The sequence below is a fragment of the Coregonus clupeaformis genome, chromosome 26, assembly GCF_020615455.1.
Source record: "Coregonus clupeaformis isolate EN_2021a chromosome 26, ASM2061545v1, whole genome shotgun sequence".
Taxonomy (NCBI): domain Eukaryota; kingdom Metazoa; phylum Chordata; class Actinopteri; order Salmoniformes; family Salmonidae; genus Coregonus; species Coregonus clupeaformis.
Genome location: NC_059217.1, coordinates 11372239 through 11516417, shown reverse-complemented (window position 1 = coordinate 11516417; position 144179 = coordinate 11372239). Strand labels below are relative to the sequence as shown.

The following is a 144179-nucleotide window of genomic DNA, read 5'->3' as shown; positions in this document are numbered from 1 at the left end:
CGGGTGAACAATGGGTAGAGACTTCAACTGCTCTAGAGTCAGCACACCATTTACTGTTGATGAAGAGGCATACCCCTCCCCCTGTCAATTTCCCTGAATCCAATGTCCTGTCCGCTCGGTGAATGGAGAATCCATCGAGTTGGATAGCCATGGGGACAAGTCCAAGTGTTTTTGGGACGGACAAGGCCCCTGACTGTGTTTTGATAGAGACATAATATTTTGACTGCTGAGTGACTCATTATAAATGACAGAGGAACAAATTAGTGTGGTTTTTAAGGTAATGTTTTTGTTCGTAGATGTCATTTGTATAGATTTCATGTCAAATGTATTTTTATTGTATTACCTTTTTGTTAAAGTCATGTAGTTTTATATCTTTGATTTTTTATGCGTAAGCACTCTGTCAGACAGCGTAATGTATTTGTTATCATGGTCAACATAGTTTTTCCCTTAAATATTGGATATCATTTTAGAATGTACTTTTAATTAAATGTTGCTGATACACCAACACCAAATGCAATAAGAGATATAATTCTATATATTGAATAATGAAATTGACAAACTGTCTTTCCCTTCAATTGATTGTGATGATGACCACAAAACAATATTGGTCTAAGCTATTGTATTTGTTGTAGATGCAGTGCAATGGAAATGGTATACTGAACAGTCATAGCAAGTCGGATGCGCTTACAGTATGACTCCTCTGTCACGTTGAAAGTGTTTTTGGCACGGACCTCTTTTTGTATTTTGTATTTTATTTGACAATTCACCATGAAAAGTGATTGCCATTAGATTGCTGTTAATAGAGGGCTATTTTTTTGCAAATGAAAAACATGGAAAATAGTATCAGAGACCATCTTTGAATGCACAGTTGGATTTATTACAATTTGAGTGGTCAAGAATGTTGAAGGTTACATCTCAGTGATGTGAAATTACAGATATTCTGTTATAAAAGTTACAGCATCTGCTCCACCAGAACACTACATGCACTGGTCAGAGCAGCGACAGGCCACATGAGCTTCTGCCTTCTCCCTCAGGTCCACACTCTTCTCATAGATGCTGCTCAGACCTTCAGAGCGGTTCAGGTTGGAATCTGTAATTGGAAAGAAAGTAGGAACTGCAGATCAGTATTTATTGGATACATCAGATACAGTATGGTGTCTTCAGTAAAACAGTTGTCCATTGTAGACTCACCGACGGGCAGGCAGTGGAAACCAATGGTGACGGGGGTGGTCCTCACTGGGAGGCATCCAGGCAGACAGCGCAGCACAGGCTCAACAGAGTAGCATTTGGACTCCTTGGCATCAACAATCACCTGCTTCTCCAGTTTCACAGACTCAAGCTTCATGCGACATTCTGAGATAGAGAGGTACAGTAACAATATGTTAACTAAATGAACTGACATTTGTTAAAGTAACGCTGCATAGGCGGTAGGCTAAGACTTACCAGACGTATCCCGGCAGCTCTCAGAAGGAAGCACCCAGGAATGGGCAAAGCTGACTGGGCTCTTGGTCAGGCGGCCACTGGGTGTACGGTACTCCTGTCTTACTTCCCCATCAGCCTTTCCACAGATTCCACAAGTCTGTCCCTTCATCCAGTCCACAACTTCAACCTGAGTGCCAAAATCATATAACAACTTAGAACGACTCTAGCTTATGTTTTAGTACAGTTTAAACAAGTAATATACTATTTATGAATTGAATTTAAAGATACAGTATTATTGATATTATGAAATAAGATTCCAATCACCTTCCATGAGTTCTTATCAAAGTAGACTTCTTGGAGACCATGGCTTGGGGCATTGAGAGACAAGCCTTCACCCTTCTGTCTGATCTTGATAGAAGCTTTAGGCAAGAAAAGAAACAATGTTGTAGTTTATGGATGAGGCCATTTTCTATTATCTTATCACTGCAGTACATTAGATGATTCTAGTTATTGTGATGTTGATAAATAAGTTTGAAGGAGCATGGGAAACCTGAGGAGTCCTGGTATGGGAGGTTGTTGATGGGAATTTCTTTTCCATTGACCTTCACCATCACATCATTGTCTTTAGGGTACATGTCAATATCACTGGAAGTGTCAAAGATAACATTTCATACATTATGTTATTGATGGAACTAAGACATATTTGTGTCAAAAGCAATTGTTTTCTAAAACAATACTCACATGTCAGAAATTTTCACATTGATGTGGTTTTGTTCATGTGCGTGATCCTTCTTCAGCAGAACCATGAATTTGAGCTCTGTGGTGCAATCCTGAGCCAAAACTTGGTAGCAAGAGAGAGGCATCTCGTTCTTGTACCTCCTGTTGTTAAATGTGGTCAATGTGTCTTTGACCATGCTACATTGAACTGGAAAACAATAGTGTTAATTTATACCTTCCTTGCCTTTTTTAACGTTGTAACTTTCCATTTACTGTGGCATTATTTTTTTCTTGTTTTTTTAAAAACTGTTTCTGCTTACCTGCGTTGGCTTCAGCTAACAAGTAGTGGATTTTTTTAACAATGTTGTCATCAAAGGGAGAAAGACCAGTCACAGACCCAATGGGCAGAGGATAGGGGAGGGTCACACCCAGTTTATACAGTGTCATCTGTGATTTAGATACACAAATCCTCATCAGAAACAGTCAACCAAGAAGAGAACTCTGGAGAAGAAAAACTGCAGAAAATGCAATTGTGGGAAAAACAATGTTCCTCACCTTGGGTGCTTTCAGAATGACATCCAGGGTCCTTTCAGATGTTGCAACCACAGTGAATTGAATCTGTTTCTCACTATTTTTGTTTTTTTGGATTGGAACCAATTCAGCCAGGTAAGATGGGATGGACTCAGGGATGTACTCAGACACGCTAGAAGGGAGAAGGTTAAACAAATCAGAAGTTGTTCTTCATTTCTTCTGTAACATCATTCAGCTATCAATAGTAAATTACAAATTGAGTAACCATACATCTTGACATAGCGCCAAACAGCCTTGGGAACCTTGGGGAGTCTGTCCCAAGACAACCTCAGACGAGCTGCAGGGCTTGGACCAACAAGACCAGTCTCAGCAGTGATAAAGCTGTTATATTCCTTGCACTCTGCACCCCAAGCAATCTTGGCCTAATTAGGAGAACAAAAGAAAGTGTAAAAAAAATGTTGTATACAATAGAGATCATTGTTACCCACAGTACAATCTAAACAGTAAGAAACGATCAGAAGGCAATTTTGTAGCACCGTTTACAAGATATTTGATCTTACAGTGACTTTGTGTTTGCTGAGCAGAACACCATCAGCACACAGTTTCCAGTTGTCACTCTCAGCAAGGGCAGCCAGAATGATCTGCAGTCTGGAAGTATCTTTGTCCAAGTAAGCAGCAACCTGGTATCCCTCCATCTTATGGTCAGCTCTCACTAAACGGAAGAGGATGGTCACCTTAGGGGTGAGAGTTTTGCCAAGGAATTTGGCCTGAGAAGAGAAACACATTTTAAGGTTAATTTATCTCTGCACTCTCTCCCAATGGCACACAATGAAAGAGATGATTCTCTTGACTCAAGTTATGATGGTGACGTGTCACCTGCTTGTAGATGGCATGGAAGCTAGAGGCGCTGCTATTGCTTCTGGAGTCTCTGGCATTGGAGATGGCTTGAGAGACCTGCAAACAAACAGCAAAACAAATCATCAGGCCGTTTATGGAAATACTTCTCTACAAACATTTATTTTTGTAAACCATACCATAGATGAAAAATCCTCAATATTGTACCTTGTGATTCTTCTTGAATTTGCGGTCGTAAACCTCAGCCTATTTGGAAAAAAGAACATTACATTTAATAAATTCTCTTCACAGTTTTACAATCTATGTTTGCAACAAGCGTGTGCCTTGTTTGCCAACTCCATAAATATCGGACTCAAAGAGTTTTGAAAGAAACAGTAGCCTCACCCTGGAGAGGTGAGAGCTGGAGGAGCTGGAGTTAGAGGAGCTGGAAGAGCTGGAAGAGCTGGAAGAGCTGGAAGAGCTGGAAGAACTGGAAGAACTGGAAGAGCTGATGCGCCCTGATTTTCTGGATCTAGAGCGGGAACTACTAGAGCGAGAGCTGCTGGAACGAGAGCTGCTGGAACTGGACGAAGATCTGGTGCTGTTCTTCAGATGAGGTACCAGAATTTTCTTGAGCTTCAACAGTACAGTTTTTCCCTCAGGAGCTTCCTCCTCTTCGTTCATGGTGATGACTTTGATGATCTTTCCTGCAGCCTTGGGTCCAACTTGCACTTCAATCTCCAGTCTCTCGATGGCGGGTCCAGATGCTGCTCAATATGGAAAATAATTATAAATAACTAAAAGAATATGCATAAATCAACAAATTATTGCAAGTATATCCTGAATTTAACTTATTACCAAATGAATGCTTACATGGTTTCAAAGCAATAATGACTGAATGATTTCCAATCATGTTGTAGAAAACAGTGTTTCTGATGAAGGCAGCATTCATAGAGGCAACTTCAAAGCATGCCTTGACTCCAAGCCTTTCGGCACAGATTGTCTTCTCAAGCTGGACTGCAATTGCCTTAATGATGGGCTTGAAGTTGGATGGCAAATCAGAATTGATGATCTCGGAAGATCTTGACTGAAATATAAATTCACAAAATGTATCAAATGTCTGCTGTCTGTGGTTACTAATATCTGATTGGCAATGCTTGTGTGAATTTAGTTTTTAACAAGTATTTCATACAAACTCACCAAACTTCCAGCAAGAGAGGCAGCAGAGGCTGCAATCATAGATGTGAACTTCTCCCTGGACAGCTGTGCGCTTGTTGCTAATGCTTTGGCAGGAATCATGGGAGTCATTCTCTCGGCTGGGAGATCCTCCACATTTCTTGCCACAGCAAAGGTCTCAATGCTGTTTGAAGGAACATAGATCTCAAGAAAACTGTAGTGTGGCAGCCGTGTAAAGAAAATATGAACTTAATGTAAACAGCTATTACATCCTTTTTTCTGATCAAGAAAAAGATTGCCCTTACTGTGCGGCAGCAATATGCTCAGGAGCGGAAACAGGCAAAGCTTCGATCTTGAAGTTGCCATTAGCGATGTCAAGCTTTGCTGCAAATTTTGCAGGGACAATTGTGTGGACCTTAGCTCTTGCCATAAGAGCAGCCTGGATGAATGCAGTGTTCACTCCCATCACAGCAAATGTATGCATGACAATGCTACAGGAAGAGGAGACAGTAATTCAATTCACCAAGATTTGTGGTACTAATGATGTCATCAGAAAATATTGGTCTTATACCAACCTTGGTCTAACTTCGGCGTGTAGCTGAATGTCTGTTTTCAACAGCTGGGCAGCATGGAAGGTTTCAGGCAGAGCAGGTGTCAGAGTGGCACGGACTATGAACATAAAGATAAAAGCACATTCATATGGGAGATCAGAGATCTAGGGAAGAACTACGAATTACTAACCAATAACTATTATGATATAGTTACCATCGACGTATGCTTTAGCGACAGCAGCAGTGTAGAAACTGAGCTCCATAGGCACACCAATAGAGGTGGGGAAGATGCGACGCACCTCTGCAGCCAGCAGGGGCTTAGCATACTGGAAAGTAGCTCCAGACAGCAGTGCCTTCAAGGCATTTTTTCCCAAAGCGTGTGCCGAAGGACTGGTGGCAAGCTGTGGGAAATTATTAGGTTTAGCTGTTTTGTCCCTCAACTGTGAATGTTTTATGAATACTTTTGGAGACCTATTAAGTTATGTCATTTGTTGTACCTGAAGTGCCTGATCGATGATGGACTTGTCGATGTTGGCAAAGGCAATTTCCTGTCCAAAGAACTTCACGTACATGGAGGCCAGGGGCTTGCTTGTGGTTAGGGACCTCCAGTCAGACAGCTGTGGATAGATGAGTAAAGCAAACCTGATTGATCAATTTAATTTAAAAAATCTACAGGAATTGAAGCAATTGAAGATAACTGTGTAACATGTACTGATCATTGACACTTACAGCCTTAATGACACGCTTCATCTTGGTGATCCTGTCAACATTTTCAGGAACTGTGGGGATTTTCATAAGAGCCTCCTGGATTCCCTCGGTTCTCACTCCAACCTGAGTGACAGAAATTAAGCTTGGACAGTGAAAAAGTGTTTTAACTGTACTCAATCATTATAATTTCAAGGAACTTTGAAAAAAATGCCTTTACCTCAAGAACATCAGCAGCTGCTCCAGCAAAGTAGGAGCGAGCTTTGGCCACGACGGTTCTGGGCAAAATGGTGGCAGCATCGTTGATGTAGAAAGCACTGGCAGCAGCACCAACCCTCAGGGGACCTTTAAGAGGTGAGAAATGACTGTTAATGATTGACTTTGTTGATATTTAGTGAATGATGCTATAGGTCAGTCATTGCAAGCAAATGAGGATAAGAGGATGCCCTTACTGTAATAGGCATCCATGTGGATGGCTTTACTGAAGCGGTAGCCCAATCTTTCAAATTTGGTGCTGAGCATCTTGACAGCAACATTGCAGGCAGCAGCACTAAAATGAAGGAATACTAGCTATGTCATTAAACCTGATGAAATAGAAATTGAGAGAGATATATTGACATGTAAAGGTGAAAGAGTGCTCTTACACTGGGGCAAAGTCAGGGGCAGTGCTCCTGGTCAGGGACTTCATGTGAGAGTAGGTGAAGCTAGCCACCTGCAGATTTTCCTCTGTCTTCAGAATGTTAGCAAGGGTAGTCACCAGACCCATTGGGGGCTTTGTCTCAAACAGAACAATGCAGGCAACCATGCGGAGCTCTGGGTGGAGAGCCTTGTCCATGAACAACTGCACAGCAAGTTCCTGGATCTAATTCACAACAATAATGCAGAGATTTGAGTGGACTTCACCAATGAGAACGATGATGTTGTCACTTGCTATTTAATGGAGGGACTGTACTCACCATTCTAGGCTCCTTCTTAGCAATGTTCCTTAGGGCCAATACTGCATCAGCCTGGACTCTCAGGGGCAGAGCAGCAGCTGCAGTTCCAAACACGGGCAGGAGCTTTGTGATTGGTTTAATGCTAGCAGGATGGCCAGCATTACCCAGAACTTTAAGAACCACGTCGAGTTCCTCAAAGTTGCCCTTTGCAACAGCCTCAACAGCAAGGTCGTGTATGGGCTGCGGGAAGACATGTGGAGTAGATATGTTTGAATAACCTCAATCAGTAGATCATCTTATATATGAGATGACATCTTTCGAAAATGTCTGAAACCCTACTTCTTTGAAGAGTATTCCACTAGCACTGACTTTCCTGATAAATACTTTTTTGAGGGAAAATGTATTTGATACGATTGTGTTATGTTGTTGTTTCACCTAGCTATCGCAAGATGAATGCACTAAGTGTAAGTCACTCTGGATAAGAGCATCTGCTAAATGACTAAAATGTAAATGTAAATGATTGTAGGAAAATACATCCAGTTTACCTTCACAAGTTCAGCGTGGCAGTTGGGATTTTCAACACAGTATTTGGAAACCATGGTACCATAACCAAGCATGGCGATCTCACGCAGAACTGGGTGTGTCTGAATCTTGTGGTTGAAAGCCAGGCTCTGGTGGCGAAAAAATGATTATTTTGAGTCTTCTTTATATAATTTCTTACAAAATATTGAAGAGCTAGGACAGTGTAGAAGGAGTAAAGTGGGTCCAGGATTCGCAACCACACGGCCACGAGCACATATGTGTCCCGTGTAGCTCAGTTGGTAGTGCATGGTGTTTGCAACGCCAGGGTTGTGGGTTCGATTCCCATGGGGGGCCAGTATGAAAAAAAATTAAAATGTGTGCACTCACTAACTGTAAGTTGCTCTGGATAAGAGAGTCTGCTTAAATGACTAAAATAGCATTTATTTCACATGACCCATCAATTTAGAAAAGTGTCAGGGTAAGCATAGTCTATAATTATAAAATATTTTTATCTGGACACTTTCAGAGTCAGATTAGGATATAGGCCAAGGACTAGATAAAGTGTATTTTTACCTGGAGTTTTTCCTTATTTTAGGCTACTACTTTCACCACTTTCAGTCTTGAAATCTTTGGTTATTTACTACACTACCTTACTCACTCTGTTTATCACATGGGCTCACATGTGAATCCTTAAAGATATGGGTGGGGGCAAAGGCTTAAGAGGGTGTGAACGATGCTGAATAGGTGTAAACAAAGAAGAGCTCTCCAGTAGGTGTACCAAAACATTCAAAGAACATTTTCTAAAAAGCAGAATTACTTTTCCATTGTTCCTCAACTGCAGCATATGATATAATTTTTTTTAGCTCTTAGTCTCTACTTTTATCCAATGTAAAAAACACAATTTCAAATGTTGCTACATAAGACCGAATCAAGGTGGTGGGTCACATATGTGTTGAAGGTAGAGGTGTTAACCACTAGACCACCTCATGCGACAATTTTGAGTCATCTTAATGAGGAAATCTATGAGACAGCTTAAACATCATTTAAATGTTAAAGGTTTACTTACTTCAACAAGCTTGACAGTGTCCAGATCAGCAGTCACCATATGCACAGCGGCAACCAGAGCCTGAGCAGCCTCAACAATAGAGATGTCACCAGCCAAAAACTTATCCTTGATGAATCTCACAGCAACTGGACTTCCGATGGAGGGGACAGCATCCAGGATCCAGTGTCTGAAAAATAACGTTTTTCTGTCACTGTGTCTTTGTTTGAGAAATTGTCACAGAATAAAATTATTTAAAAAATATTACCTGTAAGCTGGCTTGGCCTTGAACTCAGCCCATATGGCCTCAATACTCTCAGAGCTTGCCATGCGCAGGAGCTGAATAAACTGCACAAACTTAAGAGGAGCATCTTCATGGACCTGTGCCATGTTGTACGTGACCAGATGATTCAGGATCTCCACAGCCTAAAAAAGTATAATGAGCTCTTTGTATTAAACCTTTGTCATCTTTGTCTTTACATATTATCAGGCTTATGTATCAAGTAATAGATAGAGTAAATGAGTCACTGTACCTGAGTGTGTGCGTTGTTGATCTTAAGGAGCTGAATGGGTGTCTGGAGAATCTCAGTGGCAAACTCATACTGAATGGATCCACGGTGAACATATTTGGCATCGAAGAGCATAATTGGAGTCTTCTTGATCTCAACGAAGGTCAACATTTGTCTGTGAAAGGTAGTTCATGGGAAACTTTTAAACCTGTAAGCTTAATAAAATGAAAATGTTTTCCTTTTGAATCACAAATCAGCCAACATACTTTGCTTCCATTTGGGCAGCTCCTGTCATCTCATTGAATGGTGTGAACTGATGGAGCTCAGTAACAGTTGCCTCCATGATCAGAGCACCAGTGGCAGTGGGCTTCATGATGTAGCTGTAAGCGGCAGCTCCCCTCAGGGCCTTCCCTCTCTGTGTAGACAAAACACAGAATTGTACTGTCATGTGAAGTGTTTCTGGTAATGTCTTTCCAACCCCAAAAATAGATACTTATGCTCATACCTGCTGGCACTCTACACACTTCTCTGTGTAAGCCAGACCAAAGTCTTTCATGATTCTCTCCTGACAGTTATTGAGATCCTTGGTCTTGGTCAAATGGATGCGCTCTGCCTTGGCATCTTCACTGATCACATAGTGGGTCTTGCACACTCCCTGAGCTCCAGCCTAACACAAAAGAGCATGAGTGAGGAACTCAAACATTGCTCACTGAAACATGTATTGCATCTACATATGAACATATACAAGTCTTACCTCCTGCAACTCATAGACGTTCTGTGTCTTCTTGATGTTGAGCTGAAGAATGTTCAGGATACCTCTGTGGACATTCAGCACCGTTTCAGAGACAGCAGTGGGGGCAAATACCTTACCCACAACACCATTGGCATACTCAAACTTGATGGGAGTGGAGAGCTGAGCAGCCAGGGCTGAAGTGAGCTTTGCAGCTGGGACGAAATGATCTTTGGGCCACACACCACTGTACTCAAAGATCTCAGGGTCCACAAGCTACAAGGAGATATCAATATATGTATTAGTCAATGTAATGGACATCACATTAAGATATTGTCTGTGTGTGAACTTCATGTGTAACAAATACCTTCAGCAAGTAGGTATTATCTGCAACTGCACTGATAAGAACTTTGCTGATTACTTTTACTCCAGCTCTAGCCAGACCCTCCTCAGGCAGACCGCCCAGGAGCAGTGCCTCATACTTGTACTCATAGGTCTTACTGGCAGCAAATTCAGGGGCTGTAATAACAATCAAAACATATTTTATGATCTAGTGATCTGATAACTGTTTTACTTAATTTATTAAACTAGAAAGAAATGCAGAAGATAAACTACCTAATTAACATAAGTTAAAAGCCATGAAAATAAATGTACTTACCAAAGTTAACATGTTGACTCGCTACAAGATAAAACAAAAATAATTGTCACAATATATTACTGAATGTTTTTCAAAAACATAGATCAGATTTCCAAAAATTGTCGTAGATACACAACTGTACATTTCAATATTTACATAACTTAGTTATATTTACATGAAGTTAGTTATAATATCTGCATTAGAATAAGATTTTAAAAAACTGTACTTACCCACAAGGGCTAGAGTCAGTGCAAGTACTACCGCTCTCATGGTCAGTGTGATGTGAGGAACAACAGTCCCAGACTGCCTTTTAAAGCAATTTTCTGTCGACAAAACCCTCAAAACAAAATATATAATTAACCAATGTTACATAAGTCGAGATCAGTATGTGCTCATAATGAAGCCTGTTGAGTGGGTTATCACTAGTTCTGAGGTGGCCACATACACCCATAGGTTAGGTTAACCTGCCCCACTGCCATTTAGCCCTTCACAGATCAATGTCCATCTAAGTCAGTTCTTTAATGAAAATTGTCTGGAGAATCACGTGTTGTTTTATCCAACAAGTTATGTATACTACGACCTTCATTGTTCTTTAAATATTACATTTGTTATTTTTCTCTATTTATCTAACCACTAAAGGAAAATGTAAACAAAAGCTCTTGTACTTTAGAAGCAGAACCCAGTAGAGATAAGTAGGCACTTGGTGCCTAAATAATGATGTAACACAATGCTATAGAAAATATTTTGTCTAGGTTTGGATCAGTACATTAATGATCATTTCTAATATGTTAGAGAATGTAATAAATTAGAATATTAGTAATGTCAAAACCTGATGAGTGTTGGCACTTGAACATGGACCAGCCATTGGTCCAAGCTAGTCCTCAACACTATTGAAGTCCTTGAACAAGTATTGGTTATTCAGATGAACCAACCATGTGTCAACAATGGTCAGCTTGACCTAGAGATAACACTATGCCAGCTTGTCAGTCAATGACACTGAATATGCAGGCCTACCACAGGTTTGTTGTTCGATCCAGATGTTAAATTCGACTGAAATGTTCATGTGTCAATTTTATTACATTTATTGGACATTGACACATTTGTTGTTGTTTTGGCTCTGTACTCCAGCAATTTGGATTTGAAATGATACCATGGCAGAGGTTCAAGTACAGACTGTCAGCTTTAATCTGAGGGTATTTTCATCAAACCGTTTAGAAATTTGAGTAAACCATGTAGAAATTACAGCACTTTTTACTTTCTGTACATACCCTCATACCCGAGTATCATAGCAAAGGGTCTGAATACTTATGTAAATAAGGTATTTATTTTTATATTTTTATAAATTAGCAAAAATATCTAAAACCTGTTTTCGCTTTGTCATTATGTGGTATTGTGTGTAGATTGCTGAGAATTGTTTTATTTAATCCATTTTAGAATAAGGCTGTAATGTAAAAAAATAAATTGAAATAGTCAAGGGGTCTGAATACTTTCCGAAGGCATTAAAGTGTATAAAAGTAGTCAGAAGTTTAGTATTTGGTCCCATATTACTAGCACGCAATGACTACATCAAGCTTGTGATTCTACAAACTTATTGGATGCATTTGCAGTTTGTTTTGGTTGTGTTTAAGATTATGTTGTGCCCAATAGAAATGAATGGGTAAATAATGTCATTTAAGTTTCACTTTATTGACCATACGGGCTTTTAAAGGGTGACATGTTGTGCTGAAGGATGGCACATGCTCTAAAGTGAAGTCATGTTAGTCACATTACACGTAATCTCATTCCCAGACACTTCCAGCCAAATGCGCAGAATGTCTGGTGACCAACGCATCAATCTTGGCCTTCATTAGTTAGGGTTAGGTTTAAAATCTAATTTCAAGAAGATAAATTGTGGAAATGGGCAGGGTTTAGCCATAATTATGACTTTGTGGCAGTGTTAACTAGTGACGACCAGGGGGAATGATGGCAAATACTTTACTCAGTAAGGTCACTCCCATAGAATTCTATGGTCACTCACACTAAATCCAACTTTGAATGGCTGATATCCCAGGCTGATATGTGCTGTGTGCGCAATAGCCTGGGGATGACTTTACACAAAGAAATACTTACCTTGATGAAAGCCCCCAACATAAGGAAATTGAAAGTGGCTTTTTTTCTTGAACCAAGTTACATGTTCCTCAGTACACAAACACACACACAAAAATATAACGATCCATACAGTGCAGTGCTGGGCCCAGTCAGGTCTTTTACACATTAACCCACTCCCCCACTGAAAGATCAGCCACAAAATGTTGGCACCATTGTAACAGGTTGTAATCAAGCCCTGGTCTCCAGCATCGGAACAGAAAAAGGAATACCTGGTTCGGTAGTCTCAGGTTGGACTACTCCAAATCATCTTGGCTCTGACGCACACACACACCCAAACACAAGCGTTGGAGGTCCATCAACCCATTTAAATACCTCTCACACCCTACAGGAATAGAACACATCATCCATTTATTTTTATTTACTTTTTATCCTGGTGTTGCAATGCTCTACCAAGATGCACAACAAGGTTATACATGTTTGTGAAGCCTCAATTTAATATGATTTATAAAGCTTTTATTAAGCAGTGCTCATGCCACCCTTTATAAAACACAAGTTTGTCATATTTGACATTGGTGGTTTTGTCACACAGTTATACCACATGTATTAACCCTTTATAGAGCATGACATACAGTCTTCTAACCACAGACTCACACATAATACACTGACACTCCAACACACACGGACACACACACACACACACGGACACACGGACACACACACACATGCATATTGACACCACACACACACACACACACATAATTTACATTCCTTCACACTCTTTTGCTGCTACTCTCTGTTTATATCTATATTATCTACTATCTATGCATATCTATGTCACTTTACCCCTATCTACATGTACATATTATCTACGTGGATGTTACAGGAGGGGGTCGCAGTTCCGGAGCGACCCACTAGGTGTCATCCTCCGACAACCTTAGGCACCTCCTCACTCACAGTCTGGACTAATCAGTATCCTATTGGTGTCACCTGTGTCTACCTGTTCATCTGTGTATTTATGCCCTCACCTCCCTGTGTTCCCTTGCTCCGTTTTCTCTGTTAGTTTCTCTATGTCCAGCAGTACTACTAAGTGTCTGATCGGAGACCTATGTACAGGTACTTGAGAAGTGTTCTCCCTGTTTCGTTATTTGTTTCAGTCGTAGGTAGTATTTTGTATTTTGGCCAGCAGGTTTTTGGAGACTTATTTGCTCCGCCTTTTGTTTTATCGTGATAAGTCTGTTATTTTGTATTCTGGCTTCGGGACAACCAGTAAAGATCCTTGTTTCACCATCTATGCCTACTGCCTACTGTATATCCTGCACCGCACCTGGGTCACACCTCACACCAACCCTTAGAGAAAACTGAGCCAATATGGACCCAGCGGAGGCAGCACAGTATCGGAGCGCATTAGCAACACAGGGAGCTATGCTTAACCAACACGACCGCAGCCTGCAGCAGATCATTGAGAATCTCCGTCAGCTGACAATCGCCGTGCAGAGCCGGGTGGACACCCAACCAGCCCCGGCAGCGACATCGCGGGCACCCCGCCTACCACCTCCGGAGATGTATAACGGAAGTCCAGAGGGCTGCAGGAAATTCCTCAACCAGTGTTCCCTGGTACAACCCTCCTCCTTCCTGACGGAGCAGGGCCGGGTGGCCTACATCATCACTCTGTTGACGGGTCGGGCCCTTTCCTGGGCTACCGCGGAGTGGGAGAGCCAAACTCCGGCATGCTCTGACTCCTACCAACTCACCCAGGAGCTACGCAAGGTGTTCAACACCTCTCAGGTGGTGTTGGGGCACGAGGCCGGGAGGCAGCTCATGGCCTGTCGGCAGGGTGACCGTTCGGTGGCGGACTACTCTGTGTCGTTCCGGACTCGGGCTCGAGAGGTAGGATGGGAGGAGGCCGTCCTGGTCGACCTTTATGCGCAGGGGCTATCGGAGGGGATGAAGGATGAAATCTCCTTCAGGGAGCTGCCTGAGCGACTGGACGGCCTCGTCGAACTCTCTGTGCGGGTAGACAATCGGCGTCGTGAGAGGGCGCATGAGAGAGGGATGACGCAAGGCTCGCCTCCGCGTCCCCCTATCAACCCGCAGGCTTTCCGCCGATTCAGGGAGGAGACGCCTCAGGAAGAGGCTATGCAGCTGGGGCCGTAGCACTTGTCCAGGATGGAAAGGCAGAGGCGTCTGCTCCAGGGACGTTGCCTGTACTGCGGCCAGGCAGGTCACCACTGCGACTCATTTCCTGAGAAGCCGGGAAACGGGAGGGCTCACTAGTATCAGGACGGGTGCTAGCGAACCGAAACCCCAACTCCAGAGACTCCTGGACTTTTCTCACTGTCAGGGTTCAGTGGGCCCGTGATGTGCGTCAGGCACATGCACTGGTGGATTCTGGGGCCGCAGGAAGCCTGATGGATGTGGGGCTGGGACAAGGGTGGAGCATTCCGTTACTCTCCCTCTCCGAGCCGGTTCTGGTCATGGGCCTGGACAGCCGGCCATTGGGGTCGGGCTTCATCACCCGGCGCACTGTCCCCGTGTGTGTCCAGGTGGCGGGGGGGGCTATGGGAGGATATCCAGTTTTTCATTGTGGACTCTCCGGAGTGTCCCCTCATCCTCTGGCACCCCTGGCTGGTCGCCCACAAACCTCGGGAAGACTGGTCCACAGGGCAGCTCATCCTGGAGGGAGGCTCTGCCCCATCCTGTTCCGGTCTCCACCGACCACTCATCAGCCCAAACCACCATCCCAGACCACCTACCAGTCCTCACCTCTTCCCCAGGTCCCGCACTCCGAACTGCCTACCGCCCAAGCGGCAGTTGCAACCGGGAGGACGGCGGCTACAGACTCCGTCACCGGCCCAAACCTGGCAGCTGTTCACCGGGACATTTGGGATCTGTGGGAGGTGTTTAGGAAGAGGTGTGCCAAGGGCCTACCTCCTCACAGGCCATACGACTCTCGATCTCCTTCCGGGCGCCTTGCCCACACGAGGGACATTGTTTTCCTTGTCCCAGCCGTAGACGCTGGCCATGACGGAGTATATCAACGAGGCACTCGTCGAGGATCACATCCATCCCTCTACCTCACCCTTCTTCTTTGTGGGAAAAAGGACGGTGGGCAGCGGCCGTTCATTGATTACCAGGCGCTCAACGACATCACGGTTAAGAACCGCTACCCACTCCTCCTGATGACGACGGCATTCGAGTCATTGCAGGGAGCCCGGGTCTTCACCAAGCTGGACTTACGCAATGCCTACAACTTGTTGAGGATTCGGGAGGGGGACGAGCGGGAGACGGCGTTTAACAAACCCAGTGGGCATTACGAGTACCAAGTCTTGCCGTTCGGTCTAGCCAACGCGCCTGCGGTTTTACAGGCATTGGTCAATGACGTGCTCTGGGACCTCCTCGACTACAGTGTCTTTGTGTATTTGGATGACATCCTAATATTCTCAAAGGACATGAGTGAACACCAGCAGCACATTCTGCAGGTCCTCCAATGCCTTCTCCGTCACCAGCTCTACGTCAAGGCAGAGAAGTGCGTGTTCCACACAGAGACAGTCTCCTTCCTGGGGTTCATCGTCACCCAGGGGGACCTACAGATGGACCCAGCCCTCATCCTTCAAGCAACTACAGCGGTATTTAGGGTTCCACTGTGTCAAGCACGTCTTCAACTGATATAGCAAAAGGTAAGTACAAGTACTCTCCATGTCTATGATCGTTGACCTGAGCTGTGCATTTGTTAAAATACTTATGTACTTCATCCCAAAAGGGCTGGAATGAGGATTGTGGTTTGCCATTCAGCTTCCTTAAATCCATGACCAGGTCTGGGTCATCACCATCAAGGAGGAACAAGGATACTCTCTCATCAAGTAGGCCCTGTTCATCATCGTTTGCTGAACTCTTGGTCCTCTGTAGCTCAGCTGGTAGAGCACGGCGCTTGTAACGCCAAGGTAGTGGGTTCGATCCCCGGGACCACCCATACACAAAAAATGTATGCACGCATGACTGTAAGTCGCTTTGGATAAAAGCGTCTGCTAAATGGCATATTATTATTATTATTATCTGTCAGAAACTGATACATTTCTCTCAGGAAGTAGCTGTTCACTTTGGCAGCATGTGTGTATTTGTTCAGGAATGCTTTTTGCTCTAGTGTGGTATGTTGGTATTTATTTTTGCAGTGTGAAGATGACAGAAACTTGCCTGGTCTCATAAATGCCATTGCTATGTGAGGATACCTTCTATATGAATGTCAGTCTGCCTAGGTAGATACCACAGGCGTACTTGTACAAAGTGAAAGTCAATGGAAGTTTCAAGTTGTCAATCCATGTCCTTCTCTGGAATATATCTTCAGGAGCAAAGTCCAGTAGATAGAGGGGGTGGTATTGGGGCACTTTCTCCAAAGCTTGTAACAGAGTGATGTTCTGGGGGTTGACCGGTCCGCATGATGCTCTCACAGTGTAGCATAAAACATCAGACTCTGGTGTTCATTGAGGAGTGGGCTGTTGGTGACGTCTGGTCATTGCTTGATTCACCTTCTCCAAGTGGGATGCATAAGCTGCTATGGACTCTGTTAGACACACCACATCTTCTCTGAGATCTAATGTGAACAAGGAACACAGGCAGTTTTAGTTGAGAGGTTTAAAACATAAATCTTACACTTTCTTTTGAAAATAAACGTTTTACATTTCCTGAAAAAATTGTGACATTTTACAATATCAGACACAGTATGTTTGACATGAATCTACAATAAGTAGTAGTGTGCCACAAACTTAACTGATATAGAAAAATGACACAATACATTCATTAAAATACCTGTGAAGTGATTCCGGTGTCCCCAGGGCTGGGATATTGCGATAGAGAGCTGACTGCAATGATCCCGAAGCTGATCTTGACTTAGTTTTGGTGCCTTGTATCATGTTTCCTGGTATCTGTTGTAGGATCCAAGGCCTTGTGGTAATTGCAGGAATCTGTCTGGTATGGCTAAGCCTCTCTCTTTGAACTTCTCTAGATGGGGGTCCATATACCAGAGTGCTTTTGATAATCGGGTAACAAATGTTGAGGCTATATGGACATGAAAAATAGGAGAAATATTACATTTCAGCCTCATTATCAGATTATTATTATTAATACACAAATTAACATTCATGAACATTATTCACATAGGATGTATAATATAATGCAATATTCTATCATATTCAAAAATTATTGGGAAAAAAAGTAATGTATGAATGTATTATCAGTTCATCAGTCTACTTAATTGTATAGCCTAACAAGGCTTTAACAAATTAAGACATTACAAATATAAAGGCCTATCATAGACTACCCTTTCTAGGAAAAATGTGCTATTGTTAATAAAGGACAATCATTCGAATTGGGTCAAATGAATGTAACACTGGAAAAAGTGCAATCCAATCTCGTAATTTAATATTATGTATAGGGTAACAGAGTAGACTATTTTTTTTAAATGATTGACAATAAATATTTGTAATCAAATTAAAATAAAATGTTGATGTATAATAATGAGTTCATTACCTGAATGCATCTCTTTAGCCTATAGGCGTTAACAAAATATTCATACAAATATGATTAGGCCTCTCATAGACTAGACCTTGTAGAAAGAGGGTCAATCAAGTTAGGTCTGCCAAATTAATGTAGAATTGGAAAAAATACATAAATCCAGCCATAGACTATAGCCTATCATCAATCAATCTATATAGAACAAGCTTGACTAAATTCGAGCCCAGTAACTTTGCTCACCGCATCCTCCTTCGATTGTCTTGTCTGGCTGCCATGAAAAGCCCCCACCTTGTAGACAGTCGATCACATCATTGTGGAGCTGCTGATCTTCACAAAGTGTGTGCGTGCCACTGGCGATGTACTTTGCTGGACATACTAGCTGTTCTCGGCGGCGCATCATTACTTCAAACGCATTCCGTCTTGGTGTTATCGGTTGGCCAATTACTACTGGTAGTACCGGTAAAATTGCAAATCACCTGACAGACTTCGATTTCATCAATCATTTTGACTTCAATTCGGTTGTCCAAAATACTATCAGCTTGCACTGGGTCTTTGCTTATGAATGCCCAAATCTCTGGCCAGTCAATTGGTTCAATGGCATTGTTGTTTTGTCTATTAATCGCTTCTAATAGATCTGAAAATTATGCATTAACCATGAATTTAACCAACTGTTTGTTTATAATGAGGGACGTCACACGTTTAACCTGGACACATAAATAGTAGGAATTTGCGCTGGCCTCAGCCATGACGGCATGAGAGAGAAATTAAACATCTTACGGCCCCCTAACATCTTACGTCGCCTGCAGGTGCGGGCGTGTGTTTCACTGTCCAATCCGAGGCTTGAACATGATCTGACCGCGTGATCTGAGGCTGTTTGGTTTCTTCCGCATCATCTTGGGAAAACCTCAAGGGAGAGCGGACAGTGCATTATAAACAAATATATTGCCCAAAAAATAACACATCTGATTTTGGGGAATTTATTTTGCAGGGTGTGGAGAAAAGTAAGGCGGGGCATCCGTTAAACAGTAATTCAACTTTGTCCGGCCTTATCTACAGTTGAAGTCGGAAGTTTACATACACCTTAGCCAAATACATTTAAACTCAGTTTTTCACAATTCCTGACATTTAATCCTAATAAAAATGTCCTGTCTTAGGTCAGTTAGGATCACCACTTTATTTTAAGAATATAAAAAGTCAGAATAATAGTAGAGAGAATGATTTATTTCAGCTTTTATTTATTTAATCACATTCCCATTGGGTCAGAAGTTAACATACACTCAATTAGTATTTGGTAGCATTGCCTTTAAATTGTTTAACTTGGGTCAAACGTTTCGGGTAGCCTTCCACAAGCGTCCCACAATAAGTTGGGTGAATTTTGGCCCATTCCTCCTGACAGAGCTGGTGTAACTTTTTATTTTAATTTTAAAATGTTCACCTTTATTTAACCAGGTAAGCCAGTTGAGAACAAGTTCTCATTTACAACTGCGACCTGGCCAAGATAAAGCAAAGCAGTGCGATAAAAACAACAACACAGAGTTACATATGGGGTAAAAGATTTTTGCAATTCGTTCCAGTCATTGGCAGCAGAGAACTGGAAGGAATGGCGGCCAAAGGAGGTGTTGGCTTTGGGGATGACCAGTGAGATATACCTGCTGGAGCGCACACTACAGGTGGGTGTTGCTATGGTGATCAATGAGCTAAGATAAGGCGGAGATTTGCCTAGCAGTGATATATAGATGGCCTGGAGCCAGTGGGTTTGGCAACGAATATGTAGTGAGGACAAGCCAACAAGAGCGTACAAGTCACAGTGGTGGGTAGTATATGGGGCTTTGGTGACAAAACGGATGGCACTGTGATAGACTACATCCAATTTGCTGAGTAGAGTGTTGGAGGCTATTTTGTAAATGACATCGCCGAAGTCAAGGATCGGTAGGATAGTCAGTTTTACAAGGGCATGTTTGGCAGCATGAGTGAAGGAGGCTTTGTTGCAAAATAGGAAGCCGATTCTAGATTTAACTTTGGATTGGAGATTCTTAATGTGGGGGGCATGGGCAAGTTGCAGCGAAGGGTGCAGAGCTGGTGGCCGGGGTAGTGGTATCCAGGTGGAAAGCATGGCCAGCCGTAGCAAAATGCTTGTTGAAATTATCGATTAACTGAGTCAGGTTTGTAGGCCTCCTTGCTCGCACACGCTTTTTCAGTTCTGCCAATAACATTTCTATAGGATTGAGATCAAGGCTTTGTGATGGCCACTCCAATAACTTGACTTTGTTGTCCTTAAGCCATTTTGCCACAATATTGGAAGAATGCTTGGGGTCAATGTCCATTTGGAAGACCCATTTGCGACCAAGCTTTAACTTCCTGACTGATGTCTTGAGATGTTGCTTCAATGTATCCACATAATTTTCCTTCCTCATGATGCCATCTATTTTGTGAAGTGCACCAGTCCCTCCTGCAGCAAAGCACCCCCACAGCATGATGCTGCCACCCCCGTGCTTCACGGTTGGGATGGTGTTCTTTGGCTTGCAAGCAACCCCCTTTTTCCTCCAAACATAACAATAGTCATTATGGCCAAACAGTTCTATATTTGTTTCATCAGACCAGAGGACAGTTCTCCAAAAAGTATGATCTTTGTCCCCATGTGCAGTTGCAAACCATAGTGTGGCTTTTTTATGGCGGTTTTGGAGCAGTGTCTTCATCATTGCTGAGCAGCCTTTCAGGTTATGTCGATATAGGACTTGTTTTACTGTGGATATATATATTTAGTTTCATCCAGCATCTTCATAAGGTCCTTTGCTGTTGTTCTGGGATTGATTTGCACTTTTTGCACTAAAGTACGTTCTTGTCTAGGAGACAGAACGCGTCTCCTTCCTGAGCGGTATGACGGCTGCGTGGTCCCATGGTGTTTATACTTGCGTACTATTGTTTGTACAGATTAACGTGGTACCTTCAGGCATTTGTAAATTGCTCCCAAGGATGAACCAGACTTGTGGAGGTCTTCAGTTTTTTTTCCTGAGGTCTTGGCTGATTTATTTTCATTTTCCCATTATGTCAAGCAAAGAATGACTGAGTTTGAAGGTAGGCCTTGAAATACATCCACAGGTATACCTCCAATTGACTGAAATGATGTCAATTAGCCTATCAGAAGCTTCTAAAGCCATGACATCATTTTCTGGAATTTTTCAAGCTGTTTAAAGGCACAGTCAACTTAGTGTATGTAAACTTCTGACCTACTGGAATTGTGATACAGTGAATTATAAGTGAAATAATCGGTCTGTAAACAACTGTTGGAAAAAATACTTGTTTCATGCACAAAGTAGATGTCTTGCACGAACTGGTACATTTTCTGACTTGCATTTATAGTTTTATTCACATGTTTTTAAGCACTGGTGACAGCTAATCCATTCCGATTATTGCATAGATTGTAATGGACACCTATGATGTGTGTAAAATACTTTTTTGAAGGTTGTACTGATTATAATGAGCTAATGATAAGCTATTTGCCAGCTATGTGTTGCGCCATGTTTGTTGACATTATACAATGCATTCTGGGTGTCACATAAACATCTGTCACACCAAATATGTTATATTGAGGTGAAGGAATTGTTCTCTCATCTTCCAGGAAGTGAATGAAGGGAAGTGAATGATCCTAGATGACACACCCCCTTCAACATGCATACTGCAAACAGACCAAACTCATCTTGTCTGCTCTTATTATCTTTGGTTGAAGCGAAAACAAACTACCCATCGTCGGATTACTTTTGATTACTAGAAAGTGTTTCACTCAATTATTTTGATCAATGGTGAGCTCACCCATGATGTGATGAATTATAAATAGTAATTGCTATTAGCTAATTCATATTGTGGTTTCTGTCAGCCGAGAGTTCTCTAAATATGACCTCTCGTGTTATATGAACAGTTATTGTGCTGATATTGCTTCCAGAGGCAGTTTGGAACTCGGTAGTGAGTGTTGCAACTGAGGACAGACGATTTTTACGCGTTACGCGCTTCAGCACTCGGCGGTCCCGTTCTGTGAGCTTGTGTGGCCTACCACTTCACGACTGAGCCGTTGTTGCTCCTAGACGTTTCCACTTCACAATAACAGCACTTACAGTTGACCGGGGCAGCTCTAGCACGGCAGAAATTTGACAAACTGACTTGTTAGAAAGGTGACCTCCTACGACGGTGCCATGTTGAAAGTCACTGAGCTCTTTAGTATGGCCATTCAACTGCCAATGTTTGTCTATGGAGATTGCATGGCTGTGTGCTCGATTTTATACACTTGTCAGCAACGGTGTGACTGAAATAGCCAAATCCACTCATTTAAAAGGGGTGTCCACATACTGTTGTATATATAGTGTATATATTAAGCAATGCGACCAATGCTCGAAATGGCAGTTCTCACAAACCCCACAACAGGCATGATTCAGAACAACTTAACCCCAGTGATTTACAAACTTGTCCCTGGTTTGGAAAATAAAAAGTTTCAATAGAACATTCAATGTGATATATGCATTTTAATTGGCAAAAAAACATGTATAGACAATAGATCACATGTAAACATTCCTCCAATTAATTTCATTATTCAATGTATTATATGTATTAATTATTGTTGTTTCAATATATACAAGTGTCTTTTTGGATAATTGGATTGACTATCATTTTGGGAACCCTAAAATTGCACTGGGTACATGTAACACAAATAGTTTAATTCACAGAGCTGAATGTTGTCAAACAATTAAACTCATTACCTCAAAATGAATTATCTGATTAATCTAAAATCATAGGCAGGCCTTGTTACTGTTAGCCATTTAGAACCCATAGCGGCCGTCGACTGCCTTTCTTTAAATTACTATAGCGGCCGCGAACGGTCTTGTTTTTCTAACAATAATATCTGTGTCAATATCGCAAAATTAAATCGCTAACAACCTGTTGTCATATTCGTGTGGCGGTTGTCATCAACCAGAAACCGGAAACAGGGTATGCTGTCATTACTCAAAATGATGCCGCCGATGTGGCCACGACTTTTCCCTGTGGAAGAGGCTGTATCAATGTTGGTTGGTGATACGAATTCGGACACGTCCTTGCACTTTGAAAAGCGATGATGTCGAGGTGAGTGAAATAAGTAAACAGCAGATATGTTTGGTGTTGTCGATGTTTGATGCTGTGAAACTTTGGGAATAGCTCTCAGATTAGCAAATCCTGTCATGATCACTTGGTTGGTACAGGCTAGCACATCACCCCTTGACTTTTTCCACATTTTCTTGTATTACATCTTACATTTAAAATGGATTAAATTGAGATTGTGTGTCACTGGCAACAATACCCCATAATGTCAAAGTGGAATTATGTTTTTACAAATGTTTACAAATTAGTTAAAAATTAAAAGCTGAAATGTCTTGAGAATAAGTATTCAACCCCTTTGTTATGGCAAGCATGAATAAGTTCAGGAGTAAACATTTGCTGAACAAGTCACATAATAAGTTGCATGGACTCACTCTCTGTCCAATAATAGTGTTTACCATGACTTTTGAATGACTACCTCATCTCTGTACCCCACACATACAATTATCTGTAAGGTCCCTCAGTTGTGCAGTGAATTTCAAACACAGATTCAACCACAAAGACCAGGGAGGTCTTCCAATGCCTCGCAAAGAAGGACACCCTGCTCCTTCCCTGACTTTTCCTAAATGTTTGTATTTAACACTGCTAATTGGTCAGATATTTTAAATCACAAGCAGGAAAGTATTTAGAGGCTTTTTACCCGTTGTTTTCACACCTATTCCCACCAAGACAATGTGCTGTAGGACGTTGTTACCCAGCCAGGCGCTAATCCGTCTCTCTCTCCACACTGAATGAATGACAAATGGATGAATGGGCAATAATTGTGCACCTTACTTCACAAATTAATTTAAATTAGGTCTAACTGAATGATTAGGAGGGTGAAGAGGTGGATTTAATTTTGAAATACAATTGTGTAATGAGTTTGTGTTATGCCTATTTATCAGCAGCAAATAATTTGACCTTGCTGGTTGATACCATTCTCTTTTATGTTTTACTTTGTAAAAATAAGCCATTATGGGACTGTTTTATTTGCTTTAACTCTATTACTAATCAAATGTATTGTAAGGGAAACGAAAATATGCTACATTTTGCAATAGGCCTTTAGAATAATGCAAAACATATCCTTAACTCTATTTAGGGAAGCAAATGATGCCAGCCCACTGAATGAATGAGAAATGTTTGGAATGGGCGATAATTGTGCAAGTTATTTAATTTAGAACAACAGTAGTGTAATGATGAGTTTGTGTTATGCCTATTTATCAGCGTTGGCGCTCCTGTTAATAATTTGAAGGCGCACCTTGCGGGTTGATACCATTCTCTTTTACGTTTTACTTAGTAAAAATAAGTTGTTAGAGGACTGTTTTATTTACTGTAACTCTTTTACTAATCAAATCTATTTTAAGGGAAACGAAAACATGCTACGTGTTGCAGTAGGCCTTTAGAATAATGCAAAACATATCCTTGACTCTATCCAAGTTGATGAGCGGGACACAAACGATGCCCGTCAGCCTGCATAGCCGGCCCATCGAAACTACACATAAACTGTACCGAAACTAATTTCACACATAATAAGAGTTAGCCTATAGACAAGATTAAATGGACAGTAATCTGATGAGATGCAGGGAAAGGAGCATCACTTTATAAAATCCTCCTTCAGAGTCACATGCAAGTAAAACATTTTGATTTCTATATAATAATAATAATAATAATAATAATAATAATAATAATAATAATATGCCATTTAGCATACGCTTTTATCCAAAGCGACTTACAGTCATGCGTGCATACATTTTTGTGTATGGGTGGTCCCGGGGATCGAACCCACTACCTTGGCGTTACAAGCGCCGTGCTCTACCAGCTGAGCTACAGAGGTATCAGAAAGAGCATATTCTGCAGTTTCTATGACACTTAACTTTGTCAAATAACTCTCAAAATTCAAGAGATGCAGCTCTATTTCCAAATGTCACCTTTTTCAAGAATATCCATGCTGTCCATGCTTCAGCGCATGACCACTCGCGCAGAACACTCTTGGGGGGATGGAGGAAAAGAAAAGGTTTCAAAAGGCTCACCATAGGAGAACCCTTTTTGGTTCCAGACGGAACCTTTTTTGGTTCCACGTTTTAAAAAAACTTCGGGTTCCATGTAGAACCCTTTCTACAGAGGGTTCTACATGGAACTCAAAGGGGTTTTACCTGGAACCAAAAAGGGTTGCATCTGGAACCAAAAAGGGTTCTCTTATGGGGACAGCTAAAGAACCCTTTAACATTCTAGATAGAAACTTTTCTTCTAAGAGTGCAGCATTGCTCTGGCTACTAAGCAAAAACTTGTAACATAATAAACTTAACATTTAAATAAGCTATTCTGTCATCAAATGGATGAGTTGACAATAGAAACTGATAATGGTGCATGTGACTTCAATGAACTGAATGATGAGGAGGGTGAGGAGGGTGATTGAATGATGAAGAATTGTGGGTGGTCTAATTATTTTATTATGAATGGCTGGAAATTGTATAATTTCCCCTCGGAGAGTCAAATCAGACACTGAGTACAACATACAATGCATACATTGCAAATGCTGCAGAATTTGGATGAGTTGGAGTCAGATGGAGGATTGGATATTGAGCTTGAAATCGCCTTTGCTGATGAAGAGTCTCCATTTGATTCTAATGTTGACTTCGAGCCTTTGCATCTGATGCCTGAGCCTCGCCACAGAAAAACCAGAATGGAGCCAACTGAGACGGTGATTCCAACTGCCACGGTGAGACAGGAGTCTGGGAGGGATGGCACGGTTTGGATAGAAAAGAGTGACGAGTTTATTTGATATGCAGATGTTGCAGCACATCAGATATTGTACTGTTGCTCATGCGCACAGAAAAGGAAACAGTACGTGGGACATGTCTATGGATGAACTGCGCAGGGCATATGGCAGATTGGCAGATGGCAGATTGCATGTGTGTCTTTCATGAAAAAACAAGTTTACATTACTAAGTACATTAATGGGGCAAACCTACTCTAAGAGTATTAGGTTGGTTTGAGACATTGTTTGAATCCTAATCAACCCATCCAATGTGAGTACATCTGTTTTTGAAGTACAGTAGATCAATAAAGCTACAGTACTCTAGCAGTAGTCAAGCTGCTTATGCTGAAAAGCCTTGTTAGTGCATAGGTCAAATTAGCTTTGGAATTTCCTGTGTTTTTCGGCTTCAGACAAAAGCTAATATTTCACTTTAAAAATAGTTTTTTGTATTAATAGCCTTTATGGTTATAATCTGACCTATCTATGAACATATACTGTACATCAACGTATTTTTGTGTGCTCTATCCTGTCTGATTATCCATCAGTCTGACATACATTTGCACACCATGAACTGAAAACAATCTGTGTGTGTGCGTGCGTGCGTGTGTGTGTGTGTGAAATGAGAGGCATGTAACTACCACAACATTTATTATGGAAACCCCTACGAGGTGATTTTTTTAGGGAGAGAGTATGTGTATAGTTGAGAAAAAGAAATAAAGAAAAGAACGGAGAGAGAGACAGTGTGAGAGGGAGAGCTTTAGACCACTGAATAGTTTAAAAAAAGAATGGAAGTAGTTTAGATCCTAAAAAAGGGGTTAAATATGTGTCAATATATATGTATATATATATATATATATATATATATATACACATACAGTTGAAGTCGGAAGTTTACATACACCTTAGCCAAATACATTTAAACTCAGCTTTTCACAATTACTGACATGTAATCCTAGTAAAAATTCCCTGTTTTAGGTCAGTTAGGATCACCACTTTATTTTAAGAATGTGAAATGTCAGAATAATAGTAGAGAGAATGATTTATTTCAGCTTTTATTTCTTTCATCACATTCCCAGTGGGTCAGAAGTTTAAATACACTCAATTAGTATTTGGTAGCATTGGCTTTAAAGGATTTAACTTGGGTCAAAAGTTTCGGGTAGCCTTCCATAAGCTTCCCACAACAAGTTGGGTGAATTCTGGCCCATTCGTAGGCCTCCTTGCTCGCACACGCTTTTTCAGTTCTGCCCACAAATGTTCTATAGGATTGAGGTCAGGGCTTTGTGATGGCCACTCCAATACCTTGACTTTGTTGTCCTTAAGCCATTTTTGCCACAACTTTGGAAGAATGCTTGGGGTCATTGTCCTTTTGGAAGACCCATTTGCGACCAAGCATTAACTTCCTGACTGATGTCTTGAGATGTTGCTTCAATATATCCACATAATTTTCCTTCCTCATGATGCCATCTATTTTGTGAAGTGCACCAGTCACTCCTGCAACAAAGCACCCCCACAGCATGATGCTGCCACCCCCGTGCTTCACGGTTGGGATGGTGTTCTTCGGCTTGCAAGCCACCCCCCTTTTCCTCCAAACATAACGATGGTCATTATGGCCAAACATCTCAATTTTTGTTTCATCAGACCAAATGATATTTCTCCAAAAAGTACGATCTTTGTCCCCAAAAAGTATGATCTTTGTCTGCCTTTTTTATGGCGGTTTTGGAGCAGTGGCTTCTTCCTTGCTGAGCGGCCTTTCAGGTTATGTCGATATAGGACTCGTTTTACTTTGGATATAGATACTTTTGTACCTGTTTCCTCCAGCATCTTCACAAGGTCCTTTGCTGTTGTTCTGGGATTGATTTGCCTTTTCACAGCAAAGTACGTTCATCTCTAGGAGACAGAACGCGTCTCCTTTCTGAGCGGTATGACGGCTGCGTGGTCCCATGGTGTTTATACTTGCGTACTATTGTTTATACAGATGAACGTGGTACCTTCAGGCGTTTGGAAATTGCTCCCAAGGATGAACCAGACTTGTGGAGGTCTACCATTTTTTTCTGAGGTCTTGGCTGATTTCTTTTGATTTTCCCATGATGTCAAGCAAAGAGGTACTGAGTTTGAAGGTAGGCCTTGAAATACATCCACAGGCACACCTTCAATTAACTCAAACGATGTCAATTAGCCTATCAGAAGCTTCTAAAGCCATGACATCATTTTCTGGAATTTTCCAAGCTGTTTAAAGGCACAGTCAACTTAGTGTATGTACACTTCTGACCCACTGGAATTGTGATACAGTGAATTATAAGTGAAATAATCTGTCTGTAAACAATTGGCTAAGGGAAGGAGGTTCTCACCCAAGATTTGACGGTACAAGGCCCCATCCATCGTCCCTTTGATGCGGTGAAGTTGTCATGTCCCCTTAGCAGAAAAACACCCCCAAAGCATAATGTTTCCACCTCCATGTTTGACGGTGGGGATGGTGTTCTTGGGGTCATAGGCAGCATTCCTCCTCCTCCAAACACGGCGAGTTGAGTAATGCCAAAGAGCTCGATTTTGGTCTCATCTGACCACAATACTTTCACCCAGTTCTCCTCTGAATCATTCAGATGTTCATTGGCAAACTTCAGATGGGCCTGTATATGTGCTTTCTTGAGCAGGGGGACCTTGCGGGCGCTGCAGGATTTCAGTCCTTCACGGCGTAGTGTGTTACCAATTGTTTTCTTGGTGACTATGGTCCCAGCTGCCTTGAGATCATTGACAAGATCCTTCTGTGTAGTTCTGGGCTGATTCCTCACCGTTCTCATGATCATTGCAACTCCACGAGGTGAGATCTTGCATGGAGCCCCAGGCCGAGGGAGATTGACAGTTATTTTGTGTTTCTTCCATTTGCTAATAATCGCACCAACTGTTGTCACCTTCTCACCAAGCTGCTTGGTGATGGCCTTGTAGCCCATTCCAGCCTTGTGTAGGTCTACAATATTGTCCCTGACATCCTTGGAGAGCTCTTTGGTCTTGGCCATGGTGGAGAGTTTGGAATCTGATTGATTGATTGCTTCTGTGGACAGGTGTCTTTTATACAGGTAACAAACTGAGATTAGGAGCACTCCCTTTAAGAGTGTGCTCCTAATCTCAGCTCGTTATCTGTATAAAAGACACCTGGGAGCCAGAAATCTTTCTAATTGAGAGGGGGTCAAATACTTATTTCCCTCATTAAAATGCAAATCAATTTATAACATTTTTGACATGCGTTTTTCTGGATTTTTGTTGTTGTTATTCTGTCTCTCACTGTTCAAATAAACCTACCATTAAAATTATAGACTGATCATTTTGTTGTCAGTGTGCAAACGTACAAAATCAGCAGGGGATCAAATACTTTTTTCCCTCACTGTATATGTCTCTCAGATATAGGGCAGACACTTCAAAACAAACTTATTTTTGATCATCTCTTATTCCATGTATGAATCTGTTATCCGATGTGTTTCTATGGGCTAATAGCAGTAAGGCCAAATTCAATGTTTAATCAAATAATTTATACATATATACACCACCAGTCAAAGGCTTTAGAACACCTACTCATTCAAGGGTTTTTCTTTATTTTTACTATTTTCTACATTGTAGAATAATAGTGAAGTCATCAAAACTATTAAATAACACAATATATTCTACAATGTAGAAAATAGTAAAAATAAAGAAAAATCCTTGAATGAGTAGGTGTGTCCAAACTTTTGACTGGTACTGTATATTATTATTATTTATATCTAAAGGGGTCCTAAAATTCCAAATCAATTATCTAAATGATCCTTGATATGTCCATCTTAAAACAATTCCACATTTAGCTTAGTCTAAAATGTCATGTAAGTACGATTGTAGGCCTATGCTACTATCTGGTGGACCCATTAGAGCTGGAGTGAATATTAACCTTAGGTGTAGAAACCCCTTTGGTATCCCCCAGAGCCCATGTACTGAAGGTCAGCCAAAGCATCATCGTCCTCCACTCACATTAGAACATATCACATTATTTTGAACATGTTTTGTCTAAAATGAAAAAAGTTTAATATAACCCTTGGTTTCAGCTGGTGAGTCCAAATATCTAAGAGCAAAATGGAGTCTGGACAGAATATCCTTTTGTTCCTGTGGCAAAGCTTCTCAGAGCACAGAGGCCTTAGTTTTGTCTAGCAGTCAAATTTTGGTTTTAGCCCGGGCGAGTGGGCTGATTGTTCCTACCCTCTGGGATGTCTGACACACACTGGCTAACATTGGCCTTGCTCCAGGTGACAATGAAAACCACCCACAGCATTACCAGCTGCAGGGGGTCAGAGTTTAACCTTAATGCCTTAATTTTTCAGTCCAGCTGAAATGCTTGTTAGAAACAACAATGATTATGAATTCACATGACTATGCCCTTTCATTCTGTTTCTCTCCTTTTGCTTTGTAGACAGACATTTCAGGGACATATCACACTAGCTGCTATGTCCTCCAGCAGGAGAGAGACATAGACCAAATAGTTGCCATCAAATAAGGATTTCAGTAACGATGCGATGTTAAGTAGAAATGATGAAGAATATCACATTATCCTCAAGTAATATTCTAAAGGTTTTAAAGTTGGTAAGAGACCACTACATCTGATTTCTCATTCTCAGTATGGTAGGTATATGTGTTGTGGCAACATTTAGTTAAATAACTGAACATTACGTTGACACTTTTACGCATTTGAGCAAGTACAGAGTTGTCATCTTTGCATAGATTGTTAAGGAGCCAGTGTCCAGACAGAGCATTATCTGAAAGACCTTAGCATCGCTGCAGGCTGGAGCAACAGCTCAGTGGTCTAAAGCTGTACCTTTTCACTCATGCCCCCCTTTCATCATTGGGGCACATCCCACGCCCACCTTGCGCGCCACGTCTATTTCTATGGGCACAAGCACTGTCCATGACACAAACTGTTCACACCTCTCTTGTTGGCAGAGAGAACATTTTGCAGGTTTAAAGCTTATTTCCTGCAATTCTATACATTTTGCCATGGGGTGAATACATTTCCTGCCATTTATAAAGCTAATTTCCTGTAATTTTACACATTTTGCCATGTCTTATGTGTGTTCACGTGATATCTGAGTGACTCAAACATTACAACAAAACAAAAAACGTTAGCTAACATGGGCTAGTTGATCTGGACATTTCTGACAAGTTATAAAGAGCTCTAAGGTCTGCAATGACTTTTTTATTAGACATGGGGCGGCGCACAATTGGCCCAGCGTCGTCCAAGGTAGGGGAGGGTTTGGCTGGCAGGGATGGCGTTTGCAATGCCAGGGTTGTGGGTTCGGCTATGGTTGTGGGTTCGATTCCCATGGGGGGCCAGTATGAAAAAAATAATGTATGCACTCACTAACTGTAAGTCGCTCTGGATAAGAGCGTCTGCTAAATGACTGAAATGTAAATGTAAATATGAAAACTGATGATGCACTACCAAATGTCGAAATTGCACGTTTTGCGTTCTACTATTACAACTTTCAAGAGTAAGTTTAAATCCCGACTGAGTTCCACGCCCCCCCTGCCTAGGGTGATTGTTCTATCTTCAGTTGGACTTCCATTGGAGAAGGGCATCTATTTTATTGTAGTTGCTACTTCTTCAAGGACAACTCTTAGCATTGAATTGAAATGAAAACCTATGAAGCTTCCCTTGAATTTCTGTAACTCATGGCAGTCTCTCACACCTGTAGCTTAAGTTAAGGTTATGCCTCCCCCTACTGGAGACAATAGTATGGGCCGCTTGTTCAGTCAAAATGGTTTTGGTTGTCTTTTGCAGGGAGTCCAGTCAGAAGAGAACAGCATATACATTTCCCTGGGAAAATGCCGGACTTGGTGGAATCTGTGATCTGTGAGGGTTTCTGCCCAGCTGACCAATGCACTGCTAGAGTGGTTAACGTCTCATCTTAAACAAAGTTTGGTTCAGTTGTATCTGGTACGTGTTTCTGGATTTCCATTAAAGTTTTTTGCTTAAAAGCTATATTTGGACTATTTATTTATCTTGAAATATCCCTACCATGTGTGATTTATTTTGCCAAAAAAAATATTTTTTATAAATAACATGTTCATAATATTGATATATGATGTATCCCTATACAAAGTATACTTACAAAGTATCCTACTTTAGACTATTATTACAATACAAAGAGTATTCACTATTAATACAAACTATTATTGCTATTTTAGAGTTTCTTGTAATTTTGCTTGATATTATCCACTTTGGATGAAGTCCATTCATGTGATTGTGAACCAAACTAATTTACATAATATACTTCTTTGGAATTGTACATTCTCAATTAAAATACAGAAGAAACCACACTGGTCCCTCATGTGACCTTTACAAGAATGAGCAGCCAATTTGACCATTGAAATCCTTGGAACCATTTAAATTACAAGGACAAGTTGACAAAAATGTGTTTGAATGTTGGTCAGGTCAGAGCAAAGTGACATATTAGTGACAGGTTGAGACACCCTGTTTATTCACACAAGAGGAGACAGTATATTGATACACCATCCAAAGTGTAATTAATAACTTCACAATGCTCAAAATCATATTCAATCTCTGCTTTTTTGTTTTGTTTTACCCATCTACCAATAGGTGCCCTTCTTTGCGAGGCAATGAAAAATACTTCATAGTCTTTGTGGTTGAATCTGTGTTTGAAATTCACTGCTCAACTGAGGGACCTTAAAGATAATTGTATGTGTGGGGTACAGAGATGAGGTAGTCATTCAAAAAAATATGTTAAACACACAAATTAGTGAGTCCATGCAACTTGTTAAGCACATTTTTACTCCTGAAGATATTTAGGCTTGCCATAACAAATGGGTTGAATACTTATTGACTCATGACATTTCAGCTTTTCTTTTTTAATTAATTTGTATACATTTCAAAAAAATAATAATTCCACTTTGACATTATGGGGTATTGTGTGTAGGCCAATGACAAAAAAAATCACAATTTAATCAATTTTACATTCAGGCTGTAACACAGAAAAACTCAAGGGGTGTGAATACTTTCTGAAGGCACTGTAGTTATGCTTGAGAATTGTTCATGACATAATATCATTAGGAATAAAGAATATTCAATTATACTGTGATACATTTAGATGTGGGTTATGCTGTTAAGAGTAAGCAATCTGACAATGACAGAATTATAATTATTTTAGATTCATGCAAATATGCTGAAAACGTCTCCTATGTTAGTTTTGTAACTAACAATTAAAATAAAATAAGTGAGGACATAAAAATAGTTATTGTCAACAATTTATTAAGATAAAATGAACATGTAAATGGAAAGGTGAATGACACCTTTTATGTAGGTTGGACATTGATCTTTTCAACACGAAAGGCAGGGTGACATCTGAAAGGCAGATTGACATCTCATCTAATTTCTACAATCCGAGCCAAATAACAAATCAACTTGGCCATGCTGTCCATTTTTGTTAATGATATACTTATGAAACAGGCATGGTAAGCAAACATATTTTTTTTAAAGGCTGTCTCGGACTGTTGTTCCTGTCATCCCACTGGCCATGAGAATGGTTGTCGTAGCACTGACTCTAGCCCTTGTGGGTGAGTACATTGCTTTTTAGATCATATAATTTTGAAAGAAATGTAATTTTGCCATTCTGATTCATTTGAAATAGTATGTAGTCAATGCAAACTGAACAATGTCTTTCTTTTTCTTTCCATCGTATAGCCAGTCAACATGTTAACTTTGGTAAGTTATGCTACATTAGGAATTTGTACTTATTATAAGTACAAGACAGAATGTTTGAAAATAAATGTACACATGATTAACACATTTTTAAATGGCTGTCATTACAGCCCCTGAATTTGAAGCCAGTAAGACCTACAGTGGGGAAAAAAAGTATTTAGTCAGCCACCAATTGTGCAAGTTCTCCCACTTAAAAAGATGAGATAAAAATCCAAAAAATCACATTGTAGGATTTTTAATGAATTTATTTGCAAATTATGGTGGAAAATAAGTATTTGGTCACCTACAAACAAGCAAGATTTCTGGCTCTCACAGACCTGTAACTTCTTCTTTAAGAGGCTCCTCTGTCCTCCACTCATTACCTGTATTAATGGCACCTGTTTGAACTTGTTATCAGTATAAAAGACACCTGTCCACAACCTAAAACAGTCACACTCCAAACTCCACTATGGCCAAGACCAAAGAGCTGTCAAAGGACACCAGAAACAAAATTATAGACCTGCACCAGGCTGGGAAGACTGAATCTGCAATAGGTATGCAGCTTGGTTTGAAGAAATCAACTGTGGGAGCAATTATTAGGAAATGGAAGACATACAAGACCACTGATAATCTCCCTCGATCTGGGGCTCCACGCAAGATCTCACCCTGTGGGGTCAAAATGATCACAAGAACGGTGAGCAAAAATCCCAGAACCACACGGGGGGACCTAGTGAATGACCTGCAGAGAGCTGGGACCAAAGTAACAAAGCCTACCATCAGTAACACACTACGCCGCCAGGGACTCAATTCCTGCAGTGCCAGACGTGTCCCCCTGCTTAAGCCAGTACACGTCCAGGCCCGTCTGAAGTTTGCTAGAGTGCATTTGGATGATCCAGAAGAGGATAGGGAGAATGTCATATGGTCAGATGAAACCAAAATATAACTTTTTGGTAAAAACTCAACTCGTCGTGTTTGGAGGACAAAGAATGCTGAGTTTTATCCAAAGAACACCATACCTACTGTGAAGCATGGGGGTGGAAACATCATGCTTTGGGGCTGTTTTTCTGCAAAGGGACCAGGACGACTGATCCGTGTAAAGGAAAGAATGAATGGGGCCATGTATCGTGAGATTTTGAGGAAAACCTCCTTCCATCAGCAAGGGCATTGAAGATGAAACGTGGCTGGGTCTTTCAGCATGACAATGATCCCAAACACACCGCCCGGGCAACGAAGGAGTGGCTTTGTAAGAGGCATTTCAAGGTCCTGGAGTGGCCTAACCAGTCTCCAGATCTCAACCCCATAGAAAATCTTTGGAGGGAGTTGAAAGTCTGTGTTGCCCAGCGACAGCCCCAAAACATCACTGCTCTAGAGGAGATCTGCATGGAGGAATGGGCCAAAATACCAGCAACAGTGTGTGAAAACCTTGTGAAGACTTACAGAAAACGTTTGACCTGTGTCATTGCCAACAAAGGGTATATAACCAAGTATTGAGAAACTTTTGTTATTGACCAAATACTTATTTTCCACCATAATTTGCAAATAAAATCATTAAAAATCCTACAATGTGATTTTCTGGATTTTTTTTCCTCATTTTGTCTGTCATAGTTGACGTGTACCTATGATGAAAATTACAGGCCTCTCTCATCTTTTTAAGTGGGAGAACTTGCACAATTGGTTGCTGACTAAATACTTTTTTTCCCCACTGTATGTGTAGAAGTATGAGGCACTGCTCCTGGGCGGTCTGCCTGAAGAGTGTCTGGCCAGAGCATGAGTAAAAGTCATCAGCAAAGTTCTCATCAGTGCAATTACCCCAACTACCAACATTTGAAGTTGGAAGTTTACATACACCATAGCCTAATACATTAAACTCACAATAGTTTTTCACAATTCCTGACATTTAATCCTGGTAAATATTCCCTGTTTTAGGTCAGATAGGATCACCACTTTATTTTCAGAATGTGAAATGTCAGAATAATAATAGAGAAAATGATTTATTTCAGCTTTTATTTATTTCATCACAATCCCAGTGGGTCAGAAGTTTACATACACTCAATTAGTATTTGGTAGCATTGCCTTTAAATTGTTTAACTTGGGTCAAACGTTTCAGGTAGCCTTCCACAAGCTTCCCACAATAAGTTGGATGAATTTTGGCCCATTCCTCTTGACAGAGCTGGTGTAACTGAGTCAGGTTTGTAGCCCTCCTTGCTCGCACACGCTTTTTCAGTTCTGCCCACAACATTTCTATAGGATTGAGGTCAGGGCTTTGTTATGGCCATTCCAATACCTTGACTTTGTTGTCCTTAAAACATTTTGCCACAACTTTGGAAGAATGCTTGGGGTCATTGTCCATTTGGAAGACCCATTTGCGACCAATCTTTAACTTCCTGACTGATGTCTTAATAATAATAATAATATGCCATTTAGCAGACGCTTTTATCCAAAGCGACTTACAGTCATGTGTGCATACATTTTTACGTATGGGTGGTCCCGGGGATCGAACCCACTACCCTGGCGTTACAAGCGCTATGCTCTACCAATTGCTTCAATATATCCCCATAATTTTCCTTCCTCATGATGCCACCTATTTTATGAAGTGCACCAGTCCCTCCTGCAGCAAAGCACCCCCACAGCATGATGCTGCCACCCCCGTGCTTCACGGTTGGGATGGTGTTCTTCGGCTTGCAAGAAACCACCTTTTTCCTCCAAACATAACAATGGTCATTATGGCCAAACAGTTCTATTTTTGTTTCATCAGACCAGAGGACATTTCTCCAAAAAGTATGATCTTTGTCCCCACAGCATGATATAAATGTAAAGGCAATGAACAGCTGCTCTACAGCATGATATAAATGTAAAGGTAATGAAGAGCTGCTCTACAGCATGATATAAATGTAAAGGTAATGAAGAGCTGCTCTACAGCTTGATATAAATGTAAAGGTAATGAAGAGCTGCTCTACAGCATGATAGAAATGTAAAGGTAATGAAGAGCTGCTCTACAGCATGATATAAATGTAAAGGCAATGAAGAGCTGCTCTACAGCTTGATATAAATGTAAAGGTAATGAAGAGCTGCTCTACAGCATGATATAAATGTAAAGGTAATGAAGAGCTGCTCTACAGCATGATATAAATGTAAAGGTAATGAAGAGCTGCTCTACAGCTTGATATAAATGTAAAGGTAATGAAGAGCTGCTCTACAGCATGATATAAATGTAAAGGTAATGAAGAGCTGCTCTACAGCATGATATAAATGTAAAGGTAATGAAGAGCTGCTCTACAGCTTGATATAAATGTAAAGGTAATGAAGAGCTGCTCTACAGCATGATATAAATGTAAAGGTAATGAAGAGCTGCTCTACAGCATGATATAAATGTAAAGGTAATGAAGAGCTGCTCTACAGCTTGATATAAATGTAAAGGTAATGAAGAGCTGCTCTACAGCATGATAGAAATGTAAAGGCAATGAAGAGCTGCTCTACAGCATGATATAAATGTAAAGGTAATGAAGAGCTGCTCTACAGCATGATAGAAATGTAAAGGTAATGAAGAGCTGCTCTACAGCATGATATAAATGTAAAGGTAATGAAGAGCTGCTCTACAGCATGATAGAAATGTAAAGGTAATGAAGAGCTGCTCTACAGCATGATATAAATGTAAAGGTAATGAAGAGCTGCTCTACAGCATGATAGAAATGTAAAGGTAATGAACAGCTGCTCTACAGCATGATAGAAATGTAAAGGTAATGAAGAGCTGCTCTACAGCATGATAGAAATGTAAAGGTAATGAAGAGCTGCTCTACAGCATGATAGAAATGTAAAGGTAATGAACAGCTGCTCTACAGCATGATAGAAATGTAAAGGTAATGAAGAGCTGCTCTACAGCATGATAGAAATGTAAAGGTAATGAAGAGCTGCTCTACAGCATGATATAAATGTAAAGGTAATGAAGAGCTGCTCTACAGCATGATAGAAATGTAAAGGTAATGAAGAGCTGCTCTACAGCATGATATAAATGTAAAGGTAATGAAGAGCTGCTCTACAGCATGATAGAAATGTAAAGGTAATGAAGAGCTGCTCTACAGCATGATATAAATGTAAAGGTAATGAAGAGCTGCTCTACAGCATGATAGAAATGTAAAGGTAATGAACAGCTGCTCTACAGCATGATAGAAATGTAAAGGTAATGAAGAGCTGCTCTACAGCATGATAGAAATGTAAAGGTAATGAAGAGCTGCTCTACAGCATGATAGAAATGTAAAGGTAATGAACAGCTGCTCTACAGCATGATAGAAATGTAAAGGTAATGAAGAGCTGCTCTACAGCATGATAGAAATGTAAAGGTAATGAAGAGCTGCTCTACAGCATGATAGAAATGTAAAGGTAATGAAGAGCTGCTCTACAGCATGATAGAAATGTAAAGGTAATGAAGAGCTGCTCTACAGCATGATAGAAATGTAAAGGTAATGAAGACAAGGTATATAACAAACAGCTCAACAAAGACCATATAAATTGAAACGTGTGTCCCAAATGACACTCTATTCCCTATATGGTGCACTACTTCTGTATTAGGGCTCTTATACGGCTATGGTCTAAAGTGGTGCCCTATAGAGTGAATGGGGTGCCATTTGGGATACAAACCATGGACCATTCTGGTTCAGTACCAGCAACAGTTTTCCCATTGAAATTAAACTTCACTTAAACCATTACAGATGTCAAATCCCCTTAATGGGTAACATTTTCATGCTTTGTCAATTTGTTCAAATCCCTTTTTACTCCAGAAGCATGACCAATCTGGATTTAACAGCCTTAATAAAAGTCATGGCTTCCTGACAAAATGTTATTATAAAAAAATAAAAATAAAAATAAAATAATAATATGCAGTAGCAAACCGTAGACTGGCTTTTTTATGGCGGTTTTGAAGCATTGTTTTCTTCCTTGCTGAGCGACCTTTCAGGTTATGTCGATATAGGACTCGTTTTACTGTGGATATAGATAATTTTGTACCTGTTTCCTCCAGCATCTTCACAAGGTCCTTTGCTGTTGTTCTGGGATTGATTTGCACTTTTCGCACCAAAGTGCGTTCATCTCTAGGAGACAGAACGCGTCTCCTTCCTGAGCGGTATGACGGCTGCGTGGTCCCATGGTGTTTACACTTGCATTCTATTGTTTGTACAGATGAACGTGGTACCTTCAGGAGTTTGGAAAATGCTCCCAAAGATGAACCAGACTTTTGGAGATCTACAATTTATTTTCTGAGGTCTTGGCTGATTTATTTTGATTTTCCCATGATGTCAAGCAAAGAGGCACTGAGTTTGAAGATAGGCCTTGAAATACATCCACAGGTACACCTCCAATTGAGTGAAATTATGTCAATTAGCCTATCAGAAGCTTCTAAAGCCATGACATCATTTTCTGGAATTTTAAAGGCACAGTCAACTTAGTGTATGTAAACTTCTCACCCACTGGAATTGTGATACAGTGAGTTATAAGTGAAATAGTCTGTCTGTAAACAGTTGTTGGAAAAATTACTTGTGTCATGCACAAAGTAGATGTCCTAACCGACTTGCCAAAACTATAGTTTGTTAACAAGAAATTTGTGGAGTGGTTGAAAAACTAGTTTTAATGACTCCAACCTAAGTGTATGTAAACTTCCGACTTCAACTGTATATGCTAAAGGTATAAGGCTACACATCAAGTTTACCAACAAAATATCTAAATGCATTGACTAATATATTGATATATCCTTGTAGCTTGTGGACCCTGAGATCTTTGAGTACAGTGGCATTTGGCCCAAATATCATTTCGTCCCAGCTGCAAACCTCACTTCAGCCCTGGCTGCTCAGCTCTTGACGCCAATCAAGTTTGAGTATGCCAATGGTGTTGTGGGTAAGGTATTTGCCCCCACTGGTGTCTCTGAAACAGTGCTGAATATCCATAGAGTTATCCTGAACATCCTTCAGCTCAACATCAAGAAGACACAGAACGTCTATGTGTTGCAGGAGGTAAGACTTGTATATTTTCATATTCACACTGTGATGTCACGAGAGGCTACACAGCTTTCAGCGGGATTGCTCAAGTAGTGCAAGGAGACCAGGTTCAACCAAAACAAGGATTTTATTAAAGGTGTCACACTCTGGTTCTAGGACTGTGTGTTAGAGCCAGGGTGTATCTCATTTGGTGGTGTTGGGGTTGGGTGAGTTTCATTTTGTTTGTGTTTAGTGGTGATTGGTCAATGACTCCCAATCGGAGGTAACGAGTGTCAGCTGTCGGCTCGTTATCTCTGATTGGGAGCCATATATATACTGTTGTGTTTCACTGTTTGTTTGTGGGTTTTTGTTCCGTGTTCAGTCGTGTCACTGTGGACTTCATTATTGTCATTTGTTGTTTTTCGTGGTTGCTTTATTTAATAAAGTCATCATGTTCACTCGCAACGCTGCGTATTGGTCCGCTCCTTTAGACGATCGTGACAGAAAAACCCACCAAGACCAGACCAAGCAGCGTGTCCAGGAGCTGAAGGGCGATAATTGGAAACAGAGGAGCGAGAATTGGGCGAGAATGATGGAGGCCTGGTCCACGGAGAGGAGAGACCCCCAGAAAATTTTTAGGGGGGGGCTCACGACGTCGGGGCAGCAGGTGTACGGGTTGGAGGAGTGCAGGAGGTTGGCAGATATGGCCGCCAGTTTAAGGGGGCCACTGGTTACGAAGGGGATGGAAAGTGTGGAGGCACGGCGAGAGGTACTGGGGGTGTTTCCAGTCCGGTCCGGCCCGTTCCTGATCCCCGTGTAGGGCCAGGGGTGTGTGTCCCCAGTGCGGTTCTGCCTGTCCCTGCTCAACGCACCGAGCCTACGGGGTGCGTCGTCAGCCCTGTCCAGCCAGAGCCGTCCGCCAGACAGGATCAGCCAGAGCCTTCCGCCAGACAGGATCAGCCAGAGCCTTCCGCCAGACAGGATCAGCCAGAGCCTTCCGCCAGCCATGAGCAGCCAGATCCTTCCGCCAGCCATGAGCAGCCAGATCCGTCAGCCAGCCATGAGCAGCCAGATCCGTCAGCCATCCGCGAGCAGCCAGATCCGTCAGCCAGCCATGAGCAGCCAGATCCGTCAGCCAGCCATGAGCCGGCCAGCCAGGATCCGTCAGAGCCGTCCCAGCCAGGATCCGCCAGAGCCGTCCCAGCCGGGATCCGCCAGAGCCGTCCAGCCGGGATCCGCCAGAGCCTTCCAGCCAGGATCCGCCAGAGCCGTCCAGCCGGGATCCGCCAGAGCCGTCCAGCCGGGATCCGCCAGAGCCTTCCAGCCGGGATCCGCCAGAGCCGTCCAGCCGGGATCCGCCAGAGCCTTCCAGCCAGGATCCGCCAGAGCCGTCCAGCCGGGATCCGCCAGAGCCGTCCAGCCGGGATCCGCCAGAGCCTTCCAGCCAGGATCCGCCAGAGCCGTCCAGCCAGGATCCGTCAGAGCCGTCCAGCCGGGATCCGTCAGAGCCGTCCAGCCGGGATCCGCCAGAGCCTTCCAGCCAGGATCCGCCAGAGCCGTCCAGCCGGGATCCGCCAGAGCCTTCCAGCCAGGATCCGCCAGAGCCGTCCAGCCGGGATCCGCCAGAGCCGTCCCAGCCGGGATCCGCCAGAGCCTTCCAGCCAGGATCCGCCAGAGCCGTCCAGCCAGGATCCGTCAGAGCCGTCCCAGCCGGGATCCGTCAGAGCCGTCCAGCCGGGATCCGCCAGAGCCGTCCAGCCGGGATCCGCCAGAGCCGTCCCAGCCGGGATCCGCCAGAGCCGTCCAGCCAGGATCCACGCACCAAGCCAGGGGCGCGTGTCGTCAGTCCGGTTCCGGCCAGCGGGGCTAGACAGGCCCAGGGGTACTTTGGGGGTTGGAGAGGAAGTGGGGAGGAAGCCCGGAGCCGGAGCCTCCGCCGAGGAGGAATGCCCACCCAGCCCTCCCTGTTTGCTTGTAGTTAGGCGCGGTCGCAGTCCGCGCCTTTGGGGGGGGGTACTGTCACACTCTGGTTCTAGGACTGTGTGTTAGAGCCAGGGTGTATCTCATTTGGTGGTGTTGGGGTTGGGTGAGTTTCATTTTGTTTGTGTTTAGTGGTGATTGGTCAATGACTCCCAATCGGAGGTAACGAGTGTCAGCTGTCGGCTCGTTATCTCTGATTGGGAGCCATATATATACTGTTGTGTTTCACTGTTTGTTTGTGGGTTTTTGTTCCGTGTTCAGTCGTGTCACTGTGGACTTCATTATTGTCATTTGTTGTTTTTCGTGGTTGCTTTATTTAATAAAGTCATCATGTTCACTCGCAACGCTGCGTATTGGTCCGCTCCTTTAGACGATCGTGACAAAAGGTCTTGGGAAACTAACGAAAGTATAACACAATTCTGTTCTCTGGTGGCTCTTTAAGGGTTAACAGTTCAGGGATGTCTCTTCCACATCCAAAATCATAACTCTCCCTCGCTTCAAATAACTTTTCCCCAGTCTTACTGTATTCCACGTTGCAGCTAGTGGCCAACCCAGCAAAACGTCCTTCCAAATGTCCCACACGTATTTCCACAGGTGCATATATCCAAAGGTGAGTATTTCCCAAAGGTAAGTATCTCCAAATCCTTATATTCCTCATGGAAGTGGACGTGCAGCACTCTTGTCCTCCAGAGAGCCCAGCCTGGAGACCGTGTCTCTTCCCTTCAACAAACCTTCAGCTCATCAGCTCCTGATTGGTTTCAGCTGCGTGGGAAGATTGGCCATAGAGGGTTGGAGTTCCCGACCATACCAGCAGATGGAGCCATAGCTGTCTGGGTTTGCAGCCATCTCAGGGGGATGTAACGTCCCTCCAGGACACAGCCTCTCGTGACATCACACATCCCCCTCCTCGGGACCGACGTCCTCGTCGGGGTAAAGGCAGCGAAGAAGGCATCACGCCGGAAGAGGGCGTCCGCATTGCCGTGGTGCTTGCCAGACTGCTCTCTCTTCAACTCCTCCAACTCTAGGACCAGGGACTCAGCCTCCTGTTGTCTCTCCTTGAGTTTCTTACTGAACGCATCCGCCTTGGTTTTAGCAGAGTTTAGCTTCTGTTGAGCAGCTTTCAGTTCCTTCTCTCTCTCTGCCTCCGCATTCTTCATCTTGTTCTCCAACACCTTGTACTTCTCCTCTGCCTTCTTCTGGACCTCCTTACTACTGCGCAGGGTCTCCTCACACTCCTCGATGGTCCTGCGCAGCCTCTCCAGCTCCTCCTGTTGCTTAGGGAAGGAGCTCTGTTGGAGTTTAGCCTGGAGGATATCTAACTCTTCTGTCTTCATGTCTAACTGTTGCTTTAACAAACGATACCTCTCAGCGGTCCCCTTCAGACCAGACAGTTCTTTGTCCAGATTCTGTAGCTCCGTCTCTGTGTCGGTCTGGGCACCTGCCATCCCTATCAGAGCCCGGGGCGGGAGTGAGTAACTCGGAGGATTGCACCGGAGCCTTCCCAGGATGAGTCTTGCCTCTCCGTTTCCGAGGTACTCGGGTTATCCTCTCCTGAGACTCTCTCCAGAGTGGGTAAAAGGCTGGGCAGTCTCGTCCAATTAGGACAGGGACGGGGAGGGAATCAACCACCCCCGCCGTCGTGTGTATGGTTCCCCGTGTGCTGGTCATTGTAAGTTCAGTAATGGGGTATTCTCTGGTGTCCCCATGGACACAGGAAACTGGGAGGACTTTCCCCGGGGTCAGACACGTTGGGCCCACCAAATCCTTATGCACCAGGGTGGCCCGGCTACCAGAATCCAGTAAGGCCTCCACATCATGGTGATTCACAGTTACCGGGCAGGTGGGGGGTCGATCTGGGCCGCCATCTACGACTCCCAAGAGCGAGGCAAACGATGTGTGGGTGCTGAGCTGGAGGACTCCGCAGTGGGCATAGGTTCATCGGCTGGTTTCCCACACTGCCAGGAGATATGTCCCATCTCCCCACACCGGTAACACTGTCGAGGTTCCCCATCCTGGTGTACTCTTCTTGGACCCGCCTGGTTTCTGGCTCCCCCTGGAGCCGGGATAAGTCCTGACGCGGCGGGGTTCGAGACCTTGGGGTCCTTTGGACGGGTTTTCCCCATTTGTGGTGGGGCCGCACTCCTGGGGTTTTTCCGGGAAGCATTCAGCATCTCCGCTGTGGCCTGGTACTTTTCCACAGCTTCCACGGTCAGATCAGCCGTGGTCAAGGCCTGTTGACTGATGAACCGTTTTGCCTCATAAGGCAGGGGCGCGTAGGTAACGATCCACCACAACGGCCTCCACCACCGCCGCTGCTGTATTCCTCTGCGGATCCAGCCATTTCCTTGCGATTCGGACAAGTTCATGCATCTGCGCCCGAGGAGGTTGGTCTGGTTGGAAGGTCCAGCTGTGAAAGCGCTGGGCCATACCAAACTTTGTGAGTCCATATCTGCTGAGGATCTCAGACTTCAGGGCATCATAGTCAGTAACCTGGTCAGGGCCCAGGTCCCGGACAGCATTCAGCGATTCCCCGGTTAGAAAGGGGGGCTAACAGACCAACCCACTGTTGCTTGGGCCAGGCTTCCCTAGTGGCCGTGGCCTCAAATGCATGCAGGTATGCCTCAATGTCATCGGTAGCTCCCATCTTAGATATAAAGTCACTTGCCTTTATTGGGCGGGTATTTTGGACCACCCTCTGTCTCTGCAACTGCAATTCCTCTGCCTTCAGAAGGTTGGCTTTCTTTTGCTCCTCCAAGAGAGCCACGTTTACTTGCATCTGGGCTTGCTGGCCAGCAACAAGGGCTTTCAATATGTCCTCCATTTCAGTCGGCGGGGAGCCTACGGCCAACTTGGAAAACTGGGTGATCAAACCTTCGGTATCCTCCTCTGACATGCACTATTAACGCTTGAGCGTGCCTGTATTCTCCACCACCTGTGATGTCACGAGAGGCTACACAGCTTTCAGCGGGATTGCTCAAGTAGTGCAAGGAGACCAGGTTCAACCAAAACAAGGATTTTATTAAAGGTCTTGGGAAACTAACGAAAGTATAACACAATTCTGTTCTCTGGTGGCTCTTTAAGGGTTAACAGTTCAGGGATGTCTCTTCCACATCCAAAATCATAACTCTCCCTCGCTTCAAATAACTTTTCCCCAGTCTTACTGTATTCCACGTTGCAGCTAGTGGCCAACCCAGCAAAACGTCCTTCCAAATGTCCCACACGTATTTCCACAGGTGCATATATCCAAAGGTGAGTATTTCCCAAAGGTAAGTATCTCCAAATCCTTGTATTCCTCATGGAAGTGGACGTGCAGCACTCTTGTCCTCCAGAGAGCCCAGCCTGGAGACCGTGTCTCTTCCCTTCAACAAACCTTCAGCTCATCAGCTCCTGATTGGTTTCAGCTGCGTGGGAAGATTGGCCATAGAGGGTTGGAGTTCCCGACCATACCAGCAGATGGAGCCATAGCTGTCTGGGTTTGCAGCCATCTCAGGGGGATGTAACGTCCCTCCAGGACACAGCCTCTCGTGACATCACAACACATACTGTATATCTTTATATGATTAATGTTTGAACTTCTCACTCTCCTTTGTATTACCTAGGCTGGAGCTCAGGGAGTGTGCAAGACCCACTATGTGATCAGTGAAGATGCCAAGGCAGAGCGCATCGATTTGACCAAGACCAAGGACCTGAATCACTGCCAGGAGAGAATCATGAAAGAGTTTGGTCTGGCTTACACTGAGAAGTGTGTTGAGTGCCAGCAGGTAGGAGCAAATGTAACTCGTTATTGGCTTTGGTGGACATCACTAAACAACAGATATTCTAGCCTAGTAGAAATATAACTAACAATACGTTTTATCTACACAGAGAGGAAAGAACATGAGGGGAGCTGCAGTCTACAACTACATCATGAAGCCCACTGCCACTGGTGCTATGATCCTGGATGCCACTGTTACGGAGCTCCATCAGTTCTCACCTTTTAATGAGATGACTGGCGCTGCCCAGATGGAAGCAAAGTATGTTGACTGATTTGTAAAAATACATCTTAAGGTGTAATGCATTGTAGGTACACTGTATACAGCATCTAAAATTCTTAATGATCTTAAATTGCCTGTTTACAGACAAACCTTGGCTTTTGTTGAGATCGAGAAGATCCCAGTTAAGCCCATCAAAGCAGAATATCTTCACCATGGATCCACTCAGTATGAGTTTGCCACTGAGATTCTCCAGACACCGATTCAGCTCCTTAGGCTCAGCAACGCACATGATCAGGTACAGTGACAAGTAGTACCTTCCTCTTGAGTTACAGGAGATTATCAGTAGTGTTTTCTTGAATTATGCTCCTGATAACCTTTCAAAATATTAATTCCTTCTCTCGTAAGATTATGGAGATTCTGAACCATCTGGTTGAAAACAATGTGGCTAAGGTCCATGACGATGCCCCTCTGAAGTTTGTTCAGCTTGTCCAGCTCATGCGTATGGCCAGCTTTGAAACCATTTGGGTGATCTGGCATCAGTTCAAGGCCAAGACAGCTTTCAGGTACTTTTCAAATAATCTCTGCGAAACAAATATCATCAAAAAAGCCAGGCACAGTACTAAAGTGAACCTTCCACTTTTTCAGATGCTGGATCCTGGATGCTATCCCTGCAATTGGAACTCCAGTTACTCTGAAATTCATCAAGGAGGAGTTAGAGGATGGTCAAATGGCTATTTCTGAAGCTGCTCCAGCTCTGGTGGCCGCTGTGCACATGGTGATAGCTGATGTGGAGGCCATCAAGCTTTTTGAGCTTACGATTAGGTTTAAACTTTATTTTTAAATCCTGGTTAATATGACTGAAAACAATCCTTTCTGCACCACCAGACACTGGCTTTCAACCGCAAGATTCAGGCAAACCCAGTTCTGCGTGAGGTCGCCATGCTTGGTTGTGGTACCATGATTTCCAAGTATTGTGCTGCATATCCCACCTGCCATGCTGACTTTGTGAAGGTAAAATATTTTTTCCATAATCACATCACATTCAGTTATTACTTATTGGATGAGAATGAAACTCTTCATGGGTCTTTCAACCTCCACAGCCCATCCATGATCTTTCTGTTGAGGCTATCGCTAAGGGCAACTTTGAAGAAATCACAATGGTTCTGAATTGTTCTTGGCAATGCTGGCCATCCTGCTAGCCTTAAGCCCATCATGAAGCTCCTGCCCGGATTTGGAACAGCTGCTGCTACTCTGCCATTGAGAATTCAGGGTGATGCCATCTTGGCTCTGAGGAACATTGCCAAGAAGGAGCCCAGAATGGTGAGTATTGCTCCTCTCTGTCAGTTAACACCACCACATCTTATGATATATTAACAATCCACTTACCATTTTATAATTCGTTGTTTTAGATCCAGGAAGTCGCTGTGCAGTTGTTCATGGACAAGGCTCTTCACCCAGAGCTCCGTATGTTTGCCACCGTTGTGCTTTTCGAAACAAAGCTCCCCATGGGTCTGGTAACTACTCTTGCTGATGCAGTGGCAAAGGATGCCAATCTGCAGGTTACCAGCTTTGTCTAATCTCTCATGAAGACCATGACCAAGTGCACCGCCCCTGACTTTACCTCAGTGTAAGAGCACTCTTCAATTTCTCAATACATGTCGTATAGATTTGCATCTGCATTTGAATCTAATTGCATTGTATTTTCACATTTAGGTGCTGCTGCCTGTAATGTTGCATTCAAGATCCTAAACCCCAAATTTGACAGACTGAGCTTCCGTTTCAGCAAAGCCACCCACCTGGATTATTATCATTGTAAGGGCCTCATGAACTGAACTGCTACAATCTTAATGGTTTCTCTCTCATATGTTGGTTTAGTGATTGTTTTCTTTCTAAAGCTCCTCTGATGATGGGTGCTGCTGCCAGTGCTTTCTACATCAATGATGCTGCCACTGTTTTGCCAAGAGCCATTGTGGCTAAAGCCCCCACCTACCGTGCTGGAACAGCTGATGATGTTTTGGAGGTAAAAACAGTTCTTCAAAACTATTTAAAATGATTATGATTCAGTGGTTCCGAAACCCTCTTTTAACGAGCTTTCTCAGATTGGAGTGAGAACCGAGGTAATCCAGGAGGCTGTTATGAAAATGCCCAAGGCTCCTGAAAATCTTCAGTCATTAAGGCTGTAAATACCAAGAATCACGTAATCTCACAAATGTATCTCCAAAGAATCAATGATTAGGTTTTTTAAATGAAGTTGATGAAGTTGATCAGTCAGCTTTGCTCTACTAATCTAACCACAGCTGTCTGACTGGAGGTCCCTGCCTTCAACCGAGCCCTTGGCCTCCGTGTACGTGAAATTCTTTGGACAGGAAATTGCCTTTGCCAACATCGACAAGGCCATCATCGAACAGGCAATTCATGTATGTATTATACTCCTTTATACTACTTTCTGGTCAGGAAAGCTGGAAATTCTTAAACCTCTTTCACAGTTGACTTTCACAGTTGTCTTATGTCATCACAGCTAGGTAGATGGCCAATGTTTGTTTCTCTACAGCTTACAACTGAACCTGCTGTTCAGGCAGAGGGAAAGTTGTCCATGAGAGCACTGCTGTCTGGAGCTGCTTTCCAGTATGCTAAGCCCCTGCTGGCTGCCGAGGTGCGTCATATCTTCCCCACCGCTGTTGGTGTGCCCATGGAGCTCAGCTTCTACACTTTTTTGCTGACGTTTACTGACACCGGCCATATTCAACGGGTGTTGTGCGTTCGTAAAATAATCAGTTATTCTGTGCTCTGGCATACTGAATTTATGAATGCACCCGAAATGGTTGCTTACATAGTAGAGTCTTTTGTTAAGACATGTAGCTAGCGAGGTAAACACTGAACCGTATTCCCAACTCATGACGTTACTACCCTGCATGAATCTGCAGGTACCTAACCAACCAGGTTCAATGTTAGCTAGCTAACATTAAGGTCTAATTAGCCAAGCAAAGCCAAGCTAAACAATTAACCATAATCCCAACTCATGACGTTACTACCCTGCATGAATCTGCAGGTAGCTAACCAACCAAGTTCAATGTTGGCAAGCAAATGGCTCTGAGATACGAATGATAAGATCATACACGTAACATTAGCTAGTGAGCCAACCAGCTAACGTTAGCTAGCTAGCTAACAGTACACATTAACATGAAATGAAACCACTTTTTGTCAAAATTAGAAAGTGTAATATCTGAAAATGTAGCTAGGTAGACTATCTTACCTGTATACATCATGCATGATGGGCGTGTCTCCCTGTAACGGATGCCATGGTTGCCTTTAGTTTGAAGATGTAATCCAGAGACAGGTGTTTTCTCCATCTCTTTAGCTTTCATACTCTAATTCCACGGATTTCAAAACTCGATCCTCCAGAAAGTGGAGAGCAACACTTATGCAGCTCCACTACACGATATATTTTTTTAAAAGCTGCGTTAGACAGGATTACCTAAACATACTGACCAGCTCAAATAGACAGAAGCGTGCTATATGGCAGACCAATCCGAACTCCGAACTCGGCATGTCCAGCCCACTCATTATCTCAGCCAATCATGGCTAGTGGGAAGGTTGCCTTCTTTTTACTGTGGCTTAACCAACTAGGCTTGTAATTTCACAATTGTATTCGTATATACAGATGGCATACAAGTTTGTTATTAAGGCACATGAAAGTTCACATGTTCCAGAAGGCATTTCTGCCAAAGAAACGCATTTTGATTTTAAAAAAAAGTTTACATTCAAATGGCTCTCCTGTGAAGTAGTGACCCGCAACATACACCTACTTTCCTGAAACTAGTCACATATACAATATGTGCAGCTATTAGTGATGCTTGGTTATATTAAACCTGAGTTGGTATACTTATTTTGCTTGCAGCATCCAATCGCTAAAGCAAGAACCTCCAGCAGAAGCAGCGCCTCCAGCTTTGAGGCTATCTACAAACGGGTGAAACGTCTATATCATAACTGGGGCTGTGTATAATTCTTCTCCATTGGTGACAATGGGAGTGAGTGCGAGGATTAACTAACACTGTGTCTTTTCAGGCCAAATACAGTGAGGGAAAAAAGTATTTGATCCCCTGATGATTTTGTATGTTTGCCCACTGACAAAGAAATGATCAGTCTATAATTTTAATGGTAGGTTTATTTGAACAGTGAGAGACAGAATAACAACAACAAAATCCAGAAAAACGCATGTCCAAAATGTTATAAATTGATTTGCATTTTAATGAGGGAGATAAGTATTTGACCCCCTCTCAATCAGAAAGAATTCTGGCTCCCAGGTGTCTTTTATACAGGTAACGAGCTGAGATTAGGAGCACACTCTTAAAGGGAGTGCTCCTAATCTCAGCTTGTTACCTGTATAAAAGACACCTGTCCACAGAAGCAATCAATCAGTTTCCAAACTCTCCACCGTGGCCAAGACAAAAGAGCTCTCCAACGATGTCAGGGACAAGATTGTAGACCTACACAAGGCTGGAATGGGCTACAAGACCATCGCCAAGCAGCTTGGTGAGAAGGTGACAACAGTTGGTGCGATTATTCGCAAATGGAAGAAACACAAAAGAACTGTCAATCTCCCTCGACCTAGGGCTTCACGCAAGATCTCACCTCGTGGAGTTGCAATGATCATGAGAACGGTGGGGAATCAGCCCAGAACTACACGGGAGGATCTTGTCAATGATCTCAAGGCAGCTGGGACCATAATCACCAAGAAAACAATTGGTAACACACTACGCCGTGAAGGACTGAAATCCTGCAGCGCCCGCAAGTTCCCCCTGCTCAAGAAAGCACATATACATGCCTGTCTGAAGTTTGCCAATGAACATCTGAATGATTCAGAGTAGAACTGGATGAAAGTGTTGTGGTCAGATGAGACCAAAATCGAGCTCTTTGGCATCAACTCAACTCACCGTGTTTGGAGGAGGAGGAATGTTGCCTATTACTCCAAGAACACTATCCCCACCGTCAAACATAGAGGTGGAAATATTATGCTTTGGGGGTGTTTTTCTGCTAAGGGGACAGGACAACTTCACCGTATCAAAGGGACGATGGACGGGGCCATATACCGTCAAATCTTGGGTGAGAACCTCCTTCCCTCAGCCAGGGCATTGAAAATGGGTCGTGGATGGGTATTCCAGCATGACAATGACCCAAAACACACAGCCAATGCAACAAAGGAGTGGCTCAAGAAGAAGCACATTAAGGTCCTGGAGTGGCCTAGCCAGTCTCCAGACCTTAATCCCATAGAACATCTGTGGAGGGAGCTGAAGGTTCGAGTTGCCAAACGTCAGCCTCGAAACCTTAATGACTTGGAGAAGATCTGCAAAGAGGAGTGGGACAAAATCCCTCTTGAGATGTGTGCAAACCTGGTGGCCAACTATAAGAAATGTCTGATGTCTGTGATTGCCAACAAGGGTTTTGCCACCAAGTACTAAGTCATATTTTGCAGAGGGGTCAAATACTTATTTCCCTCATTAAAATGCAAATCAATTTATAACATTTTTGACATGCGTTTTTCTGGATTTTTTGTTGTTGTTATTCTGTCTCTCAATGTTCAAATACACCTACCATTAAAATTATAGACTGATCATTTCTTTGTCTGTGGGCAAATGTACAAAATCAGCAGGGGATCAAATACTATTTTCCCTCACTGTACCTTGGCAATGCTGTTGCCCCAGCGTTGCCCCAGCCATGACCATCCTCATCCGTGCAGTAAGAGCTGACAATGACATGCAGGGATACCAGATTGCTGCTTACTTGGACAAAGCTACCTCTAGACTGCATATCATCCTGTCTAACTTTGCGCCAAATGACAACTGGAGAATTTGTGCTGACGGTGTTCTTCTGAGCAACCACAAAGTTATGGTAAGGCCATGTTTCCAATGCCACTGTACTGTAATGTCACAGTGCTTCAGTCTATACTGCTTGAGGTCATAACCAACATAATAAAATAAACACATCATTTTGTTTCTGTCTCAGGCTAAGTATGCCCGGGGAGTAGAGTGCCATGAATTTGAGACTGAAATCACAGCCAAGACTGGTCTTGTGGGACCAGACCCTGCATTCCGTGTGACCCTGGCATGGGAAAAACTTCCCCATGGCCTGAAGCGCTAAGCAAAGAAGTACAGTTACTCACTTCATTATAAAGACACATTTCTAGGCTTTACTTTGCACTAGTATTTACTAAACTGTATGAAATAGTGCTCAACTAAGTATTTATATTGTAAGTCAATACAATAAATTAAAATGCATTTGAAATGTTTTGGTTCACAATTCAGGTTGGCTGAGTACCTCCCTAGTGCTTCTCTCTATGCAGGAATGAGCCAGGCAAGCGCAAAAAAACGTGTTAAGCAAATCAAATTGACTGTGGATGTTGTATCTGAGAGAACCCTGAATGTCATTCTGAAAATACCAAAGGCTAGTTGACTTAGCCCTACTTTTTTTTTAACTGAAGTTCACTCTTTTCTCTTCGGTCTCTGATTTAAATATACAATTGTTGCAGAGGACAGTGCGCAAACAGGCCATGGCTCTCCCTATTGCTCTACCCATTGGAGCTACTGCTAAAGAGCTGAATGTCGCTGACCAGATCTACTACATGTTTTCCAAAGCCAGCACAGGTGAGAAGAGAGAAATATAATAGTTACAATATGGGGGCAAACTGTGTAATAAATGGGGTTATGATCCATAATTTTCTTGACAAATTGACCACATTCAACAACAGGAGGTACAAAAACGAGATGCCTCTCTCTTGCTAGCAAGTTTTGGCTCAGGATTGCACCCCAGAGCTCAAATTCATGGTTCTGCTGTAGAAGGATAACCTTTATGAACAAATGTGAAAATCTCTGACATGTGAGTTCAGCAAATATACAGTATGCTTTTTGTTTACAATTGTCCAAAATACTGTGGAGCATTCCGAAATGCTAAGCCATGGGAATGCATTTTGAAACGCAGACTCGTCTTTGGCAGACAGTTGCGATGCATTGTAACTTAAACAGTGTTGGAATTCTTTCAATTAATTTCACAAAAACTCACAATGATTGTCCTCTTCTTGCTTGTGGATGGCACATCCAGATCAGACAGAAATTTCAGGGCCTGTCTCTCTATGCCCCTAGCCATGGTCTCCAGGAGGTTTACTTTGATAAGAACACATGGAAGGTGAGTATAAGTTTAAACTCATGTGTTCTTCCACTGGACATATTTACACAAACATATACTACTGGTCAAAAGTTTAGAACACCTACTCATTCAAGGGTTTTTCTTTATTTTTACTATTTTCTACATTGTAGAATAATAGTGAAGACATAAAAAGTATGAAATAACACATATGGAATCATGTAGTAACCAAGAGAGTGTTAAACAAATCAAAATATATTTTACATTTGAGATTCTTCAAATAGCCACCCTTTGCCTTGATGGTAGCTTTGCATTCTCTTAACCAGCAACAAGCACACATGCACAAGCACACGCACACACACACACACATATATATATATATATATATATATATATATATATATATTTACATTTACGTCATTTAGCATATATATATAGATGCATAAACATAATAATAATATACCTTGTCATCAACATTCGAAAACAAAATCTCGAGCCAGTAGTCAAACCATAAACCATAATTTTCCCCAGAGCAGTTACAAAACAGATTAATCGAAATGTATAAATCAAATGTTATTTGTCACATGCGCCGAATACAGGTGCAGACTTTACCATGAAATGCTTACTTTTCCCAACAACGCGGAGTTAAAAAGTATGAAGATTTGCACACAAGAACATAAATAGCAACACAATAAATAACAATAACGAGGCTATATACAAGGAGTACCGGCACCGAGTCAATGTGCAGGGGTATGAGGAGTTGAGGTAATATAGTGCCTTCAGAAAGTATTCATACCTCCTTGACTTATTCCACATTTTATTGTGTTACAGCCTGTATTCAAAATTGACTAAATAGATGTTTTATTCTCACTCACTACACATAACACCCCATAACTACAAAGTGAAAACATGCCATTAAACTCTGTAACTGTTTTAAAGTCGGCCTCATGGTGAAATCCCTGAGTGGTTTCCTTTCTCTGCGCCAACTGAGTAAGGAAGGACAGCAGTATCTTTGTAGTGACTGGGTGTATTGATACACCATCCAAAGTATAATTAATAACTTCACCGTGCTCAACGGGATATTCAATGTCTGCTTTTTAAAAAAAAATCTATCTACCAATAGGTGCCCTTCTTTGCGAGGCATTGGAAAACCTCCCTGGTTTTTGTGGTTGAAATTCAGTTTGCGCGGCCACGCAGTCATGTGTGAACAGGGAGTACAGGAGGGGCCTAAGCATGCACCCCTGAGGGGCCCCCATGTTGAGGGTCAGCATGGCGGATTTGTTGTTGCCTACCATCAACACCTGGGGGTGGCCCATGAGGAATCCAGTTGCAGAGAGAGGTGTTTTTATTCCCAGGGTCCTGAGATTAGTGATGAGCTTGGAGGGCACCATGGAGTTGAATACTGAGATATAGTCAATGAACAGCATTCTCACATAGATGTTCCTCTTATCCAGATGGGAGAGTATGGTGTGAAGTGCAATAGAGATAGCGTTGTCTGTGGATCTGTTGGGGCGGTATATGAATTGGAGTGTTTCCAGGGTGTCTGGAATGATGGTGTTGATGTGAGCCATGACCAGCCTTTCAAAGCATTTCATGGCTACAGATGTGAGTGCTATGGGGCGATAGCCATTTAAATAGATTACCATGGCATTCTTGGGCACAGGGACTATGGTGGTCTGCTTGAAACATGTAGGTATTACAGACTGGGTCAGGGAGGGGTTGAAAATGTCAGTGAAGACACTTGCCAGCTGGTCAGTGCATGCTCTGAGTATGCGTCCTGGTAATCTGTCTGGCCTTGTGAATGTTAACCTGTTTAAAGGTCTTACTCACATCGGCAAGGGGAATGGGATCACACAGTCATCCGGAACAGCTGGTGCTCTCATGCATGGTTTTGTGTTGCTTGCCTTGAAGCGAGCATAGAAGGTATTTAGCTCATCTGATACGCTTGCTTCACTGGTCAGCTCGTGGCTTGGTTTTCCTTTGTAATCCGTGATAGTTTGCAAGCCCTGCCACATCCGACGAGTGTCAGAGAAGACGTAGTAGGATTCGATCTTAGTCCTATATTGACACTTTGCCTGTTTAGGGGGTCATCTGAGGTCGTAGTGAGATTTCTTCTAAGCGTCGGTATTAGTGTCCCGCTCCTTGAAAGCTGTAGCCTTTAGCTCAGTGCAGATATTGCCTGTAATCCATGGCTTCTGGTTGAGATATGTACGTACGGTCACTGTGGAGACGATGTCGTCGATGCTCTTCTTAATGAAGCCAGTGACTGATGTGGTAAACTCCTCAATGTTATTGGATGAATCCAGGAACATATTCCAGTCTGTGCTAGCGAAACATTCCTGTAGTTTAGCATCTTCTTCATCAGACCACTTCCATATTGAGCGCATCACTGGTACTTCCTGTTTGAGTTTTTGCTTGTAAGCAGGAATCAGGAGGATAGAGTTATGATTAGATTTGCTAAACGGTGGGCGGGGGAGAGCTTCGTATGCGTTTCTGTGTGTGGAGTAAAAGTGGTCTAGAGTTTTGTCGCCTCTGGTTACACAAATGGCATGCTGGTAAAAATGGGGTAAAACGGATATCAGTTTCTTGCTTGCTTATAGCCCTATACAGTGGCATGCAAAAGTATTCACCCCCCTTGGCATTTTTCCTATTTTGTTGCCTTACAACCTGGAATTAAAATTGATTTTTGGGGGGTTTGTATAATTTTATTTACATAACATGCCTTCCACTTTGAAGATGCAAAATAGTTTGTATTGTGAAAGAAACAAGAAATAAGACAAAAAAACTGTTCAGCCCCCCCAAAGTCAATACTTTGTAGAGCCAACATTTGCAGCAATTACAGCTGCATGTCTCGTGGGGTATATACAGTGGGGGAAAAAAAATATTTAGTCAGCCAACAATTGTGCAAGTTCTCCCACTTAAAAAGATGAGAGAGGCCTGTAATTTTCATCATAGGTACACGTCAACTATGACAGACAAAATGAGAAAAAAAAATCCAGAAAATCACATTATAGGATTTTTAATGAATTTATTTGCAAATTATGGTGGAAAATAAGTATTTGGTCAATAACAAAAGTTTCTCAATACTTTGTTATATACCCTTTGTTGGCAATGACACAGGTCAAACGTTTTCTGTAAGTCTTCACAAGGTTTTCACACACTGTTGCTGGTATTTTGGCCCATTCCTCCATGCAGATCTCCTCAAGAGCAGTGATGTTTTGGGGCTGTTGCTGGGCAACACGGACTTTCAACTCCCTCCAAAGATTTTCTATGGGGTTGAGATCTGGAGACTGGCTAGGCCACTCCAGGACCTTGAAATGCTTCTTACGAAGCCACTCCTTCGTTGCCCGGGCGGTGTGTTTGGGATCATTGTCATGCTGAAAGACCCAGCCACGTTTCATCTTCAATGCCCTTGCTGATGGAAGGAGGTTTTCACTCAAAATCTCACGATACATGGCCCCATTCATTCTTTACTTTACACGGATCAGTCGTCCTGGTCCCTTTGCAGAAAAACAGCCCCAAAGCATGATGTTTCCACCCCCATGCTTCACAGTAGGTATGGTGTTCTTTGGATGCAACTCAGCATTCTTTGTCCTCCAAACACGACGAGTTGAGTTTTTACCAAAAAGTTATATTTTGGTTTCATCTGACCATATGACATTCTCCCAATCCTCTTCTGGATCATCCAAATGCACTCTAGCAAACTTCAGACGGGCCTGGACATGTACTGGCTTAAGCAGGGGGACACGTCTGGCACTGCAGGATTTGAGTCCCTGGCGGCGTAGTGTGTTACTAATGGTAGGCTTTGTTACCTTGGTCCCAGCTCTCTGCAGGTCATTCACTAGGTCCACCCGTGTGGTTCTGGTATTTTTGCTCACCGTTCTTGTGATCATTTTGACCCCACGGGGTGAGATCTTGTGTGGAGCCCCAGATCGAGGGAGATTATCAGTGGTCTTGTATGTCTTCCATTTCCTAATAATTGCTCCCACAGTTGATTTCTTCAAACCAAGCTGCTTACCTATTGCAGATTCAGTCTTCACAGCCTGGTGCAGGTCTACAATTTTGTTTCTGGTGTCCTTTGACAGCTCTTTGGTCTTGGCCATAGTGGAGTTTGGAGTGTGACTGTTTGAGGTTGTGGACAGGTGTCTTTTATACTGATAACAAGTTCAAACAGGTGCCATTAATACATGTAACGAGGGGAGGACAGAGGAGCCTCTTAAAGAAGAAGTTACAGGTCTGTGAGAGCCAGAAATCTTGCTTGTTTGTAGGTGACCAAATACTTATTTTCCACCATAATTTGCAAATAAATTCATTAAAAATCCTACAATGTGACTTTCCTGAAAAAAAATTCTCTATTTGTCTGTCATAGTTGATGTGTACCTATGATGGACATTACAGGCCTCTCTCATCTTTTTAAGTGGGAGAACTTGCACAATTGGTGGCTGACTAAATACTTTTTTCCCCCACTGTATATATATATATATTGAAGCTTTCCCCACAACAAATGAGAAGCAAAGATAGTGGCCAAATGCCTGTTGCAGGAAACTGGACTTAGCCCACACAAGGTTCTCATGGCTATGGCCTATGAGAACCCCAGCATCCCCTCCATGTGCAATCCTGAATCTGCATTTGCTAGATACTATGATAAAGTGTTGTGTAGCCTTAACTGACTGCATCTAAGCTGTTCACTCACAGGTCTCTGCAGCACACCTGACGAGAAACCGCATTATGAGCTCCAGCCAGGGGACTGGGTAATGGTGAGAGGACACGATCGAGGGAAAGAACCACTGAAACCCAGGTGGAAAGGGCCGTTCCAGATGGTACTGGTCACCCAGACTGCAGTTAAGTACCCCGGACGAGACATGTGGATCCACGCCTCCCACTGCATGGTTGCCGAATGTAGGGCTAGAATAAAGGATTATAGAATTAAAAACCTGCTTAGGTTCTCTACTGGAGTAGGCCTATACGATCCTAAAATATATTGGTGTCATTATCTTTTTACAGAATTTTTTTAAATCTCAATATTAAAAATGTAAAGGATACACACCGGCAAATGGACTGGGTATGGTCAACAGGGTTGTTGTCTCTATTCGTGTGTGGCGGGCTGGTTAACACTGGGTTAAACAAATTAAGTTAATGGTAGAGCCACCAATAACTGGCTTATGGAAGCACTTCTCTAAGCAATAAGTATATTATATATTTCTATATGAGCTATTTACACAACCTTTTATATTCTTGAACCTAATGATATAGGCCTAGGTGTAAAACAGCCGAGGGATAGAGCAACAACCCTGGGATAAAAACAAAATGTGTATGGGTGGAGAGAGGGTTGGTTTTACAGGTTTACTCATGCTGGATTGTCAATACTGCATATCTTCTTTGCTATTGTGCCATGGCCGTGTCAGGGTTGATTGAAAGTTAAACTTATGTATTCCTTTATGAGTAGTGTTATGCCTAAGACACATTTTTACTGGCAGTCATTAGCGGCCTTTAGAATCTATGTTCCTTTCTCCTTCTTCCTTTTTGTCGGAATAAAACAGGATATAATGAGGACTACATGAAATATGTCTTGCATGTAATGGACTTTCTAAATATGAGCATGAATCTATAATATTGTGCTGTTATTATTTCTATTAATATTATCTATTATTGTTATTATTATTATTTTTATCATTTTATTTGGTTAGTTCTCTTAAAGAACACTCTCATGGATATGTAGTAGATCTATGGGGCTTTGAATGTGTGAGTGAAGGGTGGCAGTAGTTATGTTATCATGGGACTGCCCATATTTCCCTCTGGCTTACGCCAATTGGCGGCCAAGGGTTTGCCTTAGGAAGCAAAGGTGCGTCATGAGTCAGGGAGATGGTCTGATGGTCTTAGTGACAATAGACCAAGATAAGGGGGGAGGTTTTAGTGGGTGGAATATTAGGACAATTGGAGGTTTACACAGTTGCAGCTACAGTATGCTTAACAGTACAAATATGATGGTACAGCTATATGGACACTTAATCATCATGGTGCTTTTTAATTGCAAGTTTACAAACATTGGTTGTGGTAAGTATAATTGAAATTTGGGTATCATTATGGTAAGTGGGGAAATAAGTATAGCCAGTTGCAATTGTAATGGCTTACCAGATCATAAAAAAAGAAGATACATTTTTACATGGCTAAAAGAGAAACAATATAATATCTATTGAATACAGGAAACTCTCTCTAAAATATACAGTGCATTCGGAAAGTATTCAGACCCTTCCCTTTTTCCACATTTTCTTATGTAACAGCCTTATTCTAAAATGTATTAAACACACATTTTTCCTCATCAATCTACACAGAATACCCCCTAATGACAAAGCAAAAACAGGTTTTTAGATTTTTATTTGCAAATGTATTACTAATAAAAAACATAAATATCTTATTTACATAAGTACTCAGACCCTTTGCTATGAGACTCGAAATTTAGCTCAGGTGCATCCTGTTTCCATTGATTATCCTTGAGATGTTTCTACAACTTCATTGGAGTCCACCTGTGGTAAATTCAATTGATTGGACATGATTTGGAAAGGCACACACCTATCTATATAAGGTCTCACAGTTGATGGTGCATGTCAGAGAAAAAACCAAGCCATGAGGTCGAAATAATTGTCTGTAGTGCTCCGAGACAGGATTGTGTCGAGGCACAGATCTGGGAAGGGTACCAAAACATTTCTGCAGCATTGAAGGTCCCCAAGAACACATTGGCCTCCATCATTCTTAAATGGAAGAAGTTTGGAGAAGGGCCTTGGTCAGGTAGGTGACCAAAAACCCGATGGTCACTTGGACAGAGCTCCAGAGTTCCTCTGTGGAGATGGGAGAACCTTCCAGAAGGACAACCATCTTTGCAGCACTCCACCGATCAGGCCTTTATGGTAGGGTGGCCAGACGGAAGCGACTCCTCAGTAAAAGGCATATGACAGCCCGCTTGGAGTTTGCCAAAAGGCACCTAAATGACTCTGACCATGAGAAACAAGATTCTCTGGTCTGATGAAACCAAGATTGAACTCTTTGGCCTGAATGCCAAGCATCACATCTGGAGGAAACGTGGCACCATCCCTACGGTGAAGCATGGTGGTGGCAGCATCATGCTGTGGGGATGTTTTTCAGAGGCAGAGACTGGGAGACGAGTCAGGATTGAGGGAAAGATGAATGGCGCAAAGAGAAAGAGAAAGAGAAAGAAAGAGATCCTGTTCTCCCGAGTGGCGCAGTGGTCTAAGGCATTCCATTGCAGTGCTAGCTGTTCCACTAGATCCTGGTTCGAATCCAGGCTCTGTCGTAGCCGGCCGTGACCGGGAGACCCATAGGGCGGTGCACAATTGGCCCAGGGTAGGGGAGGGAATGGCCGGCATGCACTGTTCAAAGGCACTTAAATATTTTGTCTTTCCCATTCACACTCTGAATAGATAGGTTTGATAGAATGGCGCAGGAGAAGATGTAGCAGGGATGTAGCTCAGTTGGTAGAGCATGGCGTTTGCAACGCCAGGGTTGTGGGTTCGATTCCCGGGGGGGGGCAGTATGCAAAATAAAATAATGTATGCACTCACTAACTGTAAGTTGCTCTGGATAAGAGCGTCTGCTAAATGACGTAAATGTAATCCTTGATGAAAACCTGCTCAGGACCTCAGACTGGGGCGATGGTTCACCTTCTAACAGGATAACGACCCTAAGCACACAGCCAAGTCAACACAGGAGTGGCCTCGGGACAAGTCTCTGAATGTCCTTGAGTGGCCCAGCCAGAGCCTGGACTTGAACCTGATCGAACATCTCTGGAGAAACCTGAAAATATCTGTGCAGTGACGCTCCCCATCCAACCAGAAGAATGGGAGAAACTCCCCAAATACAGGTGTGACAAGCTTGTAGCATCATACCCAAGAAGACTCGAGGCTGTAATCGCTGCCAAAAGTGCTTCAACAAAGTACTGAGTAAAGGTTCTGAATACTTATGTAAATTTGATATTTCAGTGTTTTTTTTAAAATACATTTGAAAAATATTCAAACAACCTGTTTTCGATTTGTCATTATGGGCTATTGTGTGTAAATTGATGAGGAAAAAGAACGATTCAATCCATTTTAGAATAAGGCTGTAATGTAACAAAATGTGGAAAATGTCAAGCAGTCTGAATACTTTCCGAATGCACTGCAGATGAGGTTGGGTGGAAAAAGGACTGGAACGGAGAAATATATTTTTGTCATGGGCAAAGAAACTCAAAAGGGGTGATTATATTAATTAATAACAATTTTGATCTGATTGTGCAAACTGTGCAAACAGATCCTCAAGGAAGATGGATCCTTTTAAATATGCTATTGGATCAAAAACAGATCTGGCTAATTAATCTATATGGGCCAAATAATGATGATCCACACTTCTTCGAAAAAATATATAATAATCTATTGAGCTCACAAGCAAGGATGAATCTATTATTATGGTGGGAGATCTTAATACAGTTTTAAGTGCCTCAATGGATCGTAAAGGAAATAACACTACAAACTATCACCCTAATGCACTTAAGGAGATCACAAATATCATGGATACATTAGAACTAGTGGATATATTGAGGCTGAAAAACCCTGAGCTAGTGAGACATACAGTGGGGAAAAAAGTATTTAGTCAGCCACCAATTGTGCAAGTTCTCCCACTTAATAAGATGAGAGAGGCCTGTAATTTTCATCATAGGTACACGTCAACTATGACAGACAAATTGAGGAAAAAAAATCCAGAAAATCACATTGCAGGATTTTTTATGAATTTATTTGCAAATTATGGTGGAAAATAAGTATTTGGTCACCTACAAACAAGCAGATTTCTGGCTCTCACAGACCTGTAACTTCTTCTTTAAGAGGCTCCTCTGTCCTCCACTCATTACCTGTATTAATGGCACCTGTTTGAACTTGTTATCAGTATAAAAGACACCTGTCCACAACCTCAAACAGTCACACTCCAAACTCCAGTATGGCCAAGACCAAAGAGCTGTCAAAGGACACCAGAAACAAAATTGTAGACCTGCACCAGGCTGGGAAGACTGAATCTGCAATAGGTAAGCAGCTTGGTTTGAAGAAATCAACTGTGGGAGCAATTATTAGGAAATGGAAGATATGCAAGACCACTGATAATCTCCCTCGATCTGGGGCTCCACGCAAGATCTCACCCCGTGGGGTTAAAATGATCACAAGAACGGTGAGCAAAAATCCCAGAACCACACGGGGGGACCTAGTGAATGACCTGCAGAGAGCTGGGACCAAAGTAACAAAGCCTACCATCAGTAACACACTACGCCGCCAGGGACTCAAATCCTGCAGTGCCAGACGTGTCCCCCTGCTTAAGCCAGTACATGTCCAGGCCCGTCTGAAGTTTGCTAGAGTGCATTTGGATGATCCAGAAGAGGATGGGGGGATGTCGTATGGTCAGATGAAACCAAAATATAACTTTTTGGTAAAAACTCAACTCGTCGTGTTTGGAGGACAAAGAATGCTGAGTTGCATCCAAAGAACACCATACCTACTGTGAAGCATGGGGGTGGAAACATCACGCTTTGGGGCTGTTTTTCTGCAAAATGACCAGGACGACTGATCCGTGTAAAGGAAAGAATGAATGGGGCCATGTATCGTGAGATTTTGAGTGAAAACCTCCTTCCATCAGCAAGGGCATTGAAGATGAAACGTGGCTGGGTCTTTCAGCATGACAATGATCCCAAACACACCGCCGGGCAACGAAGGAGTGGCTTCGTAAGAAGCATTTCAAGGTCCTGGAGTGGCCTAGCCAGTCTCCAGATCTCAACCCCATAGAAAATCTTTGGAGGGAGTTGAAAGTCCGTGTTGCCCAGCGACAGCCCCAAAACATCACTGCTCTAGAGGAGATCTGCATGGAGGAATGGGCCAAAATACCAGCAACAGTGTGTGAAAACCTTGTGAAGACTTACAGAAAACGTTTGACCTGTGTCATTGCCAACAAAGGGTATATAACAAAGTATTGAGAAACTTTTGTTATTGACCAAATACTTATTTTCCACCATAATTTGCAAATACATTCATAAAAAATCCTACAATGTGATTTTCTGGAGAAAAAAATCTCATTTTGTCTGTCATAGTTGACGTGTACCTATGATGAAAATTACAGGCCTCTCTCATCTTTTTAAGTGGGAGAACTTGCACAATTGGTGGTTGACTAAATACTTTTTTTTCCCACTGTATATGTAGGAGGCTTAATCAAGCTAGCCGTCTTGATTACTTCCTGATCTCATTTTTGCTGACATCAAAAGTTTAAAAAGTATTAATAGGAGACCGAATGCGATCGGACTACCATCTAATTGGCCTTTTTTTTCTGCACAACATAGGTACAGCAGATTACCTTATTGTATGGGACACTTTTAAATGTACTTTTAGAGGCTATTCAATACAATAATAATCATTGAAACAAAAGCAGTTTAGGTCAAAAGAGATTAGACTAATGAATTAAATAGAGGAAATAACAGTGCAAACTGTGCTATAGAGGCACAAAATAGGTTAGAGGAAAAACAGAAAGAATTGGAGGAACTTATTCAAGAATGATCAAGTGTAATTTATAACAACAATAAAGCTAATTGGATGGAAAATGGTGAAAAGGGCAATACATTTTTCTTGAATCTTCAACATAGAAATGCTACCAAAAAGAAATTACAGAAACTCGTTACAAATTATGGAGTCATCCATGATTCACCAAATTATATATTGAGTGGAAGCAAACTATTTTAAGCATTTGTTTTCTTTTCAGTCTCCTCCATCTCCACTTAATGATTTTAACTGTAAGGATTTATTTCCTAATAATAATAATAATGTAAAATTAACAAATGTACAGAAATACCTGTGTGAAGGCCAACCTACAAAGAGGCACTTTTTGAGGCAATTCAATCTTTTCAGTTTGGAAAAACACCAGGGCTTGATGGTATACCAGTAGAGGTACAGTGGGGAAAAAAATGTATTTAGTCAACCACCAATTGTGCAAGTTCTCCCACTTAAAAAGATGAGAGAGGCCTGTAATTTTCATCATAGGTACACGTCAACTATGACAGACAAAAGGAGAAAATAAAATCCAGAAAATCACATTGTAGGATTTGTAATTTATTTATTTGCAATTTATGGTGGAAAATAAGTATTTGGTCAATAACAAAAGTTTCTCAATACTTTGTTATATACCCTTTGTTGGCAATGACACAGGTCAAACGTTTTCTGTAAGTCTTCACAAGGTTTTCACACACTGTTGCTGGTATTTTGGCCCATTCCTCCATGCAGATCTCCTCTAGAGCAGTGATGTTTTGGGGCTGTCGCTGGGCAACACGGACTTTCAACTCCCTCCAAAGATTTTCTATGGAGTTGAGATCTGGAGACTGGCTAGGCCACTCCAGGACCTTGAAATGCCTCTTACGAAGCCACTCCTTCGTTGCCCGGGCGGTGTGTTTGGGATCATTGTCATGCTGAAAGACCCAGCCACGTTTCATCTTCAATGCCCTTGCTGATGGAAAGAGGTTTTCACTCAAAATCTACAGGTAACGAGTGGAGGACAGAGGAGCCTCTTAAAGAAGAAGTTACAGGTCTGTGAGAGCCAGAAATCTTGCTTGTTTGTAGGTGACCAAATACTTTTCCACCATAATTTGCAAATAAATTCATAAAAAATCCTACAATGTGATTTTCTGGAGAAAAAAATTCTCAATATTTCTGTCATAGTTGACGTGTACCTATGATGAAAATTACAGGCCTCTCTCATCTTTTTAAGTGGGAGAACTTGCACAATTGGTGGCTGACTAAATACTTTTTTCCCCCACTGTATATCAGAACATATTTGATGTACTCAAAGGTCCATTATTAGCATGTTTTAATTACTCTTATAAAAATGGTAGATTTTACAGGTACTCAACAAGAAGGTCTGCTTTCATTACTACTGAAATAGAACCCAGGTGGTAAGTATAAAGATCAAGTCCATAAAAAAAAACTGGAGGCCTCTTACACTTCAATGTTGTTGTAAGGTTCTGTATTTGTTTCCTTAGTTCACCTTTTGTTCTTGTACGTAACCCTGTTTCTTTGTGTTCTTGAACGTAGCCCTGTCTTTCATTTTTGTTCATTGATTTCACCTGTGTTAGTTACTTACCCGGTCTCATCAGCTCCTTATTTAGTTAAGTTCTTTCTGTTTGTGCTTTGTGAGGTATTGCTGTTTTGACTCTACTAAGCCTTTTTATAGCTCGTTTGTGAGAACCAGTTATAGCCTTCAGTCCTAGTTTTTGATTATCTTGCCTGTTTGCCTACCTGTGTATGACCATTGCCTGCCTGTGACCACGATTCCTGCCTTTTGCGAAGGCGAAATAAACACCTGCCGCGCTCTGTGCGTGAATCTACACATTTTTCTCCCTGAGTTTTCATTACAGTTGTGATGCGAAAATCCTGGCGAAATGCATAGCACATAGAATAAAAATGGTTTTACCAGATATTGTTCATCCTGATCAGACAGGCTTTTTACATGGACAATATATTGGAGATAATATACAACAATTACTTGAAACAATTGAACATTATGAAACATCAAAGATACCAGGCCTGGTCTTCATAGCAGATTTTGAATAGGCGTTTGATAAAGTACGACTAGAATTTATATATAAATACCTGGATTACTTTAATGGTTAAAATAAAAATGGAATGTTTTAAATCACAACATTCACTTAAAATGTACCTTACAAATAGCAGTGTTGGGCGATTTGGAAAGCCATAGTCAGTCAATAAATAATATAATAATACTTGTAGGAAAGGTTTACATCTTGTAGGAAAGGTTTTCACCCCACACCCCACATTCTGAAATTGCATTTTGTCCCCCCCCCCCACACACACAGTTTTATCATTGGAATGTGATTAAAAACGAGGCTACAGTGTGCTTTAGGACCATGCGGACGCCTCCGAGCAGTCGGTAGGCTGTTTGGAGTGTTTATCCGACTGGATAAAATAAATAATAATAATAACAATTATGTCCCCACCACACTTCTAAAACCAAGGTTGCACCTGTCGTAACGTGACTTTAATGTATGACTGTTATTTATCGAATCACCTATCTATGTTAAATTGTCACTCTATTAAATTAATCGTGTAACAATGAACTCATTAGGAATTTGGGGCACCACGGAATAAGTTGTTTAACGAGTTACCATCTCCCGAATTAAACTCTTAGAAGATATATATGGTATATATCGATAACAGTCACTTATTAAATAATTACCTCTCATCAGTCTCATTCTGAACATCGCATAATCCTTGAACCTTCAAGAACCCTAACCTTATGGATGAATCAGCAATACACAAATTGGCTTAATTATTTATTTACTAACTAACTAAATAATAACACAATATAAACACACACACACAGGTTATTGATTACTAACTTAATACAATGAAAACAGGTCCCTAGTGGACTGGACTAACAATAGCATGAATGCTTGGGTAGTGGAGGAATCAGAATGGAAGGGAGAGAGAGATTCAAACTATCGTGGTTACTTTGGAGACTATGCTCACAGTAATCATAATACTTATGCAACCTAATAACGCTCATTCGGATTAGAAATGCAACATGTATTTACGTGTTGCTGTCCTCGATAGTTGAGTTGATGATGTAGGACTCTGGTTTGCCCACCAGAGATCTCAATGTCCTTGGTAGAGTTTCTGGTCGTAGTGGTGGTTAAATTGGATACTTCAGATATACCAGCGGTTGTCGGAGAGGGATTGTCCTTTCCAACTCGTGTGTTTAGTGAAAGTTCTCTAGACGACTATACATGCCAGCTGCAGACTGAAATGATAAGGTCTAGTGCATTGTCTTCTTCTTCATCTCGTGTAGAGGTTGAGAGTTTCAGAGTTTCTCCATTTCAAACGTGTGGACTAACATCTCACGTTTTCTGGTCTTTCTGGTCTTGTAGAAATTCAACCATTTTAGAACGTTTAGCTCACGCTTCACTTCTGCTGGTCTGTAGAGTTTCAACCATTTTAAGCCGTGGGGCTTGCTGGTCTGGGTAGAAATTCAACCATTTGCAACATTTGGCTCACGCTTCACGTCTGCTGGTCTTCCTTTGGTAATGGATTTGTAGTTTTAAACCATTGTGTAATGTTTAGTTCACACTTCACGCTTCTTGGTCTGTAGAGTTTCAACCATTTGCATCGTTTAGCTCACACTTCACATCTGCTGGTCTAAAGGTTGATTTGTTTTTCAAGGCTTTTTATGCACTCAGGGTAAAAGGGGCGTTCCATCATGTTTACACAATCTCTGATGTCACTCGGGCCATGACTAGTCACTGTGCATAGTTTATATGAAAAACTATTATCTCATTAGAAGACTAAAATCACATTCCTATCTTCACCAAAATACTCTCATACTTAATAATATATTTTATACAACATTTAGATGTACACTTGATAGATAGAATATGTACACTTTCCTTAATGACATCACAAAATAATGAACAATATGACATGATTATTCTATAGATCCCTACTGACCGTTTCCCACATTCTGGGGATTTTTTTTTGGATGTTGCAGTCTTGGAAGGAAGACTTCCTTTGTCTCACAGGGAAATTATTTCTTCCCATACTAGAGACCAAAAGGAGTACTTTTCTGCAAACTATTTATGACCAGCTGTTAAGTCATAAAACTGGCCTTCCTGGGTGTTCAAACCTTTGCCTAGCAGGAATGTTTGATCCTCAACCCATGAGGGCAAGTCATGACATGCCTATGGTCTATGATGATAGGTGGGATGGGGTGAGAGTGGCTGAGGGGTGGGATTAAAGAGCTTTTGTTCGGTAATGTATTATTGTTATGTGATTGCTGTATACAAAAGTACCATGTATGTAAAATGTATGTATATGTAGCAGAAAAGCTGTATAAAACAGAAAAGATATGTGTCCTCCGAAGAGGGTGGATGGTGGATGGGGTTAATAAAAAATAAAAAAATAAAAAAGAAGGTTGCCGAACCGGAAGAAGATGTTGCTCCTATAGCCAAGTAGGGGTACTCTGTTCATCCTGGGACTCTCAATAGCTCTGGCTCTGGGACTCCTTTGGGCGTTAACAGACAACGGGCCGGAAGCAGGTGTAAGTACCGGTAATCTCTCCCTGTCTTCTCCGCCCCAGCAGGACATGATCCCCACTGCACATGTGGCCAATGAAATGAATCGCTCAAACTAATGGGTCTGTCAGCAGGCTCCAACCTCACTTAAATATGGTGTACCCCTGGTCTCTAATCCATTTGATGCTCAATCTACACAGAACAGAAATCGAAACGTAACATGTAAAGTGTTGGTCCTATGTTTCATGAGCTGAAATAAAAGATCCCAGAAATGTTCCATACGCACAAAAAGCGTATTTCTCTCCAATTTTGTACACACATTTGTTTACATCCCTGTTAGTGAGCATTTCTCCTTTGCCAAGATAGTTATTTCTCACATCTGCCACGGAGAACGAGAGCTCACAGTCCACGAGAGCAGTGGTGGCCCTGTGTTTTCCTCGAAGCGGGCGAATAAGGTGTTTAGCTTGTCTGGTAGCAAGACGTCTTAAGTGTCTGAAACGTGGCTTGTTTTCTCTTTATTATCCGTGATTGTCTGGAGTCCACATACATCTTGTGTCAGAGCCGTTGAATTGCAACTCCTCTTTGTCTCTGTACTGACGTTTTGCCTTTTTGATTGCCTTACAAAGGGCATAACTGGGTGTTTGTACTCAATCATATTCCCAGTCACCTTGCCATGGTTAAATGCAGTGGTTTGTGCTCTCAGTTTTGCGCGAATGCTGCCATCTAGCCAGGGTTTTTGGTTTGGATAGGTTTTAATCATCACAGTGGGAACAACATCGCCTATACACTATTCCTTACCACTGGTACTTCCTGTTTGAGTTTCTGCCTATAGGAAGGGAGGAGCAGAATGGAGGCGTGATCCGATATGCTGAAGGAAGGGCGGGGAAGGGCCTTGTAGCCGTCCCGGAAGGGAGAGTAGCAATGGTCAAGAGTTTTTGATGTGCGAGTGGCGCAGGCAATGTGTTGATAAATCTTTGGTAGCGTTTTCCTAAGATTTGCTTTATTATAGTCCCCAGCTACAATAAATGCGGACTCAGGATATGTGGTTTCCAGTTTAGTTCCTTGAGAGCCGTCATGGTATCGGCTTGAGGGGGAATATACACGGCTGTGACGATGACCGAAGAGAATGCTCTCGGGAGGTAATGCGGTGGGCATTTGATTGTGAGGGATTCTAGGTCGGGTGAACAAAAGGACTTGAGTTCCTGTACGTTACTACAATCACACCATAAGTAGTTAATCATGAAACATACACCTCCGCCTTTCTTTTTCCGAGAGAGTTTTTTATTCCTGTCTGCACAATTTACTGAGAACCCAGCTGGCTGTATGGATGGAGACAGTATATCCGGAGCGAGCCATGATTATGTGAAACAGAGTATGTTACAGTCCCTGATATCTCTCTGGAAGGAGATTCTTGCCCTAAGCTCGTCTACTTTATTGTCCAGGGACTGAACATTAGCGAGTAATGTAATCAGAAGTGGTGGAAGTCCACTCCAAATACTTCTTCTCCGCCGGCGGCGTCTTGGAGCAGTCTCTGGGATAAGTGGAATTGCCTTGGGGGGTACGAACAAAGGGTCTAACTCATGAAAGTCATATTTCTGGTCGAATTGCTGGTGAGTTGCCGGTGCCTTAATATCCAAAAGTTCTTTACGGCTGTATGTAATAGTGCAAAGGACGTTCTGAGCTAATAATGTGATAAATAACACACACAAAAACCAAAATATTGCGAAGTTGTTTAGGAGCCATGAACAGGGCAACCATGTCTATCGGTGCCATCTTGTACCGCTATGCATATTATCGATGTCAATTTGAATGCACAGAGATACCGTGACGAGATCCTGAGGCCCATTGTTGTGCCATTTATCTGCCGCCATCACCTCATGTTTCAGCATGATAATGAAAGTATTTGTTCAAAATTCCTGGAAACTGAACATGTCCCAGTTATACCATGGCCCTTATACTCACCAGACATGTCAACCATTGAGTATGTTTGGCATGCTCTGGATCGACGTGTACGACAGCGTATTCCAGTTCCAGCCAATATCCAGCAACTTCGCACAGCCATCGAAGAGGAGTGGGACAACATTCCACAGGCCACAATCAACAGCCTGATCAACTCTATGCAAAGGAGATGTGTCGCGCTGAATGAGGGAAATAGTGGTCACTCCAGATACTGACTGTGTTAGGCGGAGTGGAATAGGGGAACCCAAGAGCAGACTCAGACGAGGAGACTGGGATGAAGTAACCAAGGTATTTATTGAGACACAGGGGGAAGATGGAGTGCAGGTCAGGGGAAACTGCTGGAAACCAGGTGCGGAGGCTGCGGCTGGAGCGAGGGGGGTTGAGACAGGGTGAGCAGGTCCGGAGGGGAATCCAAGGGAGTAGTAGAGTGGGGAATGCTGGAGAGAGTCGCAGGATGACGAGACGTGGGAATGGAGACAGGGACCAGAGTCAGAGTGGGCAGAACTGTAGCGGAGAGGAAAACAGCATCAGGCAAGGAAAACAGGCACAACAGGATCTGAATAGTAACAAACGGCTAGAACCGTAGACTGACTGAGCAGAGATTACAATCTGGCAGTGTGGAAGTGGCAGGACTGAGTATTTGTAGAGGTCTTGATTATGGAACAGGTTGCAGCTGGTGGGGATCTGCTCTGACTCCGGCACACCTGTCTCTGCCCACACAATCACACACACACACAGAGAGAGCGAGGGAGAGGGAGAGAGTTCTCGGGGAGAGGCGGCAGGTCAAGGAGACACAGGATGAGCAGTAGAGGGCGTTGCAGGTGCAGATGTGACAGACTGGTTTTCTGATCCATGCCCCTATTTATTTTTTTCAGGTATCTGTGACTAACAGATCCATATCTGTATTCCCAGTCATGTGAAATCCATAAATTAGGGCCTAATGTATTTATTTCAATTGACTGATTTCATCATTTGATCTGTAATTTAGTAAAATCTTTGAAATTGTTGCATGTTGCGTTTATATTTTTGTTCAGTATATAACCACTGATTATTACTCTAGGTATAGTACATACCAATCTGATTCTGTGTATACTTCCTGGCAGAAGGCTACAATAAACTTGAAGATGAGTAAAAAAAAAGTATTGAATATAGTCGTTTTTACCTGCCCACATTCAACTTCTCTACCCCAACGAAACTGCTGGTAGTCGCTAGGTAACTAGGCTGTGTGTGTCTAACCTCTGAGATAGGAACTATTGAAGTGCGAACAAGTAAGTGCGATTTCGCTATCAAATGCGAACATGCTAATGCAGTTTGGGCAGTACTAAAGAAACCTAACAACCAGGTAGACCTGGTATTTGCAACTTCCTAAAAGGAGCTAGAACATGGAATTACACCTATTGCATGTGTGGGACCTCTGCCCCTATTTGCCTTACGTGTGCAGTATTTGGCTCAGAGTGCTGCACTTTTATCCCAGACAATGCTGATAACATCACTGACTTGACCTCCCACATTAAAATAAAAAATTGAAAAGCTAAAGCAGCCTGAAGAGTGGGGATGGAATTTGTTTGGGTGGCGCATGGATAATATAGGAATTATAATTTTGCAAGCTATACTGTTTGTGCTCTTCCTGTTCACTTACTTTAAATAAGTTATCATAAACTCTGTGTTAAAATCGTCCTTCCACTACATTTTGTATTAATAACTCAACAATAACTACATGATGTCTTCGCTTTGGTAGAGGTGTGTCCCTTTAGTGAGGAAGACTGCCCCTTAGGCGATGATAGTGCTTATTGCCATAGAAATGACGCTGACCCTTATGAAATATTTTAGAATGTTCAACTCCCCTGTGATTATTAAACGTATAAAACCCTATCTGACAGTGTATAAGGTATACAAAGGTTGGCTATGCTTATGGAACACCAAAGCATAAAAGGAGGAATTGATGGGGCAAAATGATTTTCTTACAGTCTAACGCTACAGTGAGGGAAAAAAGTATTTGATCCCCTGCTGATTTTGTACGTTTTCCCACTGACAAAGACATGATAAGTCTATAATTTTAATGGTAGGTTTATTTGAACAGTGAGAGACAGAATAACAACAACAAAAATCCAGAAAAACGCATGTCAAAAATGTTATGAATTGATTTGCACTTTAATGAGGGAAATAAGTATTTGACCCCTCTGCAAAACATGACAAACCCTTGTTGGCAATCACAGAGGTCAGACGTTTCTTGTAGTTGGCCACCAGGTTTGCACACATCTCAGGAGGGATTTTGTTCCAGTCTTTGCAGATCTTCTCCAAGTCATTAAGGTTTTGAGGCTGATGTTTGGCAACTTGAACCTTCAGCTCCCTCCACAGATTTTCTATGGGATTAAGGTCTGGAGACTGGCTAGGCCACTCCAGGACCTTAATGTGCTTCTTCTTGAGTCACTCCTTTGTTGCCTTGGCCGTGTGTTTTGGGTCATTGTCATGCTGGAATACCCAGCCACAACCCATTTTCAATGACCTGGCTGAGGGAAGGAGGTTCTCACCCAAGATTTGACGGTACATGGCCCATCCATCGTCCCTTTGATGCGGTGAAGTTGTCCTGTCCCCTTAGCAGAAAAACACCCCCAAAGCATAATGTTTCCACCTCTATGTTTGACGGTGGAAATTGTGTTCTTGGGGTCATAGGCAGCATTCCTCCTCCTCCAAACACGGCGAGTTGAGTTGATGCCAAAGAGCTCGATTTTGGTCTCATCTGACCACAACACTTTCACCCAGTTCTCCTCTGAATCATTCAGATGTTCATTGGCAAACTTCAGACGGCCCTGTATATGTGCTTTCTTGAGCAAGGGGACCTTGCGGGCGCTGTAGGATTTCAGTCCTTCACGGCGTACTGTGTTACCAATTGTTTTCTTGGTGACTATGGTCCCAGCTGCCTTGAGATCATTGACAAGATCCTCCCGTGTAGTTCTGGGCTGATTCCTCACTGTCCTCATGATCATTGCAACTCCACGAGGTGAGATCTTGCATGGAGCCCCAGGCCGAGGGAGATTGACAGTTATTATGTGTTTCTTCCATTTGCGAATAATCGCACCAACTGTTGTCACCATCTCACCATCTCACCAAGCTGCTTGGCGATGGTCTTGTAGCCCATTCCAGCCTTGTGTAGGTCTACAATCTTGTCCCTGACATCCCTGGAGAGCTCTTTGGTCTTGGCCATGGTGGAGAGTTTGGAATCTGATTGATTGATTGCTTCTGTGGACAGGTGTCTTTTATACAGGTAACAAGCTGAGATTAGGAGCACTCCCTTTAAGAGTGTGCTCCTAATCTCAGCTCGTTACCTGTATAAAAAACACCTGAGAGCCAGAAATCTTTCTGATTGAGAGGGGGTCAAATACTTATCTCCCTCATTAAAATGCAAATCAATTTATAACATTTTTGACATGCGTTTTTCTGGATTTTTTTGTTGTTATTCTGTCTCTCTCTGTTCAAATAAACCTACCATTAAAATGATAGACTGATCATGTCTTTGTCAGTGGGCAAACGTACAAAATCAGCAGGGGATCAAATACCTTTTTTTCCCTCACTGTACTGTATACATTTTATGGACACAGTCATACTTTACAATAATTATATTTTCTTTGTTTTTAGTCATGAACTTCCTCTACCCTCAACCTCTCCGATCATTTTCATGATGTCCATCCGGTTTGCTTCTATATGCCATATCTTTCTAGCTGTGCTCTTTCACAAAAGCTCTCAACCTATAACCTACAGTGGGGAGAAAAAGTATTTGATACACTGCTGATTTTGCAGGTTTTCCTACTTACAAAGCATGTAGAGGTCTGTAATTTTTATCATAGGTACACTTCAACTGTGAGAGACGGAATCTAAAACAAAAATCCAGAAAATCACATTGTATGATTTTTAAATTATTCATTTGCATTTTATTGCATGACATAAGTATTTCATACATCAGAAAAGCAGAACTTAATATTTGGTACAGAAACATTTGTTTGCAATTACAGAGATCATACGTTTCCTGTAGGTCTTGACCAGGTTTGCACACACTGCAGCAGGGATTTTGGCCCACTCCTCCATACAGACCTTCTCCAGATCCTTCAGGTTTCGGGGCTGTCGCTGGGCAATACGGACTTTCAGCTCCCTCCAAAGATGTTCTATTGGGTTCAGGTCTGGAGACTGGCTAGGCCACTCCAGGACCTTGAGATGCTTCTTACGGAGCCACTCCTTAGTTGCCCTGGCTGTGTGTTTCGGGTCGTTGTCATGCTGGAAGACCCAGCCACGACCCATCTTCAATGCTCTTACTGAGGGAAGAAGGTTGTTGGCCAAGATCTCGCGATACATGGCCCCATCCATCCTCCCCTCAATACGGTGCAGTCGTCCTGTCCCCTTTGCAGAAAAGCATCCCCAAATAATGATTTTTCCACCTCCATGCTTCACAGTTGGGATGGTGTTCTTGGGGTTGTACTCATCCTTCTTCTTCCTCCAAACACGGCGAGTGGAGTTTAGACCAAAAAGCTATATTTTTGTCTCATCAGACCACATGACCTTCTCCCATTCCTCCTCTGGATCATCCAGATGGTCAATGGCAAACTTCAGACGGGCCTGGACATGCGCTGGCTTGAGCAGGGGGACCTTGTGTGCGCTGCAGGATTTTAATCCATGATGGCGTAGATGTGTTACTAATGGTTTTCTTTGAGTCTGTGGTCCCAGCTCTCTTCAGGTCATTGACCAGGTCCTGCCGTGTAGTTCTGGGCTGATCCCTCACCTTCCTCATGATCATTGATGCCACACGAGGTGAGATCTTGCATGGAGCCCCAGACCGAGGGTGATTGACCGTCATCTTGAACTTCTTCCATTTTCTAATAATTGCGCCAACAGTTGTTGCCTTCTCACCAAGCTGATTGCCTATTGTCCTGTAGCCCATCCCAGCCTTGTGCAAGTCTACAATTGTATCCCTGATGTCCTTACACAGCTTTCTGGTCTTGGCCATTGTGGAGAGGTTTGAGTCTGTTTGATTGAGTGTGTGGACAGGTGTCTTTTATACAGGTAAGGAGTTCAAACAGGTGCAGTTAATAAAGGTAATGAGTGGAGAACAGGAGGGCTTCTTAAAGAAAAACTAACAGGTCTGTGAGAGCCGGAATTCTTACTGGTTGGAAGGTGATCAAATACTTATGTCATGCAATAAAATGCAAATGAATTACTTAAAAATCATACAATGTGATTTTCTGGATTTTTGTTTTAGATTCCGTCTCTCACAGTTGAAGTGTACCTATGATAAAAATTACAGACCTCTACATGCTTTGTAAGTAGGAAAACCTGCAAAATCGGCAGTGTATCAAATACTTGTTCTCCCCACTGTTTATACTTATTTTGGACACAGTATGCTTTACATTAGTTATGTTGTTGTTATTGATTGTTGTTAATTGTTATTGGTCCCATCCTTCAGCTCCGTTTCGCATCTCCCATCTATCTCTTAACACCATCCAGAGTGGACTTATATTTTTCAACTGTACTGTGATGTTTCACAAAAGTTCTGAACTCTTCTATAAATAAACATTTTTGCTAAAAGTATTATTATATTATTGATCGATTGACTATAACTTTTCAGATCACCCAGTAGTGCTATCTGCAGGGTTAGCTCCAGGTAAATATTGCAATCCTTCAGCCATTCCTGGACCTGTGTCCAAAAACAAGCTACAAATTGGAGAGTACCAAAACAAATGATCTAATGAGTCTGTCTCTTCGCAGCAAAATCTGCAGAGCTGGGAAGATTGTATCCCTCATACAAATAACATTCTATTGGTAGCAAAAATGTTGTATAATAATTTAAATTGAAAAATTCTAAGTTTTGAATCCGGTGTTGTTTTGCGTATCAGTTCATAAACACTATGCCATGGATTCGGTATGTCAAAATTCTCTTCCCAACTATTTTGCAATCCATATGGGACGGCTGTCAAACCTCTGGTCCTCAAATGAAACTGGTATACTTTTTTATTTATTACAATTTTCTTTAACCAATTATGGTCTTTAATGCAGGGCCGACAGACAAGTTCTTTACTTTTTCCCTCTTCCACTTTCCTCTTCCATTTTTGCGGTAATGCTGCAATTATTTGGTTGTAATTTTGGGTAGAGCAGACATTTCCATATGTTTTTGTTAGCTGCATGTGTGACATAACTCCACCAGTCCTACCTATAATATAATTTAGGAAGATTATACATTTTATAAACATTTTTCAAAAAATTATGGTTTTTTATCAATTAGTATATTTGAGTTTAACCACAATATTTGTTGCATTATTTGTTCTGTCGTTTCTGGAGGATTAAATTAAAATTGCAACCAACTTTTTGTGGCTTGTTTTAGAACTAGTGATATTTGGGAGATGATTTCCTTTTCAAATAACTGAAAGTGAGAGGTTGTAATCTGAATAAAGGGGAAAAGGCCATTCTTGAACATGGGGTGAGACAATCTTACTAATTTGCTAGAGAACCAGTTCGGATTTAAGTATAACTTGTGTATGACTGAAGCTTTTAGTGATAGGTCTAATGCTTTAATATTTAACAATATCTGTCCTCCGAATTCTTATTAATTATATAAATAGGCCTGTTTAATTTTGTCTGGCTTGCCGTTCCAAATCAAATGGAATCTGTTTTCCTCATATAATTAAAAAAACTTTTCGCTAGGCGTAGGCAAGACCATAAGCAAAAGGTAAACTGGGATAATACTAAAGAGATGATCAGGGTGATTTTTCCACAAATAGACAAGTATTTACCTTTCCATAGTAGCAAGATCTTGCTAACTTTCTATTAAAATGTATTGGAGTGAGATCATGTATTTAATTTGGGATATGTATTCCGACTATATCCAAATCACCATCAGCCCATTTTTTTGGTAAACTACATGGTAATGTAAAAAAAATATTTTTTAGTGATCCAATACGTATGATAGTACATTTATCATAATTTGATTGTAATCCAGAGAGGTTAGAAATGTCTCTAGATCCTCTATGAGGCTGTGGGGGGATTCAAGTTGTGGATTTAAAATAAAACATGAATCATCAGCGTACAATGACACCTTTGTTTTTAAGCCGTGGATTTCTAATCCCTTGATATTATTGTTGGATCTGATTTTAATAGCTAACATTTCGATGGCCATAATAAATAGATATGACGATTGTGGACAACCTTGTTTTACTCCTCTTGACAGTTTAAAACTTTCTGAGAAATAGCCATGATTTACTATTTTACACCTAGGGTTACATGATTTTAACCCATTTTATAAGAGATTCTCCAAACTTGAAATGCTCCAGCCATTTATATATAAACTCCAGTCGTACTTTATCAAATGCCTTTTCAAAGTCTGCTATGAATAGCAGGCCTGGTTTCCCAGATTTTTCATAGTGTTCTATTTTTTCCACTACTTGCTTATACTATCTCCAATGTATCGTCCATGTAAATAACCTGTCTGATTAGAATTAATAATGTCTGACAATATCCAACCCTGGAGTCTTGAATTGCAGCCAGAAGTTCCTCCTTTGTAATTTCACCTTCACATGAGTCTTTCTGTATGGCTGTTAATTTTACATTATCAACAGAAAAAAATCCTTACAATTAGATTCAGTTAGAGGAGATGGAGGCGATTGAAACGAAAACATATGCTTAAAATACTTTGCTACCTCCTTCAAAATATAATTTGGTGAATCATTGGTGACTCCGTCATTTGTAACCAGTTACAGTAAATTATTTTTGGTAGCATTTCTAAGTTGAAGATAAAAAAATAATTTGGTGTATGTTTCCCCATATTCCATCCAGTTTGCTTTATTTTTTATAATATATTACACTTGATTTTTCTTGAATAAGTTTCTCCATTTATTTTTGTTTTTCTTCTAATTTATTCTGAGCCTCTATGTTACAGTTTTTATTGCTATCTATCTGTTCTGTTAGACCTTATATTTGCTTTGTTAGTATGGACTCTTTTGACCTAAATTGCTTTTGTTTTAGAGATGAGTACTGAATTGCAACAGTAATATAGGCACATTTAAAAGTGTCCCATACAATAAGGGGATTTGCTCTACCTATGTAATGTCAGAAAAATACAGTTATAAATTCCTCTGTCCTAGTTAAAAACAAATTGCTTTTGTTTTAGAGATGAGTACTGAATTGCAAGGCCTCTAAAGGCACATTTAAAGTGTCCCATACAATAAGGGGATTTGCTGTACCTATGTAATGTCGGAAAAATACAGTTAGAAATTCCTATGTTCTAGTTAAAATCAAGTTATCATCCAATTGGCTTTGATTAAATTTCCAATATCCTCACCCACGTGGAAATTCAGTAAGTGTAATGGATATGCCAATTATATGGTCCGACCGCATTCTGTCTCCTATTAACACTTTTTAAACTTTTGGTGCCAACGAGAATGACATAAGAAAGAAGTCAAGACGACTAGATTGATTGAGTCTCCGCCATGTATATCTCACTAGGTCAGGATATTTAAGCCTCCATATATCCACTAGTTCTAATGTATCCATGACATTCATGATTTCCTTAAGAGCATGAGGGTGATAGTTTGTAGTGAGATTTCCTTTATGGTCCATTGAGCTATTTAAAACAGTATTATAATCTCCCACCATAATAATACAGGGTTGATAATTTATTATATATAGTGTCAAAGAAGCGTGGATCATCATTATTTGGTCCATAAAGGTTAATGAGCTATATCTGTTTATGGTCCAATAACATATTTAAAATCATCCATCTACCTTGTAGATCTGTTTGGACAATTTGCACATTCGGATCAAAATGACTGTTCATTTATATCATCACCCCTTTTGAGTTTCTTTGCCCATGGGAGAAGTATATTCCCCACAATTTGCTTTATACAGTTGAAGTCGGAAGTTTACATACACTTAGGTTGGAGTCATTAAAACTCGTTTTTCAACCACTCCACAAATTTCTTGTTAACAAACTATAGTTTTGGCAAGTCAGGTTAGGACATCTACTTTGTAAATGACACAAGTAATTCTTCTAACAATTGTTTACAGACAGATTATTTCACTTATAATTCACTGTATCACAATTCCAGTGGGTCAGAAGTTTACATACACTAAATTGACTGTGCCTTTAAACAGCTGGAAAATTACAGAAAATGATGTCATGGCTTTAGAAGCTTCTGATAGGCTAATTGACATCATTTGAGTCAATTGGAGGTGTACCTTCAAACTCAGTGCCTCTTTGCTTGACATCATGGGAAAATCAAAAGAAATCAGCCAAGACCTCAGAATTTTTTTTGAGACCTCCACAAGTCTGGTTCATCCTTGGGAGCAACTTCCAAACACCTGAAGGTACCACGTTCATCTGTACAAACAATAGTACACAAGTATAAACACCATGGGACCACGCAGCTGTCATACTGCTCAGGAAGGAGATGCATACTGTCTCCTAGAGATGGACGTACTTTGGTGCGAAAAGTGCAAATCAATCCCAGAACAACAGCAAAGGACCTTGTAAAGATGCTGGAGGAAAAAAGGTACAAAAGTATCTACATCCACAGTAAAACGAGTCCTATATCGACATAACCTGAAAGGCCACTCAGCAAGGAAGAAGCCACTGCTCCAAAACCGCCATAAAAAAGCCAGGCTAGGGTTTGCAACTGCACATGGGGACAAAGATCGTACTTTTTGGAGAAATGTCCTCTGGTCTGATGAAACAAAAATGGAACTGTTTGGCCATAATAACCATTGTTATGTTTGGAGGAAAAAGGGACGCTTGCAAGCTGAAGAACACCATCCCAACCTTGAATGCTACCAAATACAAATGGAGTGTATGTAAACTTCTGACCCACTGGGAATGTGATGAATGAAATAAAAGCTGAAATAAATAATTTTCTCTACTATTATTCTGACATTTCACATTCTTAAAATAAAGTGGTGATCCTAATTGACCTAAACATTTTACTAGGATTAAATGTCAGGAATTGTGAAAAACTGAGTTTAAATGTATTTGGCTAAGGTGCATGTAAACTTCCGACTTCAACTGTATATACTGTGTTCTGTTCTACTGTACCTTAATCTATGCCACTCAGACATTGCTCGTCCTAATATTTATTAATTCCATTATTTTACTTTTAGATTTGTGTGTATTGTTGTGAATTGTTACATATTACTGCGCTGTTGGAGCTAGAAACACAAGCATTTCAATACATCTGCATATAGGTCTGCTAAACATGTGTATGTGACCAATAAATTTTTATTTGATTTTTAGAGTGCTCTATCTAACTCTAAGGGGGTAAATTCCCACCTGGTTACGAACGCAGGAACTGAAGTGAGAAGGAATTCGTCATTTCCGGTGTGTGCAAAGATATTAGTTATATATATTTTTTGTTTTTGCTGGTGGTGGCATCAGTGGAACAACAGACTGAGGTGAAAAGCCTGAATATGTCAGTGATACAGAGTTGTTTCGCTATTTGCATCTAATGATAAAGTCAACTGCAAAAAACAAAAAGGGGTTGTCAGAACACGGCAGTACAACAAACATAATGTATGTTAGTTCGACAGCCAGCTAGCTAAAAAGCTGAACATTTCATAGCTGGCTGAAGACGGGTAGCTTGCTAAATAACGGAGGGGACCCCTCAACATTATCATCGCTTTAGCTAGATACATCGCCGTGTCTTTCTTTTAGTACGATGGGAAACGCTGCTACAGCCAAGAAAGGCAGCGAACAAGAGAGCGGTAAGTGATGATTGCTATCTCGCTTGCAACGCGATCTAGCTAGCTGGTTAGTTATTTTGAGAGCCATGTTGATAAGAGATTGAGGGCTAACGTTAGGGGACGAACTGGCTTAGCGAACATAACTAGCAACACTAACAGTGCGCTAACGTTAGTTATCACATTGAAAGCTAGCTAGATGATACTGCCGTTGTACGACCAGCGGTGCAAGTCGGGGGAGGGAGGGCAAACCCTCATTAAGTTGTGTTTGAGTTACTAACTAAACCTTTTTGCAAAGTGTCAGACAGTAAAGAACCTGTTTAATGTTGCTCTTCACAGCGACGAAGACCCTGGCTGTCCAGCTAGCGGTCTTCTGTCAAACCTTTAGTTGGCTAACGTTGGCTAGCCAGTAACAGCTAACTAGCAGTTTTCCGCTACTGGCTAACTTAACATTATCGCCAGATGGAGGCCTGTTTGATGATCTACTAGCTAGCTAGCTAGATGTGAACGGTGTTTATTTTCAGACCTAGTTAGCTAAACGTTAACATTGTTGGACTACTAACGTTAGCTTTATGGAGCCCTCATACGTTTGAGCTTGTTTAACGTTAGCTACTAGGCCTAATTTATTATGCGACTGCTTTTATTAAAAATGTGGTCAAGCGAGCTGGCACTCGCAAAACGCTTTCAAGCGATCTTCAGTTTTCTATGAATTTGTGTGCGCGAATACACAACACTTTACGGTATCGCGTGTTTTCTCAGGGAAACTGAGTCGCATGCACAGATAGACGATAGCTACAAATAATTCCAAACAAACAGTTTGAAGCACACGTATTCAATATTCCATAATCAAAATGATACCAAATAGTTTATTTAATTTTCGCGCCTTTGATATCACGGGTAGCGTGAGGCTGCAGTAGCCTAATGGTGGTGCTGTTTAGCAAATGTTAAATTGTTAAAGCAAGATGTGTTGACAGTCATGACATACAAACACAGTACACATACACACACACACAGACAGCTTCACAGCAAGATCTAAGTGAGCTTGAGGTGACCCTTGTATTTTAGTTTCTCTATGCACACTATCAGGACTATACACACTCGCGTACACTGACACTCCAACACACAAGCATTTTGTTACACAAATCAAATCAAATTGTATTTGTCACATGCGCCGCATACAACAGGTACAACCTTACAGTGAAATGCGTACTTACAAGCCCTTAACCAACAATGCAGTTTTAAGAAAAATAAGTGTTAAGAAAGTATTTACAAAAATGAACTGAAGTAATAAATAAATACAAAATAACAAATAAATAATTAAAGAGCAAAAATAAAATAACAGTAACGAGGCTATATCCTGCGGGTACCAGTACAGAGTCAATGTGCGGCGGCACAGGTTAGTAGAGGTAATTGAAGTAATATGTATATGGAGGTAGAGTTAAAGTGACTACGCATAGATAATAAACAGAGTAGCAGCAGCGTAAAAATGTGTGTGGGGGTGGTTGTCAATGCAAATAGTCCGGGTAGCCATTTGATTAGCTGTTCAGGAGTCTTATGGCTTGGGGGTAGAAGCTCTTAAGAAGCCTTTTGGATCAGACTTGGCGTGCGGTAGCAGAGAGAACAGTCTATGACTAGGGTGGTTGGAGTTTTTGGCCAGTTTTAGGGCCTTCCTCTGACACCACCTGCTATAGAGGTCCTGGATGGCAGGAAGCTTGGCCCCAGTGATGTACTGGGCCGTACGCACTACCCTCTGTAGTGCCTTGTGGTCGGAGGCCGAGCAGTTGCCATACCAGGCGGTGATGCAACCAGTCAGGATGCTCTCAATGGTGCAGCTGTATAACTTTTTGAGGATCTGAGGAATCATGCCAAATCTTGAGTGGGAATACGCGTTGTCGTGCCCTCTTCACGACTGTCTTGGTGTATTTGAACAATGATAGTTCGTTGGAGATGTGGACACCAAGGAACTTGAAGCTCTCAACTTGCTCCACTACAGCCCAGTCGGTGAGAATGGGGGCTTGCTCGGCCCCCCATTTTTCCTGTAGTCCACGATCATCTCCTTTGTCTTGATCACGTTGAGGGAGAGGTTGTTATCCTGGCACCACACGGCCAGGTCTCTGACCTCCCTATAGGCTGTCTCATCATTGTCGTTTATCAGGCCTACCACTGTTGTGTCGTCGGCAAACTTAATGATGGTGTTGGAGTCGTGCCTGGCCATGCAATCATGAGTGAATAGGGAGTACAGGAAAGGAATGGAGCACACACCACTGAGGGGCCCCCGTGTTGAGGATCAGCGTGGCAGATGTGTTGTTACCTACCCTTACCACCTGGGGGCGGCACATCAGGAAGTCCAGGATCCAGTTGCAGAGGGAGGTGTTTAGTCCCAGGGTTCTTAGCTTAGTGATGAGCTTTGGGTTTCTGCGATAATGGTGTTGATGTGAGCCACTTCATGGCTACAGATGTGAGTGCTATGGGTCGGTAGTCATTTAGGCAGGTTATTTTGGTGTTCTTGGGCACAGGGTCTATTGTGGTCTGCTTGAAACATGTTGGTATTACAGACTCGGTCAGGAAGAGGTTGAAAATATCAGTGAAGACACTTTTCAGTTGGTTAGCGCATGCTCTGAGTACACGTCCTGGTAATCCGTCTGGCCCTGCGGCCTTGTGAATGTTGACCTGTTTAAAGGTCTTACTCATGTCGGCTACGGAGAGCGTGATCACACCAGCAACAACATCTGCTAAATATGTGTATGCGACCAATAACATTTTGATTTGACACACATAACATGCACGCACATTTATACTGACTACGCGCACACACTCACATACAATCATCATTTACGCTGCTGTCTAGTCACCTTTCCCCCATACGCAGTGCATTCGGAAAGTATTTACACCCCTTCCCTTTTCCCACATTTTCTTACGTTACAGCCGTATTCTAAAATTGATGAGGAAAATGTTTTATTTAATCTATCTACACAAAATACCCCATAATGACAAAGCGAAAACAGGTTTTTATAAATGTTTAATTCATTTGATTGGACATGATTTGGAAAGGCACACACCTGTCTATATAAGGTCCCACAGTTGACAGTTCATGTCAGAGCAAAAAACAAGCCGTGAGGTCAAAGGAATTGTCCATAGAGCTCCGAGAGAGGATTGTGTCTAGGCACAGATCTGGGGAAGGGTACTACCAAAAAATGTCTGCAGCATTGAAGGTCCCCAAGAACACAGTGGCCTCCATCATTCTTAAATGGAAGAAGTTTGGAACCACCAAGACTCTACCTAGAGCTGGCCGCCTGGCCAAACTGAGCAATCGGGGGAGAAGGGCCTTGGTCAGGGAGGTGACAGCGCTCCAGTTCCTCTGTGGAGATGGGAGAACCTTCCAGAAGAACAAACTGCAGAGAAGAATGGGATATACTCCCCAAATACAGGTGTGCCAAGCTTGTAGCTTATGGTAGAGAAATGAACATTCAATACTCTGGCAACAGCTCTGGTGGACATTCCTGCAGTCAGCATTCCAATTTCACGCTCCCTCAACAATGTGTGGCGTTGTGTGACAAAACTGCACATTTTAGAGTCTCCTTTTATTGTCCCTAGCACAAGGTGAACCTGTGTAATGATCATGCTGTTTAATCAGTTTCTTGATATCCCACACCTGTCAGGTGGATGGATTATCTTGGCAAAGGAGAAATGCTCACTAACAGGGATGTAAACAAATTTTAGCAAAACATTTGAGAGAAGAAAGCTTTTTGTATGTATGGAACATTTCTGGGATCTTTTATTTCAGCTCATGAAACATGGGACCAACACTTTACATGTTGCATTTATATTTTTGTTCAGTATAGATTAGAACAAAATACTATCTAGACATATTGGCCAGGAGTTGGGCTCAAATCCAGTCGAGTTGGGGAATAAACATACGTTTTATTAATTAATTGAGTTGTTGGTTTGCAATGTGAAGATTGTGGACTTTATTTCTTAAATGGAACTGAGATTCACTCCAACTCCAATGGTTTCAGGCTAGGCCATTTGAGTTGGTCTATTTGAAATCGCACAGTCAATAGTGTGTCTTATGTTATTTTCTTCAGTAATTTTGTTGTTACATCTAATCCACATGAGTATCTAATGTTCTTGTTTTTACATAAACCTTTCTTCCCTCTCTTTATCCTCTTCATAATTTCCATCCATGTGGGTGAATGTTCCTGAAAACCCTTGGCGAACTATAGAGACTTTTGGTATATGCATTCTCTTCCATGAGCTGTCCTAAGTCACAGAGAGTGCAGACACTGCCTACAGCCTAAATATCACCCTACAAATAAGCTAGGCCTACAACCTGGCTGCCGCTAAAACAGTAACAAATGTTGCAAATGGTTAGCATTTCTGTGGCTATTATTCAATAGTAACATCATGACTCGGATCATCATGACTCGTGGATTTGGCAAATAACATTGTCATTCCTCTGTGACTATAGACCGCACATGTCTGCTGTGGTTCCCACCAATCACTTTCTTTCTATGCCTGCACAATAGTGTTAACCCTCTGAAAGGGATGCACAACAGTCTCTCTTAGAATTTGCCATCTATGCAGCCTGTGAGAGCTCTCTGCATCTTTGTCGTAAATTGCTTGCCTACTAAGTGTTTGGTTTGAGTTTGTAGCTAATAAAGGTTGTTTTCTTTCTTTATTGTTAAGTACAGTACCACTGCCTGGTACTTGGCTTTGGCCTGACTTTTGCTATCGATTTATTTGGGTAGTGTAATACCCAGCAATAAAAAGACTAAGTCTATAGGCCTGTCTAACCTGTGTTCATATGGGCTAATTGTTTTCTTTTTCCACCTTTCAGTGAAAGAGTTCTTAGCCAAAGCCGAAGAAGATTTTTTACGAAAATGGGAGTGTCCACCACAGGTAAGAGAAAGCACAAAATTATTGTTTCCCACTCTAATTGTGTGAGTTGTTCTTTCATTTCCTGAATGTTCAGGGCTGTGAATATAGGACTACCACTATCAGAATATATGCAAAATGGACAGTAAACCACTACCTTATGCATCCTCTGATGTCGATCTGTTGTGGACCAAGAGGCTGATTTGCTCAATCTGGAGTGTGAAACGTGTGCACTGATGTTATGCCTTCTAATAAAAGTATTAGTCCAAAACATCTGTATCATTGATAAAGTTACCATGGTCGAATGATAGGTTAAATAGCCTATGTTTTGATAGGGAAAATGGAATTGAAAATAAAGCCAACGAAAATAAGGTAAGGCACATTATAGAGCAACACACTTATTTTTTATTGAACCTTTATTTAACTAGGCAAGACAGTTAAGAACAAATTCTTATTTACAATGACTGCCTACCCCGGCCAAAGCTGGGCCAATTGTGCGCTGTCCTATGGGACTCCCAATCACAGCCGGATTGTGATACAGCCTGGAATTGAACCAGGGTCTCTAGCACTGAGACGCAGTGCCTTAGACCACTGCGCCACTAGACAACCTACAATGTGCCTTTTTAATTAAAGGCATTTTCCCTGACGTTCATGGAGATTGCATTCACGGTAAACACTGTGCATGCTGGCTCGAGCAAATTACCTTTAAACGTCCATTATAGTGCGCTGCCCTGTATTGAATCCTGGCCTTATGGTCGGCTCACTGTTTGCTGTCACATTTCACGGTGTGTTTTACTCCTCAGAGCACAACTGGCCTGGATGACTTTGACAGGCTGAAGACTCTGGGCACTGGCTCTTTCGGTAGAGTTATGTTGGTGAAACATAAAGGAACAGAACAGTTCTACGCCATGAAGATCCTGGACAAACAGAAAGTAGGTACCATGCATTGGGGCACAAAAATTAAAATGAGCGTTTCTTATTGGATAAGTCCACATAGTCCCTCCCTGTTTCAGTCAGCTTTCTTCCTTTTAGTGCCTAATGAACATGACCCTGGTTTGTTTTGAAAGGAAACTAAACAAAACTTAGGCCAGTTAGATCACCTAGTACAGTGAAGTTCTGTGGTTTCTTGATCCATTAGTAGACAATGGCTGACTTTATCTAGTGATTGTGCTCAAAATGTTGCGTGGGTTTCCACTAGTTCAAAAGTAAATGCAAAGACCGTACAGTATGAAGATATGCAGAAACTGCTTCTCCAATAGAAATCTCCGATCACACTTGTAGGCGACGTTAGCTAGCATAGCTAATGCGCACAAACACGTCATCGAGTCTAACGGTTCTTGCGCCGAAATGTGCATGTGCAGGCTGTCAAATGAAAGCCTCTCCTTTGATAGTTGTTTTTGATAAGCATGAAAACATCAGTTTTTCACAAGGTTGTAGTAATGATAGGTTCAGCTACTTAAGATGTTGGCTCGATTCTAGGTTTAGCCTTTAGAATTCGAGTAAATTAACAACTAAGGGCACATTTTTAACAACTAAGGACAAGGCTTTTTTATTTATTTTTGTCTGCCATTTTTTGAAGTGAAACTGCAAAAAACGGTTATGAGACATACAGTACCTTGTTATTGCGCTGGAATATTTGTCTAGATCAGTGGTTCCCAAACTATGGGTGCCCATAGAAATAGACGTGGCGCGCGCACGCAGGGGGCCGCGGGATGTTCCTCAAAGCTGGAAGGGGGGCCTGACTGAAAAAGTTTGGATACCTCTGAACTAGATCATACACACATAGGATGGTCAGTGCATTGAGCTACTGCTGCTTCAGACGTCACGTGGATTTGACAGTACATTGTAGTTCCGAGGACGCACAGTGAATGTTATTTTTATTTTTCAAGCTAATTTTCTCAAGGGCTATGGGTTTATGGGTTGCGTTTTAAATGAAAAGGCATTTTACTATCATAGTGTATTTATCCCTGCGGTCAGCTCTGACAACTGTGCTATTTTCCCCACTTTAAATAGCGATTAGCCTACAGGCGTGCACCAGTTCTATTATGGCAATCATCAGACTTTTCTTTCATTGTTGCTGTTAGCAGGCTACTTTTAGCCAAAAACACAGGATAATAGTGCACAGTTGTTTTCAGGGTGCTGTCTGCTGTTGTGGTATTTTATGTAGTTCTGATTGGTCAAGAGTTTATACAGTGCATTTGGAAAGTATTCAGACCACTTGACTTTTTCCACATTTTGTTACGTTACAGCTTTATTCTAAAATGGATTAAAAAATATACATAATCCTCATCAATCTACACACAATACCCCATAATGACAAAGCAAAACAGGTAAAAAAACGGAAATATCAAATGTACATAAGTATTCAGACCCTTTACTCAGTACTTTGTTGAAGCACCTCGGGTCTTCTTGGGTATGACGCTACAAGCTTGGCACACCTGTATTTGGGGAGTTTCTCCCATTTTTCTTCTATGCAGATCCTCTCAAGCTCTGTCAGGTTGGATGGGGAGCATCGCTGCAAAACTATTTTCAAGTCTCTCCAGAGATGTTCGATCTGGTTCAAGTCCGGGCTCTGGCTGGGCCGCTCAAGGACATTCAGAGACTTGTCACGAAGCCACTCCTGCGTTTTCTTGGCTGTGTGCTTGGGGTCGTTGCTCTGGTTGAACCTTCACCTCAGTCTGAGGTCCTGAGTACTCTGGAGCAGGTTTTCATCAAGGATCTCTGTACATTAATCTTTCCCTCGAGCCTGACTAGTTTCCCAGTCCATGCCGCAGAAAAACATCCCCACAGCATGATGCTGCCACAACCATGCTTCACTGTAGGGATGGTGCCTGGTTTAATCCAGATGTGACACTTGGCATTCAGGCCAAAGAGTTCAATCTTGGTTTCATCAGACCAGAGAATCTTGTTTCTCATGGTCTGAGAGGCCCTTCTCCCCTGATTGCTCAGTTTGGCTGGGCAGCCAGCTCTAGGAAGAGTCTTGGTGTTTCAAAACTTATTAAATTTAAGAATTATGGAGGACACTGTTCTTGGGGATCTTCAATGCTGCAGAAATCTTTTGGTACCCTTCCACAGATCTGTGCCTTGACACAATCCTGTCTCGGAGCTCTACAGACAATTCCTTCGACCTCATGGCTTTAAAAAAAAATGTCAACATACAATCTACTTGCAGTGAAGCCGCTCAACATTTACATTAGATTCAGTCATCTAACAGACTCCCATCCAGAGCGACACACAGAAGCAACCAGGGTCAATGGCCTGCTCAAGGGCACGTCGACAGATCTCCCACGGTCAAAAACGGGGACCCAAACCAGCGACCTATCAGCCACCGGCCCACGCTCTGAACCTCCAGGCCACCAGCCCACGATCCTCCCCACAGTTCCCAGAGAGCTGCCCCTCAACCATTCTCTTTTGTTGCCTCTGATTAATGCCCTCCTTGCCTGGTCTGTGAGTTTTGGTGGGCGGCCCTCTCTTCGCAAGTTTGTTGTGGTGCCATATGCTTATCATTTTTTAATAATGGATTTAATGGTGCTCTGTGGGATGTTCAAAGTGTCAGATATTTTTTTTAGAACCCAACCCTGATCTGTACTTCTCCACAACTTTGTCCCTGACCTGTTTGAAGAGCTCCTTGGTCTTCATGGTGCCGCTTGCTTGGTGGTGCCCCTTACTTAGTGGTGTTGCAGACTCAGGGGCCTTTCAGAACAGGTGTGTGTGTATGTACAGTGGGGAGAACAAGTATTTGGTACAGTGGGGAGAACAAGTATTTGATACACTGCTGATTTTGCAGGTTTTCCTACTTACAAAGCATGTAGAGGTCTGTCATTTTTATCATAGGTACACTTCAACTGTGAGAGACAGAATCTAAAACAAAAATCCAGAAAATCACATTGTATGATTTGTAAGTAATTAATTTGCATTTTATTGCATGACATAAGTATTTGATACATCAGAAAAGCAGAACTTAATATTTGGTACAGAAACCTTTGTTTGCAATTACAGAAATCATACGTTTCCTGTAGGTCTTGACCAGGTTTGCACACACTGCAGCAGGGATTTTGGCCCACTCCTCCATACAGACCTTCTCCAGATCCTTCAGGTTTCGGGGCTGTCGCTGGGCAATACGGACTTTCAGCTCCCTCCAAAGATGTTCTGTTGGGTTCAGGTCTGGAGACTGGCTAGGCCACTCCAGGACCTTGAGATGCTTCTTACGGAGCCACTCCTTTGTTGCCCTGGCTGTGTGTTTCGGGTCGTTGTCATGCTGGAAGACCCAGCCACGACCCATCTTCAATGCTCTTACTGAGGGAAGGAGGTTGTTGGCCAAGATCTCGCGATACATGGCCCCATCCATCCTCCCCTCAATACGGTGCAGTCGTCCTGTCCCCTTTGCAGAAAAGCATCCCCAAAGAATGATGTTTCCACCTCCATGCTTCACGGTTGGGATGGTGTTCTTGGGGTTGTACTCATCCTTCTTCTTCCTCCAAACACGGCAAGTGGAGTTTATACCAAAAAGCTTTATTTTTGTCTCATCAGACCACATGACCTTCTCCCATTCCTCCTCTGGATCATCCAGATGGTCATTGGCAAACTTCAGACGGGCCTGGAAATGCGCTGGCTTGAGCAGGGGGACCTTGCGTGTGCTGCAGGATTTTAATCCATGACGGCTTAGTGTGTTACTAATGGTTTTCTTTGAGACTGTGGTCCCAGCTCTCTTCAGGTCATTGACCAGGTCCTGCCGTGTAGTTCTGGGCTGATCCCTCACCTTCCTCATGATCATTGATGCCCCACGAGGTGAGACCTTGCATGGAGCCCCAGACCGAGGGTGATTGACCTGTCATCTTGAACTTCTTCCATTTTCTAATAATTGCGCCAACAGTTGTTGCCTTTCACCAAGCTGCTTGCCTATTGTCCTGTAGCCCATCCCAGCCTTGTGCAGGTCTACAATTTTATCCCTGATGTCCTTACACAGCTCTCTGGTCTTGGCCATTGTGGAGAGGTTGGAGTCTGTTTTGATTGAGTGTGTGAACAGGTGTCTTTTTATACAGGTAACGAGTTCAAACAGGTGCAGTTAATACAGGTAATGAGTGGAGAACAGGAGGGTTTCTTAAAGATAAACTAACAGGTCTGTGAGAGCCGGAATTCTTACTGGTTGGTAGGTGATCAAATACTTATGTCATGCAATAAAATGCAAATGAATTACTTAAAAATCATACAATGTGATATTCAGGATTTAGATTCCGTCTCTCACAGTTGAAGTGTACCTATGATAAAAATTACAGACCTCTACATGCTTTGTAAGTAGGAAAACCTGCAAAATCGGCAGTGTATAACATTTACATTTACGTCATTTAGCAGACGCTCTTATCCAGAGCGATATCCAGTGTATCAAATACTTGTTCTCCCCACTGTGTGTGTGTGTGTGTATGTATGTATATATATATATATATATATATATATATATACATACATACATACATACATACATACATACAGTGGGGGGGAAAAGTATTTAGTCAGCCACCAATTGTGCAAGTTCTCCCACTTAAAAAGATGAGAGAGGCCTGTAATTTTCATCATAGGTACACGTCAATTATGACAGACAAATTGAGGGGAAAAAATCCAGAAAATCACATTGTAGGATTTTTAATGATTTTATTTCCAAATTATGGTGTAAAGTAAGTATTTGGTCACCTACAAACAAGCAAGATTTCTGGCTCTCACAAACCTGTAACTTCTTCTTTAAGAGGCTCCTCTGTCCTCCACTCGTTACCTGTATTAATGGCACCTGTTTGAACTTGTTATCAGTATAAAAGACACCTGTCCACAACCTCAAACAGTCACACTCCAAACTCCACTATGGCCAAGACCAAAGAGCTGTCAAAGGACACCAGAAACAAAATTGTAGACCTGCACCAGGCTGGGAAGACTGAATCTGCAATAGGTAAGCAGCTTGGTTTGAAGAAATCAACTGTGGGAGCAATTATTAGGAAATGGAAGACATACAAGACCACTGATAATCTCCCTCGATCTGGGGCTCCACGCAAGATCTCACCCCGTGGGGTCAAAATGATCACAAGAACGGTGAGCAAAAATCCCAGAACCACACGGGGGGACTAAGTGAATGACCTGCAGAGAGCTGGGACCAAAGTAACAAAGCCTACCATCAGTAACACACTACGCCGCCAGGGACTCAAATCCTGCAGTGCCAGACGTGTCCCCCTGCTTAAGCCAGTATATGTCCAGGCCCGCCTGAAGTTTGCTAGAGTGCATTTGGATGATCCAGAAGAGGATTGGGAGAATGTCAGATGAAACCAAAATATAACTTTTTGGTAAAAACTCAACTCGTCGTGTTTGGAGGACAAAGAATGCTGAGTTGCATCCAAAGAACACCATACCTACTGTGAAGCATGGGGGTGGAAACATCATGCTTTGTGGCTGTTTTTCTGCAAAGGGACCACGACGACTGATCCGTGTAAAGGAAAGAATGAATGGGGCCATGTATCGTGAGATTTTGAGTGAAAACCTCCTTCCATCAGCAAGGGCATTGAAGATGAAACGTGGCTGGGTCTTTCAGCATGACAATGATCCCAAACACACCGCCCGGTCAACGAAGGAGTGGCTTCGTAAGAAGCATTTCAAGGTCCTGGAGTGGCCTAGCCAGTCTCCAGATCTCAACCCCATAGAAAATCTTTGGAGGGAGTTGAAAGTCTGTGTTGCCCAGCGACAGCCCCAAAACATCACTGCTCTAGAGGAGATCTGCATGGAGGAATGGGCCAAAATACCAGCAACAGTGTGTGAAAACCTTGTGAAGACTTACAGAAAACGTTTGACCAGTGTCATTGCCAACAAAGGGTATATAACAAAGTATTGAGAAACTTTTGTTATTGACCAAATACTTATTTTCCACCATAATTTGCAAATACATTCATTTAAAATCCTACAAAGGGATTTTCTGGATTTTTTTCTCTGATTTTGACTGTCATAGTTGACATGTACCTATGATGAAAATTACAGGCCTCTCATCTTTTTAAGTGGGAGAACTTGCACAATTGGTGGCTGACTAAATACTTTTTTCCCCCACTGTATATATTTAGATCACGTGACACTTAGATTGCACACAGGTGGAATTTATTTAACTAATTATGTGACTTCTGAAGGTAATTGGTTGCACCACATCTTATTTAGGGACTTCATTGCAAAGGAGGTGAATACATATGCACGCACCACTTTTCCGTTATTTATTTTTTAGAATTTATTGAAACGTTATTTTTTTCATTTCACTTCACCAATTTGGACTATTTTGTGTATGTCCATTACATAAAATCTAAATAAAAATCCATTTAAATTACAGGTTGTAATGCAACAAAATAGGAAAAACGCCAAGGGGGATGAATACTTTTGCAAGGAACTGTAGGTCTTGCTCGTAGTCGGCGTTCCAATTCATCCCAAAGGTGTTCGATTGGGTTGAGGTCAGGGCTCTCTGCAGGCCAGTCAAGTTATTCCACACCGATCTCGACAAACCATTTCTGTATGGGCCTCGCTTTGTGCACAGGGGCATTGTCATGCTGAAAAAGGAAAGGGCCTTCCACAAACTGTTGTTACAAAGTTGGAAGCACAGAATCGTCTAGAATGTCATTGTATTCTGTAGCGTTAAGATTTCCCTTCTCTGGAACTAAGTGGCCTAGCCCAAGTGTAGCGATGGAAGCCTGTACAAAATACAAATATTCCAAAACATGCATACTGTTTGCAACAAGGCACTAAAGTAATACTTGAGTTTTCAGGATAGAAAAGAAACGGAATGGAGCACAGGCAAAATCCTAGATGAAAACCTGGTATTTTCACTTTGTCTTTATGTGGTATTGTATATAAATGCAACAATTTAAATGATTTTACTGAGTTACAGTTCATAAAAGGAAATAAATCAATTGAAATGAATTCATTTCATTTCATCAGCTGTCCGGGTGGCTGGTCTCAGATGATCCCGCAGGTGAAAAATATGGATGTGGCGGTTCTGGGCAGGCGTGGTTACACGTGGTCTGCGGTTGTGAGGCCAGTTGGACGTACTACCAAATTCTCTAAAATGACTTTGGAGGCAGCTTATGGTAGAGATGAACATTAAATTATTTGGCAACAGCTCTGGTGGACATTCCTGCAGTCAGCATGCCAATTACACTCTCCCTCAACTTGAGACATCAGTAACATTGTGTTGTGTGACAAAACCGCACATTTTAGTGGCCTTTTATTGTCCCCAGAACAAGGTGCATCTGTGTAATGATCATGCTGTTTAATCAATTTATTGATATGCCACACCTGTCAGGTGGATGGATTATCTTGGCAAAGGAGAAATGCTCACTAACAGGGATGTAAACAAATTAGTGCACAAAATGTGTGTATATGGAACATTTCTGGGATCTTTTATTTCACCAACACTCATGTTGCGTTTTATATTTTTGTTCAGAATAGATGGGTGAGAAATAAAATAAAGGCCTACAAATGGAATGTTTTTGCAGGACATTACATTTACTGTTAGATCAATTGCATGGCTATCTAGCAAAAATATAATATTTATAGTTAGCAATCATATGTTTTGAGTTCCCACTTTCTCAGGTGGTACCCTAAATGATGTAGCATATAGCCTAGGCCAATATGCACAGAAAACATGCAGGCAAATTAATCGAAAAAAAAAAAAAATCTGATTTATTCTGGATTCTATTTTGACATGTTGCACATCAAAATGTCCATCACGCATTCCCTGAACATGTTAGATGAAATACATAACTTATTTCATGTCTTACTTGGCACTGGAAAAAGTCAGTGTAGAGCCCTCCCACTTAGCTACTTTGCTTAGAAGCAATGTTCCCTCAAAACATTTTCGTCACTGAACATATTTCAGGTCTGCGGAGCGCAAACATGAATGTGACAATTCTGTGCAACTTCCAGCGTGTGCTGAGGCTGTACCCACTTTGTTACAGTTTCAGACAGTGGTCAATTTGATCATAATGTAGGCCTACCAGAGTGGCCTACCATGAAAAACAATGGAGAAATTGCATCCCATAATATTTTAACATGGAAATAGCTGTCCTATCATTCAGCCTACAGTAGCAGCCATTCCATGAGACTTTTGGAGAAAAAAAACATGCGAGGCTTAATAATAATAATAATATGCCATTTAGCAGACGCTTTTATCCAAAGCGACTTACAGTCATGCGTGCATACATCTTTATGTATGGGTGGTCCCGGGGATCGAACCCACTACCTTGGCGTTACAAGCGCCGTGCTCTACCAGCTGAGCTACAGAGGACCACATTAACCTGTTTATCCACTTGTCCTTCAGACAAGGAGGTGACTGAAAATGTTTTGTCTGATGCAAGAGACAACTTTACAAAATAAAATGCATTATTAGTCCCATACTATTATTACAGAGAATCAGACACACTGCTTATTGGCTACTTAGCTTATTCAAGCCTGTCTCAAAATACAACACTCTCCTTTTAAGACCAAAAAAAGCTATTTATCTGACTCGCTTTTCAAAGATGTACACGTTTTTTGCTCTTGTAGGAAGCAATCACTCCCCCATGACTACAAACTATCTATAACTCACTAACTAGCAAAGGATACAGTGGGAAGAAGTACCTTATTTTCCGCACTATAAGGCGCACCGGATTATAAGGCGCACCTTCAATGAATGGCCTATTTTAGAACTGTTTTCATATATAGGGCGCACCGGATTATAAGGCGCATAGAATAGAAGATACTGCAGTCAAACGTTTGACTGGGGTTGCGTTATGCATCCACTAGATGGAGCTGTGCTAAAGGGAATGTCAACAAAACAGTCAGATAAAGTCAAACTTTATTAAGCGTTCTGACAACAATTTTGGGGTCTTTATACACACACAAGTGGTGTGGGACTGTGAGTAAGCACAGTACCTGTGTTTACTGACTACGGTAGCCGTAATGCTGCAAGCGGTGCGGCTTTGTAGTTTACCAGTCGTACTGAAACATTTCATTATTATTAAATTGTTTTTATTGGTTTTTCATACTGAAACATTTTGACAGAGCGCCTTGAGCGCCGTGTACAACCTGTATGGATCAACCAATTAACCAATTGATCCATATATAAGGTGCTCCAGATTATAAGGCGCACTGTAGTTTTTTGAGAAAATTCAAGGCTTTTAAGTGCGCCTTATAGTGCGGAAAATACGGTAGTATTTGATACACTGCTGATTTTGCAGATTTTCCTACTTACAAAGCATGTAGAGGTCTGTCATTTTTATCATAGGTACACTTCAACTGTGAGAGACATAATCTAAAACAAAAATCCAGAAAATCACATTGTATGATTTTAAGTAATTAATGTGTATTTTATTGCATGACGTAAGTATTTGATACATCAGAAAAGCAGAACTTAATATTTGGTACAGAAACCTTTGTTTGCAATTACAGAGATCATACGTTTCCTGTAGGTCTTGACCAGGTTTGCACACACTGCAGCAGGGATTTTGGCCCACTCCTCCATACAGACCTTCTCCAGATCCTTCAGGTTTCGGGGCTGTCGCTGGGCAATACGGACTTTCTGCTCCCTCCAAAGATTTTCATATTGGGTTCAGGTCTGGAGACTGTTTTTAGATTCCGTCTCGCACAGTGGAAGTGTACCTATGATAAAAAATTACAGACCTCTACATGCTTTGTAAGTAGGAAAACCTGCAAAATCGGCAGTGTATCAAATACTTGTTCTCCCCACTGTATGATCAAATGTTGATGAAAAAAAAGTATTAAAAGGACAACAATATACTTTGTATTTCAAAAACAAAAATGAATCTAATTAATACAATGCAGTTCTAAAGAATATAGTAATTACTTTTTAAAAAAGTATTACACTCCTTTTTAATACTTTTTAATACTAAAATGTAAATGTAAATGTAATACAAACCAGATGTAACCAAATGCTGAATATAGAGAGACTGCATGCTAACCTATAGGCCCTAAATGAAAAATGTATGCACTCACTAACTGTAAGTCGCTCTGGATAAGAGCGTCTGCTAAATGACTAAAATGTATATGACTCCAATGCATTTATAAACTATCCCATGTCCAGTCTAGTAGAAAATTCTGTTCGGGCCAGTAGATTTTTGGCCAACTGGCCCGACCGGGCCAGTGAGGGGAAAAAAAAGTTTGTGTTGGACCCTGCTTTTCTCTGTACTATTGTGCCCCCCTCCTCATCGGTATGCCTTCCTCTTTTCCTCTCTCATTGCTCTAACAGGTGGTGAAGCTGAAGCAGATAGAACACACTCTAAACGAAAAGAGAATACTGCAGGCGGTGTCTTTCCCCTTTCTCGTCAGACTGGAGTATTCCTTCAAGGTACTTCAGCAGCTGTAGGATGTTCTGAAATGGGCACCGTACAATTGGTGAAAATGAGCGGTTTCCTTGCCAATATGTTGGAACAGTCTTTGTGAATTTTGACGAAGGGTATCATAGCAACTTCAACCTGAGGTACAGTGCCTTCAGAAAGTATTCATACCCCTTGATTTATTCCACATTTTGTTGTGTTACAGCCTGAATTCAAAATGGATTAAATAGATATTTGTTATACACAATACATTATAATGACAAAGCGAAAACATGTTTTTAGAATTTTTTGCAAATGTAATACAAAAATATCTAATTTACGTAAGTATTCACACCCCTGAGTCAATACGTGTTAGAAGCAAGCACCTTTAGCAGCAATTACAGCTGAGTCTTTCTGGGTAAGTCTCTTAAGAGCTTTGCACACCTGGATTGTACAATATTTGTACGTCATTAAACAAATTCTTCAAGCTCTTTCAAGTTGGTTGTTGGATCATTGCTAGACAGCCATTTTCAAATCTTGCCATAGATTTCCAAGAAGACTTAAGTCAAAACTGGTAACTAGGCCACTCAGAAACATTCACTGTCATCTTGGTAAGCAACTCCATTGTATATTTGCCCTTGAGTTTTACTTTATTGTCCTGCTGAAAGGTGAATTTGTCTCCCAGTGAATGTTGGAAAGCGGACTGAACCAGGTTTTCCTCTAGGATTTTGCCTGTGCTTAGCTCTATTCCGTTTCTTTTGATATAAAAAAAAAAACTCTCTAGTTCTTGCCGATGACGAGCATACCCATAACATTATGCAGCCACCACCATGCTTGAAAATACACTGAACAAAAATATAAACGCAACATGTGAAATGTTGGTTTCATGAGCTGAAAGAAAAGATCCCACAAATTGTCCATACGCGTAAAAAGCGTATTTCTCTGTTAGTGAGCATTTATCTTTTGGCAAGATAATCCATCCACCTGACAGGTGTGGCATATCAAGAAGCAAATCTAGTTTTGAGGCAGCACACATGTGGCATGCTGACTGCTGGAATGTCCACAACGCTGTTGCCAGATAATTGAATGTTAATTTCTCTACTATAAGCCGCCTCCAACATCATTTTAGAGAATTTGGCAGTACGTCCAGCCTCACAACCGGATGTACTGCAGCAGCCCAGGACCAGACACCCGGACAGCTGATGAAATTGGGTTTGCACAACCGAAGAATTTCTGCACAAACGTGCTTGTCATCCTCACCAGGGTCTTCACCTGACTGCAGTTAGACGTCGTAACCGATTTCAGTGGGCAAATGCTCATCTTCGATGGCCACTGGCACACTGGAGAAGTGTGCTCTTCGCGGATGAATCTCTGTTTCAACTGTACCGGGCAGATGGCAGACAGCGTGTATGGCATCGTGTGGGTGAGCAGTTTGCTGATGTCAGAGTTGTGACCCAGGGTGGCGGTGGGGTTATGGTATGGGCAGGCATAAACTACGGACAACAAACACAATTGCATTTTATCGATGGCTATTTCAATGCACAGAGATACTGTGACGAGATCCTGAGGCCCATTGTCGCGCTGTTATCCGCCGTCATCACCTCATGTTTCAGCATGATAATGCACGGCCCCATGTCGCAAGGATCTGTATACAATTACTTGAAGCTGAAAATGTCCCAGTTCTTTCATGGCCTGCATACTCACCAGACATGACACCCATTGAGCATGTTTGGGATGCTCTGGATCAACGTGTACAACAGTGTGTTCCAGTTCCTGCCAATATCCAGAAGAGTGGGACAACATTCCACAGGCCACAATCAACAGTGTTATCAACTCTATGTGAAGGAGATTTGTCATGCTGCATGAGGCAAATTTTGGTCACACCAGATAGATACTGACTGGTTTTCTGATCCATGTCCCTACCTTTTTTTTAAGGCATCTATGACCAACAGATGCATATCTGTATTCCCAGTCATGTGAAATCCATAAATTAGGGTGTAATTATATTTTATTTCAATTGACTAATTTTCTTATGAACTATAACTTAACCATGTATGGAGAATGGTACTCAGTAACGTGTTGTTGGATTTGCCCCAAACAAATTCAGGAGATGGAAGTTCATTTCTTTGCCACATTTTTAGCAGTTTTACTTTAGTGCCTTATTGCAAACAGGATGCATGTTTTGGAATACTTTTGTGTTTTTATATGTAGTTTGTCAACACCCCTTCAAATTAGTGGATTCGGCTATTTCAGCCACACCCGTTGCTGACAGGTGTATAAAATCGAGCACACAGCCATGCAATCTCCATAGACAAACATTGGCAGTAGAATGGCCTTAATGAAGAGCTCAATGACTTTCAACGTGGCACCGTCATAGGGTGCCACCTTTCCAAAATATCAGTTTATCAATTTTCTGCCCTGCTAGAGCTGCCCTGCTAGTGCTGTTATTGTGATGTGGAAATGTCTAGAAGCAACAATGGCTCAGCCGCGAAGTGGTAGACCACACAAGCTCACTAACGGGACCGCAGAGTGCTGAAGTGCGTAAAAATCGTCTGTCCTCGGTTGCAACACTCACTACCGAGTTCCAGTGGAAAGCCTTCCCAGAAGAGTGGAGGCTGGGGACCAGCAAAGGAGGGACCAACTCCATATGAATGCCCATGATTTTGGACTGAGATGTTAGTATTGTGGAGTAACTACAATGTTGATCCATCCTCAGTGTTCTCCTATCACAGCCATTGCCCTAATGGTGAATCCCTGAGCGGTTCCCTTCCTCTCCGGTAACAGAGTTAGGAAGGACACCTGTATCTTTCTAGTGACTGGGTGTATTGACACACCATCCAAATTGTAATTAATAACTTCACCATGCTCAAAGGGATATTCAATGTCTTCTTTTCTTTTTTTTTATCCAACTACAAATGTGTGCCCTATGCGAGGCATTGGAAAACCTCCCTGGTCATTGTGGTAGAGTCTGTGTTTGAAATTCACTGCTCGACTGAGGGACCTTACAGATAATTGTATGTGTGGTTTAAAGAGATGTGGTAGTCATTCAAAAATCATGTTAAATGCTATTATTGCACACAATGAGTCTGTGCAACTTATGTGAGTTGTTCAGCACATTTTTACTCCTGAACTTATTTAGGCTTGCCATAACAAATGGGTTGAATACTTATTTACTCAAGACATTTCAGCTTTTCATTTTTAATTTATCTGTAAAAATTTCTGAAAACATAATTCCACTTTGACATTGTGGTATTGTGTGTGTGTGTGTGTGTAGGCCAGTGACACAAAATCTAAATTTAATCCATTTTAAATTCAGGCTGTAACACAACAAAAGGAGGACAGTCTAGGGATGTGAACACTTTCCGAAGGCACTTTTAATGTTATCCATCTGTGTGTTCTAACTTTATTTGAACCATAGGACAACACCAACCTCTACATGGTGATGGAGTACGTTCCAGGGGGAGAAATGTTCTCGCATCTGAGACGCATCGGGAGGTTCAGGTAAATCGAAAAAGCTGTGACACTGTGATCATAACATAGTATGTCTATATACAGTGAGGGGAAAAAGTATTTGATCCCCTGCTGATTTTGTACGTTTGCCCACTGACAAAGAAATGATCAGTCTATAATTTAAATGGTAGGATTATTTTAACAGTGAGAGACAGAATAACAACAAAATCCAGAAAAACGCATGTCAAAAATGTTATAAATTGATTTGCATTTTAATGAGGGAAATAAGTATTTGACCCCCTCTCAATCAGAAAGATTTCTGGCTCCCAGGTGTCTTTTATACAGGTAATGAGCTGAGATTAGGAGCACACTCTTAAAGGGAGTGCTCCTGATCTCAGTTTGCTTCTGTGGACAGGTGTCTTTTATACAGGTAACAATCAATCAATCAGATTCCAAACTCTCCACCATGGCCAAGACCAAAGAGCTCTGCAAGGATGTCAGGGACAAGATTGTAGACCTACACAAGGCTGGAATGGGCTACAAGACCATCGCCAAGCAGCTTGGTGAGAAGGTGACAACAGTTGGTGCGATTATTCGCAAATGGAAGAAACACAAAAGAACTGTCAATCTCCCTCGGCCTGGGGCTCCATGCAAGATCTCACCTCGTGGAGTTGCAATGATCATGAGAACGGTGAGGAATCAGCCCAGAACTACACGGGAGGATCTTGTCAATGATCTCAAGGCAGCTGGGACCATAGTCACCAAGAAAACAATTGGTAACACACTACGCCGTGAAGGACTGAAATCCTGCAGCGCCCGCAAGGTCCCCCTGCTCAAGAAAGCACATATACAGGCCCGTCTGAAGTTTGCCAATGGACATCTGAATGATTCAGAGGAGCACTGGGTGAAAGTGTTGTGGTCAGATGAGACCAAAATCGAGCTCTTTGGCATCAACTCAACTCGCCGTGTTTGGAGGAGGAGGAATGCTGCCTATGACTCCAAGAACACCATCCCCACCGTCAAACATGGAGGTGGAAACACTATGCTTTGGGGGTCTTTTTCTGCTAAGGGGACAGGACAACCTCACCGCATCAAAGGGACGATGGACGGCACCATGTACTGTCAAATCTTGGGTGAGAACCTCCCTCCTTCCCTCATCAGGGCATTGCAAATGGGTCGTGGATGGGTATTCCAGCATGACAATGACCCAAAACACACGGCCAAGGCAACAAAGGAGTGGCTCAAGAAGAAGCACATTAAGGTCCTGGAGTGGCCAAGCCAGTCTCCAGACCTTAATCCCATAGAAAATCTGTGGAGGGAGCTGAAGGTTCGAGTTGCCAAACGTCAGGCTCGAAACCTTAATGACTTGGAGAAGATCTACAAAGAGGAGTGGGACAAAATCCCTCCTGAGATGTGTGCAAACCTGGTGGCCAACTACAAGAAATGTCTGTCCTCTGTGATTGCCAACAAGGGTTTTGCCACCAAGCACTAAGTCATGTTTTGCAGAGGGGTCAAATACTTATTTCCCTCACTGTACTTGAGGTCCAAAATAATGGGTGCAATCTATGTATGATAAGGTATTGTGCAGTGTTGTCATTGGTTTCATTTTGTTCACCTGTTTGAGATCACGTCAACCTACATTTTCCTTCTGTCTTTAGTGAACATCACGCACGATTTTATGCAGGTCAGATAGTACTCACGTTTGAGTACCTCCACTCGCTAGACCTTATCTACAGAGACCTGAAGCCTGAAAACCTTCTCATTGATCACCAAGGGTACATCCAGGTACGGAAGCAGCATATCCAAAACAAAGCATATCCATATGTGTTAGCTATGAACTCTCATCTAAGACTTCTGTCTTGAGATTGAATAGCAAATATTGAGAGAGGTTAGTCATCAAATTACCATTACCAGTCTATGTAAATCTGCGCTATTCAAGTCTGTACCAGCTGAAGTAACTGTACCGCTATTATTTAGGAATGGAATGATTCACCTATATGCATCGTTCCCTGGTTCAAATGTTTAAGATGCGAGCGCATCGGTCTGCGAATCCCAAATCTATCTAACTGAAGCATGCATCGGTAAGAAAACTGATTCAAACATTATGAATCGCACTAACGTTTTTATATATATATATATATATATATATTACACACACACACACAGTGGGGAAAAAAAGTATTTAGTCAGCCACCAATTGTGCAAGTTCTCCCACTTAAAAAGATGAGAGAGGCCTGTAATTTTCATCATAGGTACACGTCAACTATGACAGACAAAATTAGAAAAAAAAATCCAGAAAATCACATTGTAGGATTTTTTATTTACATTTTTACATTTTTACATTTTAGTCATTTAGCAGACGCTCTTATCCAGAGCGACTTACAGTTAGTGAGTGCATACATATTTTTTTTTTATACTGGTCCCCCGAGGGAATCAAACCCACAACCCTGGCATTGCAAACGCCATGCTCTACCAACTGAGCTACACCCCTGCCGGCCATTCCCTCCCCTACCCTGGACGACGCTGGGCCAATTGTGCGCCGCCCCATTGGTCTCCCGGTCGCGGCCGGTTACGACAGAGCCTGGATTCGAACCAGGATCTCTAGTGACACAGCTTGCACTGCGCTGCAGTGCCTTAGACCACTGCGCCACTCGAGGACCCTTTATGAATTTATTTGCAAATTATGGTGGAAAATAAGTATTTGGTCAATAACAAAAGTTTCTCAATACTTTGTTATATACATTTACATTTACATTTTACATTTGGCAATGACACAGGTCAAACGTTTTCTGTAAGTCTTCACAAGGTTTTCACACACTGTTGCTGGTATTTTGGCCCATTCCTCCATGCAGATCTCCACTAGAGCAGTGATGTTTTGGGGCTGTCGCTGGGCAACACGGACTTTCAACTCCCTCCAAAGATTTTCTATGTGGTTGAGATCTGGAGACTGGCTAGGCCACTCCAGGACCTTGAAATGCTTCTTACGAAGCCACTCCTTCGTTGCCCGGGCGGTGTGTTTGGGATCATTGTCATGCTGAAAGACCCAGCCACGTTTCATCTTCAATTCCCTTGCTGATGGAAGGAGGTTTTCACTCAAAATCTCATGATACATGGCCCCATTCATTCTTTCCTTTACACGGATCAGTCGTCCTGGTCCCTTTGCAGAAAAACAGCCCCAAAGCATGATGTTTCCACCCCCATGCTTCACAGTAGGTATGGTGTTCTTTGGATGCAACTCAGCATTCTTTGTCCTCCAAACACGACGAGTTGAGTTTTTACCAAAAAAGTTCTATTTTGGTTTCATCTGACCATATGACATTCTCCCAATCCTCTTTTGGATCATCCAAATGCACTCTAGCAAACTTCAGACGGGCCTGGACATGTACTGGCTTAAGCAGGGGGACACGTCTGGCACTGCATGATTTGAGTCCCTGGCGGCGTAGTGTGTTACTGATGGTAGGCTTTGTTACTTTGGTCCCAGCTCTCTGCAGGTCATTCACTAGGTCCCCCCGTGTGGTTCTGGGATTTTTGCTCACCGTTCTTGTGATCATTTTGACCCCATGGGGTGAGATCTTGCATGGAGCCCCAGATCGAGGGAGATTATCAGTTGTCTTGTATGTCTTCCATTTCCTAATAATTGCTCCCACAGTTGATTTCTTCAAACCAAGCTGCTTACCTATTGCAGATTCAGTCTTCCCCAGCCTGGTGCAGGTCTACAATTTTGTTTCTGGTGTCCTTTGACAGCTCTTTGGTCTTGGCCATAGTGGAGTTTGGAGTGTGACTGTTTGAGGTTGTGGACAGGTGTCTTTTATACTGATAACAAGTTCAAACAGGTGCCATTAATACAGGTAACGATTGGAGGAAAGAGGAGCCTCTTAAAAAAGAAGTTACAGGTCTGTGAGAGCCAGAAATCTTGCTTGTTTGTAGGTGACCAAATACTTATTTTCCACCATCATTTGCAAATAAATTCATTAAAAATCCTACAATGTGATTTTCTGGATTATTTTTTCTCAATTTGTCTGTCATAGTTGACGTGTACCTATGATGAAAATTACAGGCCTCTCATCTTTTTAAGTGGGAGAACTTGCACAATTGGTGGCTGACTAAATACTTTTTTTCCCCACTGTATATATATATATATATATATATATATATATATATTATTATTATTATTATTTTATTTTAATTTTTTTGCCTTATTACGAAAATACCTCTAATCTGTTGTGACTGAATTGATGCAGCCTTTCCTTCAGCCTAAATAACTTTTATGCATGTAACTGCATATGACATTGATATCGAGTTTCCCGAGTGGTGCAGTGGTCTAAGGCACTGCATTGCAGTGCTAGCTGTGCCACTAGAGATCCTGGTTCGAATCCATGCTCTGTCTTAGCCGGCCCCGACCGGGAGACCCATGGGGCGGCGCACAATTGGCCCAGCGTCGTCTAGGGTAGGGGATGGAATGGCCGGCAGGGATGTAGCTCAGTTGGTAGAGCATGGCGTTTGCAACGCCAGGGTTGTGGGTTCGATTCCCACGGGGGGGCAGTATGAAAATAAAAAAATAATGTATGCATTCACTAACTGTAAGTCGCTCTGGATAAGAGCGTCTGCTAAATGACTTAAATGTAAATGAGATACAAGTCAGATAAATGTGCGCACAGAGACGCAGCTGCTCGCACCAACTAGAGGTATGCCTACCCTATCCCTGTCCTAATATCCGTAGGCTATATCTGCACGTCACCTTCAGCATTAAGATGTTTGTAAAATGGCTTTCGCAATATTAAATCATAGGCTTTATTAATTGCGGGACAACCAATGTCATTTGCTGGATCATTGTTATCAATTGCGCTGTAGGAAATGTGTATTTTACTGGCAGAGCTGTGTAGGCTTCCAGAGTGGACACAACTCACATCTTTCTGATTCCACATCTGACTGCTGATTGGGGGCTTTTCCATTGCCAGAGACACTACAAAATATTGGTGGAAGTTCTGCTTTAAAGGTACAATTTAACAGCAATAATGTTTGCGAGCCACACTGGTCGGAACGGGAGAAGAGAGCAGCTCTTCTACGTAAAGTTCCAAATGTGACCGACCACCTCGATTCGGTCTTATGTAGCAAAATTTGAAATTGTGTTTTTTACATTGGATAAAAGTAGAGACTCAGAGCTAGAAAATGGTACAGTGGGGAGAACAAGTATTTGATACACTGCCGATTTTGCAGGTTTTCCTACTTACAAAGCATGTAGAGGTCTGTAATTTTTATTATAGGTACACTTCAACTGTGAGAGACGGAATCTAAAACAAAAATCCAGAAAATCACATTGTATGATTTTTAAGTAATTAATTTGCATTTTATTGCATGACATAAGTATTTGATACATCAGAAAAGCAGAACAAAATTTTTGGTACAGAAACTTTGTTTGCAATTACAGAGATCATACATTTCCTGTAGGTCTTGACCAGGTTTGCACACACTGCAGCAGGGATCTTGGCCCTTCTCCAGATCCTTCAGGTTTCGGGGCTGTCGCTGGGCAATACGGACTTTCAGCTCCCTCCAAAGATGTTCTATTGGGTTCAGGTCTGGAGACTGGCTAGGCCACTCCAGGACCTTGAGATGCTTCTTACGGAGCCACTCCTTTGTTTCCCTGGCTGTGTGTTTCGGGTCGTTGTCATGCTGGAAGACCCAGCCACGACCCATCTTCAATGCTCTTACTGAGGGAAGGAGGTTGTTGGCCAAGATCTCGCGATACATGGCCCCATCCATCCTCCCCTCAATACGGTGCAGTCATCCTGTCCCCTTTGCAGAAAAACATCCCCAAAGAATGATGTTTCCACCTCCATGCTTCACGGTTGGGATGGTGTTCTTGGGGTTGTACTCATCCTTCTTCTTCCTCCAAACACGGCGAGTGGAGTTTAGACCAAAAAGCTCTATTTTTGTCTCATCAGACCACATGACCTTCTCCCATTCCTCCTCTGGATCATCCAGATGGTCATTGGCAAACTTCAGACGGGCCTGGACATGCGCTGGCTTGAGCAGGGGGACCTTGCGTGCGCTGCAGGATTTTAATCGATGACGCCGTAGTGTGTTACTAATGGTTTTCTTTGAGACTGTGGTCACAGCTCTCCTGCCGTGTAGTTCTGGGATGATCCCTCACCTTCCTCATGATCATTGATGCCCCACGAGGTGAGATCTTGCATGGAGCCCCAGACCGAGGGTGATTGACCGTCATCTTGAACTTCTTCCATTTTCTAATAATTGCTCCAACAGTTGTTGCCTTCTCACCAAGCTGCTTGCCTATTGTCCTGTAGCCCATCCCAGCCTTGTGCAGGTCTACAATTTTATCCTTGATGTCCTTACACAGCTCTCTGGTCTTGGCCATTGTGGAGAGGTTGGAGTCTGTTTGATTGAGTGTGTGGACAGGTGTCTTTTATACAGGGAACGAGTTCAAACAAGTGCAGTTAATACAGGTAATGAGTGGAGAACAGGAGGGCTTCTTAAAGAAAAACTAACAGGTCTGTGAGAGCCGGAATTCTTACTGGTTGGCAGGTGATCAAATACTTATGTCATGCAATAAAATGCAAATGAATTACTTAAAAATCATACAATGTGATTTTCTGGATTTTTGAGATTCCATCTCTCACAGTTGAAGTGTACCTATGATACAAATTACAGACCTCTACATGCTTTGTAAGTAGGAAAACCTGCACAATCGGCAGTGTATCAAATACTTGTTCTCCCCACTGTATATCATATATCATATTTTTTATTTTTTATTTATCATACTCTGCAGTTGAGGAACAATGGGAAAGTAATTCTGCTTTGAAAGTTGATAAACTTGTAACCTCACTTTTGAGAAAATGGACCTTGAATGTTTTGGTACACCTACTGGAGCGCTCATCTTTGTCTACACCCATTCAGCATTGTTCACACCCTCTTAAGCCTTAGCCCCACCCATCTCTTTAAGGATTCACATGTGAGGCCATGTGGTAAACACAGACTATATCAAATAAAATCTATGCTTATTTGTTACATGCACAGGATACAGGAGGTGAAAACAGTACAGTGAAGTGTTTACTTGCATGGTAGCAATATCAAAAACAGGAAGTGTCCCGATAATTTTTTAAAATAGATATTGTATCATTATTAGATGACGCTTACCCGACACACTTGTCTAAATTGATGGGTCATGTGAAGGAAATTCTATAACCACCCCCCAGCCACATCTACTAAGTGGATGGGTCACTATTGTCTAGACATGTACACATGTTCATGAAATACAATAGATGGCCGTGATCACCCCCAGACACACCTGGCTAATTTGATGGGTCATGTAATAATCCGGCCAAAGTGGAGTCTTTTGTTTAGACATGTAGCTAGCTAGGTAGCTATCTATCTTAACATTGAACCGGCATAATCCCAACTCCTACTAGTACTAGTACTACTACTACTGCCAATATAAACATTGTCATAGCTGTAGTACGAATCTGCAGGTAGCTAAAGCTAACAAACTAGGTTCAATGTTAGCTAGCTACAATTAGGCTATAACTAGCAATGCAAATGGTTATCTGATTCAAATAATATTACTACACAGATCATGCACGTAACGTTAGTTAGCCAGCAAGCTAAAGTTTGCTAGCTAACTAACAGTACGCTTTAACTTGCAATTAGACAAAATTTGAAACTTATATCTGAAAATGTAGCTAGACTCTTACCCGTATACATGGATGAACACTTCACGGCAGACTGGAACCATTTTAACCCTGTTTTGTTTGTAGCAACATCTTGTTTGGCAAGCGTTGTGTCAAGTCACTCTGGTTCACACTGAGCGTGGCGTGTGCAGAAAGTAGCCCATCACTTTTTCAAACTGATCTGTTGATAGGCTAGCGCCTGCTAAATTCAGGGCATCAATGTTGTTGACAAAAGTAGCAAATCTTTTGTAGTTCTCGATGGCTAACATTATATCTTTCAAAAACGGCGTGGTAGTAAGGACTGTCAACACATTGAATAGCTCACGTTATAGACAGAAGCATGCTACATGGCAGACCAATCCAAACTCATCTCCCGGCATGTCCAGCCCATCCATTATCTCAGCCAATCATGGCTAGCGGGAAGGTTCCTGTCTTTTTCCGTGGCTAAACCAACTAGGCTTGTAATTTTAACAATTTAATTCGTATTTATGGATGGAATACAAGTTTGTTATTAAGGTACATGAACGTTCACATGTTCCAGAAGGCCTTTCTGCCAAAAACGCACTTTGCAAAAAAAAAAATATATGTTTACATTCAAATGCCTGTCCTGTGAAGTTGTGACGTGCGACATACGCCTAGTTTCTTGGAACGAGTCACAAATTGTCAAAACAATTAGCTTTTGAGACGGGGGTGAAATCCAAAGCTGTGTTCTTTTAATTGGCTATGTATGTCATAGCTATTTTCTTAAGATAAATATTGACATACAGTGCCTTTAGAAAGTATTCATATCTTGACTTATTCCACATTTTGTTGTTAGTCTGAATTTTGAAATGGATTATAATGACAGTGAAACAAGTTTTTCAAATATTTAGATTTTTTTTAGGTGGAAAATGAAATAGACATATCTAATTTACATAAGTAGTCACACCCCTGAGTCAATACATGTTAGAATCACTTTTGGCAGTGATTACAGTTGCGAGTCTTTCTGGGTAGGTCACTGAGAGCTTTGCACACCTGGATTGTACAATATTTGCACATTTTATTATTTTTGAAATTCTTCAAGCTCTATCAAATTGGTTGTTGATCATTGCTAGACAACCATTTTCAAGTCTTGCCATAGATTTTCAAGCAGATGAAAGTCAAAACTGTAACTCTCCCACTGAGGAACATTCACTGTATTCTTGGTAAACAACTCCAATGTATGCACTCACTAACTGTAAGTCGCTGTGGATAAGATTGTCTGCTAAATTACTAAAATTTAAATGTAAATTTGGTCTTGTGTTTTAGGATTTTGTCTTGCTGAAAGGTGAATTAATCTCCCAGTGTCTGGTGGAAAGCTGACTAAACCAGGTTTTCCTCTAGGATTTTGCCTGTGCTTATCTCCATTCAGTAGATTTTTTTTATCCTGAAAAACTCCCCAGTCCTTAACGATTACAAGCATACCCATAACATGATGCAGCCACCACCACCGCAAACAGAATGCATGTTTTTGAATATTCTTATTCTGTACAGGTTTCCTTTTCACTCTGTCAAATAGGTTAGTATTGTGGCGTAACTACAAAATTATTCATCCATCCTCAGTTTTGCCCCTATCACAGCCGTTAAACTCTGTTTTAAAGTCACCATTGGCCTCATGGTAAAATCCCTGAGCGGTTTCCTTCCTCTCCGGCAACTGAGTTATTAGTGACTGAAGACGTGTATCCACGCCAGCCTAGGACTTCCATATCCGGCTTCATCACCTGCGGGATCGTCTGAAACTGTGGGTTTGCACAACCAAAGAATTTCTGCATGAACTGTCAGAAGCCGGCTCAGGGAAGCTCGTCTGTGTGCTCCTCATTCTGACCTGACTGCAGTTCAGCATCGTAACCGATTTCAGTGGGCAAATGGTCACCTTCGATGGCCACTGGCAAGCTGGAGAAGTGTGCTCTTCACGGATGAATCCCGGTTTCAACTGTACCGGGCAGATGGCAGACCACGTATGGCGTCATGTGGGCTAGGGGTTTGCTAATGTCAACGTTGTGAACAGAGTGCCCCACTGTGGGGTTATGGTATGGGCAGGCATAAGCTACAGACAATGAACTCAATTGCATTTTGTCGACGGCAATTTGAATGCACAACGATACCGTGACGAGATCCTGAGGCCCATTGTCGTGCCATTTATTCGCCACCATCACCTCATGTTTCAGCATGATAATGCACGGCCCCATGGTGCAAGGATCTGTACACAATTCCTTGAAGCTGAAAATGTCCCAGTTCTTCCATGTCCTGCATATTCACCAGACATGTCACCCATTGAGCATGTTAGGGATGATCGGCGTGTTCCAGTTCCCGCCAATATCCAGCAACTTCACACAGCCATTGAAGAGGAGTGGGACAACATTACACAGGCCACAATCAACAGCCTGATCAACTTTATGAGAAGGAGATGTGTCACGCTGCATGAGGCATATGGTGGTCACACCAGATACTGACTGGTTTTCTGATCCACGCCCCTACCGTTTTTTAAAGGTATCTGTGACCAACAGATGCATATCTGTATTCCCAGTCGTGAAATCCATAGATTAGGGCCTAATGAGTTTATTTCAATTGACTGGTTTCTTTATATGAACTGTAACCCAGTAAAATATTTTAAATTATTGAATTTTGCATTGATATTTTTGTTCAGTGTAATAACTTCACCATGCTTAAAGGGATATTCAATGTCTTTTTTTTTTTTTTTACCCATCTACCTTCGTTGCGAAGCATTGAAAAACCTCCCTGGTCTTTGTGGTTGAATATGTGTTTGAAATGCACTGCTCCACTGAGTGATTTTACAGATAATTATATGTGTGGGTACAGAGATGAGGTAGTCATTAAAAAATCATGTTAAACACTATTATTGCACACAGAGTGAGGCAATGCAACTTATGTGACTTGTTAACACCCTAGAGTTGATTGATGCACCGGTGCGTCAATGTAAGTAACATAATGAAAAATCCCCATCAAAATATGTCAGTTTAAGTTAGAGATGTTTTGCTTTACATTGGAGATGTTTTTCTCAATCCACCTCATCCATCGATGTCGCACTTCTGCATCTGCGGTGAAAGGTGGCAGAGCTAGAGCAGTATTTGTCAGACCATGAGACATCCCGAAAATCGGTCTTCTTACGAAAACATCTGGCCAACAAACAATTATTTGGTCTACAAACCACTATGGAAAGGGGAGACTCTCACGAACACGATGGTGGTCTCCGTTTTGCTTTACAACCCCCACAAGTGTCAGGGACTTCTCTGAAGTCTGTACAGTCGATGTGCCAATTTTGTTTTGTAGCATCCAAACTGTTTGGCCTACTTTGGCCTACAAACAATTATTTGGCCTTCAAACCCCACTGTGGAAAGGGGAGATGCTCTATGACCCCCACAAGTGTCACGGGACTACTCTGAAGGTCCAGGCTCTGTCGTAGCCGGCCACGACCGGGAGACCCATGGGGCGGCGCACAATTGGTCCAGCGTCGTCCAGGGTAGGGGAGGGAATGGCCGGCAGGGATGTAGCTCAGTTGGTAGAGCATGGCGTTTGCAACGGTAGGGTTGTGGGTTCGATTCCCACGGGGCCAGTATGAAAAAAATTCTAAATAATAATAATAAAAAGAATGTATGCACTCACTAACCGTAAGTCGCTCTGGATAAGAGCGTCTGCTAAATGACTTAAATGTAAGGTAACAGGTATGGAGGTACTTTTGTGCCTACCCAAAAATGTGTTCAATATGTGTAAAAAAATATTAGGACAGAAACTTCAAAACCTTATTCCTTATTTTTTTTATTTTTTTTGCCATTTATTGATGTATTATTACTATGGGCCAAATTCTGTATTTTATCGCATACTTTTTAAATATATTTTTGGGGATACCTTAAGGGGTCCTACAATTCCAAATAAGGTAGTATAACCCCCCCCATTTTAATCAAACATTTAATATAGTCTCAAAATTGACTATAAAGTGTAAATAGGATAATTTTGGTCAGTCTCGTGTCAAAATTAGTAAATTTAAGGTTGGTTTTGGATTACAATTAGTTCAACAGATCATGCCCCCTTTTGCCAAGCTACACTTGCAAATCGCCCCTCCACCCACTTCGCTTCCCTTCATTGAATGGGGCTCCGTTGTTTCATCGCCCCCAACGTGTTCAAAGAATCACAGCCGTTTGAGACTGAAAAGCCCTGTACGGATTGACCATGCAATGCATGCTTCCAGCAGGATGCACAGCCAAAAACTATGGTTTGCATACCCTGCCAAAGGACCATATCATGGTGAGTATACCGGTAGCTAGACCATATGTATCTGGTTATGTATATTTTGATAATCATTATCACTATCATTGCTAGCATAGTTGACGTTAGCTAGCTACCTACCAACTAGCTAGCTAATGTTAGCCAATCTAAATAGAACTCGGATTTGGCTTGGGGAAAAACGCTAACATTTTCAGAAGAATGCAAATAATTAGTAGGAACACATTTTGTCATGATTGTGATGTCACCAGATTGATTTTAGATGCAGCATAACTTTAGCTAACTAAGATTGAGGGAACCACTGTAGCGTTAACTTTGCTAGTAACAGTAATGGCAACATTGCCATCTCTCTAAAGTAAATTTGACGACGTCATAATATGGCAAAGTTTTTTGCCTACTTTAGCATTGTCATATTTCGATGCCACTTTTAAGTTAGTGTCATTTAGACTAAACAGTCACATTAGCCTCTGAGCTGCAACCCATGTCTAGGGCACAAATAGATATTGGATGCTGCTATGGTGGTGCTAGCTAACTCATGTCTGACAGTGTACTAATAAGGTTTTTCAGTCCCAGGGTCCCAATTTGTGACAAGCTTGGAGGGGACTATGGTGTTGAACGCTGAGGTGTAGTCAATGAACAGCATTCTCACATAGGTATTCCTCTTATCTAGGTGGATGAGGACAGTGTGGAGTTCAATTGAGATTGCATTGTCTATGGATCTGTTGGGGCGGTAGGCAAAGTGGAGTGGGTCTGGGATGATGGAGTTGATGTGTGCCATAACCAGCCTTTCTGTCCTGAATTTGTGTAAATTTTTAACACCATATAAAGGTTAAATGTATTGTTTGGCTGGAACAACCAATAATCAACACAGCAGGTTGTCCTATCCCCTTGAGGCCTTTGTCTTATGCTTTAATGTCCATACATTTTCCCTCTTATGAATAAAGTTCTCAAGAAATGATAATTGGGTCAGTGCCAATGGAGTTTTTTGGGACAATAATGTCCTCTTTCAGGCAAGATGGATGTCATATTGTACAATAATTGTCTCCCCTTTCCGTAGGCCTAGATTAGACAGTTGCGTTCAAGAAGAGGTCATTTTTATTGATCTGTTTGTGTGTCAGCAGAGTAGGCCTAGGCAACCCTGTGATTTGTCGTATTAAAAAAGATTCTGTCTCCAGCCATATAAAGTGTAGTAGAATTGCATGTAGTGCTGAGCAATTAGTGCTTTTTGAGGTCGTTTCGGTTCTATTATTATTTTTAACATTAAATGCACTATGTGGGTTGAATGCTGTAACAACACAGAATAAAACAATTAATAAAAGTCCCATGATGGTAGTGAATACCCATTACTGCTTATCACTTATTAACCATAATTCATTCACGTAACGTTACTTTAATAAAATACTGTATTTCAGTTGTGTATATTACATGTTTTATTTGATGACTTTATTTCATTCCAAGTCATCTCATCTCTATAGAGCTGCTGCCTATGCTGTCTGAAAAAATCACTATTCCAGTAGTTCTTCAAAGTAAATAAGGCATACTTTTATAACTGCTGAATACCAACTATCAATCACTTAGATCATGTATTTCCAGATGGATATCTTGCGAAGCAACTGCTCTCTATCCCTCTCGATCGTGCATTCTTCTCTCATCTTTCAGTTTCTGCCCAGACTGGACAAGTAGGCACGCATTGGATTATGGTCATTGTAATTAATTACCACATTTCCTATGCTAAACTATATAGAATATAAGCCTGTTGGAAACTACAACTCCCTACTACATGACACAGTTCGGGCTTGATCTGATTTATCTCTAGAGAAACTGCACATTGGGCTCACAGAAAGAAAACGAACTAAATGGAATTCTAATAATTGAACCGACGTCGGTCAATTAGTTGTTTAAAAACCGAAAACGAACAAACATTTTTGTTAAGCACTCAGCACTGTTCACAGATGCATGAGATGCAAAGAGACCTGGCACTCAACACATCCACAATGCGGTGATTACTAATAATACAGTACAGCACAAATGTCCAGTAATAACAACACCCTTTTCATTCCATGTGTCACTGATGAACTCTGCCTATTTCTACAGATGGACTGAAGATTATTTTGCCAGACGGCAGCCTCAGTCATTTGATGGGGAGACCATAATTGGGTAGGTTTTATCTGTCCTGTTAAAATTTCAACATAGTACCTGTTTGTGCCAGAGATTACCTATCCTAACTGTCATTGGTAATAGTACAGTGACTATGTCTGTATGTGTTCGCAGAAACAAAAATGGAGCCAGCACATGGAGACTGGCAAGATGATGTGATGAAGTCCAGACAGACGGGCTTGACACTGTGATGTCTCTGAATGGAGAGAGAGACCTGGCACTCGGCATTAAAATGTTGCTAGACACAACTTTTACTTGTATTGTCTTTTTTTATTATTGAATTGAGTGGTATCAGTCAGTATGGGAGGGGGAAACACTGTGTATTCTGCACCAGGATCAGGGGAACTCCTGTTGTATACGGGACACCACACAGGAAGGTATGACCACTCTGACATGTTTGCCAAGGTAGCCCCATTACCACCAGACAAAATGCCGATAGGCACAGTATCTGTATCGGCTGGGAATGAAAATGAAAGGTGAAAGGTGCACATTGTTATATTAGCAGAACACTGTTGTTATGGTATTATGTAATGGATTGTTTATTCTACATGGACCTGTTACTACATTTGAAAGTTATCAAAACACTTGGTTTAGAATATGTACACTACCAGTCAAATGTAGTCAAGGGTTTTTCTTTATTTTTATTATTTTTTACATTGTAGAATAATAGTGAAGACATCAAAACTATGAAATAACACATGGAAGTAACCATGTAGTAACCAAAAAAGTGTTAAGCAAATCAAAATATATTTTATATTTGAGATTCTTCAAATAGCCACCCCTTGCCTTTGACAGCTTTGCACATTCTTGGCATTCTCTCAACCAGCTTCATGAGGTAGTCACCTGGAATGAATTTCAATTAACAGGTGTGCCTTCTTAAAAGTTAATTTGTGGAATTTCTTTCCTCCTTAATGCGTTTGAGCCAATCAGTTGTGTTGTGACAAGGTGGGGGGTATACAGAAGATAGCCCTATTTGGTAAAAGACCAAGTCCATATTATGGCAAGAACAACTCAATTAAGCAAAGATAATTTACAGTCCATCATTACTTTTAGACATGAAGGTCAGTCAATTCGGAACATTTCAAGAACGTTTCTTCAAGTGCAGTCACAAAAACCATCAAGCGCTATGATGAAACTGGCTCTCATGAGCCAGGGTTGTGGGTTCGATTCCCACGGGGGGCCAGTATGAAGAAATGTATGCACTCACGAACTGTAAGTCGCTCTGGATAAGAGCGTCTGCTAAATGACTAAAATGTAAAAGTGAATGGAAGACCCAGAGTTACCTCTGCTGCAGGGGATACGTTCATTAGAGTTACCAGCCTCAGAAATTGCAGCCCAAATTAATGCTTCAGAGTTCAAGTCACAGACACATCTCAACATCAACTGTTCAGAGGGGACTGTGTGAATCAGGCCTTCATGTTCGAATTGCTGCAAAGAAACCACTACTAAAGGACAACAATAATAAGAAGAGACCTGCTTGTGCCAAGAAACACGAGCAATGGACATTAAACCGGTGGCAATTTGTCCTTTGGTCTGGAGTCCAAATTAGAGATTTTTGGTTCCAACCGCCGTGTCTTTGTGAGACGCGGTGTGGGTGAACGGATGATCTCTGCATGTGTAGTTTCCACCTTAAAGCATGGAGGAGGAGGTGTTATGGTGTGGGGGTGCTTTTCTGGTGTCAGTGATTTATTTAGAATTCAAGGCACACTTAACGAGCATGGCTACCACAGCATTTTGCAGTGATACGCCAGTCCCACTAAGCCCAAACAAGATGGGATATCATTTGTTTTTCAACAGGACAATGACCCACCACACCTCCAGGCTGTGTAAGGGCTATTTTACCAAGAAGGAGAGTGATGGAGTGCTGCATCAGATGACCTGGCCTCCACAATCCCCCGACCTCAACCCAATTGAGATGGTTTGGGACGAGTCGGACGGCAGGATGAAGGAAAGCAGCCAACAAGTGCTCAGCATATGTGGGAACTCCTTCAAGACTGTTGGAAAAGCATTCCAGGTAAAGCTGGTTGAGAGAATGCCAAGAGTGTACAAAGCTGTCATCAAGGCAAAGGGTGGCTATTTGAAGAATCTCTTGATTTGTTTAACACTTTTGGTTACTACATGATTCCATATGTGTTATTTCATAGTTTTGATGTCTTCACTGTTATTCTTCAATGTAGAAAATAGTACAAATTAAAGAAAAACCCTTGAATGAGTAGGTGTGTACAAACTTTTGACTGGTACTGTACATAAATTCAGGAATTGCATTCTTCTCATATTACTCTGTAGGCTACTGACGTATTCAAAGCTTCCTCCGGCATCTCACCAAACATCTGCCTGTAGTTTTTGAACTAAACCTGCAGGAGGTTTGTTTGTTGTGATTGAGTGGGGGGAAACAGTTGCGGGCAAGGTACTGACCGATGCGTGTGTCTTAGTGGTGGCAAGGACACACCCAAAGAACACCCACATTAAACCACACCCCCAAGCCAACTCACGTTTGGCTTCTGTCTTGGCCACCAGCATTTCTTTGAGGAGCATGCCAAAAAACAATGCCAAATTAGCGGGTGCAGTTCCCCTTTAATTTAGAATGGAAAATGAATGTGTGTGTGCAACAATTGTTCGTTCCACTAATCGAGTCGTTTCAAACTAATAGTATCGTTCTTGTATCGTATCGGAGCCCATGTGTCTAGATGAGTATTGAATCGTGCTTGTAAGACAGATGCACATCCCAAATATTATTGCATTGGTCTAATGCACTTGTCGCTCCATTTCAGGTCACAGACTTTGGCTTTGCCAAAAGAGTAAAAGGCAGGACCTGGACATTGTGTGGAACTCCAGAGTACTTGGCACCGGAGATCATCCTCAGCAAGGTGGGTCCTCCTGTACAATTTAGTGCTCTGTACATAGTGTGTGTTTGCAAACTAGGTCTGATTTGTAGATTTGAACTGGTTGCCAGTGTTGCTTGCACAGTATGTGCGAAGCAAATCATTCAAGATGATTGTTTTCTATTCCATTCCACTGTACATTTACATTTACATTTTTGTCATTTAGCAGACGCTCTTATCCAGAGCGACTTACAGGAGCAATTAGGGTTAAGTGCCTTGCTCAAGGGCACATCGACAGAATTTTCACCTAGTCGGCTCGGGGATTAGAACCAGCGACCTTTCGGTTACTGGCACAACGCTCTTAACCACTAAGCTACCTGCTTACTCCGATAGGGCTACAACAAAGCTGTGGACTGGTGGGCACTGGGAGTCCTGATCTACGAGATGGCTGCCGGGTACCCTCCGTTCTTCGCCGATCAGCCAATCCAGATCTACGAGAAGATTGTGTCTGGCAAGGTAGGCAGGGCCCCTCCGGTCAAAAATGACAAAAACTAGCTGTCGGCCTATGTGGTGTCACTAGATGTTCTGGTCATTTGCCAACCTTGCTGTGCATGTTTCTATCATTCCCAGTGACTTTTACGCATATTTTAACATTACGTTTCCACAGTTAAAACTCAAACCCCTCTCCTGTGTTCTAGGTACGATTCCCTTCCCACTTCAGCTCTGACTTGAAAGACCTGCTGAGGAACCTGCTCCAGGTGGACCTGACGAAGCGCTATGGCAACCTGAAGAACGGGGTGAATGACATCAAGAACCACAAGTGGTTCGCCACAACGGATTGGATCGCCACCTACGAGAGGAAGGTACGTCCCGAATTAAGTTTTAACAGTGTGGAGTAAACATTGTTGGTTTAGAACAGTAAACAACAGATTTTAAAAACTAGGTAACGCATCAAGTATCTACAGAAAGATTAACATTCCAGGGCCCGGTTTCCCAAAAACATCTTAACTCTTGTGGAAATTGACCTACGGTGCATTCGGAAAGTATTCAGACCCCTTGAATTTTTCCACATTTTGTTATGTTACAGCCTTTATTCTAAAATGGATTCAATGCTAATTTTTCCTCATCAATCTACACACAATACCCCATAATGACAAAGCGAAAACAGGTTTTTAGAAATGTTTGCAGATATACCTTATTTACATAAGTATTCAGACCCTTTGCTATGAGACTTGAAATTGAGCTCAGGTGCATCCTGTTTCCATTGATCATCCTTGATGTTTCTACAACTTGACTGGAGTCCACCTGTGGTAAATTCAATTGATTGGACATGATTTGGAAAGGCACACACCTGTCTATATAAGGTCCTACAGTTGACAGTGCATGTCAGAGCAAAAACCAAGCCATGAGGTCGAAAGAATTGTCCATAGAGCTCCGAGACAGGATTGTGTCGAGGCACAGATCTGGGGAAGGGTACCAAAACATTTATGCAGCATTGAAGGACCCCAAGAACACAGTGGCCTCAATCATTCTTAAATGGAAGAAGTTTGGAACCACCAAGACTCTTCCTAGTGCTGGCCGCCCAGCCAATCTGAGCAATCAGGGGAGAAGGGCCTTGGTCATGGAGGTGACCAAGAACCCAATGGTCACGTTGACAGAGCTTCATAGTTCCTCTGTGGAGATGGGAGAACCTTCCAGAAGGACAACCATCTCTGCAGCACTCCACTAATCAGGCCTTTAGGTAGTGGCCAGACGGAAGCCACTCTTCAGTAAAAGACACATGACAGCCCGCTTGGAGTTTGCCAAAAGGCACCTAAAGGACTCTCAGACCATTAGAAACAAGATTTTCTGGTCTGATGAAACCAAGATCGAACTCTTTGGCCTGAATGCCAAGCGTCATGTCTGGAGGAAACCTGGCACAATCCCTAGCATGGTGGTGGCAGCATCATGATATGGGGATGTGTTTTTTCAGCGGCAGGGACTCGGAGACTAGTCAGGATCGAGGAAAAGATGAACGGAGCTTAGACTGGGGCGAAGGTTCACCTTCCAACAGGACAATGACCTTAAGCACACAGCCAAGACAACGCAGGAGTGGCTTCGGGACAAGTCTCTGAATGTCCTTGAGTTGCCCAGCCAGAGCCTGTACTTGAACCCGATCAAACATCTCTGGAGAGACCTGAAAATAGCTGTGTAGCGACGCTCCCCATCCAACCTGACAGAGCTTGAGAGGATCTGCAGAGAAGAACGGCAGAAACTCCCCAAATTCAGGTGTGCCAAGTTTGTAGCGTCATACCAAACAAGCCTAGAGTCTGTAATAACTGCCAAAGGTGCTTCCACAAAGTACTGAATAAAGGGTCTGAATACTTATGTAAGTGTGATATTTCTGTTTTTTCTTTTTAATACATTTGCAAAAAAAACAACGGTTTTTGCTTTGTCATTATGGGGTATTGTATGTAGATTGGTGAGGGGTGGGGGGAAACAATTTAATCAATTTTAGAATAAGGCTGTAACGTAACAAAATGTGGAAACTGAATACTTTCCGAATGCTCTCTATATGGATAGCACTAAATTGAAATGTTTCTTACAGAAGACATGAAAATGCATAACCATGGTAGCAATTGAAATGGAACAGTTTGGAGATAATGGGAAAATTATTCGACCAATGGTGAGTACACAAAAGTTCACAAGACTGAATCCAAGTATTTCACTGTGGATTTTATGTGAATTTTACATTTACTGTACTTTTCGCTGCATTTGTTGATAACAAAATCTGAAAATACTCTGGATACGTTCACTAACATGATAAGACTCTTCCTAGAAAATGTGGGGTAGGTGCAACGTAATACAAAAAAATGAGTGAGAGGACTAATTGGTGTCTCCAAGTGGCCACACCTCTCCAAAATGTGTGCAGTTCCTAAGCAATTTCAATGCACTTTTATGACTCGAAGAGACTTCAACTATAAGGTACTTTTCTTTAGCTCTCCTAGCTGTGCCGTTGAGGAACTCGAGCATCCCCGCTGTCACACAATTACTCTTGTTGTTTACACAATCTAAAAACAGTCCATTATAAGTCACAAACTGTGTCAGGTGGGCATGATTTGAAAGTTTGTTCTATTGCCAACATGACTAGCTAAATTATAAAATACGATGTTAGTGTTAGGCTTTCACAAGGCAATTCAGAGAAACAGATCGTAATTTTGGTGCTCATAGAAAGGAGCCATGAGTGCATTCAGGTGCGTGTGCCGCACCAAATTTTCTTCAGAATAAACAACAACATCTTGTAACTGTACATCAAACATAGTGATCATAAACGTTGACATTGTTTATGAAATGAGTTTTGTGATTTGGAAATGTGAAGTGCACATTTGGACTCAAGGGTGATTGGCTTGCTTGTATGACATCAAAGCGGTATTTATTATCATCCTCAACGTCTCATCTTTGAAAATAGGATGTCTTCTTAATTTACAGAGTCAGGAAACGTCTTGTTGCGCACAGTGCAAGTTCAGAACGTCTGTCAGTCAAAACCTATACAGCTCTGTGACGTGCAGAGCCAAAGCTCTGACGTCATATATATAGCATGTTACTGTACAGCCACAACGTTCCAATTTAGGCTCTTATTAGTGCCCACATCTGCCATTTTCAACCCGTATATAGGTACGAGTGGAAAGGGTTAAGGCTAAGTTCATTGCTAGAACCTTCATAGGAGTATCTTTAAATCTCAGAGCTTCCCAAAACCATCGTTACTAAATTTGCACAGCTAAGTGCGTTGTTGGATGTGTTTTTTCCCTACCTTTATACACAGAAGATCTCTGGTAAACATAGAACCAAAATGATTTATACGTCTCTCTGTAACCGCCATCACCTCATGTTTCAGCATGATAATGCACAGCTCCATGTCGCAAGGATCTGTACACAATTCCTGGAAGCTGAAAATGTCTGTTCTTCCATGGCCTGCATACTCACCGGACATGTCACCCATTGAGCATGTTTGGGATGCTCTGGATCGACCTGTACGACAGAGCGTTCCAGTTCCCGCCAATATCCAGCAACTTCACACAGCCATTGAAGAGGAGTGGGACAACATTCCACAGACCACAATCAACAGCCTGATCAACTCTATGCGAAGGAGATGTGTCGCGCTGCATGAGGCAAATGGTGGTCACACAAGATACTGACTGGTTTTCCGATCCATGCCCCTACCTTTTTTTTAAATGGTATCTGTGACCAACAGATGCATATCAGTATTCCCAGTCGTGAAATCCGTAGATTAGGGCCTAATGAATTTAGGGAATTAGACAGGTGCACCTTGTGCTGGGGACAATAAAAGGCCACTCTAAATGTGCAGTTTTGTCACACAACACAATGCCACAGATGTCTCAAGTTTTGAGGGAACGTGCAATTGGTATGCTGACTGCAGGAATGTCCCCCAGAGCTGTTGCCAGAGAATGCAATGTTAATTTCTCTACCATAAACCGCCTTCAACATCGTTTTAGAGAATTTGGCAGTACGTCCAACCGGCCTCACAACCGCAGACCACGTATAACCACGCCAGCCGAGGACCTCCACATCCGGCTTCTTCACCTGTGGGATTGTCTGAGACCAGCCACCAGGACAGCTGATGAAGCTGAGGAGTATTTCTGATTCTGATAGGTTTTGTATGGCTCTCCAGTGGGTGAGCCTGGCTCCCAAGTGGGAGGGACTATGCCCTCCCAGGCCCACCCATGACTGCGCCCCTGCTCAGTCATGTAAAATCCATAGATTAGGGCCTAATTTATTTATTTCAGTTGACTGATTTCCTTATATGAACTGTAACAATAAAATATTTGAAATTGTTGCATGTTGCGTTTTGATATTTGTGTTCAGTATACATGTGTTTATAAAATGTTTCCAAGGCTTGTAGGAAGAAGGAATGTTGGGGGAGTTCAGTGCTTTCCCCTCTAACCCCATCATCAAAATAGATGAATTGCCTTTGCCAAATAAACAAAGTGCAGCTGTTATGAATGTATTGTGGTCTTCACTCCCACACTGTTGTCCTCTTGCTTTTCAGGTGGAGGCTCCCTTTATACCAAAGTGCAGAGGACCAGGAGACACGAGCAACTTTGACGACTACGAAGAGGAGGACGTCCGTGTGTCCGACACAGAAAAGTGTGCGAAAGAGTTTTCCGAATTCTAGCAGGGGGTGGGGGGGGGGGGGGGGCTCACATGCATTGGGATTTTTCCACTCGGTTGAGGGTGGAGCTGAGACCATTACATGTTCAAAATAATTGCCTAGTTCCTTCATTCCACAAGGTTGAACATGGTCCTCCTCGCGTGCAGTTAGCACTAAACTTAAAATACACAGCCACATTATGCAGACACCCTCGTGCTGCGACACAAAAATACTAGACCATGTTCTTATCATTTGTTTCCTCTTCCATTTTAAAAACATTTGTCGCTTTATAGAATCCTCTACCTCCCTCAATTTTAAACCAAGTAATTATTTGCAAAGCAAGACAACCAATTATATGCCTGTTTAAAGTGGCACAAAGAGATTGATTGTAGGCGGTATTGCAAATTTTTGTGATTTTGAAGTTTGTTTTTTTGCTTCTAGTTCTTGCCAGCAACTCTTGCCAGTTATTGTCTGTTACATGCCTGAGTGTGTTTTTAGGCTCAATGAAACTTTCTTGGCCCAGTCCTAAACATTTTGCTGTCCTTAGGAAGTAGACCTCATCTTTGTGCATATTATAAATATACATATACAACATCAATCAAATAAGATTTTAAATAAAACACCTTGTGTTTTTGAAGCATGACCAACATTTTACAAAGAAATGGATGTCAGAAAAGGAAAGGACTCAATACTATACGACAGTCCCCATCACAACAGCGTTGTGATTGACAAGATGGGTACAGTAGTAGTGCGGCAAACCTAATTACAAAGCAAAAACATGTATGTGCTTTGTTAATTTATCATTTGTAGCGACGTTTTCCTAAAAAAAATTATATATTTTTTTGGCATGGTATTCAAATGAGGATTAAGTAAGATTGATATATTTTCAGGTACAACAACAGGTTTGAAACCCCAAGAGGAAACGTATGGCCTTTAACTAGTATCACTGTATACAATAGGTCCTCTTTTTGGCAGCACATCCGAAAAAGTACTGAGTGTATTTCCAGAAGCATTTTTTAAATTTTGTATTAAGTGTTCAAATGTCTGGTTGCTATAATTTAGTGCGAAGAGGGTACATAGTTGTAGCTGTGAAGCAGTGTTGGGCAGGTTTAGTAAATCCATCAACAGTCATCTCTCACCTTGTTGTTTGAAATGATAGTTATTTAGCAAGGCAATCGGAAGACATTGTGTAACTGCTATACTTCCCAGTTTTTTTTATTCTTTTTAATTTGTGCTCCTGCATGTCAGTCTCCATGTGTTTCCTCCATACAACGGTGTACTGTTGGGACTCGCTTGTATGGGTATTGAAGATGCTTGAGTTCTAAGTTGTATTCTCACAAAATTTCACATGATTGTTTTTGACAGCTTCAGCACCTTTATATTAAATGTTATTTAGCCTTTGTTCAGCTAATTTCACAGGCACAATTGTTGAATGTATTTTTTTTTATTATTAGAGATGTCTAATAAATTGACCTTTTCTGTTGAAACTTGCATAGTTCCCAGTGTTTGAAGGTTCTCGACATTTTATTTTCAGGAAAGTGTTTAGACAGACAATTGGGGGGTTATTAAAAAAATATTCCCATAAAGAAGGAAATAGGTAAATATTTCATATAGTAAATAGAAATACTTTACAATCTTATGCCTTGTTAACATCCTGGGTATAAGGAATGTGTCAATCCAATCTCTACAAATTAGTTAAAGGGCAACGCCGCCACTTTTCAACCTCATTTTCATTATCTCCAGCACCAAACCAGTGTCTACGTGTGTTAAAATGGTGCATTTCACTATATTTTGTAGAAAAAAATAGTGTAAAAAAGTTATACCCGATAACATAATCAACGGTAATTTTCAAGCGCTGAGAATCGCAGTGACGTGAGAGCAAGAAAAGACCCTCCATCTGCCTAGAAACTAGTTGCAGGTTTTGAAAATCACTGTTTTTCTTACTTACCCTGTGATGTCAGAGATCATTTTTTTAGGACCATATTTTTATCCACAGATCATAGAAACGCGCCGTTTTCAGAGATGTAGACACTGGTTTGGTGCTGGAAATAATGATTTAGGTTGAAAAGTGTCTGAGTTTCCCTTTAATTCATTTTCAGAAACTGTGGTAAATTTACTGACATTTTATTAAGGTTGATGAATAACCCCTGACGTTTGTAATGTTTTTATGTAAAGTTACTGTTAAATGATGGCGCTTTTTCAGAGCCACCTGACACTCCTTACAGATGAAAATCCTATTAAATGTATAACGTCTTTATAGTCACACACATATACCAGTATGGGCCATTATATGAAATGTCTATGTATTTAGTTTGTTGGATATTTTGCACAATTTCATTTAGAAGGCTGACACTTTTTCCCACCCATATTTACTTGTATTTGCAAGGGAAGTATAACATACTTTGCTGTAGCAGATTTTATGTAACAAAATATGTCACTGTAATAAATGTAATTATTTGTATTAAAATATTATAATATTTTGTATTACATTTGACTGATGAGATGCTGTTTGCTTGCTGTATGCAATATATGCTGCAGTGACATCCATAGACACTAAGGTTTTAATAAATGCTGGATATGTAATTTCCCCATATGGTTTTACAATCTTTAATGTTTTAGTTTTTTTCTTGAATATTACATTAACATTACTCTTACTGCTATGCTTGGAAATAGAGTACCACAGTCTGAGTCATAATACCCATAAAACCTAGCGGTCAAACACGGAAATTGTTCCAATCATTTTTTCATCATTCGTTTTAGAACCACTTCAAATAAGGTCTTTGTTTCATGTAGGCTTACCCTGGCGTGACGTTTTCATAACCGTGTAAATCTCTATCGGACAAGGTGACATCAATATCACCTGTATTTAAGGTAAAAAAAGAAATGCTAATTAGCCGCTAATGTGGCTATCATACAGAACTACACATGCCTATGTACACCCTAGACCCACTACAATTTGCATACCGAGTATTATTTTTTTTGTTCATACTGGCCCCCCGTGGGAATCGAACCCACAACCCCGGCGTTGCAAGCGCCATGCTCTACCAACTGAGCTACACGGGTGATAGGCTAAAGGCCACAAAGGCGCTTAGTTTTATCCTGACGAACGGTTTTCTAGGACACAAGTAGTGGACATCTTTGGTTAGAGTACACATTAACAGGTTAGGGGTGAGATAGAAATCTGGATTGTGTTCCTGATAAGCTATGACTGGAGGTGTGATGATTTTCACATGGGTGTCGTCGCGCCAAAATCCTACGTTTAGAACTGTTTTCAACCTATAGATATTCTCCAGTTCAACAACTGGCAGCGTCAGTAAAAATCCCACTTAATTTCGATTAACATCAACGTGTATTGGAATTGCAGACCCCAGACTATAGGCCAGGTGTGACTGTAATGGCTTTATCATGGTTGTGGTAGCTGAGGTCAATATGTTGGGCACCGTTGAGAGGGACACTAGATATGAGGGGATTCTATTCATGGCCAAGTGGTCCATCGAAGAGCTAACTTCAGAGAGAAAATCCTCCAAAAACAATCGAACCAATTGGACATGGGCATAGTCATGGTTCATGACCTCTACTAGCTTGCCTACCGACAGGAGGGTTTTGTTCAGGAGAGTAGCGTGTGTGTTTACCACCAGAATAGTGTCCTGGAGAGACCTTCCCACATGCTGCAACCTGAGTGCCTGTGATTGCATCTGTTGCTGGATAAGTGGCGTCTCTTCAGTAATCTCCCTAACATTTATTTTGACCGTGGCTAGACTGGCTGTGTTGACGGCAGTGGTACCAAGAGCAAATAGTGACCCTACGGCTGCACCTATTGAGAGTAGCGCCCCGAGGAATCTTTTTTCTCACCTGGGCTCTGCTAGTTCTGACTGTGTGACTGTGAACTTTTGGAGTTGGGCCAACATGTGGGCAGTGTCTAGCTGAGCGTGCTTAACTGCCTGGGTGGTCCAGTTAGCCCCGGCCCAACTCATATGTGCCGCAGGGGAAATATGTTGGCGGTACACGTTCTCTGCATCTAGGCGGACGTACACCCTCTGCGTGTGTACTCTGCAGTTGGTTATAAGGAGTCCTGGATCATCACGGAGAACGATACCCGTAGGGGGTCCACTCGTGAGTACATCTGCTGGATTGGTTTTGACCAGGGCGCAGTGTCAGGATCATCCAAAGGAACTCCATCCTAAAAAAAATGCATACTTAGAGATATTGTTTGATTATTTCAGTTGTGTTTAGTTTTTTGTTTGTTTGAAGAAGAAAAAAACATTTTGACAACAAATTTAGCTGATTTTCCTATTTTGAACAGCACACGCAGGACAATATCAACAATGACAACGAAATGTGAGTCTTGCAGCTGGGAAGAGAAGAAAATATGTTAGGTGCAATGTACTGACCTCCCGGAAGGTATTAGCTGAGGATACTTAAGAATTTTGTAGTACTTCTGATTGGCTAGGTTTCTATCTATTCGGGGCTGGCTTACACCTCTTCCATTCCCATGGGGGGAGTGTACAACTTGATTTGGTTCCTGTGGACCCACTTGAACATGATGTTCTGTCGACCTTTGCTGATTCTGATTTGATAAGCAACAGGTGACAGCTTTAACACAATCTCATGTGGCCCTGTCCAGTGGGGCAGGAACTTTTTTGCAACGCCCACGGGTTTGGTACAGGAGATGCAGTGGAAACGTCATTTGCCGGCCCATCCTCATCTCAAATGGTGTTACTCCCATAGACCAGTTGCGTGTGGCTCTGATATCCATCAATACCAGTGGGAGTTTGAGGTCCCAATCTTTTTGGTTGGCTGCCACATATTTCCTCAAGATTGTGACAATTGTTTGGTTGCTCCTTTCTACCCTGCCGGAGCTCCTATGGTGTTACGCGATGTGGAGTTTAGCTTTGACTCCCAGGAGCCGCCACAGTTCGGTCATTACAGAAGCCGAAAAATGGGTTCCTCTGTCGCTGGCCACGGTTTCTCCTGGTAGGCCGAAACGACTGAAAACGTGGTTGAGCAAAAGAACCGCTGTGTCATTGGGTGCGGGCAGGCACTCTACCCACTTTGTGAATGTGCAAGTCACTGTGAGGAGATACTTGTTGTCTCTTGCCGACCTGGCATTTGGGCCGACTCAGTCGATCTTGATCGAACTCCAAGGGTAAGACACACTGCAAGGGTGCTCTGTGAAGTGGCTTGGAAGGTTGAAACTGGCAGCAAACTAGACACCCCCTCATGTATTTTGCCACGTCTTGTTCCATGTGAGGCCAGTGGCCACCTGTCGCAATGTTTCACATGTAGCCTTGACCCCCCTATGGCCCCCACATGGCTCGTCGTGGGCATGAGCTATCATTATCCCCCTCTGTGTTTTAGGAACCACCCACCTTTGTGTGGCGTCGGTTTCTGAAACATAAACCAGTAGGTCAATCTACAAGTGTGAGGTGCTGTTTAGTCGTGTGAGCCTGCAAAAGCCAGCTCAGACACATAGGATCAGAAAAAAAGACATGAAAGTGGCGAGGGAGTCATCTTGGTGTTGAATTGCTACTAGGTCACCATTAAAAAATGAATGAGTTAGCAACTTATTATGTTCGTGCGAAGATCATTCCCGCGGTGCTACATGGCTACGCATTACTGCAGACACCATGGGTTCCTCTGTGATCATTGCGTCTCGAGCATCGAACACCCAAAGGGTGCCGTGAATTGCACAAGATTTCACCATGCTGTCAGCATAATTTGAGTCGGTGCAGATTGCCAGTTCGGACAAGTCGTGTTTTACCGGCTGGCTGGTCTTGTTGCCTAGCTGAAATTGAAGCGGTTTGCACAGAATGTTGTTATGCCATACCAATCCCACACCAGCTTGCAAGTAGTCTAGCTGACGGTAAGAACAGCCATCTACAAATGCCACTGGCATGCCAAGACACAGGTTGTATTCGAAGTAGTGATGGTTCGATGGCAACGGTGGAGCTACGTCACATTGGGCTGGTGCGAAGTCGGTTTCGTCTTCACCGCAGCGTTGACACATGTCCAAAGCCCCACCCAAAGGCAGGTTTTTCACTTTTGCTTAGTTGACAACCACATCATGGCTTTGCAGCGTCATGAGCCAAGCCACTATCCTGCTGGGTACAGCACCCTCACGCATTCTTTGGCTTTTCAGAAAAGTCACCGGCTGGTGACATGTTTCTATGATCACCTTTTGTCCGCCGACATAAGAGGTGAAGTGCTTGATCGCCCAGACTGTCGACAGCAGCGCTTTTTCGCAGTCTGAGTACTTGTGTTCAGCAGGGTTGAGTGTTTTTCTCGTGTAAGCAACCACATGTCTGTCTTGGTCGTATTTGTGGTATAACCCAGCACTAAGGCAGTGCTCTGAGAAACCTACTTCCACAAAGAACGTCTTGTCTTTGTTGGGGTAGACCAGGCAGGATCCCGCACAAAGCAGGTCTTTCAAGGAAGTCACAACTTCGCATTGAGTGGCATCCCAAATGAACAAGTTATCTTTCTGAAGAAGACCGGTCAAAGGTTTTGACAAGTCGGAATAATTTTCGATGAATTGACGGGAGTAATTACATACTCCCAAGAAGCTGCGTACCTCATGAAGGTTTGCAGGCATTTTGATGTTGCGGACTGCTTGGATTCTGCTAGATTGTGGCAGGATGCCCTCAGTACCCACCAGAAGTCCAACATAGTTGACCTTGGTCCTGCACCATTGACCTTTCATGATAGCCAGCTTAGCCCCTACCGTTCCTAGTTGGTTAAGAACGTGGTCCATCTCATTGAGGTGATGTAATCAAGTCTCGCTCCTCATGAGAACATCGTCCACATAGATTATCGTTCCCCTGGTGGCTGCATCTTGCATTGCCTTGTGCAGGAAGATGATGAACTCTGCGGGGGAGTTTGAATACCTGAAAGGGCAACGATTGAACGTGAAGAGCTTGTTCGAGAAAGCGAAAGCCAACTTGTGTTGGTCGCGAGGGTCTACTGTCATGGTCCAGAAACCATTCGCCACGTCGACAGTGGAGAAGTATTTGGCGTTTGTCACCTTTGGCAACTCTTGGTCGAGCTGTGTCATAGGCCAATGAGACAACGGAACCAGCTTGTTGAGTTTTCTATAGTCAAGATGCCATTTACCCGTTGTTTTCAAAACAGGCCACACGGGAGCGCTGTACGTACTGTTACGTTCCCTGATTATCTGTTTAGCTAATAGGGAGTCGATAATCTCTTGTACCGCCGAGTACACTGCAAGCGGAATGTTGTATTGTCTCACAAACATAGGAGCAATCCAGCAAGTCTGTCGACCAGATCTCTGTGTTTGTTAAATGTCCTGCATCCTATGTCTTTCAGTGTCATTGACAAGTGCGTCTGCCTCCGTCAGTAGCTGTAGTACCTGTGCATGGAAACCCGGATATGGTTCAGCAGCATTGTAGGTCATCAGGTGGTGACGGCTTGTCAATGGTGGAGGAATCATTAGCTGTTACGTCATCAGTGTGTACTTCACGTGCAGAAGAAGATGCGGTATCATCCTCCGTGATGATGGAGAATATCAACAGGTTGTTGTCAGAATCAACATCAAGCCTGAAAGTTGATGTGTCGTCCAGTGGCAATACGGGAGTTATTGCGATTGCCTTTGACGGACAGTAAAAAGCGTCCCTTCCTCACCACATAGGTCTAGGGAGGAAGGAAGAGGCCCAATCACGGGAACAACTAGTTCAAAATCATGGAATGAGTAATCAATCAATGTTCCTAGCTGAGTGTGCCGAGGAATGGAGATATCCGCTTGAGTCAGATTCTGCACCAAGAGGTAAGTGGATCTGGCGTTTAGCTTCGACAGTGGGTTACCATTGATAGTTAGCCCCAATTTGAATAATTGCGGTGAGGGTTGAAAGAATGCAGTGGTGCCTTCCATCCGGTAGCCGGGCGCCAGGTTCCGTCTTATAGAAACCTCTGTGGTTCTTGCCGGTATCCCCATGGCGGACTCAGCTATCATGTTGCAAGCTTCAGGAATAGTCTGCCCGGATGCCATTCGCACAGGGTCGAAAGACAAGGCATGTTGAGCTGGCTGCGCCAAAGACCAAAGAACTTGGTGTATTGTATCGTGTTTAACACCCAATCTCACCAAAATGTCAGCTCCCACATAGACTGTATGCGGGAGGTTCGCGACAACCAGTAAGTAGTGAAATACTTCCTTGTTTCCAATGCGGATCGATAGCGCACATACCCCTAAAGTGGTGAGTGTCGTCTGGGGCGTTGTTCCCAGTGGGAATCTGAACGTTTTCGGAACCAGGGGGTGGCAGTTAGCCACTTTTGAAATGTTGTTGAACATTTCCAAACTGATTGCAGATTTTATGGACCAGGTTGCCAGCATGGCATCCTCAACCGTTGTGCCATTTAGGCACAAGCCGCCTATCAGTGGAGGGCGGTATGTATCGGCTGGTGATTCACCCAAGCTACATAGGAAAACCTCATGTTCAGTTAGTTGCCGAGTTGAACTAGTCAGCCTGTCTTCTGCCACAAATTGTCAGTTGATGACGCCGAACCGTCGTCGTCGCCTAACGTATTGCATGTAGCCTTCGATGAAGGCGGTGGTGTTAGCGGAGTTATTGCGATTTGTGACCAGATTTGGTTGGATTTCCAATCCATCAGTGGTACCAAACGGTCTATTAAATCCATCCCAATCAGCATCTGCTCAGTGTCAATGCTAGTCACGCACACAGGGTGAACAAGTTCAGTTTTAGTAGGATACGCCTGGTAAGAGGCAAGGTAGCCTGAGTGAAACCTCAAAGTTTAGTGTCGCGTTGTTCTCTTTTTAACAACGTTTCGCTGGGTCCACTGCCCTTTTGAGTTCATCCAGCAAAGTCTGAGATATGAGGGAAATAGTCGAACCCGAATCTATCAGTGCATCACAGGTCAAACAGTCCTCTAAGACAGCTTTGTGGTATGGCCTGTTCGAGTCGATTTTTCTTGTCATATCGCCAACAAAGTGGAGTGGGTTGGCAGAACGGAGTTATCTGTGTCGATTTTTAAGACAGATTGCTGTACTTCGTGACCCAGTGGGTCCACTATCGGAATAGGAGAGGAATCAGCTGTTGCAACGCTGCTTACCTTACATCTATGTCATGGTCTCTAGACAAGGCCCATGGCTTGTGTCTACCGTAATTTTCGGACTATAAGCCGCGCCTTTATTCAAATTTTTAGACCCTGCGGCTTATATAACGGTGCGGCTAATCTATGGATTTTTACAGCTAACTGCCACTAGAAGACCTCCTAAATCTATGGATTTTACAGGTTACAGTCCACCAACTTTAACTCTATGGGCTCTATGACCGGTCCGCGCCCCCCACCTTTAAGCGGCGGGCTCCAGCAGGAAAAGCTGGAGGCCGGAAAAGAGTGAGACAGGTAGCGCGCAAAAGTAAAAGTGGAACCGAGAGTGGTACGAGAGACAGAACGAGAGCAAGACAGACAGACATTACGAGAGCGAGACAGTTTGTCTCTTTCCCGACAATCCCCTCTGTGCACGAACCCTTACATATGGTAATTAAACATTAAAACACCTGCGGCTTATAGTCCAGTGCGGCTTATATATGTACACATCATTCAATATCATTCAATTTAGCTGCTGCGGCTTATACTCCGGTGCGCCTTATAGTGCGGAAAATACGGTAGATCGAGCGGGCCCTGGACTGGGATTTGAGTGAGGGCAGGGTTAAGGTGAATGTTTCCGACCTGGCAAATGGTGTTAATTTTGGGGGACCAATTCTACAGGCAATTTCACGCCTAGTCATTGTGACTTATCTTTTCCCTCTTTCTCAAATTTTTTTCAGCTGAAGTACATCTCTTATCAGAGCTTATAGAGAGCTTTGGGCCTTGTTCCCTGACCATTTGTGAGGGTTAGATGCAGGAACGTAGCGGTCAGATTGACCTCAGCAGGACCTGTTTGGTTGGGGACCTTCTTTATAGCTATAGTTACTGCGGTGGTCATCAGTGTGGTATGTATGTGGTAGCCGCACACCTGGTGCGTCATCTTTTTCCGCTCCTGTCCCTGATGCCGCACCCTCCAACTGGAGTGATTGCACCCCCCCAATCTTAAAAACAGAGGTGTCCAGGCTCTTAGCCCGGCCCGCTTTGGATACATCAAAAGCTGTGTCGGAGTGCCAAGATTGGCAAGTCAATGTGGGCAGTAGGGCCCAAGTAGTTAATGAAGTTGGGATACATGTTTGACAGAAACATTTGTTTGAATGGTAATAGCTCTTCCATTCCTGTTTCAGTGAGCATGCCAAAGTAAGCTGAACGAAGCCTATGATGGTAGGCTTGTGGGTGTTCATTCCGAGCTTGTTTGACAGTGTTAGCCAGTGAACTGTCGCGTTTTTGAGTCGCAGAACCACTGAATTCTATTTTCAAAGCTGTGGCAAGTTTAGCGTAGTCGTGTTGCACGTGTTGCTGTTATAGACGGATGAACCTTGTCACATGTCTGTTGGACGTTCACTTCAACAGGTAAAGCCTGTCAGTATTTGTAGCGTTCGGGTAGCCATCCAAGGCGTCCTCTATGTCTGCTAAGAACGTCTCAGTGTCGTTTGGCTTACCTGGAATGGGTTCAAAGATGCAGAAGTTTTTGACGATTTTGTCAAGGCGTTCCGCGCCAAGTGCGTGGGGAGCGTCTGCTTCCTCCCGTGGGGAATTTTTGACCGAAGGGCCAAGAGGAAGAGCCTAATCGAAATGCTGTTGTCGAAGAGGTGCCATGTTACTCTGGGCCGAACAACCAAGATCAAAAGACTGAGGGACCCCTAAGAGAGGTGAAGTATGAAACCTCCTGTCGTCTACTCTCCTTCGTTCCCCAGGCTCCGGTTGCAAGCTTGGTTGCTCGGTTGAATAGTCACGCGGTAGCGCGTGGCTGTTCTGGAGTTCCTCCAGATGGTACCTAAGGGTGGTGTTCTGCTGCATCGCAGAGTCCACCTGGGAGCTGAGGGTATTTATTGTAGACGTGTGAGTGTCGCAGTTGCTCTGTTCGGCCTCATACTTATCTGTCATGGTTTGCAGGGAGAGGTCTCGAGTGCGGAGCGAGAGATTCAGTGATGAGATGTCCTCCGCTTGCTTAGAGGTCAAGTTTTCCAACTTCATCACCGGTCAGCGACTTCAATAAGTTCTGCTGTTTTATCATCCAACTTGGTCAAAGTGTTCATTAACTGATCGTCTTTGGTCTGCAGCTTTTGGAATAGAACATTATTGTTTTGAGTGGTGTTATTTAAAACTGCTTGCAGGGCATGAAGTTGGTCGCCCTTGTTTTTAGCTAGCTTGTCAGATTCATCTAGTTTTGCGGGACTTCGTCGTATTTACTGTTGGCTAAATCGAGTTGTTCTTGTAGAAAACAGATTTGTTCGAGAGTTTGTGCTCGTTCTTCGTCATAAGTGTTTGCCAGATCTTTTAATTGATCCGTTCTCAAATGCATCTCCTCGGCTAGCAGCATCTTGTCTTTGTCAGCTTTTGTCATTAACTTCCTGGTTCTCTCCACCTGTCCCTTCATAACAGATATAGCCCCTGGTTCTCCTCAGACTTGACTGCCCTTGACCAGCACAAAAACATCCTGTGGCGTACTGCATTAGCATCAAATAGCCCCCGCGATATGCAACTTTTCAGGGAAGTTAGGAACCAATATACACAAGCAGTTAGGAAAGCAAAGGCTAACTTTTTCAAACAGAAATTTGCATCCTGTAGCACTAACGCCACAAAGTTTTGGGACACTGTATGTATGTCTCTATGGGGGTGCCACAGGGTTCAATTCTTGGGCCAACTCTTTTCTCTGTGTATATCAATGATGTCGCTCTTGCTGCTGGTGACTCTCAGATCCACCTCTACGCAGACGACACCATTTTGTATACATCTGGCCCTTCATTGGACACTGTGTTAACAAACCTCCAAACGAGCTTCAATGCCATACAACACTCCTTCAGTAGCCTCCAACTGCTCTTAAACACTAGTAAAACTAAATGCATGCTCTTCAACCGAACGCTGCTTGCACCCGCCCACCCGACTAGAATCACTACTCTCGACGGGTCTGACCTAGAGTATGTGGACAACTACAAATACCTAGGTGTCTGGTTAGACTGTAAACTCTCCTTCCAGACTCACATTAAGAATCTCCAATCCAAAGTTAAATCTAGAGTCGGTTTCCTATTTCACAACAAAGCCTCCTTCACTCATGCTGCCAAACATGCCCTCGTAAAACTGACTAACCTACCGATCCTTGACTTCGGCGATGTCATTTACAAAATAGCCTCCAACACTCTACTCAGCAAATTGGATGTAGTCTATCACAGTGCCATCCGTTTTGTCTCCAAAGCCCCATATACTACCCACCACTGTGACCTGTACGCTCTTGTTGGCTGGTCCTCACTACATATTCGTCGCCAAACCCACTGGCTCCAGGCCATCTATAAATCACTGCTAGGCAAATCCCCGCCTTATCTTAGCTCATTGGTCACCATAGCAACACCCACCCGTAGTATGCGCTCCAGCAGGTATTTCTCACTGGTCATCCCCAAAGCCAACACCTCCTTTGGCCGCCATTCCTTCCAGTTCTCTGCTGCCAATGACTTGAACAAATTGCAAAAATCTCTGAAGCTGGAGACACTTATCTCCCTCACTAACTTTAAGCATCAGTTGTCAGAGCACCTTACCGATCACTGCACCTGTACACAGCCCATCTGAAATTAGCCCGCCCAACTACCTCATCCCTATATTGTTATTTATTTTGCTCATTTGTACCCCAGTATCTCTATTTGCACATAATCTCTTGCACATCTATCATTCCAGTGTTAATACTAATTGTAATTATTTTGCACTATAGCCTATTTATTGCCTTACCTCCATAACTTGCTACATTTGCACACACTGTATATATATTTTTTCTGTTGTATTTTTGACTTTGTTTTATTTTACCCCATATGTAACTCTGTGTTGTTGTTTTTATCGCACTGCTTTGCTTTATCTTGGCCAGGTCGCAGTTGTAAATGAGAACTTGTTCTCAACTGGCTTACCTGGTTAAATAAAGGTGAAATAAAAAAATAAAAATAAAAAATAGTTTCTTGTTCGTGCTTCTGCTGAGCACAGCGGTATTGGACCAATGCCCATCTCTGTTGGTGGGCATAGTTCAGGGCTAAACTGGAGAGAACCTTTACAAGGCCTGTGCCTGCCGGCCTATTTTGGAGGGCGTCAGTCGCGATTTCTGCAGTTCTTTCGCTTATGGCATTGTGATCTAACGTTCTCAACCCTTCGGCATAGTTTGAATTTGCATCCCTGCTGAGGTCAGCGATCAATCTTTCTGTGGGTGAGGGTTCATTTATTAGAGGGGGAATGGATGGCACCTCCTCTGATAGCTTGCTCATTTTGATGATTATTAGTTGTTTAAACGTATGTACAATTTTGGGTTTTGAAGCTGCAAAAACTATTTTATTCGGTTTACAAAAACTATTTTATTCGTCAATGAATCATCAATACTGGATCAGTGATGTTGGAGTTGGCTTTTAACGAACTTGAAAAAGCAATTTTAAATGATTAATCAATGTTATTGATTAATCATACCTTTATAGGCCATCTGGGAATTAAACTTTAATTAAGCTGATAGCGTTGTTGTATCTAGGTTAATATGGAATTTTTTTAAGTATCTCCTTTGTTGAACCAAATCAATCTGGATCTTATCCAAATGATCAACCTGAAAAGGTATGTTCGGCAATTTAACTTATTAAATTGAATGAGACAATGATATCCAATCATTTGAGATTTACTGGATATCCTAAGTGTAACCAGTAGTTCAAATGTGAGTATACATTCATCACCGGGGAACTTTTTCCTAAGGGCTGGAACCACATGGGATTCCTGTGAAGGCGGGACTTCCGTCAATACTGGACCAGTACCGTTGGAGTTGGCTCAATGAGCTTTGCAAAAGCAAATTGAATGGATTAATCAATGATAATGATCAATCATACCTGTATAGGCTATTTGGGAATTTAACTTTAAGTAACCTGAAAAGCGTTGCTGTATCTAGGTTAATGTGGAGAAAGTTTTAAATGTCTCATTGGTTTGAACAATGACCAACCCTGAAAAAGGTTTGTTTGGTGATTCACCTTCCCGGTTAAATCGAATGAGACAATGATATCCAACCAGTTGAGATTGGATGGATATCATACAGTGTAACACGTGTAACAGTGGGTTAAGAGTGTGCCCTCAAATTAATTGTTTCAAAAAGAATGACTGGCGATTCTTCACCACCAGAGGTTGCTGATCGCAGAAAGTTGAAATCAAACGGGAGTCCCGAAGGGCGAAACTTCCATTGGGACAAAGGGATGAACAAAAATGGCTGCTCTCCCTTCGTTAGCTTAGCATCTAGTGCAAAGCTACCCTACTTGTACAGGGAATCTAATTTCCACGCACACACAGGGTCCCCTTTAACAAGGGAAGGGGTTTATTAATGACGTCTCACGTTAACCCTTTCGGCGATTCTTTTGCTAGCACTGTTTTACCGGAACACGCGGAAACATAAAATAAATGTTTTTGCCGTTGGTCTTACTCATGCTACTGAAGCGCGATAGACAGAGAGATAATACTTTGCTACGGCCAACATCTTTTCGTCAGATATACAACACCGGAGTCAATCTCTCCCTACTAGTATCTGGATGAAAAGGGACCACACACACACCACTCTCAACAACAATCCTGCCTACAGCGTTATTGGTGTACAACGTATCTTGCTACACAATTCCTATAGACTGAATTCAACAGTAAGGCCAAGTTTTATTTTAGACTCCTCCCACGGGGGCTACAATATGTCGTGACGTGACTTTCATTATTTTGATGATTATTATTTATCGAATAATTACCTACTATGTTTAATTGTTACTAGATTAAATGAATCACCATGGGAAAAGTTGTTTAACGAGTTACCGTTTCCTGAATTAACTCTAAAGATATCTAGATATCTCTTATCATTTAACAGTCATTTATTAATTATTTACGTCATTTCAGTCTCATTTTGAAAGTCGTAGGCTCTTTAAGTCTGCACGAACCCGGGTCTGACTGATCATTCCGTACCACACAAATTGATTTAATTATTTATTTACTAACTAAATAAAAATGATAACACAAGATACAAACACATACAAGGTATAGGTAGGGATTAGAAACGTAATACAATGAAAACGGGTACCTAGCGGACTAACACAATATGACACTTGTTACAAAATATGGTGATTTAAAGAGAGAGAGAGAGCAAGAGAAAACACTTGGATACACATGGACCTATACTCATAGTAATCCTAGTAATTTGCCAAGTACTGCCGCCCGTTTGGAAAGAGGTAATGCATGTATTTATGTGTTTGTCTTCGTCGTCTCTGTTGGACCCAGGGCTTCGTGGGAAGGGTCAATTGGGCCTTCTCTTTTCGGATGGCCTTTTAGATGTAAGGTTCAGATGTAAGGCTCAGATTGTCCACAAGAGGTCACAATGTCCTCCTTCTTAGTCGTCTGTTTACTTTCACTCGTTCTGGAAGGGGTCTTCTGAGGATGGCTAATCAGCCGTGTCGATGATCCCCTGTGGGGTGATGAGAGCAGTGTAGTAGACGATGGTTTGAAGAGAGTAACAGGATGGTCCCACTTAAAATCACCTTCTTAGATACAGTACTTAGAACAGCTACTCAGCCGTAACATTGATTGTTAGTGGAGGTAACTTTGTCATCTTCACCTCGTGTTGATTTTCAGGGTCGGAACCAATATGGACAAAAGCTGCAGCTTGAGGTCCGTCTAGTCTAATCTGATCATTCTTATCTCAGTCTTTTATGCACTCTGGTAAAGAGGGGCGTTTCTGTCATACTGACACGCTCTCTGAGCTCCCTCGGGCGTGGCTAGTTACAAGGCAAAAGTATTATTATCACTATGATTTTGTTAGAAAGCCAAAATCACATTCCTATCTTCACGAAAACATTGTCTTCTACACAAGGTAAAGGATGTATACCTGATATACACAGTGTAAAAGCTCTTCAAGTCACAATGTTTTCATTATAACACCTTTATAAAAAAATTAATGACATCACAAAATAGTCATTAATTTTCCATATTCCATTTCTCATCATTCCCAAAGTTTGGATGTTGAAATATATTGTCCCAATGTTCATTGTTGGATGTTTACGTTTTTGGGCGGCAAAAGTCTCTGAAACAAAGGACATTCCTTTCACCATACTACAGGGCCAGAGATAGGAGAATCTATCTCTAATTTATGGCAGTAAGAGGGTCTGGTTGTTGTCGGCATTGTCTTGGCTGATATGCGGCCTTTGATCCTCACCCAGGGAGGGTCATGACAATAGCCTAATAGTTGATCAACATTTTAAGCTAAACGTTCTGATCTGTTCCGTCAGCCACATTGCGTAAAAAATGTTTTTTGATGCTAGTGGTTATATTAATTTGGGATCTATCACATGCCACAACTGTCCTAGACTATGTTTGGAATATTTATTTCTCGCACAGAATAGGATAGGTCGACTTTTGTACTATGGGGATAGTAGATTGACATAGGCTAGTGCTTTTGCTGTTCGTTAGGCCTACTCATCTTGTTGGCTGATGAAAAGTAAATGTGGACAGTTCTTCCAATATCTTCAATATGCACCTTGGAATTGGATAAGGTTGCCCGCAGTTGCGTCCCCGATGGGTCTGTCTTCACTTGTAGCCTGTGAGAAAGACCCGATCACGTGATGGAGAGCCATGTGAGAGAGAGCTGATTTGGAGGGCGCAGCACTCAGGGAGAAGGGCACAATGGCCACTGGCTGCAAAAGGCATGGATTATTTTAGGGTGCATTACAGCCACACAAAGGGGATGTTGCCGTGAAATTCTAGGCATTGTCAAGTGCTTGTCAAATTGTGAATGAATGACTGATGTAGTGTGTACAGCCTGAGCAAAAAACATCATTAGAGTTCCTCATGCAGCCTTACAATGTATTCAAAATCAAAACATATAGCATAACGGTTGTAGAACAACTAAAGGTACATTAATAACTCTAAATTAAGCATATAGGAATACCTATTTTTTTTGTTAACCGCTCAAAAGGTAATTTACCACCTTCCCGAGTGCAAGTCCCCTGTAGCTCAGTTGGTAGAGCGTGGCACTTGCAATGCCAGGGTTGTGGGTTCGTTTCCCACTCACTAACTATAAGTCGCTCTGGATAAGAGCGTCTGCTAAATTACTAAAATGTAAAATGTAATGGCGTCATACCAAGGCTCTGCGTCTGTCCTTGTGCTCCTAGACCTTAGTGGCGCTTTCGACACTATCGATCACAACATTCTTTTGGAGAGATTGGAAAACCAAATTGGTCTATGCGGACAAGTTCTTGCCTGGTTTAGATCTTATCTGTCGGAAAGATATCAGTTAGACTCTGTGGATGGTTTGTTCTCTGACAAATCAATGCTAAGTTTCGGTGTCCCTCAATGTTCTGTTTTAGGACCACTATTGTTTTCACTATATGCTACCTCTTGGTGATGTCATTTGGAAACACAATGTCAAATTTCACTGCTATGCAGACGACACACAGCTGTACATTTTGATGAAACGTGGTGAAGCCCCAAAACTGTGTTTCAAACAAGGATGTGGATGGCGGCACATTTTTTTTATTTTAAGCACGGACAAACAGAGATGCTAGTTCTAGGTCCCAAGAAACAAAGAGATCTGCTGTTTGATTTGACAATTAATCTCAATGGTTGTACAGTCGTCTCAAACAAAACTGTGAAGGATCTCGGCTTTACTCTGGACCCTGATCTCTCCTTTGACGAACATATAACAAATATTTCAAGAGCAGCTTGTTTATAAATCTTCGTAACATTGCAAAAATCAACAAAAAAAAGTCAAAATAATATGCAGAAAAGCTAATCCACGCTTTTGTCACTTCAGAATTAGGGCTGATTTCAAGGTTTACTGCTAACCTACAAAGCGTTACATGGACTTTCTCCTACCTATCTGTCCAATTTGTTCCTTCCGTACATACCTACACGTACGCTATGGCCACAAGACCCAGGCCTGCTTATTGTTCCTAGAATTTCTAAGCAAACAGCTGGAGGCAGGTCTTTCTCCTATAGAGCTCAATTTCTATTGAATAGTCTGCCTATCCATGTGAGAGACGCAGACTGTGTCAACTTTTAAGTCTTTACTGAAGACTCATCTCTTCAGTAGGTCCTATGATTGAGTGTAGTCTGGCTCAGGGGTTCGAAGGTGAACGTTAAGGCACTGGAGTGACAAACCACCCTTGTTTTCTTTGCCTGGCAGGCTCCCCTCTCTCCACTGAGATTCTCTGCCTCTGACCCTATTACGGGGGCTGAGTCACTGGCTTGCTAGTGCTCTCCCATGGCATCCCTAGGAGGGGTGCATCACGTCTTGCCAACTTGAGTTGGTTGAGTCCTTCCTGTCCGGTCTTGTGCCCCCTCGAGCTCATGTGGTGGAGAAGATCTTTGTGGGCTATACTCGCCTTCTCTCAGGGTAGTAAGTTGGTGGTCTGTTGATATCCCTCTGGTGGTGTGGGGGCTGAGCTTTGGAAAAGTGGGTGGGGTTATATCCTGCCTGGTTGACACTGTCGTCGGACGGGGCCACAGTCCACAGTATCTATGCTGCAATAGTCTACAGTGAGGGAAAAAAGTATTTGATCCCCTGCTGATTTTGTACGTTTGCCCACTGACAAAGACATGATCAGTCTATAATTTTTTTAAATGTATTTCCTTTTTTATTTTATAAATTTTATATTTAAATTCTATTTTTTTTTTTTTTTTTTTTTTTTTTTTTTTGGGGGGAATGGATCAGCTTAATATTGCAGATAGATTGTATCTTCTATCAATGTAATTGTCTGCATCACTTCCAATCCCCCATGTTTTTTTAATTTTTATATATATATTACCCTTTATTACTTTTCAACCCCACCATCCTTTCCCTACTTGGAGTAAATTAGTGAACAACAATGCCCAGGCCTCTACTTCCGGTCTATACTTACTATCTACACCTTATGGACAGAGTTAATTTTACAATAATTCTATTATATATATATATATATATATATATATATATATATATATACATACATACATATTTTTTTTTTTTTTTGCTCCTGAACTTCTTCTACTCTCAACCTCTCCGATCATTTTCATGATGTCCATCCGGTTTGCTTCTAAATGCCATATCTTTCTAACTGTGCTCTTTCCCAAAAGCTCCCAACATACAACCTATATACTTATTATGGACACAGTATGCTTACATTATTAGCTATCTTTGTTATTATTTGTTGTTATTTGTTATTAGTCCCATCCTTCAACTCTATTCAATACCTCCCATCTATCTCTTAACACCATCCATATAGGATTTCTATTTGCCATATATATTTCAACCGTACTGTGATGTTTTACAAAAGTTCTGAACCTTTCTATTCTCATTGCTTCTACAGATTGTGAATTAAAAATAAAAAAAATTGCTAAAAGTATTATTATATTATTGATTGATTGACTATGACTTTTCAGATCACCCAGTAATGCTATCTGCAAGGTTAGTTCCAGGTAAATATTGCAATCCTTTAGCCATTCCTGGACCTGTGTCCAAAAACAAGCTACAAATGGACAGAACCAAAACAAATGATCTAATGATTCTGTCTATAATTTTAATGGTAGGTTTATTTGAACAGTGAGAGACAGAATAACAACAAAGAAATCCAGAAAAACGCATGTCAAAAATGTTATAAATTCATTTGCATTTTAATGAGTGAAATAAGTATTTGACCCCTCTGCAAAACATGAATTAGTACTTGGTGGCAAAACCCTTGTTGCCAATCACAGAGGTCAGACTTTTCTTGTAGTTGGCCACCAGGTTTGCACACATCTCAGGAGGGAAATTGTCCCACTCCTCTTTGCAGATCTTCTCCAAGTCATTAAGGTTTTGAGACTGACGTTTGGCAACTCGAACCTTCAGCTCCCTCCACAGATTTTCTATGGGATTAAGGTCTGGAGACTGGCTAGGCCACTCCAGGACCTTAATGTGCTTCTTCTTGAGCCACTCCTTTGTTGCCTTGGGTGTGTGTTTTGGGTCATTGTCATGCTGGAATACCCATCCATAACCCATTTTCAATGCCCTGGCTGAGGGAAGGAGGTTCTCACCCAAGATTTGACGGTACATGGCCCCATACATCGTCCCTTTGATGCGGTGAAGTTGTCCTGTCCCCTTAGCAGAAAAACACCCCCAAAGCATAATGTTTCCACCTCCATGTTTGACGGTGGGGATGGTGTTCTTGGGGTCATAGGCAGCATTCCTCCTCCTCCAAACACGGCGAGTTGAGTTGATGCCAAAGAGCTCGATTTTGGTCTCATCTGACCACAACACTTTCACCCAGTTCCCCTCTGAATCATTCAGATGTTCATTGGCAAACTTCAGACGGCCCTGTATATGTGCTTTCTTGAGCAGGGGGACCTTGCGGGCGCTGCAGGATTTCAGTCCTTCACAGCGTAGTGTGTTACCAATTGTTTTCTTGGTGACAATGGTCCCAGCTGCCTTGAGATCATTGACAAGATCCTCCCGTGTAGTTCTGGGCTGATTCCTCACTGTTCTCATGATCATTGCAACTCCACGAGGTGAGATCTTGCATGGAGCCCCAGGCTGAGGGAGATTGACAGTTATTTTGTGTTTCTTCCATTTGCGAATAATCGCACCAACTGTTGTCACCTTCTCACCAAGCTGCTTGGCAATGGTCTTGTAGCCCATTCCAGCCTTGTGTAGGTCTACAATCTTGTCCCTGACATCCTTGGAGAGCTCTTTGGTCTTGGCCATGGTGGAGAGTTTGGAATCTGACTGATTGATTGCTTCTGTGGACAGGTGTCTTTTATACAGGTAACAAACAGATTAGGAGCACTCCCTTTAAGAGTGTGCTCCTAATCTCAGCTCGTTACCTGTATAAAAGACACCTGTGAGCCACAAATCTTTCTGATTGAGAGGGGGTCAAATACTTATTTCCCTCATTAAAATGCAAATCAATTTATAACATTTTTGACATGCATTTTTCTGGATTTTTTTGTTGTTATTCTGTCTCTCACTGTTCAAATAAACCTACCATTAAAATTATAGACCGATCATTTCTTTGTCAGTGGGCAAACGTACAAAATCAGCAGGGGATCAAATACTTTTTTCCCTCACTGTATGTGCTGGGGGGCTAGGGTCAGTCTGTCCTATCTGATGTATTTCTCCTGCCTTATCTGATGTCCTGTGTGATCTTAATTCTCCCATCTCTCTCTCGCGCTCACTCTCTCCCCTCCCGGAGGACCTGAGTCCTAGGACCATGCCTCAGGACTACCTGGCCTGGCGACTCCTGGCTGTCCCCGTCCTCAGTCCACCTGGTTTTGCTGCTGATCCAGTTTCTACTGTTCTGCCTGTGGCTATGGAACCCTGACCTGTTCACCGGACCTGCTACTTTATCCTGGACCTGCTGTTTTGACCCTCTCTCTCTCTTTCTCTCTCTCTCTTTCTCTCTCTCTCACTCTCTCTCTCTACTGCACTTGCTGTCTCGACCTCTGAATGCTCGGCTATGAAAAGACAACTGACATTTACTTCTGAGGTGCTGACCTGTTGCACCCACTGTGATTATTATTTGGCCATGCTGGTCATCTATGAACGTTTAAACATCTTGCAGAATGATCTAGCCTTAATGGCCATGTACTCTTATAATCTCCACCCGGCACAGCCAGAAGAGGACTGGCCACCCCTCAGAGCCTGGTTCCTCTCTAGGTTTCTTCCTAGGTTCCTGCCTTTCTTCAGAGTTTTTCAGAGCCACAGTGTTTCTACATCTGCATGGCTTGCTCTTTGGGGTTTTATCACTTTGTGATATCTGCTGATGGAAAAAGGGCTTTATAAATGCATTTGATTGAAATGTGATTTGTCAACAGTTGTATACATAATCAATTTCCAAGTTTAACAAGAGGGTGGCATTATATTCAAAAGGAAAAGAGTATACAACATTCTACTGAACCCATTCACTATCATTCTTAAAAGCACCTGATTTGTATATCCCATCATACTCTTATTCAACTTGTCTCATTCCAATAGCAACATGTACTGTTGTTAGAGGTTTGTACATACAGTGTGTTCCAATATATATGACAATCTAGAAAACCAAATACAATAATCAACCGATTAGTGTT

The 144179-nt window shown here is 42.2% G+C and overlaps 2 protein-coding genes and 1 pseudogene across 3 annotated transcripts; 2 read left to right on the top strand and 1 right to left on the bottom strand.

The window, feature by feature from the left end:
* Positions 1 to 855: 855 nt before the first annotated feature.
* On the bottom strand, positions 856 to 10628 carry LOC121540389 (vitellogenin). Its single transcript, XM_041849228.1, has 34 exons — positions 10542 to 10628; positions 10333 to 10353; positions 10042 to 10193; positions 9699 to 9950; positions 9450 to 9611; positions 9211 to 9359; positions 8969 to 9119; positions 8704 to 8861; positions 8460 to 8625; positions 7417 to 7542; positions 6893 to 7111; positions 6581 to 6798; positions 6389 to 6486; positions 6157 to 6281; positions 5961 to 6062; positions 5729 to 5848; positions 5446 to 5632; positions 5256 to 5349; positions 4986 to 5171; positions 4705 to 4864; positions 4378 to 4591; positions 3910 to 4271; positions 3733 to 3771; positions 3547 to 3624; positions 3231 to 3437; positions 2941 to 3092; positions 2695 to 2842; positions 2460 to 2586; positions 2164 to 2347; positions 1973 to 2067; positions 1747 to 1841; positions 1444 to 1609; positions 1192 to 1353; positions 856 to 1090 (listed from the first exon to the last, which is right to left on the bottom strand). The coding sequence occupies exons 1-34, from the start codon at positions 10579 to 10581 to the stop codon at positions 978 to 980; spliced, it is 5028 nt and encodes a 1675-aa protein (XP_041705162.1). The 5' UTR covers positions 10582 to 10628; the 3' UTR covers positions 856 to 977.
* A 28601-nt stretch (positions 10629 to 39229) lies between these two features.
* On the top strand, positions 39230 to 58086 carry LOC121539845 (annotated as a pseudogene).
* Positions 58087 to 79944: 21858 nt separating this feature from the next.
* On the top strand, positions 79945 to 122047 carry LOC121540386 (cAMP-dependent protein kinase catalytic subunit beta). 2 transcript variants are annotated; one of them, XM_041849225.1, is made up of 11 exons: positions 79945 to 80314; positions 84514 to 84522; positions 85128 to 85189; positions 85969 to 86097; positions 96423 to 96521; positions 99908 to 99990; positions 101598 to 101724; positions 116813 to 116908; positions 117257 to 117379; positions 117562 to 117726; positions 121911 to 122047. In XM_041849225.1, exons 1-11 carry the CDS (start codon positions 80269 to 80271, stop codon positions 122034 to 122036), a joined length of 1065 nt encoding a protein of 354 aa, XP_041705159.1. In that variant the 5' UTR covers positions 79945 to 80268; the 3' UTR covers positions 122037 to 122047. The 2 variants fall into 2 exon arrangements, with proteins under 2 accessions (XP_041705159.1, XP_041705160.1); XM_041849226.1 differs by lacking the exon at positions 84514 to 84522.
* The last annotated feature ends 22132 nt before the right edge of the window (positions 122048 to 144179 follow it).

Excerpts from the sequence above, each read along its gene's own strand:
- LOC121540389 (XM_041849228.1), bottom strand. The coding sequence starts at position 10,581 with ATGAGAGCGGTAGTACTTGCACTGACTCTAGCCCTTGTGG. Across the intron at positions 10,194-10,332 it reads GAGTCAACATGTTAACTTTG|CCCCTGAATTTGCTGCCAGT; the intron begins GTAAGTACATTT and ends TTGTTATTACAG. Across the intron at positions 8,626-8,703 it reads AAGGCCAAGCCAGCTTACAG|ACACTGGATCCTGGATGCTG; the intron begins GTAATATTTTTT and ends GTTATTTTTCAG.
- LOC121540386 (XM_041849225.1), top strand. The coding sequence starts at position 80,269 with ATGGGAAACGCTGCTACAGCCAAGAAAGGCAGCGAACAAGAGAGCG. Across the intron at positions 99,991-101,597 it reads AGACGCATCGGGAGGTTCAG|TGAACATCACGCACGATTTT; the intron begins GTAAATCGAAAA and ends TTCTGTCTTTAG. Across the intron at positions 117,380-117,561 it reads AGAAGATTGTGTCTGGCAAG|GTACGATTCCCTTCCCACTT; the intron begins GTAGGCAGGGCC and ends CCTGTGTTCTAG.